The sequence below is a fragment of the Hibiscus syriacus genome, unplaced genomic scaffold (assembly GCF_006381635.1).
Source record: "Hibiscus syriacus cultivar Baekdansim isolate YM2019G1 unplaced genomic scaffold, ASM638163v2 tig00000916_pilon, whole genome shotgun sequence".
Classification (NCBI taxonomy): Eukaryota; Viridiplantae; Streptophyta; class Magnoliopsida; order Malvales; family Malvaceae; genus Hibiscus; species Hibiscus syriacus.
This window is the reverse complement of record NW_024061833.1, coordinates 274308-402960: the sequence shown is the minus strand read 5'-3', so window position 1 is coordinate 402960 and position 128653 is coordinate 274308. Positions and strand designations below refer to the sequence as shown.

Below are 128653 nucleotides of genomic sequence, written 5' to 3'. Positions count from 1 at the left end.
ACGATCTCCATAATCATATTATTCCTCATATGGAGGCGATGGAGAAGGCTGCATATGAAGCCTCTATAGCCGCTGATCTTGCTCTTTGGAAACGGTTGGACGCTGCAGTCCTTCAATGGATCTATGGAACCATTTCCACGGATCTTCTTCATGCTATTCTTCTCAAGGATGACATTGCTCATGGTGCTTGGGCTCGTCTCGAGTCTATGTTTCAAGACAATAAAGCCTCATGAGCCTCTCATCTCGAACAAGAGCTTGCTGACCTTGACTTTGAGAATTTCTCATCAATTGATGGCTATTGTAATCACATCAAATCACTTGCCGATCGTCTCGCTGATGTTGATGCTCCGATTCCCAACAACTGGCTCATTCTCAAACTCACGGCTGGGCTCCCAGAGGCCTATGCCGGGACGGTGGATTTCATTCAAAATCAAGAACCTTTGCCTTCATTCGAAAGTTGTCGATCTCCTCTAAAATTGGCTGAGCGGACCATCAAAAACCGCCTAGCTAAGGAGGGTGGTTCCACCAACCGCCTACAGACGGTCCTTGTCTCAACCTCCACCACCCAGCAGAACACTAACGGCTCCCGTTTGAATTCCAGAAACACTAAGCAAAAAAAGGCCAAAAATTCTGGAAAAGGTCGTAATGCTAATGGGCCAGCCCAACAGCAATCTGGGCAGGCCTCTGGACAGACATGGCAGCATCAGGGTTAGTATTCTTGGCCGACATCCTGGACCCCGTGGCTAGCTCAGTGACCCAATCCTCCCTGCCCATATCCAGCAGCTTCGTGGGCTCCTAGACCAACTGCTCCCCCCTCCGGTGCTAGGCCTCCTAGGCCAGGTATTCTGGGCCAACGTCCACAAGCTTATAGTGCCATGGCCCCTTCATACACACCTACGAATATTGAGGTGGCTATGCATGCTTTCTCAATTTCTCAACCGGATGGAAATTATTATATGAACATTGGAGCTACATCTCATATGACAGCGGACCAAGGTATTATTTCATCTTATGTCAATTCGAGCATTAAAAATAATAATATTGTTGTTGGTAGTGGACATTTAATTCCAATTGTCGGTCACGGTAGTACTACTTTACCTTCCCCGTACCCTCCATTTACCTTAAACAATGTGCTGTATGCTCCAAAATTAATTAAGAATTTAATATCTGTCCGTAAGTTCACAACTGATAATATGGTTTCGGTTGAATTTGATCCCTTTGGATTTTCTGTGAATGATCTACAGACGAGAGCCAAACTAGTGAGATGTGATAATACCGGTGACCTTTATCCAATTTTTTCAAACACTCAAGCCACTTCTCCAGTCAATCATTCCGCCTTTACTGTTGTTTCTTCAGATCTTTGGCATAATCGCTTAGGACATCCTGGTGCTGCTGTTCTTAGGTCTCTAATTAGTAAAAAATTTATTGATTGTAATAAGGCTTGTAAAACTTATTGTTCCTCATGTCCTCTCGGGAAACACTCAAAGTTACCTTTTTATGACTCTTTGTCGTCTACTGCTCTTCCTTTTGATATTGTTCATAGTGATCTCTGGACTTCTCCCATTGCTAGTTCTTTTGGCCACTGTTATTATGTCTTATTCCTTGATGATTACAACAAATTCTTATGGACATTTCCTATTACAAAGAAATCCCAAGTTAAACACTTATTCATATCCTTTCATAGACTTGTCCGAACTCAATTTGAACGTAACATTAAGACTTTTCAATGTGGCAATGGCACAGAGTATATTAATGGAACTCTTAAAGATTTCTTTGATCACCATGGCATGATTTTTCGTCTCTCATGTCCTCACACATCTCCTCAAAATGGAAAAGCCGAACGACACATAAAATCAATCAATAACATCATTCGGACCTTACTTGCTCATGCCTCATTGCCCCTCTCTTTTTGGCATCATGCTTTAGAAATGGCCACATACCTCCTGAACATACTTCCAACCAAAGTCTTAGGTTTTAAATCTCCCACTCAGATTTTATATCAATGTGATCCTATCTACTCGGATTTACGCGTCTTTGGTTGTCTATGTTTTCCTTTGTTTCCTTCCACTTCTATCCACAAATTGCAAGAAAGGTCCACCCCTTGTGTCTATCTTGGACCCGCGCCAAATCATCGAGGTTCAAAGTGCTATGATATGTCAAATGGAAAAATCATAATATGTCGTCATGTTAGATTTGTTGAAAATGAATTCCCTTTTTCCAAACTTCACACGCCACATTCACATGACTATGATTTTCTGGATGCAAATCCTTTAAATTACTTCCACCATTTGCAAAGCACCCAACCCTCTTTTCCTCAACAGCAGCCCATTGCTACTCATGAGCAGTCTGGCTCATCTCCCTCCTCCAGGCCCTCTTCTTCACCTGGTACTGTCACACTCCAAACTGAGAGCTCCCAGCAGCCCAATCCACCTTCCTCACCCCCTATGTCACAGACTAGATTGAATTATTAGCCCCCATCTTTGCTGCATACTGCCCCACACCAGCCTGCGCCCAACAACCCTCCTCGGCAACCTGCTACCCCATCTCACCAAATGACCACCCAAGCAAAAAATGGTATCATCAAACCAAACACAAAGTACTTTCACAATCTAAACACGATGACCACCCCTAACATCTCCCCTATTCCAAAGGACCCTGTTAGTGCTATTCGTGACCCGAATTGGAACAGTGCAATGTTAGATGAATTTAATGCTCTTATTGCTAATCATACATGGGATTTGGTACCAAGGCCCCAAGATGTGAATGTTATTAGATATATGTGGATTTTTCGTCATAAAAGAAAATCTGATGGTTCTTTTTAGCGGCATAAAGCCTGTCTTGTAGGTGATGGCAAGACACAACAGCAGGGTGTTGATTGTGATGAGACTTTCAGTCCAGTTGTAAAACCGAAAACTATTCGTACTGTTCTTAGCATTGCTCTCTCTCACTCTTGGTCCATACATCAGTTGGATGTCAAGAATGCTTTCTTACATGGTTATCTCAACGAAACAATTTATATGCATCAGCCAATAGGTTTTCGCGACAAAAGTCGCCCTGATCATGTATGTCTATTGAGGAAATCTCTCTATGGCCTAAAACAGGCTCCTCGGGCCTGGTATCAGCGATTTGCAGAATTTGTTGCCACTATTGGGTTCATTCACAGTAAATCTGATCACTCCTTATTTGTCTACAGACAAGGCTATGATATTGCTTATATACTGTTATACGTTGATGATATCATTCTAACAGCGTCTTCGGATCGCTTGCGGAGGCATTTTATGTCTATGTTGGGTTCTAAATTTGCAATGAAGGACTTAGGTCCTTTGAGTTTCTTTTTGGGGATTTTCGTGACTCGTAATGCTAATGGTATGTTTTTGTCTCAGAAATAATATACTGCAGATATCATTGACAGGGCTGGCATGGCTAACTGTAGCTCATGTCACACACCAGTTGACACAAAATCTAAACTTAGTGCCACTCATGATGCTCCATATAAGGATCCCACTAAGTATCAGAGTCTTGCAGGTGCTCTCCAATATCTCACTTTTACGAGACCTGACATATCTTATGCAGTTCAACAAGTGTGCCTTCACATGCACGATCCGCGCAATGCGCATATGGGTGCTCTATAGCGTATCTTACGCTATTTACAGGGTACTTTGTCCTACGGTTTACATATGTATAAATCTTCTATTGGCAAGCTTGTTTCTTACACCGATACAGATTAGGGAGGGTGCCCAGACACAAGAAGATCAACTTCAGGTTACTGTGTCTTCCTTGGGGACAACCTGATCTCGTGGTCCTCCAAAAGGCAGCCGACATTATCACGCTCTAGTGCAGAGGCTGAGTATCGAGGGGTTGCTAATGTGGGTTCTGACTTTTGTTGGATCATAAATTTGTTACTTGAGCTACATTGTCCCATTCAGAAAGCTACCCTCGTCTATTGTGACAATGTGAGTGCTATTTACTTGTCAGGTAATCCAGTGCAACATCAACGCACCAAACACATTGAGATGGACATTCATTTTGTTCGTGAAAAGGTCGCTAAGGGTGAGGTACGAGTTCTTCATGTTCCATCCCGTTATCAGATTGCAAACATCTTTACGAAAGGTCTCCCGCGGGTGTTATTCGATGATTTTCGAGACAACCTTAGCATACGTGAACCTCCCGCTAAGACTGCGGGGGAGTGTTAGAATATATGTTTAATATATTATGTTTATAGTGTGTATCATTAGTTTGGAATGTATATCTTTGTTTCCTTAATTGTAGCCTAATTGATATCCTGTAATCATGTATATATTCCACGGTTTAGCAATGAGAAAGGCAACAGATTAATCTCTTTCAGGGGGGAGTCATGACCGGAACTAGTTGCTACATGAAGGAATATGGTGTGACGAGAGAGGAAGCAACGGAAACTTTCCAGGAAATGATTGAGGTTAATTGGAAGGACCTGAACCGAGGTTTTCTGAGGCCAACGCCTATCCCACGTGAAATTGTCACCCGAGTAGCTAATTTTTGACGCATATGCGACACTGTTTACTCGACGAATGATGGGTATACCATACCAGAAATATCCTTGAAAGATGTCATCACCAAAGTGCTCGTTCTTCCGATAACCCTTTAAAGCCAGTCCTAATTAACTATATAGTTTGTTGGATTGTTATTATTATGTGATTTAGTTTACGACAACTTTTATTGTAATTTGGATATTTTTTTAATTTTAATAAAACTAGCTGATTCTATCTTATAAAAAAAAAGTACACTTAATATAGATTTTTCTCTAATCATTTAATTATCAATTGTACTTTCTAGGATTGAGATTACGCTATTTTCATCATTTAATATATTTCTCTAGAATGACTTTCTTGCTTTATATAAATAGCCTCAGCTAGCCATCAACTCAGTACCCAAGTCATTGCTTAGCATTCACAAATTAGAATGGCAGTCCAAGGCAGTGTTTATGCACACCCTTTGCCTCCCTAAAGCTTTCTCTCCTCCTAAACCAATCCTTCCCCTGCGCCTACAGAAGACCGGAGGCAACGCCAAGAGTTGCTTTTCTGCTCTTTCTACAAACTCCGCAAAAGCTACGACACTACTTCAAGCAAACAGTAACCAGCATAAAATTACTCGCCCCTTGGCCAACTTTGCCCCAGATACATGGGGTGATCGTTTCCTCACTCTTCCATTTGATAACTCGGTATAAATATTACTTCACTTAGTTCATTAATTTTACTGAGTTTAATTTCAGACAATCCAAATTCAACCTCAATATCCATTTGTTTATGTATGTAGGAATTTGAATCATGCTCAAAACAAGGTGAAGTGTTGAAAGTGAAGGATTTGTTAGTGGCTTCTGCAAGTGATTCAATAGCGAATATGCATTTGATCCGTACCCTAAGAGCACTATGCAGGTAATGAAATCTTTTTATACCGTGATATGGTATTTTGTTTAGGATCTGTAAACATCGGTATTTATATTTAATGCATCAAATATAAACCCTAACTAGTCAAACTATGACCCCTTACTCCGATTTGTTATTTGTGTTGCAGCTGGTGGAAAGAAGAAAATATGGCATCAAAGTTTCCCTATATGAGACAGACTTGTTGAGACATACTAGACGGCGGTCGGGTTTTATTTTGAACCATGTTATGCACGTTCTCGCTACATATGTACTAAATTGTTAATGATGTGGCCATCTGGGCATTATTGGATGATACCTACGATGCCTATGCTACTTTTGAAGAACTCCATTGTCTCACGGATGCAATGAAAAGGTTATCTACTTTTCTAACTAATTTACACTGTATCATTCATTCAATTCGAAGAACACTGATACACAAACAAACATACAATAACCTAATTGTGTTTTGATTTTAGATTTGATATTACAGCCATGGATAAACTTCCAACAGATTACCTGAAAATTGTAGCAACAACAACAACAACAAAACCCTATTCCCATATGTGATGGGGTAAGGGGGAGGTAGGGTAGTAGCTGTCCCCCAACGCCAGGTTGAGAGCAGCTTCCGTGGAAGACCTCCGGCAGTCAAAAAATTAAAAATAAAGATAAAATACAATGCATGTTTAAATAAATAAATAAAATACGTAGTTGGACAATATTCATATGAACGTCTATAATGGGAAGTAATCCCTGCAAATACACCCCTGCGTAAAAATATCTGCATATATACAGAAAAGTAAGACCCGTCCAAAATTATAAAGAGGAAACATGAAGAACAGTATACTAGGAATTCAACGAATAGCAGGCTTCGAGAATGGATAAAGTCAAATGGGTTAAAACCTAAACTAAGGCAACACTACTCCGCTACCTTAGTTCTAGGCCTTCATTAATTCCAATGACAGAAACGTATAAAAAGTATAAGTAATGAAATTACTACAAAGGCATTAAAAGAAGACAAAGATGATACACCCAATGGATGTGACTCTCCCTACTCGACTACCCTGGTCTTAAGTCGCCATAATTTCCTATCAGAGGTCATGTCCTCAGTAAGGGCTAAATCCTTTAAATCAGATCTCAAGCAGTCTTCCCATTTCCGCCTTGGTCGACCTCTCCTTCTGGTACCATCGACTGTAATCGACTCTACCCTCCTAACCGCATCCGATGATTGTCGTCTTTGGACATGCCCAAACCACCGTAGTCTTCCCTCCCTCAATTTTTCGGATACAGGCACCACCCCCAAGGACATCCTAATAGCAGAGTTTGGTGTCATGTCTCATAGAGTCTTACAACACACCCATCGAAGCATTCCCATTTCTGCGGCCTCCATCTTCCTTACGTGATCTTTCTTGATAGCCCAACATTCTGATCCATACAGCAACGCTGGTCTTATTAGATGTTCATGATGAAGTTGAGAAGATGGTTAGAAAGGAAGGGAGATCCTTTACCTTCTTTCACACTAGGGAGGAGGTAAAATAAATAAACTTACGCCAATCAATATTTCTTAGATTATGTACATATTATCTTTAGTTCCATATTAAACAAACCCTAATTAAGTTTGCCGGTGTTCAGTTCAAGAAAACAGCGGAAGCTCATTATGAACAGACGTGGTGGGTGCATGAAGGGTGTCAGCCAACTTTTCATGAGTTTTTGGAATCTGCAATGATAGCAGCTGGAGGCAATGTTATTATGGCTCAGGTCCTTATCGGAACTGAAGAAGCAGACGAGAATGAATATCAGCGTGTTGAAAAATACTGATAACATAATTTATAAAGCCATCAACTTAATTGCTCGTCTCTTCAATGATATTCATACTAATGAGGTAAGTTTAGCAATGATAATAACGAAGAGTATAAGTTTAGATATTTACGGATATTCCGTACATGTTTTCTTTACACGTTTTATTAATGGTGAAAGGCTGAAGAAAAGAGGGGACTTATGACCGGAACAAGTTGTTAAATGAAGCAATATGGTGTGACGAGACAGGAAGCGACTGAAGCTTTGAAAGAAATGATTGAGGCTGCTTCCAAGGACCTGAACCAAGGGTGTCTGAGGCCAACGCCCATCCCACGCCAAATTTTCAACCGATCTCTTAACTATCGACGCTTATGCGAAACTTTTTACATGAATGATGATGGGTATGGCAAACCAGAAACATGCATCAAAGATGTCATCACCAAAATGCTCATTCATCCGATACCCCTTTTAACAACCCTCATTTCTTGATTTGGTTTCAAGCTGTTCTTGTATTGTGACTTTCTTTGAATAAATCAGCTATACTTGATCTTCATGTGTCACAGGATGATTACCTTTACTCAAAAGATATGTATAATAGGATGTACTTAGTCATCACTTTTAAATTTCAAGATTTTTTTTCTTTTCTGACGTAGGATTAATGTCATCCACCATCTCAAGACATGACATACGCATGTGCTTCTTTTAATAGATTAAATTATTCACTCGCTATATTACGTTTAATAAATTTGCCTCGCTTTGGTTTCAAACTTTTAAATGTTAATCCCAGGTTAAGACTCTTTGGACTAATTATTCGCCGCAACTCAAATTATAAATTTTATTATTATTATTATTATTAATTAGGATACATACAAAACAATATATGTTCAAAGATAACTCTTAATCTTTTGACATTGAACGCTCACATTCCTGACACCTATGGTGTTCGAACTCGAATTTTCAAATAATAACAATATTTTTTTACCACGGAATCCACTTAATTCTTGCCAAATTATAAAAACTAACAACTCACATCACTTACTTAAAAAATGACCTACCTATGACCATATTCCTAACATCTCATCTTTTAATAAGTCTGAATAAAAATCAAATCTGATAAAATTAAATATTAATCAATTTATTTTAATCAAAATAATTTCAATAAAATATGTGGCTCACATATAAACAACGTCACTTGAGCTTAGTGATGTCTTTTTTATGGATTATATACATCTTTCATAGTAAATTTGGTACAAAATATTGGCATTTTATTATTCTTCTTTCTTTTCTTAAGATTGATTTTTCACAAAACTCATTCAAAATCAATGAAAACTCATCTAAATGTTCGACATGTTAATACTTTGATCTCATCTGATAGTCATCAAATGAAAATAATTTTGAGTTATATTGTTTGTCTTCTCGAAATAATGCGTCTCATCGTTCATATTTTTAGATAAACACTCTAAACTCCTAAAAATGGTGAATTTTTTAATTTAATTTTATGAGTTTTAAAGAGATTTTAGAAAAAAATGACAAAATGATATATGACAATGAGACGATTTTATTGGTGTCTAAGATGGTCGAAAAAGACACTGAAGAGTGACGATTTTCAACGGTAACTAAACATCAATAAAAAATAATAATAACTTTGACAAAGAAGATAATAAAGTGAAAAAATATTTTTCAACTTCCACACCAACATCAAACTGCCATGTCATACGACTATTAATCAGTGTTACAATCGTATCAATTTAAAGTTTAATAACAATTTTAATACAAAAATTAAAGTGCGCCTTGCCAACAAAAGGTGCACGCTTTCATCCTGCGCCTTTCGCGTAGACTCCAGAGACCCTTTACGCCTCGATACGCTTGACGCCTTTTAAAACTAAAGAGGATTGGTCAACCTATTTCAAATATACAACATGATTCTGCCAATGCAATAGAGTTTGACTTTTATGCGGATCCAAATAAATCATCCTTTTCATAAAGGTAAATCCTTATCAACTAGGCAAGAAGATAACAAGTTACAAATTTTGTTTCGGCAGGACATGTATTTTTATTATTATAAAATTCATAAATTAAGTAATTAATCCTTCTATGGTACCGATACCTTCTTCAGTATCGATACCATTTCGACATTCTATAATTTCATCTTTACTTGCCCTTGGTATCTATACCTACTTCAGTATCGATATCTACCTTACCCTTGGTATCGATACCTTCACATCAGTATTGGTACTACTTCAATCAGTATTGATATTGTTCATACGATTTAAACAATTTATTTCAATTTAACCTTATAGTATCGGTAATGTTCTTCTAGTACCTATACCCTTACCCATATTTCACGTATTTCACTTCGAATTTTACCCAAACTTCACTTAAATCTCTTACCATTAACTCTATGTATGCCTTTAAACTCCTTATCACTTACCCCAACTAACTTATTTCTAATAATCTCATTTTAACATCCAAATTTCTCCATATAACTCTTGAGACTAAAAATCATATCAATTTTTCAAACATGTTCTCAATCCTTTCTAACACTTCTAACCTCTTAATTAGACACTTAACAAGTCAAATATATCTTTAAAAATCCAAATACAATCAATTTCAATCAATTCTCTTAAAAACCTATTTTACTAAATCATTATTAATTCATAAATCTCTTAGTTTCTATTCATTTTTAAGCTTCCTTAAACTTCTATACAACCCATATAATCAAAACCAATTCAAAATTTCAAGAAACAATCAACTTTAAATTATCTCACCTTATCTATGGAGCTTCACGGTGGGAAGAAGAGATGAAAAGAGAAAAGCTTCCAGATTTTTCCTTTTTTTTCTTTTTTCCCTTTTCGTCACACACACACACACACACACATATATATATAGCCTTAAGAATGAATTTTAAATTCTTTCCATGAGAAAAAACCATTATGCGCTTTTATTTTTCCATCTTTGATAATAAGTCCTAAACAAAAATTCCCAAATCAGTCCTTGAACTTTTCAATTTATCAAAATTAAACCACTAAATTTTCAATCCTTACACTTTAGTCACTGACCCATTGTTTGGGGTATTACGATTCTCCCCCTTAAGAAAATTTGTCCTCGAATTTTCATTGCACAAAGAGATGAGGAACTTTTCCCTTTATGTCTTCTTCACGCTTCCATGTCACCTCTTCCGCTTTGTGATTACCCAAAGCACTCTTACTAACGAAATCATCTAATTTCTTAGTTATTTAACTTCATATACTAAAATATGTACTAGTTCTTCTTTATAGGTCAAGTCAGATTAAACTTATATTTCTTCCAGTGCTATGATGTGATAAGGATCTGATCGATATCTCTTGAGCATTAAAACATGAAAGCCATTGTGAATCTTTTCCATTATAGTGGCAACGCTCACTGATAGGCTGCTGGTCCAACTCTTTTTAAGATATCATAAGGTCCAACGAATCTAGGACTGAGTATTCATTTACGTCTAAAACAGAGAATCTTCTTCTAAGGCAAGACTTTGAGAAACATTTTATCATCTACTTAGAAATCAATTTCCTTTCTCTTCATATCTGTGTAGGAATTTTGTCGATCAATAAATATCTTAAGATTATATTAAATAATCTTAATTTTTTCTTCAACTTCTTTGATCAGATTTGGCCGCAGTAAGTCTTGATCTTTCAATTCGAACCAACTTAATGATGTCCAATATTTTCTTCTACGCAAAACTACACTTAAAGCTATCTTGATATCTTTTATTTGATCTAGTAACAAAGGCTTTAAAAATTATCATACAAACAATACATAATCTTTCTTAAAAAAATCATGGATTCAAAATTTTCCAAATAAAATATCTTTCAGCTTTGTAGTACCAGCCACCACATTACATTTCATGTTTGTAGTTGATAACCACGTCCTTATTCTTCAAGAAATTTAATCAATTTCCTTTATTTTCACTCCTTTGATTCAACACATACTCTTGACTTTTGAGATCCTTACAGATATAGCATCATTCACCATAAATAGTGGTGTTATAATCATAAATCAACCTCAATTATTGTAGCTCGATATCATGAGTCAGATGATTTCTTCTATCATTCTCTAATTGCTTTGAAACATAACCCAAAACATCATCTCTTGTACAAACACACATCATAACCCTTATAGGACGCATTACTATGATTTACATAATCTTTTCCAGATTCTAATCATACTAACCTTGGAGCTTATGTCAATATTCTTTTTTATATCTTAACATTTTCTTGACACTTATCAATCCGATTAAGTAAATGTCTATCCTCAATAACTTGATCAGAGAAAATATAATCAATGACTATATTCTTATCGTTCTTTGAAATTTCATTCGACTATATCTCAAGCTTCCTAATATATATATCCTTATCTTCTTAGCTGAGTCTACATGGCCAATGAATACAACCTTAGAAAATCCAAAATTATGCTTAGTCAATTTATTGTACCATTTTTCTTCTGATCCTTTAATCTCGATCACATACTCCTTATCATAACTCTATATAGATCTCATTGTTTTTCCAATTGAGTGAAATGTAGTCTCGTTTCAATTTATTTTTTACCCGATGGCAGAACATTCTTTTTCAACTTAAAGAAAATTTCATATAACACTAACCCTGTTAATTAATAAAAAGATTGTCAATCCTCGGAAGAGGATACTCGTTCTTTTTTGTTACCTTACCTAATTGACGATAATCCATCCATAATTTCATAGACTCATCATTCTATTCACAATAACACTAGTGCTTTCCAGATGACACACTGAGTCTTGTAAATATCTGATCTTAACAATTCTACTAATTATATTTTTAATTCTAAAAGTTTAGTCGAAGTAATTTGATACAACTAATAAATAAACATAATACCGAGAGCATCTCTAATTTTTATTTCTACATTTTAATCTAGAGATAATTCAGGTAATCCTTACATATACACAATTGGATACTCTCAAGCAGTGGAAATATGTTTTAACTTAACTATGAAAGTTTGAGTATCCACCTCATCCACTAAGAAGGCTTAACAATCTTATAATAATAACTTCATAATAGTTACTTCCAAAATCCCAGTATGGAACATATTTGTTCTCTTTATCACCTTAATCAATCATATACTTGCTTAACCTCTTAGCAGTGATACTACTCTATTCAGTTTAATTTTCACATCATTTAGCCAAAGATCTGCAAAAATAGGATCTTCGTCAACTTTTCCCTTAAACTCGGGTGCTCCTAAACTTTTTAACGCTTTAGTAACCTTTATTCTCATAACTGAGAAAGTAGACGATTGGAAACGCTTCAGAATCGCGTCCAACTTCCAGAAAATTTTCCATGAGGCATCCTTTTTTCTTCGTACTCCAATATCCTTATCATAATGGTATGAAAAACAACATCTTACAACTTATAATCAATACTTATTGCAAAATTTACTGCACCTTCTTAACTTTGGTAATCTACATTACTTGTAAAGAGCAATATTTTGTATTATTCCTTATACTTAAAATTTCTCCGCGTAATCCATCAAAGACTGGATTCAATTATGTATTTAACCATAAATTTCTTTTTCTTATTCAACTTGGACAATTTCTGGCGGATCTTTCAATATCGTTTACTAAATTTTCTTTGAACAAAACTTGATGTTCTAATTCATAATCTACTATCAATTAAAAAATTTCTATCTACATACACATTTCAAATTAATTTTTTTCTCTTAATTCTAGCAAACCCCGCTTAATTCGTCTTCTTTACCACTGTAGAATCATTTTCAAATATCCTCTATAACATTGTAATTACTTCTCCGACTTACTTTCCAAACCGTCACTTTCTAATTGATCTTATTATTACCTTCCTTGCATTTCCTTGTTTCTTACTGATCCAAATAACTGTTGCCTCCTTTACTAATAACTTTTTTATTGGGGAGGGGTCACTAAAAGTTCTTTATGAATCTTTTGAATAACCATCTAAATCTAAGAGATTTCAAATTCAAAATAACTTTTCAAATTTCTACTCAAACACGGTTCATACGTACACTATACTTTCTACCATTTATTCATACTCTACTTCATGTTATTCCTTTATCTTTATCAAATCCAATATCATTGGAAAATACAATTATCATTGGCTTTCAGATATAATTGTGAGTTTGATTTTCTAGCACATAAATATCAACGAAACCTAGTTCAACTTTAAAATATTTCACCAAACTAGCCTTAATCTCTTCGAATTCTAATATTCGATCAAATTTAAAAAGAAATGTTTCTATACTTTTAATTACAAAGCTCGTCAATCATTAACAAGCAGTTCTTTATCAATATGAATCGTTTTTGCATCTGATCGTGGAAGTTAATTGTTCGCACTTGTTTCCTATAAATCTTTTCTTCCGAACCTTTATGAATCATTGACCTTGAACAAACATCTCTTAGGGCATAATAATGGAAATTTCTAATCTGTAAATGAATTTATCCTGAATTCTCGGTAGATACTTATACACTATTCATCCTTTTTTTGTGACCTAAAACATTTAACCATCACTTTCTATTCTGAAATCAATTTTAAATCCAACATTTCTCAATTTCTCCCTTACATTCAGATGTTCCTGAACTTCATATCTTGTTTCACTTCGGGATCCCTCGTAGTATGACATCTATTAATATCTAATCACTTAACTAGACTAGCAAGGACAACATACTCATTACATTATCATATCAAAGGTACTTATTATTTTGTTGGCATATACAAACCAAATTTTTTTACAGTTGACCGACCGGTCTATTTTGAAAACTTGACTCAACCTAAGCTTTGATACCAATAAATGTAACACCCCGACCCGTACCAAACCCAGATATGAATCTGAGGTGTCACATTTACTTTTAACACTTGAAAAATTTAAAAATATGACTAAAATTTTGACATTTTACTTTTATTTGACAAATAAAGACGAGAACTTCATAAGATATCATAGCATCTACAATTTAAAACATTATTAGTACATGCCAACAACATTTCAAATAACAAAAACATATACCATTCAAATCTCTCTCTGATCTAATAATCTTCACCAATATGCCATCCTACCCTTGTTTACTCGTCTTGTCATCCTACCCGTGCTTACTCGTCTTATTATTCGAATCTCTTTGAACCTACATGTGAAAACACTCACACGCTAAGTTATTGACTTAGTGAGGAATAATGAGTATAATAAAACTATAAAACCTTTATTTAAACAATTCATAGAAAAATACTTTATATGAAAATCAATTTATGTTTCATATAAATAGAATAAAATTTTAGTCAGTATTCAATTCATAATCAACTTACATTTCATAAAAAAGACTACATATATATATATATATATATATATATATATATATATATATTTATACTCTTTCAATCCATATCAATTTGTTTAATTAGCCCATCGTATATTACTGAGAACTCAAGGTATGTGAGTATATTGATGTTGTGCACTAAATACAATCACCACTACTCATATAATTTGCACCGAAGTGCCACGTAGAATTTGTCCTAAAGGACCACGTATAATTTGTCCTGAAGGACCACCTAGAATTTGTCCCGAAGGACCACGTAGAATTTGTCCCGAAGGACCACATAGAATTGTCCCGAAGGACTGCGTACAACCATCGACTCTTGGCATGCCAACTATACCCCTAATTCTCATAAAATATAATTTGGGCTTTTTTCATATAATTATTTCACATTTATTATTTAAAATGTCTTTTATTCACATAGATCATATTCACGTAGAACAATTTCACATAGCATTTATTCACATAGAACATCTTTGCATAGAACATATGCTCACATTCATTCTCATATCATTATTCCAAATTTTCATTTATTCATATAAAACAAATACTCATATAATAGCGTAATTCAAAATCATATAAAATGGTTAGGAATTCATACCCAAAATCATTTAAAGAAATCATTTAGCAAAACAATATAAAACATATATATAATATAATATAAAATAATTTAAAAATAACTTCTTTCCAAATTATCCGAGGTTGACTCATCGCAAGTCTTCCTCATTCCATACTTTGAAAACATAAATAAATTGCACTCACATTTGCCTCACTTAAGCCCTAAGTAACTCTTTTTCACTTTAACTCCCCAACTTTATACTCACTTCGTTCAACATTTGCTTTCGATCGAATCTACACATTACATGACCAATATGAATATAGGAGCTCAATTATCATCTAATCAATTAAACTTTACTTAAATGAAATGAAACACCTAATTTATCATTTCAGAGTGAATAGTATCAATACTCTTCACACAATACCTATACTTCTCTTCTATGGTATTGATATCTACTTCAGTATCGATACCATTTCGACATTCTGGAATTTCATCTTTACTTGAAGTATCGATATCTTATGCTTGGTATCGATACCTTCACATCAGTATCGATACTACTTCAATCAATATCGATATTGTTCATACGATTCAAACGATTTATTTCAATTTAACCTTATAGTATCAGTATTATTCTTCTAGTATTGATACCCTTACCCAGATTTCACGTATTTCACTTCGAATTTTATCCAAACTTCACTTAAATCTCTTACCATTAACTTTATGTATGCCTTTAAACTCCTTATCACTTACCTCAACTAACTTATATCTAATAATCTCCTTTTAACATCCAAATTTTTCTATATAACTCTTGAGACTAAAAATCATATCAATTTTTCAAACATGTTCTTAATCCTTTCTAACACTTCTAACCTATAAATTAGACCATTGGTAAGTCAAATATATCTTTAAAAAATCCAAATACAATCAATTTCAATCAATTCTCTTGAAAACTCATTTTACTAAATCGATATTAATTAATAAATCTCTTAGCTTCTATTCATTTTTAAGTTTTCTTAAACTTCTATACAACCCATATAATCAAAACCAGTTCAAAATTTCAAGAAACAATCAACTTTAAATTATCTCACTTTATCTATGGAGCTTTACAGTGGGAAGAAGAGAAGAGAAGAGAAGAGCTTCCAGATTTTTCCTTCCTTTCTTTCTTCCATTTTTGTCACATGTTATATATATATATAGCCTTAAGAATGAATTTTAAATTCCTTCAATGGGAAAAAACCATTATGCCCTTTCATTTTTCCATCTTTGATAATAAGTCCTAAACAAAAAATTCTCAAATCAGTGATTAAACTTTTCAATTTATCAAAATTTAAACACTAAATTTTCAATCCTTACACTTAAGTCACTGACCCGATGTTTGGAGTATTACAACGACATTGTTCCTTCGTGGTGAGGACGTCTAGCAGTTTTAGGATAATTTGGAGACAACACGGTTCATTCGTGTTAAGGAAGTCTGATTGTCTGAGGATGACATTACTCATTCGCGTTAAGGAGATCTGGTCGGTGGACGACATTGTTCCTTCGTGTTGAGGACGTCTAGCATTTTTAGGATAATTTGGAGACAACACAGTTCCTTTGTATTGAGGAAGTCTGATTGTCTGAGGATAACTTTGAAAATGATGTTGCTTCTTCTTGCTGAGAAGAGCTAATTGTTGCTCGGTGTAACATCTAATGATGATGTTACTCTTTCTCGTTGAGGAGATCTAGTCATAGTTACCAAATCATGGAATTGCAAAATGAAGTCTTTGCTAACTTTGAATTCCTATTAAATATTCAACATTTGAGTGAAATCAAATAAGTGGAAAGAAATTTGTTTCAAGAGAAGCTATATCGGGTGAGATAAAATTGGGTTTCAAGGGAAATAATTTTAAATTTTGTGTTTTAAGGGAAAACTATCTCATGCAAGATGAAATTTTTGTTTTTAGGAAAACAATCTCAAGTGATATCAATTTTGTTTCAAGAAAATATGTCTGAAACTAGACGAAACTTTGTATCGAGAGAAACAATCTCAAAGGTAACATACAGTCTACTCCTGCATATTGAAGAGATCTATCTGTCTTTAGAAGATCTAATCGTTCACTTCAGGATGTCAAATCCGTGGATGAGATTATTTCTTCATGTTGAGGACATCTGGTCATCACCAAACTTTTATTTCCTGAAAGATCAATATAAAAAATGATGCATTTATGAATGATTATCTTGAATATTTTATGGGTGTCATGATGAAGTTTATTTCATATATTTGATTTGATGACTTTTTGACTTTGTCCTCGTGAGAGGACGAAATGATTTTGAGAAAAGAAAACTGGATGACGTCCTCATGAAAAGAGAAAGATGGCCCTTAAGAAAAATGAAAATAAGGATTTCAGGGAAAAATGATCTTCAGAAAAACTAGATTAATGTTCTTAGACGAACAATCTTGAGAAATATGAAATTAGTTTCTCAAAAGCAATTATAAAAGCATCCTTATGAAAAGGGAAAACCCTTTTTTATTACAATGCATGATGAATGTATGATACAAAGATGCAATTTCGTGTAACATGTATGTATATGTTAATGTATGTTTTCTTGATTCAATGGTTAGGGAAGGATGCTTGTGCACTCTTCATTCTATCCCTGATTTAGTTGTCTTCACTCTTTGTTTGCACCTGCGTGCATCCTGATAATTCTTGACACATGTCAATTTTTCCCCCTGATAAATTTGGCTTCCCTTTTCTGAACTTGTGTAGAAATCCAACAAAGCTTCCCCCACGATACTATCATCACCCCTTCCAGATGGTTTGAAAAGAAAATCTATCATTTCAAGCTTCGGAGAATGTATACGTACATCTGGCCTATACCGAGAAATCAAAGGCCACTGCCTAAAGCTGACCACCATAGAAATTAATGGAATATCAGACTGCCCAGAATATCCATGAGACATATCCATGCCAAGGATAATGGCTGGAACCTTAGAAACAATTGGAATTGAAGGTGTTTTCTCAATTGCTAACATCGAATTTAATATGCCATGTAACCATGCCAAACTCTAAAGGGTTCTTAACTCTTCTATTGACCCAAAAAAATCAGAACCTTGTCAGGAAAAAGGGAAAGAAAGAACTATGGAGCTCTATAGTCACTGGTTCGTAAAACATTCGGAAACTTATTCATCATTTCTTGTGGTTTTTGCCTAGATTTTTCATCCAATGAAGCTTTTTGCACAGTGTTAAGAGCTTTTGTATAGCATTATAATGACACAAAAGAGTAAATATCAGTGGGACACTTTGGCTTGCCAACATTAATGCACGGGAAATCACTAGAATAATGGAACTGTATGTTGTGATGATGGAAAAACAATCATATATAGTAATCTCCTCCATCTATGCTTCACCATTTTCAGCCTTCACACCTTTCTATTTTATTGAAAATAAATGTCTGCTCAATTCAATGATCTTGTCTTCCTGAAAGATACGCGCCTTCAAAAATGCCCCAACATTTATCATTTATTGCTACAACATTGAATCTAAGCATTAGCTTTTGTGTTTGGGAGACATGTGTCAATTATCAAGACCCACTCTAGAGAGATTATCTTGTTTGAAAATGTTTTTCTTTTTCTTTTTATTTTTAAAATTTTGAAAAATATTAATTAAAAGAATTTTGAAAAAAGTTTAATAAAAAATTTTGAAAAAATATTGCCCCTTTCTAGGTTTCACAATTGAGACAAATCATAAAACAAGAGTTCATTGGATATCAAAGAATTAATTATACTTTTAATCCTTCAAAAAAATTATAACTATTTGACAAGTGTCAAGATTAATGCTATCTTTGAGGTAGGGTTAAGTAAGGAAATGATAAGGTATCTTGGGTTGTTGTCTTTAGTCAAAGGTTTGACATTCTCGTTTCTTTTATGTTCAATGATCTGATGGAGTAGATTCTATGCTCATATACTAGAAGCGTTCTTCGGTTCTCAGCTATCATGAGCACATTCGAGTTGTACGATGCCTTATCAAGGGATTTATAATATCACCTCCTGTATAACAACTGCATAATCTTCATATTTGAGCCGCATTTTAAGGTTTTCAACTTGAATCCTCCTTTGGTTTCAAGACGTTATCCAAAATTTTTACGTCTTGAACCCCCATTTGTTATTTTTCTCTATCATGCATTAAAGTTTTTAGAAAACCTTTTGTAAATAAAAGATTAATCCTGATGGGAGGGATGAAATCTGAAGATAGTATCTTTTGTTTAGAAATCTATGTATGATTAAAATGGACTTTTTAGGCACGTAATGTAGACTATGGTTCACGGTTATACAAGAAATGGATAAATAGGCCCAAACAAGTGTTTAAGGGTAATTGAACCAATGATCAATTTATTCTGATGCCTTCAATCTTGTCTTGCTCGATTTGAGTCTGCTCTTATGTCTCTTATTTTCTTGATGTTCTATGATTTTCTGGTGAATTGATTATGGATCTTTGAACTGGTTGTACTTGATCAATCTTATGGCTTGCGGCTCAACGAGCCACTCACTTGAAATACTTGATTCGTTTCTTATTTTTTTTTTCTTTTTTCTTTTTTTTTTGCTCTTTTTTTTTTGCTTTGCTTTGATTTGATCTTTGCATTTTGCATTTGGTTCACCTTTCTGTATCTTATCTGGATTGATGGTCTTCGCTCATGTGAGTAGATTTCCTTTACCTTGCCCCTAGTGTGAATAGTGATCCTTGTTTAGGGTTGAATCAAAAGAGAATTTAATTCAGGCTCAAATGGGCATACAAGAGATATATATATTTTCTCATTTTGTGAAGGGGTAATGAAAGAAGGTCGTTCATCATTCCATACACAGAAGTCCTTGCAGAAGAGGTATCCTTAGGGGATATATTTTTCAGGATTAATTTTATTCACGTGAAAACCACGTAATTAATGCATGATAGAATTATTTCGAATTAATTTCCTTTTTTTACTTCTTGCTTCTAGGATGTCTTAATTGTTTAGGCTCATATTCAGAAAATTGACTTGAGCTGCTTTATTTTGTTTCCCATGCAGAATCACTCTCGTACATGTAAACATCTTATACTCATTTCTTTTAGGTTTTATTGGTAGAAAAATGTTGGTTTTGTGTCTAAGAAGACGATAGTGTGACTTTATTGGCTCAACGAAAGGTAAGGGTATGATTTTTGCGTCTCAAAAAAGATAAAGACGACATTTCAAAGTCTCAAAGATATGTAATGTCAAAATTTGGTCTTTATTTTTTGGTAAAGAATCGGGAGGTTTTATTTTTTGGTTTTAGATGGTATAAAACGGTCTAATCTTGTCATAAGTCAAAAATCTATAATTATTGAATAACTAAAAGAATCTGTAATTCATTCGATATTTAAAAACTACAAGATTAAAACTTGTTCAATTATTCAACCTTAGAAGGTAGCATAAATTCAATCATTAAAAGATTTAAAAAATATTTAAGCAAATATTAAAGATAGAACAAAAAACGAGTTCAAACAAAACAAGGCTCTTAATGCAATTGCAAAAAGCTTCCTGGTAGATGTAAAGATCTCTTCTTGATTAGCATTAGAATGCCCTATCATTATTTGAATGTTCATATCCCTTGAATCAATCAGATTCTGGACCTTTAGCTTCAATGCCCCATAATTCTCAGTGGAATTTCCTGAACTTCCTATGTGATAGCTGCATATGGCATCGACATCTGTTCATTTTTTGTGTATCCAATCATCATTCGAATAAACATTGTGAGATGGCAGTAGGGAAACTGGTTCCGTTGTACTTTTCAAAATTGGGAATTTTGATTTTGGACGGGAGCATCGAGTCAGGTACTAAGAATAGTTCACTTGCATCTATTTCATTATGAGAGCTTTCTCCTCTCATTCTTTTGAATATCTATCTGCACCTCTTTTTTTTTTTTAAGTTCTCAGGGATCTCATTTTTAGCTTCCCAATCACGTTGCATTCTTTGTAATTTCCCTTGTTGTTCTTCCTTCAATTTTCTAAAATTTGTTTCCATTATGTCACGTGATTATGACCACTTCCATCGAATTCTCCATGAATTAATCACCCTGATTTCATAAATGATTCATGTGAAAATGTTTAAACAAATGTAGTGCATAATGTAAATATGCAAATGCAGATGCAAAAAATATTGATGTCAACGATGAATATCATAGAGTAATTTTCATCAGAGATAAAAGCCTTCACATTACAAGATAGTCCATTTCACAAACATGCTTTTGCTTAGATGTTGCGTTTGAAATAGGTAGATGCTTCGTCTTGGAACTTTGTCTTTGAAAATTATTCCCCTCAAGCGGTCTATAACCTATATCAATTAATTCCCCTACGGTGCTGAAGTCACGCGTCACTCCTTGGTGATTAGCGATGGAACGATCGTAGATAAGACTCTACCACTAGATTACTTTTCAGGTCAATGGATCATCTTTCCAGTCTCAAATGTTGCATGATCTTCGAGCAAGTTTCTTCTTGTACTATCTGAATTTCTTTCAGCCCTAGGTGCATATTTGTGTAAGTGACTGCTTGATTGAAAACTTTATCTCTCATTGTGAAAATTTTCACTTAAATATCCTCTTGCGGATCAACACTTTTGCATTATGTCATGTCGATGAAATACAATACAAAAAATGTGAAAATGACACAAAAAGAAAAGAAACGAGTTAGTACAGGCAAGATAATCAATAGAATTAAAAGATGTTATTTAAAGATAAATATAACACCTACCCAATCATGGCATCTACCCGAGCATGCTTTTATTAAATAGCAATTATACCCAGTCATGCTTTTTACCCTGATAATTTATTCAAGAATTTGATTTTAACCATATGGTATCTGGTTCACATGTTTTTATCTGAAGAGAATAAATATATTCTACGAATTTAAAGCAAAAGGTAAAGGTTTAGTGTCGTTCCTCCTTCGTGTATACCTATTTTGGCACCTATTGACGGATAGAGGTTCAGTATGGCTATACTTAGGGTGACCGTTCTACAGTCTACTACATGCATGGTTTTGGCTCTAACGGAAAAATGTACTTGAATTTTCCGTGATGTCAGTGTCCCCTTGGGCTAGCAAACCCTCAATCCTAACCCATTACAGGCATAAATAGATCAAGTTCAATTCGAGGGGGGGTCCCTTCCTTATACCCATACGAGGAATAAATTCCTACGAATGTATAAGATATTTGTAACCCAGAGGTTATTTGCTAAAACTCATACGAAGAATAAATTTTTACGAGAGTAAAACGTTCACCCCTACTTAATTGGGATGAAGCTCGGATATAGAGTTTATGTCATGCAAATGCACGTGAGGTATGTGAGGAGGAACATGCAAACCTTTGACTCAAAAAAGGGAAAAGTCTCGGCAGAAACTTTAACAAAGCTGAAAACATAAATTAAAACATTAGCACAACTATTTACATAAAAAAGAACAATAAATTAACCAATGTACAAGTGACTTACAGCCTGACTCTTACAAGTCCCTTGCAGAGTCGCCAAGCTATCATAACTATTTTTTAAAACAATGATTTTTAAAAAATTAATTATGAATTTATTCGAAAAATTGGGATTTTTAATTAATTTGAATTATTTTGAATAGGAGTCGCCATCAACCTTTGGGTTAGGATGGTCGAATACCTAAAAACGTCTCTTAAAACAATTTTAAGAAAAATCATTTTTAAGACAAGTATTGGTATGCGTTATCAAAGATTCTTTTTAGGATCTAGGAGTCGATTACACGTGGTTAGGATCCAAGAGTCGATTACATGTGAGGAAGGATTAGCACCCCCACAACGCCCAAATCTGGTACCTAATCTCTTACACATTGTCGTAAATGGTGGAAATTGTGAATTCATATCAATATTTAAATTACGATACATTTATTGAACATTTGATAGTTTGTTTTGAATTAATTATTAGGGAACATTCCTTAATTTGAGAAGAAATCACGGGATTTGCACATCCTCCAATAGGAAGGCTATCCCATTTATTTCTCCTTTATACGAGAAATGTCCCATCCATAACGTTATCAAAAAGCACAAATCGAATATAAATCGACTATCAATAATTGCATAAAATAAATTTTTATTAAAAACATGCATTTCATCATTTGAATTAAAATAAAAACGAATTAATTAGAACTTTTAAAAAATAAACTCGATTTATTTCGAGTTCGCATTTCGTTCGAATGTCGTATCAGATCGCACTACTTCGACCAAGCAATACATTTCACGCTCATTCTACGCCAAGTGTTCTCGAAAATCTTCGAATAAAATATAAAAATATATGATCTAGTGGATATTTCATAAATTAATTAAACGAGAAGGTAAAATTTAGTATTATCACCTATACACAAGGGTTGAGAATATTAGATAAATATATACATGTATATCTATAACATGATATAATATATACATACATAAATAATACTAACAAATATACAATGTCCATACATAGTAAAATGTAAGGAAACAAAATCTAACTATGCAAGAATTAAATTATAGGGACTAAAATAAAATAAAGAGGAAATAAAACATAATAATTAAAGGAATAAAACTAAAGTACTGAAAAATAAAGAGACATAAATAAAAAATTAGAACATTAAAGCAAGTAAATGGTAAGGACTGAAATTAAATAAAGAAAATAAAAGGCATAAATTTAAAAGTGCATGAAATTAAATAAAAAAAATAAAAGAGTAATAAAAATAAAATGTTAGTGTTAATTTTAATTTTTAACCAGGACCGTAAATAATGTGAGTCGTACCCCGAGGCGGGTCGTCGAAAGGTCGTACGATTTTTCGAATATAAATAAATAAATAAATAATAACGATTAGTGTTAGCAGTTAGCGATTAGAAGTTAGAAAAGTTAGTTGTTAATGGTTAGCAGAGTTCGGATCATAATAATGTGGATCGCACCTCAGATCGGGTCATCACAAGGTCGAATAATAATTCAAACAAATTAATAAAAATAAAATAAAAACAATATTGGTTAGCAAAATCTGGACCATAATAATGTGGATCATACCCCAGATCGGGTCACCACAAGGTCCAATTGTATATTAGCGATAAATAAATGTCAATGGTTAATATGCAATAAAATAAAAGTTAGTAGTTAACTTGAAATAAATAACATATCAAATAGTGACCAAATTAAAAGTTAATAAAATCAGCATGCATAATCAAAATAAATAAAATAATAGGTGACCAGAGTACAAAAAAGGCTAAAATACATGGGACTTAAAGGTGATTTTCCCTAACAGTGACCAAAGCATGAAATATGCGGAAACTAAAGGACTCGAGAGTAATTTGACAACAAGAATGGTGACCAAAATGATAAAACAATCTAAAGGTCCAAGGAGCTTAACGTGGTTTACTCAAAAACTCAAAACAGGCACCCCCTTCTTTTATTTCTTCTCTACATGCGACTGACCACACCTCATCAAACCCAGTCAACAACGCCGGCCACCGAAACTCGGGGGTTGTTTCCCTTCAGTCGCCACCCAAACAAACAGATGGTGTACGGTACAGGGTTAATTTTGTAATTATGTACCAGGATTTTCTATTATAAATAGAGATGTAACCTAAATCTATGAGAATAGAATAAAATTTTCTAGCGCTGCCTAGGCACCGATGACGTAAGTACATTGTCAAACCTCGTTAAAATTCTTGTGTTCTTTCGTTTACTTTACCCGATTTATCAACAGATGGACACCCTGTCGACGAAACAAAGTGAAACAAAACCCGTCTCCACATTTCTCATTCTTAGCTGAACTCCTAAAGAGCACGACCAACTGCTTCTAGTCGTGAATCGGCGTCGCTATAAGCCTCCGACCGGCCGAACGATGGTCGGTTTAACCACAACTTAGACCTAAGCAAACCCGAAAAAAAGAAGCCCAAAACAACCCACCCGAATGTACACCGACACCCTATACAAACACTCTAAATCGACAAACAAAACATCAACCTCACCGTTTGAACCACCTTAAACCGGCGACCAACAACTATTCACGCTCCTCCCAGATACATGACAATCGACCACCGACCAAGGCAAACATCATGTACCAGACCAGTTACTGGAAAAAAGAAGGTAATACCAAGCCTTGTTTATTTGCTTTTCTGTTTTAACATACAAAACTGGGGGTTTCTGCTTTCTGATTGGTTTTTAAAGCCCAAAATTACAAATGGTATAAATGAAAGTTTGGCCATTACATTTTGTTCCCTCTTTAATTTTCGGACAAAATTAAGGTATTACATACCCTTTGTTGGAATGGAACTAAGATATTTTGGTCCTAGGAAGAAGCTGTGAATTGATCTTGGGATTTAAGTGTTTTTATGCATTTTTTAATTTATAAAATGTTTCCTTTGACAACCTGAGCCTAATTGGTTGAAGCTTACAATAATACCACACACCACCACCCTCCCTTAAAATTTTTAAATTTTAATAATTTATTTTATTTTTGTACATGTTAAAGGTTTAAATTAATAAATGAAAATAACGATTTGATGACATTGAGTAAAGATACAAAAAGACGATTTCTTTTTTTCTCATTTTTCCTAAAATATTTAAGAGTGGTTGCAAATAATAAATGAAATAACCGTGTAACTAATATTTCTTCAAATAAAATCAAATTATGGCTAACTGAAAAAAAATCAATTTTTTATAGCCAAAGATTCTAATAAAATTTCAATAATAAGATTTTTCATGGATTTCTTCAAATAAGGTCATATATTTAGTAAAATAAAATTTATTTACATATTTATATCAAAATTGAAAAAGAAAAAAACATTTGCACAAAATATCCTTATGGAGCTGAAAATAAAAAATATATATTATAAATTATTATATATAAATCTTATAAAAAAAATATATTTGAATGAAATGAAACAATTTTTTCCTTTAAAAAGTTAAATAAAATTCTTTTGAAAACTACTACTAATTCTTAATTAATAACCTACCCCAATAAACTTTATAACATTTTCTTTTCTCGTATATTAATTAGGATTCACTCAACTGATGCAGATAGATATTAATTAAAGTTTATTTAATTATCACCTTAAAAAAGTATTTATATTAAATGCTTTAATTGAGATTAAACTTAACAAAAATATATTATATTAATTAAATATTTTCCCCGTATATTAAGATTTTGTTTTCCCAAACAGTAATCTCTGACTTTATTTCTTCTTTAACGATTTTGTTTGTGCTCTGCTTTTCCCGGAAAAAAGTAGATATTTTCCCCTTTAAATTTCGTTATTATACAATTTAAAAGACCCAATACCATCAAATCTTTTACCCAGAAAACTTATAATTTTTCCATCGTTTTCTCGGACTTCCTTTGGTTTTCAGATTAATTGGGCTGTTTTTTAGTACTGGGTTTCTGAAGTTGACTTGAAAGAATTCAAGTTTGTATTTTTCTAAGCTGTTTCTTCATTTTTGATCAAAACAGAGTCGGCTTGAGTTTCCTTCAAGTTCAAAGGAAAATAAAACAAAAAGAACCCCTTTTTATTTATTTATTTTGGATTGTTGTTTCGTTTTGCTTGAGCTGGAAGGAGTTGAATTTGACAAAGACTTGGGTCGAATACAGAGCTATTTTATTTATTCATTTATTTTCTCTCGCTTTTCTGTTTCCTTAAAATCTTCAAACGTCAAGAATTCGGGATTTCGATTTCTCTTCAGACACAGATTTGATTTTTCTAACATAATCTCGATATCTCTGTTTATTGTTGGAGTCATGATTTTCGACACTGGATTAACTCGATCAAACCTCGAAAGCTTTCTCCATTGCACAACACCATCAGCAAAATCCAAATTCCTTCCCAAGGTTAGCAAAAAAAGGGGGGGGGGAAAGCATTGTTTTGATCATGGGTTCATACTCTGTTGTTGTGACTTGTGATTATTGTTTGATTTTTTTTCTATTTTGCAGAGTGAAATTAGGAACCTTAATCGTTTATGGCATCCACAGGAGAGAGAAAACGTTGAATATTTCACATTATCTGACCTTTGGAGTTCTTATGATGAATGGAGTGCGTATGGTGCCGGTGTTCCCATCATGTTGAATGACAACGAAACCTTAGTCCAGTACTATGTCCCGTATCTCTCCGCCATCCAAATCTTCACCAGCAATTCTCCGGTCAACAGCTTAAGGTAAACCAATATTTTCCCCCGGTCGAACTTTAGTTTTCCGATTAAATTCAATGGCATCTGAATTGTTTGATCGGTGTCTCGGTCAGGGAAGAGACGGAATCGGGTGATAGGGATTCGTTCAGTGATTCGAGCAGCAACGTGAGCGAAAGCGACAAGTTATGGAGGTGGGACGGATGCTCGTCAGAGGACGGCGGGTCCGAGCAAGACAGCGGTTGGCACGTCAATAACAGGTTGGGATACCTTTACTTTGAGTATTTCGAGCGATCAACTCCGTATGGAAGAGTCCCTCTCACGGATAAGGTACTTTGAGCTATCGGTTTATCATAGCCATCTTATGAAGAAGAAAACAAATGAAAGTTCTGATCTTTCAACATGAACAATTCTCCATTGCAGGTTAAGGGATTATGTGGAAGATACCCTGGTTTGATGTCATCGAGGAGCGTTGATCTTTCTCCAGCCAGTTGGATGGCAGTTTCCTGGTTTCTATCTTTCACCGTCAAATCTCGATTTTGTCATTGTTGCCAATAGAAAATTCAAATTATTATATATTTGATATATTTTTTTATTAATAATTTATTTTTATCTCTTAGTAACATAAAATTATGTATCCATCTATGATTATTGGCTGATGTGTCTGATAATATCATCAGGTACCCAATTTATCACATTCCCATGGGGAGCAACATAAAGGACTTGTCCACATGCTTCCTTACTTACCACACTCTATCATCTTCTTTTCAAGGTGGTTTTTTCAATATATTTCTTTTAGCTTTTTGCTTATGGTCGGTTTGGTGATAATGTTATATTCCGGGATCAGATATGGACCCAGACGATGACATCAACGGTGCCAAAAGGAAGCGAAAGGAAGTCGATGGCATCTCACTTCCGCCATTCGGGTTGGCCACTTACAAGATGCAAGGCGACGTGTGGGCGTCGGGCAATTGCGGGCGGGACCAGGAGAAGTTAGTGTCGCTTTTGAGCGTGGCGGATTCGTGGCTAAAGCAACTTGGGGTCCAGCACCATGACTTCAACTACTTCACGGGGATTCGACGTGGCTGAAGTTGTTATTGTCCCATGGAATTGAATTGTTTTATTTTTAAAAAAAATATTTTTACAGGATTTCAGCAGGGAGCTAGGGGGTATGAGTAGTGAGAGTTAGTCTTTTTTTTTTTTTGCAACTGTTTTAAGCCAGTTTATGGGCTTAATTGTTGGGTGTCGTCCGACAACTGTTGAGACCTTGTCGGATTGTATGATATAAAAACTTTGTCCTGACCAATATTAGACCACGGTTACACAATTTATATAACTATTTTTATACCAAAACAATATTATTATATAAATATAAATACCGTTGACGCAATACTTCCTAAGATGGCCAGAAGGAGTTTCTTGTAAGTCAAAAACATGAAGAAAGCAAATCACGTGGGTCCATACTTCTAATGTGCTTTAGTTTTACTTTATTCAGTATCAACCTCCTTCAAACACTCTACAACCCACAAGTTCTTCTTTTTATATACAAAGGTATGTTAGTTTCGCGTAAAACGTTTTTTGAAAAATATTTTTTTTTTCATTTTTTAGTTTTCAGTGTTTGATTGGAGGAAAATTAGTTGCAAGAAAATTGGTTGGTCAACGTAAAATATTTTCCTGATCAACATAATTTCCTTTGTATTTTCTGAAAAATGACTTACGGTCTGATTTTCCAGAAGTCATTTTCCGAACTTTTCACTTTAAAGAATAAATACTCAAAAATAATTTTATTTTATGAATTTAATATTAATAAAATATTTTAATATCATTTTAATCAAAATATTACTTATTAAAATATTTAAAATATATTTATTAATATTTCTAATTATATAATATATTTAATAAAGATATTTAAAATATACTAATTATTATTTTTAAAATATAATATAATACTATTAATTTAATAAATAATTAATATAATTTATAAAATTTTTATTTCAATAAAATATACCAATATTAATATTTTTATTAATAAAATTATAAAAATAATATTTTAATAATAAATAAATTATTTTAATATTTTAAAAATAATAATATTAAGTTTTATGATAAATAATAACATTTATTGTAATAAATAATTTTTAAAACAATTATCAACTAGTGGAAAAAGGGTTTAAACAACATCTTTCAAACATAGTAAAACGTTTTCCAGAAAATGTTTTTCATAAAATGTAATTCATTTTACGGAAAATATTTTTCGGAAAACGTTTTCAGTGAAACAAACGGACCCTAAAATTCAATTACAAATGACCAAAGTAGTAAAATGAATTTTCAATTATGAAAAATGCATATATATTAAAATAAGATTGCCTTAACTTAGAATTTTAGGTGACTTGACTTAGAGGTTAGATTGAAGTAGACTGAGCTAAATAACTCCGACTTGATGAGAGGCGGATTATAGTTTTCGTTCACGCCAGGGCACGATAAGTCGTTAATTCGCCTCCCCAACTACGTTGATGCTGTTCTTGATTTGGAGCGGTGGAGGTATTCAAACGCTTAATTTAATTAATTAAATCGAATTGAATAGAAATATTTTTATTTAATTTTTAATTATGAAAATGTACATATGTTATCAATAATGTTTCACTAATTTGGTCGGCTTGCTCGAAATGTTTTAAAGGGAAATGGGCTCTCCAATCATTACTGGCTTGGACCTCAAATGACAGACTAATAGCCCTTTGTTCACAAACAACTAAGACAATACCTTTCCTAATAGTATCCCACTGAAAATTAGTGCACCAAACCATTTGTTCGATTCGAACCTATGAAAAATGAATAAAAATTTATCAGCTGTATTCAAATGATGTTAAATTTATTTTTAAATATATTTAAAAGTATTATTTCGAAATTTATATTCGAATATGAATTAAGTACGTACTTTCGATTGCAATCCGTTGGAGATGACAAGTTAGCAGTCCCTATCTGCCAAGTTAATTGTGCAGCTGCAGCTGCTAAAAATGCGTAAAACGGCCACCCTGCTCCCGAAAACAATCGTTATGAACAAGACAGGGCCAAAATAATTGATCGCAAGTGTTTGTTGAAATGTCCAAACCAAAATCAATTAAATACCTAATGCAGCATTGTATCCAGCAAGAGCAAAACTGCCGATGCCTGCAATTGCAAAGCCAGTGGTCCACTCCTTGGTTGATTCACCGAATTTCAAGGCTGTTGATTTAATGCCTACTTTCAGATCGTCTTCTTTGTCCTGACCAATTTATAAGAACATCAAACACTACAGTATAACATGACAATAATTATTGATATATACACCTTTTGTTGTTATCCACTGATTACACACCAGATGAGCATAAATGGTATCGTAGAGAATGGTCCAGAAATAGCCATAAAGGAAGAGTGGGAAGACAATAGATGGTTGTAAGCTTCCTTTAACCGCATGTCACCCGACTATAGCTCCCCGGTTCATGGTTAACCCTAAATAGGCTTGTGGCTACATCATATCATACCATATCATCAACCCTAAATAAACTACTTTTAAACGTTGCATATATATATCATGGCGAGTAAGGTGAGATGTTCGGGAGGGAGAAGTTGTGTTTCGGTGATCATTTTCAATATTCCAGAGTTTCTTCATTATCAAGGTCTTTGGTTAATATTCGATAAATATGGCGAGGTGGTAGATTCTTTCATCCCTAACAAAAAAAAGCAAGGGAGGAAGAAGATTCGGTTTTGTTCACTTCAATAGATTGGAGGACGCGAAACAGGCTATCATTTGTGCTGATAGATCAAGGATTCAAGGAAATAAGGTGAGAGTTTTCATGGCAAGATTTCAACCTCGGGAGGCCTACTGGAGAAAGAAGTGTTTTGTTGCAAAATCAGCTGAGGTCAAGTGTAGAGAGGAGGATGTTAGTCTATCAGAGGTTCCCATTGTTGGTGTCATTGATGAGGATAAGCTAATAACTCTTAGAGATAGCTTGGTAGGTCGGTGTAGAAAATTTACAAAAATGAATGGGTTGGCTTCTATTATGCATAAGGAAGGCATTTTAGGTCCGAGAATTATGAGGCTAAGCGGATTAGCTATTTTAATCATCTTTGAAGATGAAGAGAGTAGGGATTTTACTCTGAATAATCAGATGGGGCGTTAAAAAACTGCTTCGACAAAGTTGAAGTGTGGTCGGATAACTTTCAGTGCAGAAGTCGTCGGACATGGTTATCATGCAAATGGATCCCACCTTTTGTGTGGAGTCATTCAACTTTAAGAAATATTGCAGAAAAATGGGGAACTCTTATCTCCATTAATGAAGGGACTTTAAATCTCGGATCCTTTGACAGGGCGTTGTTTCAGATTATTACAAATTGCCCAACTCGAGTGGAAGAATCTCTTAATTTGAAAGTAGGGGAGCGAATGTTTTCTGTTTATGTTTCTGAGTTTGAACCTCGTTTCAGCCCGGAATCTATTTGGGAAGATTCGCCTTTGATGGAAAAGGAATTTGCATCCCCGTCTCCTACGGTGGGGAACCTCGTTGGCATCTCTCCAGTTCAATCTTCTGAGTTGGTGGCATGTGTTGGATTGTCTTCTCAAATGGAGGTAATGCATGAAGAAAATCAAGTGTTTAGGGATGGTTTGTTTGTGGGTGGTGGTGAGTGTTCAGAAGCTGAGAATGTTGGCGTAGCTCCTTGTTCCGAAGAGGTATGGGCTGGGGAAAAAGATTCCTCGACAGTGTGCAGTGAGGCAGATGCATATGGTCTCGTTTGTCAAGGGAGTGGCACGCATATTGATTTGGTGGACATTAATAGGGAGCACGTTGGGTCTATGGTGGAATTATGTGATACTCTCGAAACTAATGGGAAGGTGCATGAAGTGTCGGCCAATTTATTTGTTGACTTGATTGATAAAGGTGATAAGAGGTCTCCAAGCGAGGAGAATATAGGCGTTGTTCCCAGAATTGAAGAGTTGTAGACACTAAAATTTTTGCCCGTTTATTATTATTATAATAATTGTTATATTTATTATAATAATTGTTATATTTATTATAATAATAATAATTATTATTATTATATTTTTATTATTATTAATAAATATTATTATTACAAAACAGGCCCTAAATATTACAAGGCCCAATTCTGGCCCATTTTACAAAACCCAGATGGCCCAAAACAATCCAGGCCCAAGCTTAACCCTAATGATACATGGTTTGTATCATCTCATCAGCTCCCAGCTGCCATCAAATCACAACCGTTGGATCTGGCTATGATCCAACGGTCTTGATGCTTCCAGAAGTAACCCTAGGGTTATGACAACCCTAGGGACCATGCGGCGGCGCCTCCACGTCCAGTTGCCTTGCCGATGTTGTTGCCACGCCTCAAGCCTCGCCGAGCCTTCCAGAAGAGCCAGCTGCCCCACACGTCGCAGTTATTGGGGTGAGTCACAACATAGCTCGGTGACTCATCGAAAACCACTCTATTATCTGGTCCGACGAGAGCCTTGTGGTGGCTTATAATGCCACCACCGAATCTGCAAAGAAAAAGAAGAAGGGACAGGAAGAATCCGAGAGAACAACAACCAAACCACCAAAATAAAATAGATAGAAACCTTACCAATGAGTCAGATAGTCGCCGGAGCCTCCAAATCTCGCCGAAGAAACAAAATACTGAAGGTATTTTTTTTGTAGATCTATGTAAATAAGAGCCTTTTTAGGAGAAACTAGGGTCGGATTTGGGTATAGATCACTCGGATCTATCATTTGGGAGGTTTTTGTATTTTTTCGACTACCGGAGGCGGTGGCCGGCGGTGAGGATTACGGCGGCAGACGGCTGCCAGCCGGTGACTGGCTTCCCTCCGATGAGGGAAGCTAGAGAGAAGCCATAGAATTTTCATTCTCTCTCAGCTAGAGAAAGAATGCAAAATAAGAAAATGAAGAAGATGACCCGAAGGGCTGGCTGTAAGGGATTTAAATACCCCTTCCCAAACGATGCCGTTTTGGGGAGGGGTATGTGTGTAATTTTTAAACGTTAAACCCTGTCCGTAGTCCCTCTGTTTTATATGTTTTACATTTTAGTCACTGAATCAAATTTATGATCCTTTTAATTTGGTCTCTAAATTTTATTTATTTATATTTTAGCCCTTAACCGTAATTATATATATTTAAAATAAAATATCAGATTTAGTCCTTAATTTTAATAATTAATATTTTAATCATGAACAACATGTTTTAATTTGATGTTCGAATTTTATATATTTTTAATTTAGTCCCTAAATTAAAAATAGGAAAACTTGCATGTTTAGTCATTGAAATATTAAATAATTATTTATAAATTAGGTATCTAATTTTAAAATGTTATAATTTAGCCATTTAATACCTTTATTTAAAGTCTTATTACTTTTTATATATTTAATGTTAATTTTAGTTATTGTTTATTTGTATTTTAAATTTTAAAAAATATATGTTCATATATTTAATTATTATTATTATTATTATTATTATTATTTAGTCATGTATATATATATATAATAAATAATATTTATTTATTTTATAAAAATCCTATTTATAAATGTAATATATTACTTTTAAATCATTTTAATCATATTTTAATATATATTTATCAATATTAAGAAAAGACAGTCTTAAAGCAACTGAATGTCCATTTTCTGATATTTTTAAATAAAAATAAATATTTTACTTTTATAAATTATATATAAACCTATTTTTTATATTATTTTTAGATAAATGTTTTATTAATATTTATTTATTTTTTAATATTAAGAAAAGAGCTGTCTTAAAGCACCTAGAAGCCCTTTTCTGATATTTCTAAATAAATAAATAATATCTTATTTATATATATATATATATATATATATATATATAGATTTTCTTAAAATTATAGTACTAAATTTGAAATCACCGGATTATGAATTAAATATATTTTTGAATTCTTAAATTTCAAATAATAGAGACAATTTATAATTAATGAGTACCAATTTTGGGCGTTATAGGAGTGCTAATCCTTCTCTAAACGTAAGCGACCACGAATTTTTTTTTACTAAAATTTTTTGTTATACGCATATCAGTTTTATCTTTTAAATTATGTTTTATTCAAAACTATTTTAAAAGATTGTTTTTAGGTATTTGACATACCTAACCAAAAACGGTCGATGGCGACTCTCAAAATATTTTTTAAAATCAAAATCATTTATTTATTCATTTTATTTTTCCCGCCAAGTAAAAATTTCGTGCCCGAGCGACAACCGGTTACGACAGCTTGGCGACTCCGCTGGGGACTGGTCAAGCTTTTAAAATCAATTATAAATTATCTCTATTAATTAGAAATTAAAAATTAATATATTTAATTTATAATTCTTTCTTTTCAAAAATTTTAGATATACTTATTATTTTCATAATATTTATGTGTATATTATTTTTTTATTACTGTTTGTATTTTATTTTTCAAGTATTAAATTTCATTATTTATTTGTTTGTCAGAGGTTTGAACATTTCTCCTCACACACAACACTTGCATTGCATAACATAAGCTTTATAAACAAGCTTGTCCCTTTTAAGTGGGAGTGAAAGCGACGTCTTCGTGAGAATTTATTCTCCGTGTCAGACCTAGCAAGTAGCTTTCGGGATTCATATGCTCTATGTCTTCGTGAGAATTTATTCTCCGTGTCAGGCATAGAGAAGTGTGTCCCCTCGAATTGAACTCGATCCACTTTAGTCTGTGATGGACTAGGATTGAGGGTTAGTAGCCCAAGGGGGCACTAACAAGGACAATTCGGGTACCTTTACTCTTAGAACTAAAACTTTGCATATAGTAAACCCTAGAAACTCTTCCGATTTGAAGCCATGCCGAAATTTTGTCCAAAATAGGTGTACACAAAGGAGAAATGAATTCTAACCTTTTCCTTTTAATTTATTTATTTATTTTCTTGCTGAATAAATTGCATGAGAATTTAAATTATTTAAAATATGCTATGTAGAAAGCATGTTTAAAATAGAAATAATTTAGGTAGACATTACTATTAAATTAAAATTTTCCTTTATTATATGAACTAATTTGTTTTATGTTTTTTTTATTTTTTCTGCTTGTATGGCATTATACAGGATTAAAGGTATTGATTTGCGAGTTAATCGTCTCATTGGAAAACCTTCATCTATGGATAAAAAGTGTTCAAATCAAATAGCTCCAAACTCAGAAGTAATACAGTGGGCTGAAGACTTACAGAGACAAGGGGGAGACAGTCTGCAGGATGATTATGTACCCGAGTTGGAAAGTTATGCTCCAGTTTCGCTAAAAAGAAATGATATGCAAGATTTGTGAGGCATTTGGGAGAGTTGGGATTTAAATAGAAAGCTGCAGTTCTACCAGTTTTACGGAGACATCTCATATTTGCTTTATGTTGAAGTTGACGATGACTTGCTTCGAGCCCTAATTCAATTCTGGAATCCCGGTTATAATTGCTTCACTTTCAATAAGGAGGATTTGGTTCCTACTATTGAAGAGTACACAAATTTGCTACATATAGAAGGGGCTTTGGAGAATCGAATTTATTCAAGGTCAGTTAAGACTAAACCTTTCCGAGTTAAATTAGCAAAGATTGCAGGAGAACGAGAGGAATGGGTAGTAGCACGTACGAAATAAAAGGGCGAGGGTGAAGGCATTACTTGGACCAACATCAAAGAAATTATTCAGAGTCATCCAGATGATAAAGTACGATTTGATCTTTTTGCTCTGGGTATATATGGTATGGTCATCTTCCCGAAAGTATTGGGATATATTGAGGCTGCAGTAGTAGATTTATTCAAACAGCTACCAAAAAGAGTCAATCCTGCTTCTGCAATTCTAGCAGAGACTTTTCGATCGTTAAGCACTTGTAGAAGGCTAGAATGTCCGAAAGAAGTCACGAAAGATATATTGATATGTATGGATCCGTAGCCATTTTTGGAAGACATAAAAGGTTTCATACCGTCGCTTTAGTACGGACTACTCACCGTTAAAAGAGTTTTTGGAGCAAGAATGTCCGAAAGAAGTCACGAAAGATATATTGATCAATGCCCTTCGAAATATACAAAGTGACGATATCGTTTGGTGTGCCCCATGGCAAATTCAAAGGGAATTCGTTTACAAATGTTATGATTACAACTGGGTGATGTTGCTCGGTTTGTGAGGAGAAATTGGATATATACCACTTCTGGTTATAAGGTAGTACGGGGGTCGTCAATTTGTTCATGTTACTACTGGATTACATTTATCTGAGTTAGCTTTTCATAGAAAAAATTACAAAAGAAACATCATGGATGTCGTTACAGCTTGGAAAATAACTTTTTGTATTCGAGCCAAAACAGCGAAGGTAATGTTAACTCTTGATTATGCAGAATGGAGGTCTGTCAGAAAAAATGAAAATATTCCTCTACCATATCAAAATGAGGATATCTCTATGGAAGACCGCATCTGGGTAGTCCCGTCAGAGATTGCAATCCTAAGAGTTGAGTTTGAAGCAGAAAGAGAATGTTGGTCGAAAGAATTAGAGCAAATGAGACGAGATAAAGCTATGTTGGGCGTCGACGTTGACTTTCATTCATCACAATGTGCAATGCTGAGGGAAAACAAAGAGAAAGTTGATGGTGAGTTCAGAACGTTAAAGAAAAACTACCATGATCTACACAAATCCCGGAAAGCATCAGGATCGAACAGAGCCACAGTACAAATGACCAAAGAGTTGAATATCGAGAAATGTCGAGTTGAAGATTTGAAAGGAAAGAATAGCCGTTTACTTAAAAGCCTTGAGAAAGGAAAACATAAAATGGATGACTTGAGGTTGACAAAAGGGAGCGAATTATGAAACACAAAGCCGCAAATCGTGAGATTATGAATGAAATGCAGAAGGAAAGAGATCAAGCTAAAGAATTATAAGAGATAAAGAACGACATACTTGAGAGATTTAAAGATGAGAAAAATACCATGTTCAAGGGATTTGAAATCTGAAATGAATAATCTGATTGCCGAACTTGAAGTCAGAGGCCAAAGGATTGAAGAGTTTGATGTTGAAAAGGAAAAATGGGAGTTGGATAGGGAGAATTTCAACACCAAACTTGCAGTTGAGCAAGAAGTGGCCAACACTTGGATGCAATGATATAGAAACAAGAATGTGCAAATCCAGAAAACCAGTCAAAGAACACAAGAAGCACGAACAAAACTTGAAGAGGATTTGGATCAATCTAGAAACAAAAACTCAGAGTTTAATGCTTACATTTTGCAACTTAAAGAATCCTTATTCCAAGAGAAGGTTCATCTAGGACTTAGTGATCTTAAAGAGAGCTATGAGAACGCTTCACTACGAAGGCGAATCCGAGATCTTGAAATAACTCTGCACTGTTGTCAAGTCAGAATCACTGAATTAGAGCATACTCTCGATGGAACTAATGAACAATGACAAAAATCTACTGACTTCTTTGAAGAAAGAAATGAAGAAAGAGGTAATATGGTATTCCGGGCCATGGTACAAATGAGCGAAGTTGCCAGATATATTGGGGAGTTAGCTGCTGAAGCAAAGATTATTGAGCATCACGTTGATTCAGTTTCTAAGTATGGAAAGAAGATGACTTGGTTGATGAAAGAAATCATAGAACTTAATAGGAAAGTTATGCCGTATATGTAGTTATGAACTATTATAAATAAACTTTTGTATGCCGATGGAAGTTGTTCTATGACAGTTAACTTTTTGGGATCAATACCTTTTGCATACATTCATTATTCATTGCATTATTTTCTTTATAGTTTTTATTTTACATTAAGATAAACATTCATTAAATAAAATTCAAAAAAATAATATTAAAAGGATTTTCAATCGCAGTTATTCTGGCCAAACGAGAAATTCAACATCACTACAGTACTAGACAATCTACTAAGAAAATCATGGAAGATAAAATACAACGTATCGAGGAACATCATAATAAAGAACAAGCATAAATGAGAATGAAGTTAGAGAAAATTGAAGCTAGCATTGCAAACTCACAAGACAGTATGATGTAGAAAATAAAAGGTATGCTCAGAAAACAAACTACCATTGGAAAAATTCATGAAAATCCTGTACCTTTCGACCAGGAACCTATGTATCCTTTAGGTTTCATGCCGGAACCGGTTTATCATTCTGGCATCACACCTGTGCAAATCCATGCTCGCACATCGGCACTTCAAAAGACTAAACATAATTAAAGTCAACAAGTGATCCTGCTTCTTCAAGCAAAAATCCGCTTATATTAGATATGAAGATAGGGGAATTTAATGCTGAGCATTTGATTCCAGATATGAATGAGAAAGAAAAAACTAATTAACCAGACATATCAAGAGCTTAGAGGAACGAATAAAATCCGTATAAGTAACTGAATCATTCTATGGATTAGATGCTAGTGAATTGAGTTTGGTCCCAGTCCTAATCCTCCCCATCAATTTCAAAGATCCTGAATTTGATAGATATGACGGTACTACATGCCTTTCGTCCCATATTACCATGTTTTGTCACAGAATGACAGGTCATGTAAAAGACAAAAAATTATTAATTCATTGCTTTCAAGATAGTTTGACAGGACCAGCCTTAAAATGGTATACTCAACTTACCAAAGCTAACATTAGATCCTGGAAGGATCTGGTAAAAGCATTCCTAGAGCAATATCGCCACGTAACAGATATGGTCCCTGATAGATGGACTCTCCAAAATTTGGAGAAAAAGAATAACGAAACATTCAGACAGTATGCCTAGAGATGGCATGACACAACGGCCCAAGATCAGCCACTACTATCAGAAAAAGAAGCCACAGTTTTAAGCCATCTAATGGGGAACGCAACCAGAAATTTTACAGATCTGGTCATTTCTGGAGAACTCATTGAAAATGTTATGAAAAGTGGAAAAATTGAATCAAGTGAGGGGTCTATCTCCAAAAGACCCATGTACCGGAAAAAGGAAAATGAAGTTAACAATGCAAACACTTACAATAAGGATACCTCGAAAAGTGTTACGATAACCCAGCCAAGGGTTAAGAAGGAGGAAACAAACACTAATCGAACGGAATCCGGAGGATCTCGTAGGGAAAATGAAAGGCTTTCCTTTACACCCTTACCACTACCATATGTTGATATCTATGATTCGCTGTTAAAGGCCGATGTCATAAGGCCATATCCTTTGATTCTCATGCAACCACCATTCCCTCCATGGTACGATGTGAAAGCACACTATGTTTATCATGACGAAATTACGGGTCACTCTATTGAAAACTGTTTGGCATTCAAAAGGGTGGTCCAAAATTTGATTAATACTGGAAAACTGGAATTCAATTCACCAGCTACATCAAATCATCTGCTGCCAAATCATGGAGATAAAAATGTGAACGTAATTTAGGAAGAGAATAGAAGGAAATCAAAAATGGATGTTTCTGAGATTAAATCTCTCTTTTGTTGGATATTTCAACAATTCTCCCTATCTGGTATGATTCAGCAATAATTCAAGCCAAAGCATAATGAAGGCGAGAATTATTGCGAATATCATCAAGAAAAGGGACATGGAATTCAACTATACCCTGAATTTAGGGATTTGGTGCAAAAACTGATGAATGACAAAGAGATAGAGTTTTTTTTTAAGAAAAACCAGGAAAAAGAGAAGATGACGTTTGCGCATCGGATGATTCTAAACCTAAATAGATAACAAGTGATCCCGTGATCATCACTGTAAAGGCATCTACAGTGAATCTTGTACCAACAAAGCCGAAAGTGTTTATTACTAATCATTTACCATTTCCGTATAAGGATACCCGCAGGGTACCTTGGAATTATACTACCAATGTTTCAATGGTAGGAGGATCTATTTCTCTGGAAAAAGCAGAAGAGAAAGTACAGAGTGTGGATTCAACATATGAAGCAGTAAGTGAAGTTGGATTCTTTACAAGAAGTGGGAGGTGTTATTCTCTCGAGACATCGAATGTATCAGAACAGAAAAAAACAAAGGTAAAAGCTATTATGATACCCCAAAAGGTATTTGATGATGAATCCCCGCCAATAGTCAATGAGCCCGTAACGGAAAAACAAGCACAAGAATTTTTGAAATTTCTGAAACATAGCGAATATAGTGTGGTTGAGCAGCTACATAAACAACAAGTGCGAATTTTAATTCTTGATTTGTTGATGAATTCAGAAGTACACAGAAATGCTTTGATGAAAGTTCTTAATCAAACATTAATCCCTGAAGATATATCTCTCAGCAAGCTTGATAGGATTGTGGGGCACATAGCCTCTGATAATTACATCACGCTCACCGATGATGAAATACCATAAGGTGGAATGAGATCAGTGAAAGCTTTGAATATTACCACACATTGTCATGGCCATGTGTTACCAGGAGTACTAATTGATAATGGATCTGCTCTTAACTTAATGCCTTTGGTTACACTTCAAAGGATGCCAGTAGATAAATCGCACATGAAGAGTTATCAGAATGTAGTGCGAGCTTTTGATGGCACTCAAAAAGAGGTGCTTGGAAAAATGGAAATACCACTGCTGATAGGACCAATTATATACAGTATTGACTTTGTGGTAATGGATATCCACCCTACGTATAATTGTTTATTATGAAGACCGTGGATTCATTCTGTAGGAGTTGTTCCTTCTTCATTGCATAAGAAACTGAAGTTCGTTGTTGGCGGTCAACTGATATGTGTAGGAGTTGAGGAAGAAATCATTGCCTCTGTAACGAGTAATGCTCCGTATATCGAAACCAATGATAATGCTCTCGAATGCTCTTTCCGAGATTTGGAATTTGTCAATGCAACTTTTATTGCTGAGGGAAGCAAAATTCCACATCCTAGATTGTCCGATTGCATTAAAATGATTGTACGACAACTTTAGGCATTGGAGCTAAAACTGAGAAAGGTTTGGGAAAGAATCTTCAGGGAAGTTCAGTTCCTGTAAATATAAAGATAAAGAAAGATCGTTTTGGGCTTGGATTTAAGCCTAATTTTCAGCAAAGGAACAAAAAGATGAAGAGAAGAGGTGAAGATAGAAGGGCCAGATTGAAAGGAGAAGAAATTCCGTGGGGACACATGTCTTTCCCTCATCTGAAGACCACGTTTAAATAAGGAGGAATGGTTAATGTAGAACAACAGCTTATTGATGCTCTTAAAGAAGAAAAGTTGACAAAAGATCAAAGCATGGTTGAAGAAGCTATTGGAGGATTGTTTATCAACATGATCACAGATGACCACAAGACTGCAAATACTTGACTGGGATTCGCCCTTGTCTTCCTGGTGAAACACTCAATAATTGGACTGCTGAAGATATCCCTGTAGTTTTTAGTATTAACACAGAGTAATACTCAGAACTAATCTTTATGTTTTAGCCTGTAAATATAAAAAGTTTTTGTTATATTGTAAGGGCAGTTGTTAAGTTCACTTAATATCAAATATAAGAAGTTTTCTTAAAATTCTCAAATAACAATCATTCTTTACATTTTTTACATTTATTATTTCTCATTTCTTATATTTATTTCATAAATTTACTATATCCTTTCGGAAATATGTCCGATTTAAATTTACAGGTGTCACAATGTTAATAGCATGATTATTCCTAAATTTCATCATGAGATAAATTTAGAGCAGCTCATATGTTTGGAGGAAGTCAATGAGTGTGAGGATGAAGTAGAATGTGATGTTCCTACTAAATTGTTAAGATTAGTAGAAAAACAAGACAAACAAATTTTACCTCACAAAGAAGAAGTTAAGAATGTAAATCTGGGAACCGATGAAGAAATGAAAGAAGTGAAAATTGGTACTACTTTGTCAGCCCAGATAAAACGAGAATTAATAAATCTCCTCAAAGAGTTCAAAGATATCTTCGCCTGGTCTTAACAAGATATGGCTGGTCTGAGTACAGATATAATGGTGTATAAACTTTTGATCAGTTTAGAATATAAACCTGTTCAACAAAAGCTCAGACGAATGCAAACATTGTCTCAATACCCAGAATGCATATTAAGGAGGAAGTGATGAAACAAATAAATGAAGGTTTCCTACAGGCAGTGAAATGTAGCCAACATTGTCCCAATACCAAAGAAGAATGGGAAAGTTCGAATGTGTGGATTACAGAGACCTCAACAAAGCTAGTCCGAAATATAGCTTTCCATTACCTCACATAGACATATTGGTGGATAATACTGAAGGACATGCATGGTTTTCATTCATGGATGGCTTTTCAGGGTATAATCAGATAAAAATGAACCCTGAGGACATGGAAAAAACAACATTTGTAACCATGTGGGGCACTTTCTGTTACAAAGTAATGCCATTTGGATTGAAAAATGCAGGGCAATGTATCAGAGAGCAATGGTAACTCTGTTTCATGACATGATGCATAAAGAGATTGAAGTATATGTAGATGACATGATTGCCAAATCCCTAACCGAAGAAGAACATATTCAAAATTTAAGAAAGCTTTTCCAAAGATTGAGAAAGTATCAATTAAAGCTCAACCCCGCTAAATGCACTTTTGGGGTGACATCAGGAAAACTTTTGGGATTTGTAGTCAGCCAAAAAGGAATTGAGATTGATCCAGATAAAGTAAAAGCAATTCAAGATCTTCCGCCACCCAATACAAAGAAAGAAGTTCGAGGCTTTTTGGGAAGATTAAATTATATATCTAGGTTCATTTCTCAATTAACTGACAAATGTGATCCAGTGTTCAAGTTACTTCGAAAGAACAACCCTGAAATCTAGAATGATGAATGTCAAGAAACTTTGGATATTGTTAAGAAATATTTATCCAATGCCCCTATTTTAGTATCACCAGTGCCCGATAGACCATTAATTCTCTATTTGACAGTCTTTGAAAATTCGATGGGATGTGTACTGGGACAGCATGATGAATCTGGAAGAAAACAGAGCCATTTATTATCTGAGTAAGAAATTTATTGATTGTGAAATTTGATACCCATTAATACAAAAATTATATTGTGCCTTGGTGTGGGTTACTCGAAGGCTCAGACAATACATGTTATAACATACCACTTGGTTGATATCTAAACTTGATCCTTAAAAGTTCTTAATAGAATCACCAGCTTTGACATGCAAAATGGCTAGATGGAAGATGTTATTATCCGAGTTTGATATTGTATATGTCAACCGAAAAGCAATAAAAGGAAGTGTCATAGCTGATTTTTTGGCCAGTCGTGTATCCGAGGATTATCAGTCTCTGAGTTTTAATTTTCCAGATGAAGATTTGTTATGAATATCCATGAATGAAGAAGTCAAAACAAATGATGAATCCTGGAAGCTTTATTATGATGGAGCATCTAACGCCTTGGGAAGAAGATTGGGGCAGTGTTAATTTCTCCATAAAATATCTATTATTCTTTCACAAGCAGACTGGAGTTCTTTTGCACCAATAATATGGCGGAATATGAAGCTTGTTTCATGGGATTGAAGGCAACCATAGAAATGAAAATTAAATTTCTTAAGATATACGGAGATTCATCATTATTGGTGTATCAATTACGATGAGAATGGGAAACGAAAAATCCCAAATTGCTGGAATACCGAAATTTTACCCTCGAATTAGTGAAAGAATTTGAGAAAGTCACCTTCAATTATCTCCCTCGAGAGAAAAATCAAATGGCAAATGCTTTGGCTACATTAGCTGCTATGTTTCAAGCAACTAAAAAAGTTGATATGATACCGATCAAAATGCAAGTATATGAAACTCCTGCACATTGCTACAGTGTGGAAGCAGAAGCAGATGTCAAGCCATGATATTATGATATCTTGCAATATATCAAGTATCAAAGCTATCCATAAAATGCATCTGAGATTGATAAAAGATCATTGAGAAGAATGTGTGTTGGATACTTTCTTGACGGCGATACTTTGTATAGAAGAAATAATGATCAAATGCTATTGAGATGTGTAAATAATAGTGAAGCCAGAAGCATCATTGAGGAAGTATATAGTGGGATATGTGGTACACATGCAAATGGTCTTTCCATGGCTAGAAAAATAATGAGATATGGATATTATTGGGATACCATACACACAGATTGCATTGATTATGCAAGAAGATGTCATAAATGCCAAGTATATGCAGATAAGATTCATGTGCCTCCATCGCCTTTACATGTAATGACTACACCTTGGCCATTTTCTATGTGGGGAATAGACGTCATTGGGGCAATCACACCGAAAGCATCAAATGGACATTGTTTCATCCTAGTGGCAATTGACTATTTTACCAAGTGGGTTAAAGCTGCTTCATATGACAATATTAAGAGGTCTACAGTTTGCAAATTTATAAAGAAAGAAATAATTTATCGGTATGGGCTACCAGAGAGAATCATCATAGATAATGCTCTGAACTTGAACAACAAAATGATGACTGAACTTTGTGCACAGTTTAAGATCAAACATGCAAACTCAGTGACATATCGCCCAAAGATGAATGGGGCAGTTGAAGCAGCAAATAAGAACATCAAGAGAATCATTACAAATACTACTGAAACTTACAAAGATTGGCACGAGAAGTTACATTTTGCTTTATATGCATACCGAACTTCTGTGCGAACATCTACTGGGGCAACATCTTTTTCTTTAGTCTATGGGATGGAAACAGTCTTACCGATTGAAGTTGAGATCCCATCACTTTGAATTTTGAGAGAGGTAAAATTGGATGAGTCTGAATGGATCCAAGCTCGATTTGATCAGTTGATCTTTATTGATGAGAAGAGATTGAAAGCTATTTGCCATGGACATATGTATCAGAAACGGATATGAAGTCTCATGACAAAAGAGTGCATCCAAGAGAATTTCAAGAGGGTGATCTAGTACTGAAAAAGATCTTCCCTATACATAAAGATTTTCGTGGGAAATTGATGCCTAATTGGGAATGGCCATATGTTGTAAAAAAGGCCTTTTTCGGAGGAGCGTTGATCTTGGCAGAAATGGATGAAAAAGTTCTGAGAAACCCAATAAACTCAGATTCTGTCAAGAAATATTATGTTTGAAAAAGAAAAAATGATGAAAAATAAAAAAAATGAAAAAAATGAAATATATATATATATATATATATATATATATATATATATATATATAGAAAATGAGGGTCAAGATGAAAACCTGCAAAAGGCGTCTTGCAACCAAAAGAAGAATTTGAGTTGAAAACCTGAAAGGGCTGCTCAAATGCATGTTGATATTAGGCATCTGGAAATTAAACCCTCTTAAGAGCTTGATATTTTGGGAGAAACTTTACATCTACAAACATTCTGGCAACGTTTGAGATCTTCCAGACATAAGCTTACCTCACTGCTCTAAATTATATCAAGTTGATTAGTTTAGAAATACTTATGCTAATAATTTGTTGAGTCATTTGAATTTTATCATTCTTATGTTTGCCATGACTTTAAATACATTTTTATATATTATTTATTCCAAGATTATCTTTTTGAAATTCAATTTCTTTTGTTTGAAATTCAATTTATTTTTTCACATAAACATCTTGTAAATGGATTAACATAATCTTGAAACAAACAAAATATTTATGGCTATTACTTCATGTTAATATTTTTAAGTGCATGGAATCTAAAGTAAGCCTTATCGACATTTGTAATCACTGTTGAAAAGCAAGCAAGTTATGTCCATCATAGAGTCATTTGGAAGCGGAATAAGAGGAAATATGTTCTCAATTGGCAGATTATGAATATAGCCCCTTTTCCGTACAGCAGCACAAGAATACTTTGAATCAACAAATTCTGGCTCTACATCGTATAAGTACCATGCCATTTCAGTCCAAAACACTAACTAGAGCAAGTGCTACATTCTCGTAGTAGAAATAAGGTGGCCCAATAGCATCTTCTGGAATTGCATGATCGTCGTCATTAAGAAGCTTCTTTTCAAGCTTCATCTGCTTCTTCCTTTTCCAAAAATCATAGTCCAAGTTTCGCCTTTTATTGTAATTGGGGTCATTGCATAATGGCTTCCTATCTTCTACCGAAAGAAGTGCGTCAGGAGCCTTAGCCATTTGAGCAGTACATATAAAATCTGTCAACTTTGCAATTGATGAATCCAAACCACATCTCTCCATGGCTATTGAAGCCTCATCCTCTGAGTACCCCATTTTCGTCAAGTATAACAGTTTATTCTCCTCATCAGAATCAGAATTCAGGATTTCCTCGGTATCAGAAGAACTATCAATATCTGTGAAATCATCCAGAAAGATCGCTTCATAATCAGATGAGTAGTTATCAGAATCAACATGTTGCATGAGTGCGGACTTTTCAAGAGCTTATACCATTGAGTTTTGTTCTCAAGTGGTTTTATGACATCATACAAAAATTCAAGCATATCTACATCTACACTCTCCAAAGATGATAGATTCTCTTTTCAAAGAAGAAAGATTTATTGGATTTCTACACAACTTCAGAAAGACCGAATTCACCACTTTGAAATCAAATAAAGATGAGCTTAACATTCATGCATCATATTTAGACATTTGCAATATAGGTGCATTTTCATTCATTTTATCCATGTTAAATATTTGACAGGAATTTCAAAGATTTTAGCAAAGGCTTGAATTCGTCACTCAATGGATTAACATTACCAGGAAGATTTCATAATGAGAAGAACTCATCTGAGGAGGAAAAAGAAGTTCATAATGAGAAGAACTTGTTTAACCTTTTGCTTGAATCCATTACTCAATGGATCAACATTACCAGGAAGAGTTCATAATGAGAAGAACTCATCTGATAGGAAGAAGAAATTTATAATGAGAAGAATTTGTTCAAACCTTTTGATTGAATTCATCACTCGATGGATCAACTTTTCCAAAAGAAGTTCATAATGAGAAGAACTTGTTCAACCTTTTGCTTGACTCTATCACAGAAGAAGATAGATCAACACCAACATTTCCGATAAAGTTCATAATGAGAAGAACTTATCTGAAGAGGAAGAAGAAGTTCATAATAAGAAGAACTTGCTCGACATTAGCTTGATTCATCTCCTATGGAGTTGAATGAAAGAAGAACCTCTCTTGAGGATAAACATTTTCAGAGGAAGTTCATAATGAGAAGAACTCATCTGAATAGGAAGAAGAAGTTCATAATGAGAAGAACTTGTTCAACCTTGTCTTAAATTCATCACATATGAAGCTGAATCAACAACCCCTCTTTTGAGGATTAACATTTCGAGAAGGATTTCATAATGAGAAGAACTCATCTGAAGATGAAGAAGAAGTTCATAATAATAAGAACTTGTTCAAATTTTTTGATAAATTACATCACATAAGAAGATAGATTATCATCCCCAGTGAAAAAATGAAAGAGTTCATAATAAGAAGAACTCGTTCAATATTTTCATCTTAATCAAGAGAAGTCAACTAAACAAAAATTTATTGTCTTTTTGTCTTTGCCCTATTCTTGTTAACACAATAATGTACAAAGAGGGGCAGCTGTAGACACTAAATTTTTTCCCGTTTATTATTATTATTATAATAATTGTTATATTTATTATAATAATAATAATAATTATTATATTTTTATTTTTATTAATAAATATTATTATTACAAAACTGGCCCTAAATATTACAAGGCCCAATTATGGCCCATTTTATAAAACCCGTATGGCCCAAAATAGTCCAGGCCTAACCCTAACCCTAATGATACAGGGTTTGTATCATCTCATCAGCTCCCAGCCACTATCAAATCACATCCGTTGGATCTGGCTATGATCCAACGGTCTTGATGCTTCCAGAAGTAACCCAAGGGTTATGACAACCCTAGGGACCATGCGACGGCGCCTCCATGTCTAGCTGCCTTATCGACGCTGCTACCACGCCTCAAGCCTCACTGAGCCTTCCAGAAGAGCCAGTTGCCCCACACGTTGTAGATATTGGGGTGAGTCACCACATAGCTCGGTGACTCACCAAAAACCACTCTATTATCCGGTCCGACGAGAGCCTTGTGGTGGCCTTATAGGCCACCATTGAATCTGCAAAGAAAAAGAAGAAGGGACATGAAGAATCCGAGAGAACAACAACCAAACCACCAAAATAAAATAGATAGAAACCTTATCGAGGAGTCAGATAGTCACCGGAGCCTCCAAATCTCGCTGGAGAAACAAAATACCGAAGGTATTTTTTTGTAGATCTATTTAAATAGGAGCATTTTTAGGAGAAACTAGGGTCGGATTTGGGTATAGATCACTCGGATCTATCATTTGGGAGGTTTTTATATTTTTCTACCACCGGAGGCGGTGGCCGGCGGTGAGGAATGCGGCGGCAGACGGCTGCCAGTCGGTGACCGGCTTCCCTCCGGTTAGGGAAGCTAGAGAATTTTCATTCTCTCTCAGCTAGAGAGAGAATGAAAAATAAGAAAATGAAGAAGATGGCCCGAAGGGCCGGCTGTAAGGGATTTAAATACCCCTTCCCAAGCGACGCCGTTTTGGGGAGGGGTATGTGTGTAATTTTTAAACGTTAAACCCTGTCTGTAGTCCCTCTGTTTTATATGTTTTACATTTTAGTAACTGAATCAAATTTATGATCCTTTTAATTTGGTCTCTAAATTTTATTTATTTATATTTTAGCCCTTAACCTTAATTATATATATTTAAAATAAAATATCATATTTAATCCTTTAATTTTAATAATTAATATTTTAATCATGAACAACATGTTTTAATTTGTTTTAATTTGATGTTCAAATTTTATATATATTTAATTTAGTCCCTAAATTAAAAATAGGAAAAATTGCATGTTCAGTCACTGAAAGTTTAAATAATTATTTATAAATTAGGTATCTAATTTTAAAATGTTATAATTTAGCCATTTAATACCTTTATTTAAAGTCTTATTACTTTTTATATATTTAATGTTTATTTTAGCTATTGTTTATTTATATTTTAAATTTTAAATTTTATATGTTCATATATTTAATTATTATTATTATTATTTAGTCATGTAAATATATATATAATAAATAATATTTATTTATTTTATTAAAATCCTATTTATAAATTTAATATATTACTTTTAAATCATTTTAATCATATTTTAATAAATATTTATCAATATTAAGAAATGACAGTCTTAAAGCAACTGGATGTCCATTTTCTGATATTTTTAAATAAAAATAAATATTTTACTTTTATAAATTATAAATAAACCTATTTTTTATATTATTTATAGATAAATGTTTTATTAATATTTATTTATTTTTTAATATTAAGAAAAGAGCTGTCTTAAAGCACCTAGAAGCTATTTTCTGATATTTCTAAATAAATAAATATTATCTTATATATATATATATTAATAGATTTTCTTAAAATTATAGTACTAAATTTGAAATCACAAGATTATGAATTAAATATATTTTTGAATTCTTAAATTTCAAATAATAGAGACAATTTATAATTAATAAGTATCAATTTTGGGCGTTATAGGGGTGCTAATCCTTCCCTAAACGCATATCAACTTTAACCACAATTTTTTTACTAAAATTTTTGGTTATACGCATATCAGTTTTATCTTTTAAATTATGTTTTATTCAAAACTATTTTAAAAGAGTTTTTTAGGTATTTGACCTTCCTAACCCAAAACGGTCGATGGCGACTCCCAAAATATTTTTTAAAATCAAAATCATTTATTTATTCATTTTATTTTTCCAGCCAAATAAAAATTTCATGCCTGGACGAAAGTCGGTTATGACAAGAGTTATGGGCAAATGAATTTAGTTTTAATTCTAATTTCCCGTCTTTGTCTAGTGGGACAGCTGGGCATAATTCAGGTTGTTTGAGGACCGGATTTTCCAATGACCTGGAAGTTAGAAATGGGGCGCATGGTGGGTCTGAGGTGGCAGTATGTGCTACTATTGATGGTCTCGTGTAAATGCATGTTGGGCCGAAAACACCTCATGATGGGAGTAAACTCAAGGTTTTTGATGATAGTATTAAGAGCTTGGATTATTTTAGAGATGTTGATCTTAGGAAGTCGTCTCTTTCCATTAGTAAAATATTATTGGAGAATCACGAGGTAAATGCTTTCGAGGGACATTACACACCTTGAGACAGGCCGGTTAACAAGGGCATTACAAATGTGGTGAAGGAACTTAAGAATATGCATGTTGGTTCAGCAGTGGCATTGGATGTTGCTCACGTTGAAAATGCTTTCGAGGGTTCTTTTACGCCTTTGGACACCTCGTCAAACAAGGGTATTGTCGTTGGATCGAATGTAGAGCTAGTTTCTTCCCGAAATGAAGATGAGGGGACTTTTTCTAAGTTTCCTGTTGGACGTGGTTCTGAAGAGTCGTTGATATTGCCGTGTCGGTCCTTTACCAAAAAATTAAAGTTGAAGAAATTTGGATCAATGCTAGAAATTCAAGGCAAAGTTCTTTCTAAAGCTGAGAAAATAAGACGAGATCGAGCGCTAAAGAAATTAAACTTGAATCAATCGGATCTTTTATCTGATTTATCAGGTACATCTATTTCAGATTATGTTTTAAAGCAAAGGTGGGCTGAAGCTTTTATTGAAGCGCAGGAGGCAATGTCTGTAGATATGCAACTCGGACTTATGGTCGGTAGTCCTGAAATGGTGGTTCTTTAGAAGCTTTTGTCGTTAGTCACGCGTTGACGTTATTTAGAGTATTGTTGGGGTTGTTTAGGCGAATGTTTTCGATCTTGGAGATCTTCTTAGTTTCTATTTGTTGTTCGATTGGCTAAGGGGGTTTGGATCAATTGTTGTTCGTTCTGGAGATGTTTGGAATAGCATATTGGAGCTTTGGTCGATCTATTCTTGGCCTGTGTAGTCCCCTTGAATTTCAGGTTTTAGTTCGTAGTTCGAGGTCGTTCTATGTTTTAGTTGTTATTGTTGAAACTCTGCTTTGATGCTTCTCCGCAGGAGGTTATGTGTTGTATTGTTGCTCTTCACTTGGTGGTCTTTTCCGTTGGTTCCCAACTCTATTAGTAGATGTGTTTATAACAGCAGGTTAGATGTGCCTTTTTAGTATCCTATTTCTCAGGAGCTTGTCTCTGGCTTCCTGTTCTTTCCACCTCATGGTTCACTCTTTTTCCTCCAAATAGGTTTAGGGAGGTTTTTTAATGAGGTCCATGGGGTGGTGTACCTTGTATCTGTTGCGAAAGACGGCTATCGGATAGAGCAAAATCGCAACTGATAATTTGAGAAAATAAAAAATGAAGATAAAAGAGACACAAAATTTACGTGGAAAACCCCTAAAATTATTAGGGTAAAAACCACGGGCAACAGTAGAAGAATTTCACTATGAGAAAATAGGAATCACAACCTCTCTCGATCTACCAAGGAGAAAACAATGATAATTCTCTCTTGATAAAAAGGAGAAAATAACTCTCAAGAAACTCTCTAAATTCTCTCTAGTATTGGAAGAAAGCTAGAATGCTTTGGGATGGTTTTGAAGCTAAATGAGATAGGGTATTTATAGTTGGAACTTAAGGACTAATTTATAAATACCCTAAATTATAATGACTAAAAATGATTTTACCATTTTTCAAATTTCAACCAAAAAATCGGTGTATTAATTTAAACCACCGAAAGTTGTTTTTGGCCATGTGTCCAACTTTGCTTTTTTTCAACAATCTCCCACTTGAAGATTTGATTGGAACAATCATATCTTCACACAATTCTTTCTACCTTGTACCTTCATGTTGCTTACGTCTCTGACAGGCCACAAGAGGATCGACACCAGGTAAATTTATCAGCATTGATCGCCTTCGTCATGAAATCTGCTATATTATCTTTGGTATGGATCTTCTACATATCTACCGTCCCTTCTTCCACCTTTTCACGAATGAAATGGTATTGAACTCGTATGTGTTTTGTCCTTGAATGAAATGTTGGATTCCTTGCTAGATGCAAGGCGCTTTGACTGTCACAAAACAGAGAGACATACTCTTGATTGTGCCCAAGCTCCTCCAATAACATCTTCAACCAAATTGCTTCTTTACTGGCTTGTGTAGCTGCTACATATTCTGCTTCTGTTGTGGATGTAGCCATAATTGACTGCAATTTTGAAATCCAGCTTACAGCTCCACCAGCAACTTTAAACACATATCCTGTAGTAGATTTACTTTTATCCAAATCCCCTGCATAGTCAGAATCAACATACCCATTGATAAGTAAATTTGATCCTCCGTAACATAATGCAACATTTGAGGTCCCTTTGATGTATCTCAGGATCCTCTTTACTGTATTCCAATGCTCTTTGCCTGGATTCGCCATCTACCGACTAACCACTCCCACTGTTTGTGCAATGTCTGGTCTTGTGCATATCATAGCGAACATCAAACTTCCCACTGCTGATGCATACGGTACTCGAGACATCTCCATCCTCTCTTTTTCACTGCTAGGACTCATACTGGAGGATAATTTGAAGTTAATAGGAAGAGGGGTAGAAATTGGCTTACAATCTTGCATGCTAAATCGTGATAAGAATTTCTTCAAGTAATTCTTTTGTGAAAGCCAAATCTTCCTATTACTTCTGTCTCGGTGAATTTGCATCCCTAGAATCTTGTTTGCTGATCCCAAGTCCTTCATTTCAAATTCCCTAGCCAGTTGTGCCTTCAATTCTTCAATATGATCTTTGTTGGGTCCTGCAACCAACATGTCATCCACATACAACATCAATATAACAAAATCGTTATCACCAGACCTCTTGAAATAAGCACAAGGGTCTGCATTAAGTCTGTTGTATCCAAGGCACATAATAAAGGAATCAAATCTCTTATACCAACACCTCGGCGCCTACTTTAGACCGTACAGAGATTTGTTCAACCTGCAAACCAAGTTCTTCTTTTCGTCTTCTTCAAAACCTTCAGGCTGGAGCATATAAATCTCTTCTTCAAGATTTCCATGAAGAAAAGCTATTTTAACATCTAGTTGCTCTATATGTAAGTTCAATGTAGCACACATTGCCAAAACTACTCGAACTGTTGTTAGTCGAACCACAGGAGAAAATATTTCATTGAAATTAATACCTTCCTTTTGAGCATATCCTTTGACCACCAGTCTTGCACGATACCTCTCAACTTGATCGTCACCATTTCGCTTGATTTTGAAGACCCATTTGTTACCAATTGGCTTCCTTCCTTGTGGTAGTGGCACAAGGTCCCATGTATTATTTTTATGAAGGGCTTCGATTTCTTCTTGCATCGCCATCATCCACAGTGAAGCATCTGAGCTGTTTATTGCCTCCTGGTATGTTGATGGCTCACCGTCCTCTGTTAAAAGGCAGTATGCAATATTACCTTCTATAACATAATCTGAGTTCCAATTGGGACGTCTTCTCATACGATCTGATTGACGAGTTGTTGGAGCTTCAGAACTCTCTGGTTCTTGTTCATCATGTGCTGGTTCTGCTTCAGAAGAATCTCCTTCTTCAAACTCTTTTTCCACATGTATCTGAGTAGTCTATGACTTTTCAGCGCTATCATCGTCTTCTTTTCTTTGTAGTTTATCTTCTACAAAGATAACATCTCTACTAATGATCACTTTGCGGGCAGTGGGATCCCACAAGCGATACCCCTTTACTCTATCAGTATACCCCAAGAATTTGCATTTCCTGGATTTTGGATCCAGCTTTGAAATTTCTTGGGAGTTGTACATCACGTACACTATACTTCCAAATATATGGAGGTTTGAATAATCAGTTGGTTTTCCAGTCCACATCTCCATTGGTGTCTTCAGCTCTATTGCAGTTGATGGAGATCGATTCACCAAATAACAGGTGGTATTGACTGCTTCTGCCCATAATGATATTTCTAGGCCTGCATCCCTCAACATTGCTCTTGTTCTTTCTAACAAGGTCCTGTTCATCCGCTATGCCACTCCATTTTGTTGAGGAGTGTTCGCCATTGTGAACTGTCTTTTGATGCATTCTTTCCTACAAAAGTCATCAAATTCTTCACTTGTGTATTCTCCTCCATTATCTATTCTGAAACACTTGATTTTATTTCCAGAATCAAGTTCCACCTGAGCTTTGAAGTTTTTGAAAGTTGAAAACACATCGGACTTCTTCTTAATAGGGTACACCCAACATCTCCTGGAGTAGTCATCAATAAATGAGACAAAATATTTTGCTCCGCCTAGGGATGTAATTGGTGCTTTCCATACGTCAGAGTGAACCAGTTCTAGAACACTTTTGCCTCTAGAATTTGATGTGTTGAATTTCAACCGGTGCTGCTTACTTGTTATGCAATGCTCACATAAAGTAAGTGATACCTTTGTTAAGCCTGGAAGTAGCTTTTGCTCCACAAAGACTTTCATTCCTTGTTTTGACATGTGTCCAAGTTTCTTATGCCATAGCATTGCAGAATCTGAACTACATGAGGCAACAGAGGCTTCTGCTTCTAGCAATGTCTCTCCCTTCAGCATGTATAAGTTTGCAGCTATCTTTTCACCTTTCAGCACCAAAAGCGCTCCACGGAACACCTTCATGATTCCTTTCCGTGTTTCAATCTTGCTAGCATTATTATCCAACAATCCGTAGGATAATAAATATTTCTTCAGACCTTTCACGTGCCGCACATCTCGAACAACTTTAATTGTTCCATCATACATCTTTAATTTGATGGTTCCCACACCAACGATCTCTAAGGCATGATCATTGCAACTATACACAGATCCTCCTGAGACAGGTTCATAATGATGGAACCATTCTCTTCTTGAGGTCATGTGATATGTCGCTCCCGAATCAATGAGCCATATATCTGCAAATCTTTTTCTGCCTTCCACGGTGGTTGACGCTTCACAGCATAGAGCATCTCCATCATCTGAAGTGTTTGCGGTATTACCTTGTGGATTGTAGTTTTTATTTAGACTCCAACAATCCTTCTTCAAGTGACCCTTCTTTCCACAGTGGTAGCACTTTAAATTCTTCTTGCTCCTCGACTTCGATCTACCATGTTTATGACTGCTGCTTTGGCCACGTTCTGTTGATCTCCCTCTCATCGTTGTCAACGCTTCTGCTTGTTGCAGATTTACTTGTCTGTCTTCCTTGTTCTTGCGCCGATTTTCTTCTTATAGAACAGCAGCTGCAACGTCATCGAAGACTAGACTTGTGACATTATTGTTTGTCAAGTTGATGATGAGTTGATCGTACGAATCCGGTAGACTTTGAAGTAGAAGTTCAGCACATTCTTGTTCTTCTATTTTACAGCTTAAGGATGTAAGCTGAGAAAATAAGGTGTTCAGTGTATTTAAGTGCTCCGTCACTGAAGTAGATTCTGGCATACGGAGAGTGTACAATTTCCTCTTAAGGAAAATTTTATTTTGCAGCGATGTGGCCTCGTACAATTTGATGAGATGATCCCATATCTCCTTAGCTGTCTTCTTCTCCTCAATACTTGACAATACTTCATCTGCTAATGCTAGATGAAAGTTTGCCATAGCATTCCCGTCCATCTCGTTCCATTTGATGTCATCTGCGAAATCCACCGGCCTTTCATTGATAGCCGCTAGACACTCGTCTTTCCTTAGGATGGCCTTCATATTCAATTTTCACAATGAGAAATTTCTCCCATTGAATTTTTCAATATCAAATTTCGTTGCCATAGCTTCTTCTACGGATAGCTCCCACTATTTCACTATCGTGAATAGTTCTCTGGAACCTTCAAAGAATGGGTAATAACTTCTTATTTTCTTATGTTGGAGGATCCACCTTTTTGGTGGCAACCACAAAGACAATAAGCAGATATTACACACTCTAATCTAGCTCTGATACCAATTGTTGCGAAAGACGGCTATCGGATAGAGCAAAATTGCAACTGATAATTTGAGAAAATAAAAAAATGAAGATAAAAGAGACACAAAATTTACGCGGAAAACCCCTAAAATTATTAGGGTAAAAACCACGGGCAACAGTAGAAGAATTTCACTATGAGAAAATAGGAATTACAACCTCTCTCGATCTACCAAGGAGAAAACAATGATAATTCTCTCTTGATAAAAAGGAGAAAATAACTCTCAAGAAACTCTCTAAATTCTCTCTAGTATTGGAAGAAAGCTAGAATACTTTGGGATGGTTTTGAAACTAAATGAGCTAGGGTATTTATAGTTGAAACTTAAGGACTAATTTATAAATACCCTAAATTATAATGACTAAAAATGATTTTACCATTTTCCAAATTTCAACCAAAAAATCGGTGCATTAATTTAAACCACCGAAAGTTGTTTTTGGCCATGTGGCCAACTTGGCTTTTTTTCAACAGTATCTTTATTAATACAAAGTACTCATCTTTTAAAATATATATATATGTATGTATGTATGAGGAATGATCCATTCACACCATGTAAAAAAATATTTTTGCATCTTCTTATGACCGTTTGATGAGTTAAAATAGACAGCTGAGATTAACAATAGAAAATGAGAAGATATTCACATAAAAAAAAGATTATCTCAATATCCTATTTACACTAATCTAATAATTCTAATAAAATATTAAATTAAAAGTTTTATTCTAAGTGTAAATAGATCTTAACTATATATATATATATAGACACACATGAATCATTACCCAATATGTAATTCTCTTCGTGAGAGGATATGTGGAAAATAGGGAAATGTATAAAGCCTCGTACATCAAGCTGTAAAAAAAATATCAGTAAGAATAAGATATTTTTAAGTATACTGATAAATTGAATGGTTAGATTATAGAATAATAATAATATATGAAAAGAAATTGAAGCAATCAAGGTCACCTATTGTAAGGGAGTTGGAGGAGAATTCCATGAAATAAAAGTATTTGAAACACAAAAAAACAAATTCCTTGAAATGGTGTGACAGTGCCAGTAGCAAGTGGTCTCAGTTTTGTCCGCTCCACGTGCATGTATACAGACACCAACCAAAATTAAAGATGTTCACATAAAACCCATTTCTAATGTGTTACTTCATAATTATACCCTCTTTTTCTAAACTTATAAACGACATTACCAATACCATTTTATCAAGATCACGGTCAAAGAAATCATTAATGGTACAAGCAGCACCCCTCAAAAGTGGAGATGCACAAACTAGTACAGCTAAAGTCTTGAAATCAGGAAGGCTTCCAGCCGTTGCTGCCAACGCAGCTGATCTATACCAGCATAATTTTCAAAGTTTTCATCCAACAGATTAGAAAAAAATGGCGTAAATGAAGTGTTAGGTTAGTTACCATGCTAAGGGAAACATGCATAACCATATGCCGATGGGCTTCTCCAAACGAGCAAGCTTAGCGTAAGGCTGAGCTTCTTTGGGTAAGTGATCAACCCAGGATGAAACTTCAACTTCCTCATTTGTCTGCACACCGAATAACTTTCGGTCATCTTTGCCTACCGGAGACGCGGTCGTCGACATACAAGTGACTCGGGTTTTGTAATTCAAGGATTGCAATGTCGACGAATTGATTTTCCGATAAAATAAAGATGGATTCGTGAGTGGGGAGTCGAAAACAGGCCGGTGCTTTAACATCCTTGTTGTTGAGTGTGTAGAAAAGAAAAAAGCAAGAGAGACTGAAAGGAAAGCCATATTGTTGTGTTTTTGTTCCTTGATAAAGAATAAAAGAAGATGCACACTTTGGTCGAGAGTAGGGCTGTAAAAAGTTGCTGTAAAACTGACTGAAATAGACTCGAGTCAAAATTATTTTTGACTTGCACAGTGGCAATCCGAAACCGACTCGAGTCGAAACTGGTGTTGACCTGAACCCGATTTACACCTGGAAATTGTGAATCCGAACCCGAACTGCATCCGACCTGAGAACGACCTGAACCGAAAATATGATACCCGAACCCGAACTGCATCCGACTGATATGAACCCGAACCCGAGATTGACCTGGTAAATAACTGGTATTACCCGACCTGTTTTCAACCTGACCTGTTTTCAACCTGACCTGTTTTTAACCTGACCTGTAAATGATCCGACTTGTTAATGATCTGATCTGATATTTACTTGACTTATATATTACAATGGATGAAGTAATTTATTTTATATAGTATATATATACACACACTATACATGGTTTATACATACATATTATATAAAATTATTTAATAAAATTAATAAAATTATTTAAATATAAATTATATAAAACATGATTAATTAGGTGTTAAATAATTAGTATGTCACATTGCATATTATATGGTTCATAAATAGTAGTACATGTCATATTAATTTCATTTGCATAATTAATATTTTAGTTGCATGTTAGGTTAATTCACATTAATAGCCCATTTATTTTGTTGTTATGAATAAGTAATAATGAAACCAAAAAATAAGTTCATTTGCAGTAGTGATAGTCCATTTACATTAGTTTACATAGGCCCAATACATAAACTCATTCTTTTATTACAAATATATATGCATTAGTGCTAGTTCATTTATATTAGGGTTTATGGTTTAGTGTTTAGTGTTTATGGTTTAAATTTATGGTTTAGGGTTTAAGATTTAAGGTTTAAGATTTCTATAAACTATATACTTTATATAGTTTAAGCATAGTGTTTCTATAAACTATATAAGTAATATACTTTATATAGTTTATATATATATATAGTTTATATATACTATATATGGTTTATACATACATATTATATAAAATTATTTAATAAAATTAATAAAATTATTTAAATATAAATTATATAAAACATGATTAATTAGGTGTTAAATAATTAGTATGTCACATTGCATATTATATGGTTCATAAATAGTAGTATATGTCATATTAATTTCATTTGTATAATTAATATTTTAATTGCATGTTAGGTTAATTCACATTAATAGTCCATTTATTTTGTTGTTATGAATAAGTAATAATAAAACCAAAAAATAAGTCAATTTGCAATAGTGCTAGTCCATTTACATTAGTTTACATAGGCCCAATACATAAGTCCACTCTTTTATTACAAATATATATACATTAGTGCTAGTTCATTTATATTAGGATTTAGGGTTTAGTGTTTATAGTTTAGGGTTTATGATTTAAGGTTTAGGGTTTCTATACACTATATATTTTATTAATTTATGTAGTTTAGTGTTTAGGGTTTAATATTTAAGTTTTATATATATGATATAGGGTTTAGGGTTCAAGATTTAGAGTTTTCATAAATTATATACTTTATTACTTTATATAGTTTATGCATAGTATTTCTATAAACTATATATATATATATATAATCTATAAATTACTTATATTAGTTATACATACAGATATATATTATATTAATATAAATTATAATTTATAAACTATATAGTTTATACATATATAGTTTATATATATACTATATTAATATAAATTATAGTTTATAAACTATATACTTTTTATAGTTTATACATATATACATAGTTTATATGTATAGTTCATATAAACCTAATTTATATATAACTTATAATAATTATATAGTTTATATGTAGTTTGGGGTGCAAATTGAAATTCAATTGCGCACGAAATGAAAATCGGGGTTTTAGGCGGGATCTGCGTCTCCAATAGAAACCAAACGCCCACAATGCACGTCAATGGCCTTGATCGAGACCCCTCCACTAGGCTCAAACGGCAAATCAATAATATTACTTTCTAAAGCAGCACATCCTTCCAATTTTGATCCCATGTGCGCCCTATTAAGTTTCTCAAAAGCATTAAAATAACCATTCCAATGACAAGTGCATGCGCACTACTTGTGTGGGAATAACCACTACCATAATGCACTAACTGGGAATCAAGAACCAAACGCCCCATGTTAGCTAGCATCAATTCCCATTTTTTATTATTAATTTAAACCTCACATTTTAAATTTATTTCAATTTAGTCCCTTACCTATGTGTGTTGTTTAATTTATATTTTAAAATTTTATTTGTAATTTTACATTTCTTCAATTTTGTCCTGAAATTTATATTTTTAACAAAATTGATCCATGATTTTTTTTGTAATTTACTCGAAATCATATACAATTACAACTTGTAATTGTTTAGGGTGTAGGGTTTAGGGTTTAATGTTTATGGTTTAGTGCTAGTCCATTTTTTTTTGAAAAGGGAGTACTTTGTATTACGAATAATTGCAAAGTACACCACCTCGAGGACCTCATTAAAAAACCTCTCTAACCCTAAGTGGAGAAAAAAGAGTGAACCAATAGGTGGGAAGAATCGAATACAAAAATAACACTAACAACACACAAGGCATACCCCAAACCACAACCCAACTCAAACTAACACCATTACAAACCATGCAACAGAACGAAGATAGAACGAGATGGACAACCATATCCAAACAACAGCAGAAACTCTGATCACCAAACTTGCTAAAAACACTAACATAGTGCTAGTCCATTTATATTAGGGTTTATGGTTTATGGTTCATGGTTTAATATTTATGGTTTATGGTTTATGATTTAGGGTTTAGGGTTTCTATAAACTATATATTTTATTACTTTATATAGTTTATGCATTAGTGTTATTCCATTTACATTAAGGTTTATGGTTTAGTGTTTACGGGTTAAAGTTTAGGATTTATAGTTTAGGGTTTAGGGTTTCTATAAACCTATATACTTTATTACTTTATATAGTTTATGCATAGTGTTTCTATAAACTATATAAGTAATTTACTTTATATAGTTTTTATATATATAGGTTATATATATATAGTTTATATATACTATACATGATTTATACATACATGTCTATAAGTTACATATATAGTTCAGGGGTTAGGGTTCATGATTTAGGCTTTAAGGTTTAGGGTTTTATAAATTATATACTTTATTATTTTATATAGTTTATGCATAGTGTTTCTATAAACTATATATATATATATAATCTATAGATTACTTATATTAGTTATACATACATATATATACTATATTAATATAAATTATAATTTATAAACTATATAGTATATATATATATATATATATATATATATATATATATATGGAAAATTAAAATTAATTAGAATGTATACATGATTAAATTGCATCTAATTGAAAATTCAATAAGATATTTACAATTAAACCATTACTAAAATGAAAGAAATCAAAAATCAAATACAAGTGGAAAAATGATGATTGTTGGAGGAGCATGAGCCTAATTAACCCAAAATATATTTCCAAATAAAATCTCAATTTTCAATTTCCCTCCAAAATTTTCTATTCCCTCTAAATTTCCAATTTTTCTCTAAATTCTCAATTTCCCTATATTCTCAAAATTTCTCAAAAAAAAAATCTTTATTTTAAAAAGTTTTCTCTCACCACTCACTTTGAATAATATATATATATATATACTATATTAATAAAAATTATAGTTTATAAACTATATACTTTTTATAGTTTATACATATATAGTTTACATATATAGTTCATATAAACATAATTTATATATATAACTTATAATAATTATATAATTTATAATATAAATATAGTTTATATATAAACTTATATTATATATATATTATATTTTTTCAATTTTTTAAATGAATGCAATTTATTATATTTTTTATTATTTCTTCACATTTTGTATTTATTTCGATTTAATCCTTTTTTGTTTTTTAATTTATTTCAATTTTAAGTCTTTCACTTTTATACGTATTCAATTTAGTCCTTAAATTTATATTTGCATCTTCATTTGGCCCATTGTTAGTTGTTATTTATATTTTTGTAAATGGCCCATAATTTTTAAATGTATTTAATTTAGTCCTTTTTATATTAATTTAAACCTCACATTTTAAATTTATTTCGATTTAGTCCCTTACCTATGTGTGTTGTTTAATTTATATTTTAAAATTTTATTTGTAATTTTACATTTCTTCAATTTTGTCCTTAAATTTATATTTTTTCACAAAATTTATCCATGAATATTTATTTTTCTCTTAATTTACTCTAAATCACATACAATTACAACTTGCAATTCAACAATAATGAAAGATGACAAAATAATTAATCCAAAAATAAAAACGACCCGACCTGAACTCAATCCGTATCCGGTAAACATCCGACCTGAATTTTATCTGTCAATAATGTGACCCGATCTGAACAAGATCCGATTGAAGTCCACCCGAACCTGAATTAACTTGGTCTTTATCTGCTTCGGACCTAAACTGTTTTGACTTGAACTGACATCGATCCGAACTGAAAATGACCTGATCTGAACCCGATCTGGATCTGGTGTCAAATCAACCTGAAAATAACCCGAACTGATTTGACCTTACCTGAACCCGATCTGGATCTGGTGTCAAATCAATCTGAGTTGACTTGTACCTGATTTTACTCGGCCTGTCAAGATCCGACTGAAATCTGACCGATTACCTGATTTTACAGCCTTAGTCGAGAGTGAAATGCTACAAATGTTTGATGAGTGTGTTGTTATGCATATATATATATATATATATATATATATATATATATATATATATATATATAATATATATATATATATATATATATGGAGAGGGACAAAATTTCGATCCAAATTGAAAAGAGAAGTCTTCGGTAAAATAAGCTTTGAACATAATATATATACGTATATATTTAATAGCTGTCTTCGGTGGCTGTGGACTATGGGTTTGAACAAGAGCACAAGTAGGCGTTATGTCAAATTAATCACTTTTGCCAACTTAATTATTAATATAATATTATTTTTTTGAAAAAAAAATTATACATGAATTACATCGTAAGTGAGTTATAAAAGTTTGTATTTAAGTTTATAATTTGTTTTTATTTAAAAATTTTCAAAAAGTAAAGAATGTTTTGAAACGCAATAATTAAGTCAAAAGCAGCAGCGCTCAGTGGCTCACATCACCAGGCATTCAAGATCACACGTCTCTAAACATAGAGACAGAAGTCAAGTAACGCCACATGCAACTCATTAATGTCGCATTGAAAAAAGTCATACAGTAATAATTTATATTATCTCATATGCAACGTGTGTGCCATGATTTATTAATAATTAATTTTATTTTATCAAGAATCACTCAAATAATAAACAGAATTCATATTGACAAAAAATCAACATGGCTCTACACTCATCTCTTCCTCAGAATTCAACGGGATTGTAGATCCATCTACTAGTGATTGAGGTTTCTCTGTTTTTTCACTTCAAAGTGATTTTCCTCTCATAAGTTGGTTGTTGAAACATAAAGCAGGAGTTAAGGGTACTTAATGAATTAAGTAGTTTGTAAGTGGTTTAAATTCAACTTGATCAAAATTTAGTTAGCGTTTAATTTGGAATGATTTAACTTGAACTTGATTCAAGACCTTAATGAGTTGAGTTAAATAAGATTCAACTCGATTTGATAAGTTCGCGAACTGTTCGTCAATTTTTTTGTTATCTTAAAAAATTATTCCATTAAAAAAAAGAAAATCTAACTAATAATTAATAATTTATTAATAAAGAGTAAGAAAGGTTCTAAATTTCTAATTAATAATTACTACTAATTTATTAATTTTTTTAATAAATACTAACAAGAAAGTATTAAATTATTAATTTACTAAATTTTACATAAAGTTAAAAAATAAGGTAAAAATTATGGTGAGCTTAACGAGAACAAGTCTAACAAAAAATATTAAGTCGAGTCAAGTAATATTTTATCGAACTTAACGAGCAAAGAATGTAATACCCCAACTTTTATTTAGTGACTAAAATGAAAGTTTTGAACATTTAGTGACCAAAGTATAAAGTTGGAAAAGTTTAAGGACCAAGATGGTAATTTTCCTAAAAATAATTTTTATTCTATAAATGGATAGTTCATCCTTAAGAGTTGATCTTATGTGAAATTCGTATTTTGATCCGGAATTTGTGCAAGAATTAATTGAGTAGTAAGTCTGGTAAGAAATCGGATAATCGGATAATCGGATCGAATCATAATTTCATGAAAAATTTGGAAAATGTCAAGTAGAGCTAGGAAATATTATTTCCTTATTTTACAACAATGAAAATTATTATGGATCAGTGAATTTGGATATAATTTTCTCTATTTAGCTGAATTAAAGAAATTTAGTGACTAAATTTTGAAATTTTCAAGGATGGAAGTGTAAAATTAGAATTGAGATGTTTTCTTTATGGTTTTTATGATGTAAGAGATGATGTCATGGAGAGGTATGAATGAAATTATTAAATTTTATTAAAGGGAAAATTATAAATTGGATTAAATGAATTTAAAATTCATTTATATTAGATGATGCCATGTGTATTAAAGGATAATTTCTAGCAAATTGAAGAAAATTTTAGTTTCTTCTTCTTCCATCTAGCCGTGAGTTCTATAGCCAAGGTGAGAGAGTTTTCTTTGTAATTTTTGGTCCATTTTCATTATGATTTTAAGTTAGATTATTAAAGATAAAATAACTTGCATGAAAATCTCTTTCATTTAGTATAAAAATCTTCATGTTTTTTGTTTAAGTTGGTGAGATGTGGATGAAGGGGAAGTGTGATTTTTATGATTAAATGTTGATTATTGATGTTAGAAGTGTTGTGAAGTTAAAATCAAGCATGAAAGTTGTTAAAAATCAAGCGTAAGACTATATATATATATATATATATATATATATATATATATATATATATATGGTTCGACTATAGGGTTATGTTTAGGAAAATGTTGTGTTTGATTTATATTTGATATGAAAAGGAGTTGAATTGATTGTAAATGTTGTGTGGATGATGAAATTGAGCTTGAATCAAGTTAAGGGATTATTTTTTAAAGAATAAAACTATTCGGCCAAAGGGAAAAATATTTGGAAAAATTCTAAAAAAATTAATAAAGGCTTAGAATGATGATAAAGGCGATTTGGTGTGCTTGAAATCAAATCTGGACTAAAATGGAGTTTGGTTGAAACCTACAGATTTATTTATAACTTTTGGAGTTGTGAAGGATTTGTATACATATATTGTAGAAAAAAAATTAACTAAGGTTCTATGCCGTGAATTATTAGTTAAGTGATAGTTTTCAAGTTTAAGTGATTTTTGGGATTAAATTGTAAGTTAGTAAATTAATTGTTGAATTCAAGAAAGATTAGGGAAAGTTAAGGATAAAAATACAATAATTCAAAAGTTAAAGTATTGGATTGAGGATGTTATCTACATGCTGGAATTCTAAAGTTTTAATTAGAATAAATGAGAATGATGAAGAATCATTTAGAAATAAATGGAAAAGTTTATATGAATTCTAAAGGTAATTCATGAATAGTGATTTAACTGTAAAGTCATTATAGTGGGAAGGTTGATGATGAGAATGAGTATTTGTGGAATTAAATATTTATTTTGGGAAAGTTTGATATAGAAGAGTAAATTAGTTTTATATCGACCTAGTATAGATTATGTTTTATAGAATTGGAATTAGATTATGTTAGTATAAGTACTAAAATATAGTTTAAATATATTGTGTTATAAATGTGATGTCGTACATATCATGATAATTCTTACGATCCTAGTGATTTGAAAGGAAAAAGAAAAGCAAGTAAAGAAATCATACCAAAAGTGAGGTGAGTGCATTTCATTTGTATATATATGTTTCGAGCAAACATTGACTTGCGATGAGCCAGTGTTGGAATTACGTTAAGAACTGACTCCTAGTATTATGTGAAGTGTGATTCAAGGTTATATGTTTATTTAGTAAGTTAATAGAACTAGTGAATAAGTCAAGGACACCAGTTGGTAAAATCTGCCTATAAATTATGTTTTGAACAATAAATTTAGAAAATCACCAGAAATTCTACAAAAATTATTAGATTATGAATCTTATACCATTGGATTCATCTATCAGTCTAGTTTCGTTTATAACAAACGAAAACTGATTTAGATGAGTATAAAAAATATATGAATTTTTAATCAGTGATAGGTCAGAAAACAAGACAGCAGATTTTGTCCAAAACAGTTTATGTCAGTCAACTTTGAAAATTTGCTATAAATTGTACAAGTAGAACTAGATGGAATGCCTTATATGGTTAAATTCACATTCGAGCCTAGTTTTCATTGGTTCAAATGAAATATTATTTTAATATATATATATTAGTACAAAATAATATTTCTTTGAAGATAGTGCAAACTGCTAGAATATGAAATTTCAATAAATTGTGTAGTGGAAGTAATTTTTAAAGCTTAGTGAGACTTATATTTGATTTATAAGTAACTTTTTCAAATGAGTCTAGTTTATTTATTTAATTACTTTGATTGAGGAAGACTTGCGATAAGTCAACCTCTTTTTATTTTCCAGTGTGATTTATAATTTTTTAGTAAGGAATATTTCTATAATATTTTTCATCAAGTTTTATGAATCATTTTGGGTATGAACTGCCCAAGTATGATATTTATGACTATGAATTCTAAATGTTTACAGTTATCAGACATTACACCATTATCATATATTTACAGTTATCAGATATTTACATATATCATATGATTAAAACTATCAAATGTTTACAAATATCAGATGTTTTATAGTCATCAGACACAGATTAATAAATAATTCTATGATGACACATATAAACCCATTGTATGTTGCATTGAGAGTCATATGTACATTTGACAAGCCATTTAGTGAGTATTTTTTAGTTATCAGTTCAGCTTTGATTCAGCACCTTTGTTGTGCCTAGTGTGCACCTTAAACTCGCGTACCATATATTCTCTTACATATATTGGGTTGTAACAGTAAGTGTGAAAGTTATGACAATATATAAAAGAAAAGAACATAGAATTGAAAAGAAAGTTATGAAATATATCTGAATAAAAAGAACAAAAGTTATTTATGATATTTAATGATGACTTACATGATTTTTGATAAAATCATAAGATGATGTTTTTAGGTTTTCAGAAGAAAATTGGACTGACTAGCCCGGTTTGAAGTTTTAATTGTTTTTTATTTAAATTTTTGGTTTATTGTTTATATTTTATGGATTTTATGTTTAAGCTATACTTCTGCCTCACTAAGTTTTACATAGCGCGTGATGATTTTCATGCGTATGTTCGAATAGAGTAGAGGGCGTGAAGAGAGGAGCTTGCGAGCTTCTTCTAGAAATCAAACCTACCGACAATATCAGTAAGACATCCTTACTTTGACATATTAGTAGCATGTACACTATATATTTGGATTGCTTTATCATATTTATTTTAAAAGGGTTTGTAATAGTAATTAGGGATTATTTTCTTTTGTTTTGTTTAATTTTAGTATTAATTGTATTTATAAGTGAATAGTATAAATGTTATATTTTAAATGGTTTAAAATCAAGCGTTATTAGGTAGTTATATTTGGATATGAAACAACACTAAACTGCCTAATTATTGACTGAAATCATATTAGTTTCAATGATCAAATTGTAACACCCCTGACCCGTACCCGACCTGGATATAAATCTGAGGTGTTACATTTGACTTTTCAAAACATATGCAATTCACAAATAGGAACAAAATTAAAACTTTTAACTAAAATAAAAAGATATAAACCTTTTTAATAAAATAATCACTTCACATACATATTTACATAAAATCTTAATAATTTACATAAATACCCAAAATATAAGAGTTTGCAAATTCGATCAGAGTATTTCAAATTAAAAGTATAATACATGCCAACCGTTTACCAAAATAACATAAAAACCTACATTTAACTTGTCATGATCTGATCTTCAAGTGATATGTTATCCTCGATAACTCAGTCTTCTGCTTTCTTCAAACCTACGCGTGAGAAATCATACGCTTAGTCGATGACTTAGTGAGGAAAATACAAAGAGTGCTAATCTTAATAATCAAAATATTTTATAAAGAATTCCAACGTATTCCCCACATTCCAAAGATAAACTTATGTATGTATTTCACTTTATTTAATTTGGTTTCAATTGCCCAATGTATACTACTGAGAACTCCAGGTATTTAAGTACTATGAGGTTGTGTATTAATGTTGTCAACACAGCTCGTAATTTTGCACCGAAGTACCACATATTTACCCCAAAGGACCACATAAAACCCTCAACTCTTGGCATGCCAACTATACCTCTAATTCGCGTACATATACTTTGGGCTATTAATCACATAATTATGCTCAATCATTATTCAAAGTGTTTCTTATTCACATAGTTTCTCTCTCATAGAGGTTGTTCACATTCACTTGTTCAAAGTTCACATTTCCATAATCGTATGATCATAAAACATAGCTTGTATAATATAACTTGAATAAAACATTGAAATATAACATAAAATAAATTATAACATTTTCGATCGAAAACACTAAGGTTGGTTTATCGCAAGCCTTCCTCAATTCTGTTGCAAAACTGAGAAGTTGCACTCACCTTTGCCTAACGGAAGTTCTAATCCAAATCCTTAACACCTTTCGAATCGATACTTAATATGTAAAATTGTCGAAAGTTGATTACGATCAATCACTACACAAAACAATCGAAAATCAATATTGTTCTTCAAATCGTTTATAACCAATTAGAATAACTTGTGATGCATGGAACTATTACTTTCCATTTTATGCCTAGAAGTATCGGTACTACCCACCAGTACCGATACTTCCCTTCAAGGGTATCGATACCTCCTCAAGGTACTGATACCGAATTAGCATTCTGTAATCGCTTATTAAAAATGGTATCGATATCATCCCCCTGGTATCGATACTATCCTTTCAGTATCGATATCCTCCTCAACTGATATCGATACTTCTCTCTCAGTATCGATACCCTCCTCAACGGGTATCGATACTACCCTTAAGAAATACACATATTTAACCCTTGAAATATCGGTACTGTTCTAACGGTCCCGATACTCGAAGCCCAGAATGACCATTTTCACTTCGAAAATCAACCCAAACACTTCCTAAATCTCTTATATTATATTCGTCACCCTTAAGCCTTAAAACTCACCCTTATATATCCACAGTAATTTGACTTCCTTTATTACTCCTAATTATTCAAAATCTCGTTTGAACACTTAGATTTAAAAATCATACCAAAATTCCAAACAAACTCTTAAATATTTCTAATACTCCTAAACCTTTAATTAGGTCATTGACAAGTCAAATATCTCAACAAAACTTCAAAAACTACTTCATATCAAAATTTCATTTCAAAACCCATTTTATAAATTCATCTCTAATATACTCATCTTGATGTTTTAATACTGTATAAGCTTTCTTTAAGCTTATACAACACCCCATGTAACACCCCCAACCCGTATCCGACCCGGATACGAGTCCGAAGTGTCACATTGACTTTTCAAACATTTATTCGTATAAAATAGTGAGTAATTTAAAAACTTTGATAACATTTAACTTATTCAAAACGTTTACAAAATATATCAGAGTTCATACAATTTATATCTTTAGACTACATGCCAACTACACTCTATAACCAGTACATATATTTTCTGATCTGACATTTGGTAAGGAGAACTGACCTGTCTTGCTCCGCATTACTCTTTACTCTTCTCGAAACCTACGTGTGAAACAATCACACGCTAAGTCGAAGACTTAGTGAGGCATAACAACTTATAATGCAATTCATAACGTATATCAATACATGCATGTTTTGTTCTATCATGTTATACCAATTACATGCTTTCTTCGTATCATATAAAATCATATAAGATTAATTACAGTAAATACATACATACACATAATTCATCATTAACAGTTTATCATGTAATCACATACTTTTATGCTTAACCTTTTCAATCAAACACTATACACACACAACATCATATCATTTCTATAACATTTATCATACCACTAACATATATTTGTTCATATCTCTAGATTAGCCCATGTACATATGTGAGAACTATAGGTATGTGAGTATTGTGAGGTTGTGCACTATGCTGTCACCACAGCTCGTATAATTGCACCGAAGTGCCACGTAGAATTGCACCGTAGTGCCATATAATAATGTCCATAAGGACCACATATCATTCCTTAAGAATCATATACATATACTAGGGATCAAGTATGTGTCTTACAAGACTTCACACATGTTCCACAGAATATATATATATCTAAAAGGACCGCGTAGAATTGTACCGTAGTGCCATATAATAATGTCCATAAGGACCACATATCATTCCTTAAGAATCATATACATATACTAAGGACCAAGTATGTGCCTCAAAGACCTCATAAATGTTCCAAAGAATATACATATGTCTCGAAGGACCGCGTAGACCCTCGACTCTTGGCATGCCAACTATACCCCTAGCTCTCATGACACATAACATGGGCATTATCATTTATTTCATTTCAAATATTCACATAAACATGTAATTCACTTTCACATATCACGTATCACATAGCTTCTTTTCATATTATCACATAGTCACATAGTTCACTTACACGTAGATCATTTCCATATAATTCACATGTCACATATATCATGTTCTTGTATTCATATAACATATAATCACATAGATTACTTTCATATCACATAATTCATAATTATGATTTTATATATTTACCTAATTACAAAGCTAATTCACATATACATGTTTTCATATAATTTCTATCATTTCTCACCCAATCACATTTATTCATGTAAACATACTTATCATATCTTTTTCACATATGATCATATACTTCATATAACATATAGAAACACCTAGAACACTTTCACGTAGCTTATATCAATTTTCAGAGTCCTTTCATATTACCTGATGACATATATCATATAGATATATAATAACTGATATCATATTATCTACCTTATGCTCCATTTCTTTGTATTCCCTTTTTCATATCAGCATACATTTAAATATTCTTATATGTCCTATCAATATCCTATAAACTTACTCATATTCTCATATATCATATTTTAATATAATTTGTATAGTAATACTCTATAATTGTATCATATAATGATTTTACCCAAGTACTCCTTTATAAAGTTTATATTGCATGTTCAATTAATCTCATGCTATCTTATAAATAATTTCCATTTATTTTATATCATTTTCCTTTTCCACTCACATAAACCATCTATTTATTTAGTTCAATTTCTCACGACTTCCACAATACTCTTTAATAAAACTTTGTAGCTCTTCACTATAATACATAAACCATAGTTTCCTTTAATTTATCAATCTTCCCTATATTACTTATGTATCCTTATTTATGCCCTCGAATTCATACTATTCTCTTAGAGTCTCCTAACATTTCTCGTATAATCACTTATACCATATCATATAACTTATACTTGATTATCTTATTCTCTCATGTTCATTTCATTTCTTATGACTCTATCATATAACTTATTTCATGTTCTTCCATTATTACATATTAAAGTCTTACATACATCATATAACCTATACAAAGCATATCATTATCTTTAGTCATGCATACATACAATCAATGTAATACAGATAATCACATATAATTATAACCACACATAATCATGTTCATGACTTCATGCATATTACTCTAGGAAATAGACTCATCGCAAGTCTTATTTCCATTAAACACTACATATCACTAGTATGCACTCACCTGGCCTCACTAGTCCATTCCAATCTCTTATCTTCCCTTTTTATCGATCTTACTTGTCAATGATTCTGGAACTCATTTAGGCTCGATATCTACATAGTAATTCATTGATACTTATCAGTATACTAATTAGTATATTCTAAACTATCATTTCTTAGGCTAAAAGAAAAGCCATTTTCATCTTTTAATTGAGGCATGCATCGATGCACTCCTGATGCATCGATGCACTGAGGGCATTCGATGTTCATTTTATTAGAAATGCATCGATGCACTCCTTATGCATCGATGCACTGACGACATTCGATGTTTGTATTTAAATTAATGCATCGATGCACTTCATATGCATCGATGCACCTTCAACAAATTTCTGGGATTTATCATTGATGCATCGGTGCATAATGAATGTGCATCGATGCACATTACCCAGAAATGTCATTTAAGCACGAAAATCTCTTCTTACTCTACTTGACACTTTATATTTCCCCTCTTTTAATATCCCTAACTTGCATACTCTTACTTAAACTAATTATTATCCATTAAATACTTCTAAAACTTAGAAATCTAATTCTCCATGTAGAATTTAAGAATCTAACCCAAATTCCAACATGTTCTAATTTGAATTCTAACACCTCATACTTCTTAGTTAGCTTAATGACAAGTCAAATTTCACTTCTAATTCTGATTAAGAACCCTATTCCAAAATTTCACTTTTATACTTCCTTTATTTAATTCTTCATACACTCATCATCTTATGGTTTTAAGATAATCTAAGCTTTCCTTAAGCTTAGTTATCAACTAAAGATCAATAAGAAACCTTAAATTCATCAAGAATTTGATCACAAGAAAACTCACCTTTGCTTGGCTTCACACGTGAAGAAGAAGAAAGAAATAAGAGAACTCTGGAAACCTCTAAACTTTCTTTTCCTTCATTCCACGTGTATCTATATATACCATATATTATTATTATATTTTTCTTTTCCTTGCAAATGACCATATTATGCTTTCATTCCTCATTCTTTTCAATTTGATCTTACACCTCATTTCTCATATAAGTCTTTAAACCACTCAATTATTTTAATTTAAATTACCAAATTTTGAAACCTTACGATTTAGTCACTAACCCGGTATTGAGGATGTTACAAATCTCTCCTCCTTATAAGAAAATTCGTCCTCGAATTTTCACTGCACATCTTAATAGGAACATATCTTCTAATGTTCTTATGTTGCTTCCCTGACTTATTCTTTCTTGTCATCATCAGAAACTTACTTTTCAATCCTTTAGTTTTCCAACTATCTTTTTTGTTTATACATTCATCTTCTGTTGCTTATCATATAAACAATAACCAGTAATACCAATCCATTGTTGTCTTTTCTCTCATTCGATTATGCATCTTTCCTTTAACCTTTCTAAAATTCAATATAATGTCACTCATCACGTTGACAGTAACATCCATCTCTATATCATAAATCCATCTATTTCTTCATAACTCTCTAATTACCTTATAACCATACCAAACTTGTATTTCGTCATCATTTGACCAAAACACAACTTTAAATCTTCTTCAATGTGATTAAACATATACTTTAAGGAGTCAAACAATATTTTCACATCACCTTGCACACTTGTCTTATTTCTATATCAAAATTGTCCTCTGTACTTCCATATTTATCGTATCTGATCCTTTAAATCAATCCCTTTCATTTCTTTATTCCTTATTCCTTATACATAAATCATATATTTCCTTTCATGTTCACATACTCTTGTCTTATCACTTATACTCAACTTTATGTACCAATCTTCATTGCATCCTCATTACTCTGATAACCCATTTCTTATACATAACTTCATTCTTTATCATTTCTTATACTTGTATTTTCCTTCCTGAAGGTTCCATGTAAATACTTATCTCTGTTTCTACATCATAGCTATCTTCTCAGAATATACAACTATATTCAAATTCATATCATAATCAATTAACTCCACTTTATCTTTCCTCCAATCTTATAACTCTAGCACCTTTACTCTGACAGCTAGATAATAACTTTTGTTCAATCTAGGGCACAAGCCCTATTATACCAATCATATACATCCTTTCCAATCTAAATTATCTCAAAATTCGCTTACTCAACTTATCAATTTCACCTCTATTCTCATACATCCTGAAATTTCTTTTGCTCAAACTCAACATTCTGACTTCCTGTATCCTATAATATGATCATCAATATACACATTCTCAAACTCTTCTTATCAATCCTCAGCTTTACTTAAATATACAAATTCTTACTTCCTTTTCCTTTACTATACCACATTACTATGATCCAAATATGCAACTATATCCAGATCCATTGCAGATATGGTTATCATATCCTGACAATATCTTATAATCTTATAATTCCAGTACATTTTTATCACATACTCTAGTTAGCCAATGCTAACTCTTTCTATCTTAACTGCAAACCCTTATCATAAACATACTCTTATTTATGCGCAATACTATCACTTCGTTTCAAACTCATAAGCTCTGACTTTATACATCTTATACACTTGTCACTGATGCACTTATCCTTGAGTTCTTCTATACGTACTCATCACGTCATTAGATCTTTTTAACATTCTTATGGTGACACCTGTTCACCATATTCTATCTTATCCACATAATAACAAAACTACTCTATATCGTGTTTCCGATTCCAAACGATGAAAACTTTCTATCATTATTCAGATATGATTTCAACTTTCTGAAATCAACTTTTGATCTTACTATGCATTTCCTGAGGTGTCCGCTCTTCATCCTGCCTGGCCAGGGCAGGTGAATAGCTATCACAATCAGGAATATCACCTTTCACTTACTTCGAAATTATCACGATCAGATTTCTACTGTATTAAATTATTCTTATTCTATTAGCAAGACAACATATTCCTTACACTATCAGATCAGAAATTTTTTTCAATCAATGTTGGCATGTACACCTTTTATGACATTTTGGACTTCGGTTTATGTCGAGAATCAGCTAAACCATAGCTCTGATACCATTAAATGTAACACCCCCAACCCGTATCCGACCCGGATACGAGTCCGAAGTGTCACATTGACTTTTCAAACATTTATTCGTATAAAATAGTGAGTAATTTAAAAACTTTGATAACATTTAACTTATTCAAAACATTTACAAAATATATCAGAGTTCATACAATTTATATCTTTAGACTACATGCCAACTACACTCTATAACCAGTACATATATTTTCTGATCTGACATTTGGTAAGGAGAACTGACCTGTCTTGCTCCGCATTACTCTTTACTCTTCTCGAAACCTACGTGTGAAACAATCACACGCTAAGTCGAAGACTTAGTGAGGCATAACAACTTATAATGCAATTCATAACGTATATCAATACATGCATGTTTTGTTCTATCATGTTATACCAATTACATGCTTTCTTCGTATCATATAAAATCATATAAGATTAATTACAGTAAATACATACATACACATAATTCATCATTAACAGTTTATCATGTAATCACATACTTTTATGCTTAACCTTTTCAATCAAACACTATACACACACAACATAATATCATTTCTATAACATTTATCATACCACTAACATATATTTGTTCATATCTCTGGATTAGCCCATGTACATATGTGAGAACTATAGGTATGTGAGTATTGTGAGGTTGTGCACTATGTTGTCACCACAGCTTGTATAATTGCACCGAAGTGCCACGTAGAATTGCACCGTAGTGCCATATAATAATGTCCATAAGGACCACATATCATTCCTTAAGAATCATATACATATACTAGGGATCAAGTATATGTCTTACAAGACTTCACACATGTTCCACAGAATATATATATATCCCGAAGGACCGCGTAGAATTGCACCGTAGTGCCATATAATAATATCCATAAGGACCACATATCATTCCTTAAGAATCATATACATATACTAAGGACCAAGTATGTGCCTCAAAGACCTCATAAATGTTCCAAAGAATATACATATGTCCCGAAGGACCGCGTAGACCCTCGACTCTTGGCATGCCAACTATACCCCTAGCTCTCATGACACATAACATGGGCATTATCATTTATTTCATTTCAAATATTCACATAAACATGTAATTCACTTTCACATATCACGTATCACATAGCTTCTTTTCATATTATCACATAGTCACATAGTTCACCTACACGTAGATCATTTCCATATAATTCACATATCACATATATCATGTTCTTGTATTCATATAACATATAATCACATAGATTACTTTCACATCACATAATTCATAGTTATGATTTCATATATTTACCTAATTACAAAGCTAATTCACATATACATGTTTTCATATAATTTCTATCATTTCTCACCCAATCACATTTATTCATGTAAACATACTTATCATATCTTGTTCACATATGATCATATACTTCATATAACATATAGAAACACCTAGAACACTTTCACGTAGCTTATATCAATTTTCAGAGTCCTTTCATATTACCTGATGACATATATCATATAGATATATAATAACTGATATCATATTATCTACCTTATGCTCCATTTCTTTGTATTCCCTTTTTTATATCAGCATACATTTAAATATTCTTATATGTCCTATCAATATCCTATAAACTTACTCATATTCTCATATATCATATTTTAATATAATTTGTATAGTAATACTCTATAATTGTATCATATAATGATTTTACCCAAGTACTCCTTTATAAAGTTTATATTACATATTCAATTAATCTCATGCTATCTTATAAATAATTTCCATTTATTTTATATCATTTTCCTTTTCCACTCACATAAACCATCTATTTATTTAGTTCAATTTCTCATGACTTCCACAATACTCTTTAATAAAACTTTGTAGCTCTTCACTATAATACATAAACCATAGTTTCCTTTAATTTATCAATCTTCCCTATATTACTTATGTATCCTTATTTATGCCCTCGAATTCATACTATTCTCTTAGAGTCTCCTAACATTTCTCGTATAATCACTTATACCATATCATATAACTTATACTTGATTATCTTATTATCTCATGTTCATTTCATTTCTTATGACTCTATCATATAACTTATTTTATGTTCTTCCATTATTACATATTAAAGTCTTACATACATCATATAGCCTATACAAAGCATATCATTATCTTTAGTCATGCATACATACAATCAATGTAATACAGATAATCACATATAATTATAACCACACATAATCATGTCCATGACTTCATGCATATTACTCTAGGAAATAGACTCATCGCAAGTCTTATTTCCATTAAACACTACATATCACTAGTATGCACTCACCTGGCCTCACTAGTCCATTCCAATCTCTTATCTTCCCTTTTTATCGATCTTACTTGACAATGATTCCGGAACTCGTTTAGGCTCGATATCTACATAGTAATTCATTAATACTTATCATTATACTAATTAGTATATTCTAAACTATCATTTCTTAGGCTAAAAGAAAAGCCATTTTCATCTTTTAATGGAGGCATGCATCGATGCACTCCTGATGCATCGATGCACTGAGGGCATTCGATGTTCATTTTATTAGAAATGCATCGATGCACTCCTTATGCATCGATGCACTGACGACATTCAATGTTTGTATTTAAATTAATGCATCGATGCACTTCATATGCATCGATGCACCTTCAACAAATTTCTGGGATTTATCATTGATGCATCGGTGCATAATGAATGTGCATCGATGCACATTACCCAGAAATGTCATTTAAGCACGAAAATCTCTTCTTACTCTACTTGACACTTTATATTTCCCCTCTTTTAATATCCCTAACTTGCATACTCTTACTTAAACTAATTATTATCCATTAAATACTTCTAAAACTTAGAAATCTAATTCTCCATGTAGAATTTAAGAATCTAACCCAAATTCCAACATGTTCTAATTTGAATTCTAACACCTCATACTTCTTAGTTAGCTTAATGACAAGTCAAATTTCACTTCTAATTCTGATTAAGAACCCTATTCCAAAATTTCACTTTTCTACTTCCTTTATTTAATTCTTCATACACTCCTCATCTTATGGTTTTAAGATTATCTAAGCTTTCCTTAAGCTTAGTTATCAACTAAAGATCAATAAGAAACCTTAAATTCATCAAGAATTTGATCACAAGAAAACTCACCTTTGCTTGGCTTCACACGTGAAGAAGAAGAAAGAAATAAGAGAACTCTGGAAACCTCTAAACTTTCTTTTCCTTCCTTCCACGTGTATCTATATATACCATATATTATTATTATATTTTTCTTTTCCTTGCAAATGACCATATTATCCTTTCATTCCTCATTCTTTTCAATTTGATCTTACACCTCATTTCTCATATAAGTCTTTAAACCACTCAATTATTTTAATTTAAATTACCAAATTTTGAAACCTTACGATTTAGTCACTAACCCGGTATTGAGGATGTTACACCCCAACTTCCATAATCAAACCAAAAATTAAAGGAAAACTATAACTTTCAAAATCTTAACTTTTTGTGGAGAGGTGCATGGCAATAAGAAGAAGGAAAGAAATAAGGAAAATCTTGTAGAACCTCCACTCCACGTGTTTAACCCCTAAATATAGGAGATAATTATCCCTTATCATGCAAAGACCATATTGCCCTCTCTATAACTCCACAATTGCTATCAAGCCCTACACATAAATCCTTAATTTTTCAAATTATTCTAATTTAACCGTTGAGTTTATAATTCTTACATTTTGGTCACTGACCCGCTAATTAGGATGTTACAAATCTCCCTCTTAAGAAAATTTGTCCTTGAATTTTCATTGAATAAAAAGGTGGGGATATTGCTTCCTCATATCTTTGTCACACTCCCACATAGCTTGTTCTACTTTATGGTTCCTCCAAAGAACATTAACTAGTGGAATCGTCTTATTCCTCAACCTTTAAGCCCAAAGCGAAGTACTTTCTTCCAAGGTGATACTTTCAAAAACACTTTATCACCTACTTGAAATCCAATTTCTTTCCTTTTCAAATCAGCGTCTGACTTTTGTCTGTCTGAGGTCGCTTTCAAAATGTGTTGAATCAATTGGACCTTTTCTACTACTTCTTTAATCAAATCTGGATCATGAACTTCCTGATCCCTTAATTCATATCAATTAAGTGGCGTTCTACACTTTCTTCCATATAATGCTTCATACGGTGCCATTTTGATGCTGGATTAGTAAATGTTATTATAAGCAAATTCAACAAGCGGTAAATACCTTTCCCATGATCCAAAAAATCAATCACACAACCTCTCAACATATCTTCCAGAATCTGAATTATTTGCTCTGATTGACCATCAGTCTGAGGATGAAAACCAATACTAAAATTTAATCGGGTACCCAAAGCTCCTTGCAAAGACTTCCAAAATCTCGAAGTGAATCTGGGATCTCTATTGGAAACTATTGAGATTCAAACACCATGCAGTCACACTATCTCCTTGGTATACAATTCAACATATTTATCCATAGAGAAATCCGTTTGCATAGGAATGAAATGTGCAGTTTTGTAAGGCGATCCACAATTACCCAAATCGAATCTTTTTTACCCAGCAATAAGGGCAAACCTGTTACGAAATCCATCGTAATGTTTTCCCATATCCACTGAGGAATCGAGATGGGTTGCAACAATCCTGAAGGCACCTGATGTTCAGCTTTTACTTGTTGACAAATTAGGCACTTCGGTACAAATTCCGTAATATCTCTCTTCATGCCTGGCCACCAAAAATGCTCTTTCAAATCTTGATACATCTTGTTTTATCCTAGGTGCATTGTTAAAGGACTATAATGAGCTTCATACAATATATCTCTTTTCAACTCAATAATATTGGGAACACAAACTCCCATTCGACTTAACCTCGAAGTCCTTGAGTCTACATTTCTCTCATTGTTCAAATCAAGTTAAACACTTATCATCTTTCTTTTGTAATTCCTTAATCCGCTCTAACAATAATGGCTTCAACATCAACTCATCCATCAATGCACCATTTTCCTTTAGCACAATTCGAGCATCCAAACTACACAAAGAGGTAAAAGTCTTCCGACTAAGAGCGTCTGCTACTACGTTAGCTTTCTCGGGATAGTAATCAATGATTGCATCATAATCTTTCAGTAATTTTATCCATCTTCTTTGCCTCAAATTTAACTCCCTCTGCGTCAACAAATACTTCAAACTTTTATGATCGGTGAAAATGTAGCAATGCTCACCATACAAATAGTGCCGCCAAATTTTCAATGCAAAGACCACAGCTGCTAACTCCAGGTCATGCGTTGGATAATTCTTTTCATGAGGTTTAAGTTGTCTTGAAGCATAAGCAACTACCTTTCCATCTTGCATTAAGACACATCCCAAACCATTATGGGAAGCGTCGTTGAAAATCGTGAAATCCTTATTTGATTCCAGTTGCACCAACACCAGAGCTTTGGTCATAACTTTCTTCAATGTTTCAAAGCTTTTCTGATAATCCCGAGTCCAATCAAAATGCACATCTTTTCTTAACAATTTGGTTAAAGGCAAAGATATCATTAAAAAGTTTTTTAAAAACCTTCGATAATAACCTGTGATACCCAATAAATTTTGAACTTTTGACACATTCTTCGGAATCTCCCATTCTAGCACAGCTCTAACTTTTTGAGGATCTACCCGAATGCCCTCTACAGAAACCACGTGTCCAAGGAATGCCACTTCAGATAACCAAAACTTACACTTAGTGAACTTTACATAAAGCTTCTTGTCTCGCAATGTTTGGAGAACCACACGAAGATGAACATCATGCTCCTCCCTTGACTTTGAATATACTAAGATTTCATCAATAAAGACGACCATGAACTGATTAAGGTACAGTTGAAAAATTCTATTCATCAAGTCCATGAACACTACAAGTGCGTTAGTTAGCCCGAATGACATTACTACAAATTCGTAATGATCATACCGAGTCCTAAACGCCGATTTTGGAACATCTTTTTGTTGTATCTTCAACTGATGATACCCTGAACTAAATCAATCTTTGAAAACACTACAGCTCCCTTGAGTTGATCAAATAAATCATATATCATTGGAAGATGATACTAGTTCTTTATGGTCACCTTGTTAAGCTGACGATAATCAATACAAAGGCGCATCGAACCAACTTTCTTCTTTACGAATAACACTGGAGCACCCCAATGTGACACACTAAATAACTCATTTGGAGCCATCTTATAAGGAGCCATTGAAATCGGTGTTGATTATGATATTACTTCAATTTGAAACTCAACCTCCTTATCTGGAAGTAACCCATGTAATTCATCCGAAAATACTTTTGGAAACTCTCTAACTGTCGAAATATCTTCAAGCTTTTTTTCTTGTAATCTTGTATCAATTATATTAGCAATATACGCTTGGAATCCTTGTAGCATCAACTTCCAGGTCGACATCAACGATATCACATTAGCTAAGGGATTAATTCTTTCGATGACACACTAACCTCCAATCCCTCCAGACTTGTTAACTGAACTCGCTTAAGTCGACAATCCACGTTGGCATGATAATGATAAAGCCAATCCATACTAAGGATATCCTCGAATTCGTCAAAGGGTAATTCCATTAGATTAGCAGGGAATTCAATTCCCTGAAACCATATGGGACACCATCGACAGATTTGTCTCACCCGAGCACTATTTCCTAATGGATTCATCACAATCACCTCACTACGAATAGGCTCTAACGGAATGTTCAAATCTTTAACTAGTTTACTACTGACATAGGAATAATTCGATCATGGTCAATCAAAACTAAAACAGATTTACCCTATCTAAAAAGTACCTGAAATGATTTCAGGATCATCATAATCATCACTAGTCTTCAAATTGTACACCTGAGCTGTAGAGCGTACTTCAGGTTGAGCATTCGACTCGGATTGATTTCTTCATCTACCTATTCCTCTCATCGGTGCAGTCATGTATCTCTCTGTTTGGGCAAGTTCTCCCGTCATCATTGGGTAGTCTCGAATAAAATGCCCAGCCTCTCCACACTTAAAAGCAAGCTCCAGAAACCCTTTTGCAAACTCCACTATGGTTCTTCCTATAGTGCTGACATTGTTTCGGCTTATCCACTTCAGATTCCACCGAATAAGTTTATCTTGCTCTTCCCAGATTTGATCCTCTACCTGAGGATGCTATGGATTCTTCTCTAGTCTGAGGTCGAGAACTCGAACCTCTATTCTTATTTGATTAAGAAGAATCGGACAACGCACCAGATCTCTTATTCCATTATGTTCTTTTTTCCGTAAATCTTTCACTTTGAGCTCACTCCAAAGCTTTAGCTCAGTTCACTACCTCTTGGAAGGAAGAGAGATTAAGTTCCAAAAGTAACTCTTTCAATCGGGTTTATAAACCCTCCACAAACCAATCACATGAGTTATTCTCTGTAGGAACTAACTCGGCAGCAAATCAACTCAACTTGTCGAATTCGCACTCAAACTCATACACCGTGCGATTCCATTGCTTTAGATTCATAAATTCTTGTTTCATTTTCCTAATAAATTGATCCCCTGTGTATTTATTTTTAAACTCCTCCATGAAGAAGGGCCAAGTCACCTGATTTCTTGAAGCTCTCATCGTCACATTCGACCACCAAATTCTGGCTTGATCTCTTAATAACAAAATTGCACCATCCAATTTCTCCATATCAAAATAATAAAGATTCTCTAGCATAACTTTCAGATCATTGAGCCATATATCGGTGATAATCAAACCTTCTTTAGCTTCTCCCCTAAATTCAGGCGCTCTTAGACTTTTCAGCTCTTTAGGGATATTCATCTTAGGGGTTGAGAAGGCAGACGGGTAGAAATACATCAGGATCGCGTCCAAGTTGTGTCTTCTGCTCACCCTGCCTGCTCGGGGCAAGTGAGTTACTGTTCTCCTCCATTTTATCTCCCGCATCACTTCGGGAGCCTTAAAAGTTCGATATCTATTAAGATCAATTTACTAATTGAATTAGTAAGGATAGCATACCGATCACCTTATCAGATCAGAAAGACTTTATTAAAAACTGGCATGTATACTTTTTAAATCTAAAATGACTTTATTTCGAACTTAAAACCACTTAAATCATGGCTCTAATACCATTAAATGTAACATCCCTAACCCGTACCCGACCCGGATACAAATTCGAGGTGTCATATTTGACTTTTCAAAATATATACAATTCATAAATAGGAACAAAATTAATTTTTTAACTAAAATAAAGATATAAACCTTTTTAATAAAATAATCACTTCACATACATATTTACATAAAATCTTAATAATTTACATAAATACCCAAAATATAAGAGTTTACAAATTTGATCAGAGCATTTCAAATTAAAAGTATAACACATGCCAACCGTTTACCAAAGTTAACATAAAAACCTACATTTAACTTGTCCTGGTCTGATCTTCAAGTGATATGCTATCCTCAATAACTCAGACTTCTGCTTTCTTCAAACTTATGCCTAAGAAAATCACACGTTAAGTCAATGACTTAGTGAGGCAAATACTAAGAGTGCTAATCATAATAATCAAAATATTTTATAAAGAATTCCAACGTATTCTCCATATTCCAAGGATATACTTATGTATGTATTTCACTTTATTTAATTTGGTTTCAATTGCCCAATGTATACTACTGAGAACTCTAGGTATTTGAGTACTATGAGGTTGTGGACTAATGTTGTCACCACAACTCGTAATTTACACCGAAGTGCCACATATTTCTCCTGAATGACCACATAATTTTTCACTAAAATGCCACATAAATTGCACCGAAGTGCCACATATTTGTCTCGAAGGACCACATAAAACCCTCGACTCTTGGCATGTCAACTATACTTCTAATCATCGTACATATACTTTGGACTATTAATCACATAATTATGCTCAATCATTATTCGAAGTGTTTCTAATTCACATAGTTTCTCTCTCATAGAGTCTGTTCACATTCACTTGTTCAAAGTTCACATTTCCATAATCGTATGATCATAAAACATAGCTTGTATAATATAACTTGAACAAAACATTGAAATATAACATAAAAGAAATTATAACATTTTCAATCGAAAACAATGAGGTTGGCTTATCGCAAGCCTTCCTCGATTCAGTTGCAAAACTGAGAAATTGCACTCACATTTGCCTCACGGAAGTTCTAATCCAAATCCTTAACACCTTTCAAATCGATACTTAATATGTCAAATTGTCGGAAGTTGATTACGATCAAGCACTACACAAAACAATCGAAAATCAATATCGTTCTTCAAATCGTTTATAACCAATCAGAATAACTTATGATGCAATAAACTATTACTTTCCATTTTATGCCTAGAAGTATCGGTATTACCCCACCAGTACTGATATTTCCCTTCAAGGGTATCGATACCTCCTCAAGGTACTAATACAGAATTAGCATTCTGTAATCACTTCTTAAAAATAGTATCGATACCATCCCCCTGGTATCGATACCCTCCTCAACTGGTATCAAAACTTCCCTCTCAGTATCGATACACTCCTCAACGAGTATCGATACTACCCTTAAGGAATACACATATTTAACCCTTGAAGTATTAGTACTGTTCTAACGGTACCAATATTCGAAGCCCAGGGTGGCCATTTTTACTTCGAAAATCAACCCAAAAACTTCCTAAATCTCTTATATTCGTCACCCTTAAGCCTTAAATGTAACACCCACAGACCGTACCCGACCAGGATACGAGTCTGAACTGTTACATTGACTTTTCAAACTTTGACACTTAAAGAAAACAGGGAAATTTTAAACTTTCATTAAAACAAAATACGTTAATTTACATAAAAGAGACCATAAAATACAAAATCGATCAGAGCATTCGCAATTAACAACTTATTACATGCCAACACTCTATACACAACCAAAATACATATTTTGTTAATTACTTCTGATCTGATCTATTAGTAGTGATGTTGTCCTTGCCACTTCTATTCCTGCGCTTATTGTTTCTTGGTACCTACGTGTAAATCACTTACATGCTAAGTCATAGACTTAGTGAGGCATAATAAAATATGGAAGAAAACTCTAACTATTTAAACATGCATGAATAGGTAATCTTTTAATGCCATACCAAACAATTATAACATTAAATATAAGGTAAAGTATACATATACATATCACACATCATTTTCATCATAATTCTTACTATCATTTGTATCTTGTAATTATATCCTCTTATACCTAACCTTTTTAATCAACATCTGATTCATTCAACCGAGCAATACATATATCATCCGATAAATCATACAATTAATATCACAAAACATATACAACACATGTTATTTATTTATTAGCCCATGTACACACGTGAGAGCTGTAGATATGTGAGTCTATTAAGGTTGTGCACTATGCTATCACCACAGCTCATATGGGGTCCCATTAGGGGCATATGAATTTGTCCCGAAGGACCACTATGAAATGTCCCGAAGGACCACTATGTCCCGAAGGACCACTGATAATACCTCGACTCTTGGCATGCCAACTATACCTCTACCCCTCATAATATATAACATGGGCATTATTATTTATTATTTCATATCTTCACATGTACTTATCACTGCTCATATGATTTCATATGCATATATCACGTAACTTATAACACTTCTCTTGTGTTCATATAACATGTATATAATTACTATTTATTGTTCACATATGTTTTCTATAAATCACATAATACTCTTATATCTTTTTTCATATCATCTTGTGTTCATATATACTATATATATTTATCATGTATCATATAACCTTGTATTCACACATATCATTTAATATATGCAATAATCAATAACACACATGTATCATGTCAAACATATTCTCATATTAATAAGTTCATGCATTCTACTATAGGAAATAGACTTGCCGCAAGTCTTATTTCCATTAAACATAATACACTATCTAATATGCACTCACCTTGTCCTCACTGATTACTAATTATTCCTATGACTTCCTTCCTTTCGATCGAATTCTAACTCGGTGATCGTTCCAAAGCTTGCTCGATTTTAGTATCTACATAATCATACATGGATTCATATCAGTATTATAATTGATATATTCTAAACTATCACTCCTTAGGCTAAAAAGAAAGTTATTTCCATCTTTTAATGAAGGTATGCATCGATGCACTACCCCATGTATCGATGCATCCCTTGACGGGTACATCGATGCACTATCTATGCATCGGCACATAAATCCCATTCGATGTTTGTACTTTAAGCGGGTGCATCGATGCACTACTTGTGCATCGATACACTGATGACATTCGATGTTTTTATTTTAAAGGAGTGCATCGATACACTTCATGTGCATTGATACACCTTGAACAATTTCTGGGATTTTACCCTTGATGCATCGGTACACATTGAATGTGCATCGATGCAAATAGCCCAGAAATGTTGTTTTAGCACGAAAATTCCTTCCTAATCCTCTCAACTCTTCATATTTCATCCCCTTTTTATATTCTTAACTCTCATACACATATTTAAACTAATTAATACACATTCAATATCTCTTAAACTTCAAAATCCATTCCTCCACATAGAATTTAAGAATCTCACTCAAATTCCCACATGTTCTAAATCTGATTCTAACCCTTCATATCCCTTAATCAAGTTGGTGACAAGTCAAATTCAACTTCCAATTCTCATTATAAACTTTATTTCAAAATTTCATTCAAGAACTCCAAATCTTTAATTCTTCCAACTACCTTCATCTTGCGGTTTTAAAACAAATTAAGCTTTCCTTAAGCTTAATTAGCATCTAAGGAGCAAAACCAAACTTAAATTTCAACTAATAAACAACTAATAAGAATTCTTACCTTTACCTTGATTCATACGCACAAAGAAGAAAGGAGGAGAAGAGTTGTCTAGAAGCTTGGATATTTGCTTCCTCTCATACACGTGGCCTCCATATATATCTAACCAAATTAATTATTTTCCTTGCAAATGACCATTTTGTCCTTCCATATTTTCTTCTTTAATATTTAAATCCTACACAACTTTTTCATGTGATTCCCCCAAACTTTCAATTTATCCACTTTGACCAACAAATTCTGAAATATTTCAATTTAGTCACTCACCCGATATTGAGGATGTTACATTAAAACTCGCCCTTATATATCCACACTAACTTGACTTCTTTTATTACTCCTAATTATTCAAAATCCCATTTAAACACTTAGATTTAAAAATCATACCAAAATTGCAAACAAACTCTTAATCATTTATAATACTCCTAAACCTTTAATTAGCTCATTGACAAGTCAAATATCTCAACAAAACTTCAAAAACTACTCCATATCAAAATTTCATTTCAAAACTCATTTTATAAATTCATCTCTAATACACTCATCTTGTTGTTTTAATATTATATAAGCTTTCCTTAAGCTTATACAACACCTCAACTTCCAAAACCAAATCAAAAATTAAAGGAAAACTATAACTTTCAAAAATTTATCTTTGTATGGAGAGGTGCACGGCAATAAGAAGAAGGAAATGAAGAAGGAAATGAATAAGGAAAGGAATAAGGAAAAGCTTGCAGAACCTCCACTCCACGTGTTTACCCCTAAATATATGAGATAATTATCCCTTATCATGCAAAGACCATATTACCCTCTCCATAACTCCACAATTGCTATCAAGCCCTACACATAAATCCCACCATAAATCTTTAAATTTTCAAATTATTCTAATTCAACCACTGAGTTTATAATTTTTACATTTTGGTCACTGACCCGCTAATTGGGATGTTACACAAACAGTATTTTATAAATTTATATGAATAAGGAAAAGTATTTTTAATTAAAAAAAAAAAGAAATTCTTAAATGAAACAAAATTTTTAAGTATTTAAGTTCAACAAATGTTAGTTGAGTTTATGTGACATCTTAACTCGTATTACGAGACATATACGGGTTAAGGTGTTACAACGAATCAAGTCGAGTAATAACTTTTTTAAAGAGTACAAGTCAAACATTGTTTAACTCGCGATCAACTCACTTGATAAGAACTCCAAAGAGAAATGGTATCGAGTGATTAAAAAATTCTCATAAGGGCTCTCCACCCCTAAAAGAAATCATTTGCAATATCTTATCCAGGTTCATACGATTGGTTTTGACGTCATATTCGGAATGTGTTGACGAAAACGGGTAAAGAAAACAAAAGAACACGAGAATTTTACGTGGTTCGACAATGTACTTACGTCCTCGGTGCCTAGGCGGCGTTAGAAGTTTTATTCAATGATCTTTTAGGTCTAGGTTACATCTCTATTTATAATAGAAAACCCTGGTACATAATTACAAAATCAACCCTGGTACAACGAGACTTTCTTTATAAGGACAGTTGATGTTCGCTGCGTTCGCTTCGCTCACTCTGCTCCATCTCCTGTCCTCTTTACTGGTATATTTATGAGCCATACCTAACAAATCTCCACCTTGGCGAATATCCTGCCCCTTGGAAACTTCAATGTGGGTTGGGTTACCTTGCTTCTTTAACAACTCAAAATATTCAACAAGTCCAAGCAATGCTTGAACTTGTCTGTCGTAACTGGCTTGGTGAACATATCAACGGCATTCTCATCAGTATGTACCTTCTGAAACAAAACCTCTCCAGATGTAACCAACTCTCTGATCTTGTGGAACCTTACATCAATATGTTTAGTTCTAGCACGATACACCTGATTCTTAGCCAAGTGAATAGCACTTTGATTATCACAAAGCAACTGAACTCCACCTTGTTGAACACCCAACTCCTTCACTAAACCAGTAAGCCATAAAGTTTCTTTTGCAGCTTCAGCCACTGCCATGTACTCAGCTTCAGTTGTAGATAGAGCCACAACAGATTGAACAGTAGACTTCCAACAAATAGGCCCTCCACCAAGAGTAAAGACATACCCTGTCGTAGATCTTCTATTATCCAAGTCACCTGTATAGTCTGAATCCACATATCCTACAACCAAAGGATTATCCCGCTGACTCCCAAAAACAATTCTATGTCCCACAGTACCCTTTAAGTACCGAAAGATCCACTTGACTGCTTCCCAATATTGCTTACCAGGTTTAGACATGTACTTACAAACTTGACTAACATCATGAGCTAAATCAGGACGAGTACATACCATCGCATACATCAAGCAACCAACAGCATTAGAATACGGAACCTTTTCCATATCTTCAGCTTCCTTATCTATCTTAGGGCACTGTTCTGATGAGAGCTTAAAGTGATTCGCCAATGGAGTGCTAACTGGTTTCGCGCTGCTCATCGCAAACCTTTCTAGCATTTTCTCAACATAACCCCGTTGAGATAGCCGCAGTTTCCTTGAGTCTCCGTCCCTACAAATTTCCATTCCAAGAATTTTCTTTGCAGCACCTAAATCTTTCATATCAAATTCCTGACTCAATAAAGTTTTCAAACCGATAACATCATCCATGTTCTTCGCAGCAATCAACATATCATCAACATACAGTAATAGAAAAATAAAAGAACCATCATCAAGGCTCTTAACATAGACACAACAATCATACTCACATCGGTTGTAGCCAATCTTGATCATATAGGAGTCAAACCGTTTATACCACTGTCTCGGAGACTGTTTCAACCCGTACAAAGATTTCTTCAATCTGCAAACTAAATGCTCATTTCCAGGTTGAGTGAAACCTTCAGGTTGCCGTATGTAGATCTGCTCCTCTAAATCACCATGCAAAAAAGCAGTTTTAACATCCATCCACTCTAAATACAAATCCCAACTAGCCACCAATGCAAGTACTGCTCGGATTGAAGTGTGCCTGACCACAGGAGAAAAGATTTCATCATAATCAACTCCTTTCTGCTGTGAAAAACCCTTCGCTACCAAACGAGCCTTGAACTTCTCCCCCTCTTTTTCTGTTACTGCTGGTTTCTTTTTATACACCCATTTGCAACCAATCGGCTTCTTACCCTCATGAAGGGGAACTAACTCCCATGTGCGATTATGATTCAAAGACTTCATCTCCTCAACCATGGTTGCCATCCACTTGTCGTTTTCCTGACTAGTAATGGCATCATGAAAAGTAACTGGATCATCACTTCTAACAATAAGTGCAAAAGATACCAAGTCTTCAAAACCCAATCTGTTCGGAGGCTTTATATTCGTCCATCTCACCCTGTCTCTGGCGAGACTATAATCCTGCAAATCATCCATAGTGGAACCACCAGAAGTCAGTTTAGAAGTTTCTGGTTTCTCAACTGGAAACTGCTCGAAATCCACCACTTTCGTGTCTTGCTTCTGCTGCAATATGGACTGTTCATCAAAAACGACATCTCTACTAATCACAACTTTCTTCGCAACTGGATCCCAGAACTTGAATCCTTTGACACCTTTCTTGTAACCCAGAAAAATGCACTCCTTCGATTTTGCATCAAGTTTGGATCTCTCATCAGCAGGTACATGCACATAAGCAGGACAACAAAAAATCCGTAAGTTATCAAAACTAACATCATGACCAGTCCATACCTCTTCTGCAACTTTCCCAGCCAGCGATGCCCTTGGCGATCTGTTGATAAGGTAACACGCCATGTTAACAGCCTCAGCCTAGAAGTGTTTGGGAAGCCCCGCATTCAACCTCAAACATCTGGCTCTTTCATTTAATGACCTATTCATTCGTTCCGCAACACCATTCTATTGTGGTGTTTTGCGCACTGTAAAATGCCTCTGAATCCCATGCTCCTTACAGAATTGTAGGAACTGTGAATCTGTGTACTTCGTACCATTGTCAGACCGTAAACACTTGATTTTTCGTCCTGTTTGGTTTTCTACATCAGCTTTCCACAGCTTGAACTTCTCAAAAACTTCAGATTTCTGTTTCAAAAAATACACCCAAACTTTCCATGAAAAATCATCAATAAAAGTAACATAGTACCTAGATCCACCCAAATACGATGTCGTGGAAGGCCCCCATACATCAGAATGCACATAATCAAGAATCCCTTGAGTTGTGTGCTTCGTAGTCTTAAAACGGACTTTAGTCTGTTTACCAAGAACACAATACTTGCAAAAATCGAGCTTACAGCTTTTGACACCATGCAACAAGTTTCTCTTGTGTAATTATGTCATACCACGTTCACTAAGATGAGCAAGGCGCATATGCCACAATTTTTTCGTATCATCACATGACTCAACATAGTGAACTCCACCTGCAACGGTACTCCCTAACAATCTGTAGATATTCCCTGCAGTCATCTTGCCTTTCATCACAGTCAATGCTCCTTTAACAATCCGAATGGTTTCCCTATCCTCGTCAGCCTTAGGGATAAAACCATTCTTGTGCAAAGTACCCAAGGAAATCAAATTCTTCTTCAAGTCTGGGATATGTCGAACACCACTCAACGTCCGAACGGAGCCATCGTGCATCTTAATTCTGACATCACCAATACCAACAATATTGCAACATCGATCATCACCCAAATAAACCGAACCAGAATTAACCGACCTGTATGTCGAAAACCATTCCCTATTTGGCGTGATGTGATAAGAACATCCAGAATCAAGAATCCAAGCATTCGTCAATTGTGTCGTTGAAATAGAAAGCATATCACCCTCACTGCAATCAGAATTATCATCCTCGACCACGTTCACAGACTTGGATGAGCCATCACGCTTCTCATCAGTCTGCTTTTTCAACTTCGGACAGTCTCGCTTCATATGTCCCGCCTCCTTGTACTTGTAACAGTGAATCGTCTTCTTATCCCTGGATTTGGATCTGGAATTCCGCTTCCCGGACCCTGCCTTCTCTGGCTTCCGTCCACGATCTCGATTACCCTTGACATATAAGCTATCGGCTTGAGAGCTTTTCCCTGCATTCTGCTTCCGCTGGTTGTGAGCCAACAAGGCTGCAGTAATCTCTTCAACGTTGATAGTCTCTTTCCCATATGTAAGAGTAGTCACCATGTGTTCGTAAGAGGGAGGAAACGAACACAACAGAATCATCGCTCTGTCTTCATCCTCAATTTTCACATCAAGCCGAGCCAGATCAGAAACGATTTGATTAAAGACATTCACGTGTTGCGCCAAATCGTGATCGTCCTGCATCTTCAGCCCATACAGCCGCTGCTTCAGATACAGTTTTGTCGTTAAGGATTTGGACATAAACTGACTTTCCAAATTCCTCCAAATTTTATCTGGAGACGATAGATGCATGACGTGATACATGACCTCGTCCGCCAAACATAATCGTATGGTTCCTACCGCTCGCTGCTGCAATTCTTCCCAATCTTCCTCATCCATCGACGCCGGCTTTGAAGCTCGCAAAGCCTTCAAGATCCCTTGCTGCGCTAATAGATCCTTCACCCTCGTTTGCCATAATCCGAAGTTACCCTGACCATCGAATTTCGCGACTTCGAATTTTGCTCATGACATCTGATACCAATTGTTGACGAAAACGGGTAAAGAAAACAAAAGAACACGAGAATTTTATGAGGTTCGGCAATGTGCTTACGTCCTCGGTGCTTAGGCGGCGCTAGAAGTTTTATTCAATGATCTTTTAGGTCTAGGTTACATCTCTATTTATAATAGAAAACTCTGGTACATAATTACAAAATCAACCCTAGTACAACGAGACTTTCTTTGTAAGGACAGTTGATGTTCGTTGCGTTCGCTTCGCTCACTCCGCTCCATCTCCTGTCCTCTTTACTGATATATTTATGAGCCATACCTAACAGAATGCAATTAGGTGACAGACGAGTTGGCGAAATCTGGTATAATTATTGAATCTATTTTTGTTAAGATTTATTGATGTTGATGCTATGTTGTATACTGTTGCCTTTTCTATTTTGTTTTAGTAATATATGATTTTTGTTCAAGGAAAATGAACATAGAAGATCACATTATGCATCATTTAAAAGCTCATTCAAATAAAAGGAGAAAAAGACACATAATAATGATCAACATTATAGAAGAGTCACCTACAAATACATAATTTCACAGCACCTTGCAATAACAAACTACGTTACATATTGTTGCCTTTGATGTTGATTTTTGTAATGTTACATTATGATATTCTTTCTATGGTTCGAGTTCTTTTTCCCCCCCTTAAATAAACATTTCTTTTTAATGTTTGACTTTTAGCTCATCTTAACTATTAGTTTTCATTTATAGTTGTATGGTTGGGTGAGATAAAATTCATGAATATAAAAACTGATAAATATATGGATAGGCACAAAAATAAGTTAAAAAGAATGATGAGGTAATGGGCGGCGGGTTAGGAGTTGGACATTGAAGAGGAAGATTCAGCTATGCAGAAAATTCAATGGTTGAAGTGAAAACATCTCAAAGCATTCAGTGACTACCAATGTAGTTTACCCTTCAATTTAATCTCTACATTTTATAAAATTTTGAAATGTTAGTCCCTTTACTTTAATTTATCAAAATTTTATCCTTATAACCGTTCCATTAAACTGTTGACTAGAAATTTATCAGTTCAACAATTTATATGTAACAAATATATATATATAGAAACAGTCCAAACTTATATGTTTATTATCAACTTAACTGAAAGTACTTTATATATAAAGATTAAGTTGTACAATGAAATCTGTGAATTAATATATGATTCTCAAATTGATTTTATTATGATTTTATAACAAACCCTATGTTTTTTATATCTATAAAATTACATATTTTCCCAATACAAACCATGGACGCAAAAGCTATACTATTTAGCAGCTAACAATGAAGTCTAATGGCCCTTTATTTATACAAAACTAAGAGAAGAGCCTTCCTAATAAAATCCCACTGAAAATTAGGGCACCAAACCATTTGTTGGACATGAACCTGCATCCATCAAAATTTAAATGTCTATCAAATACGAAAATTTTAAAAATTAATTTTTTTAAAATGTATATTTGAATAATCACACTCTAAAATGTATATTTGAATAAACGTTAGATGATACATACTTCTGATTGCAATCCGCTGGGGATGACAGGTTTGCTGTTCCTATCTGCCAGGCTAATTGTGCAGACGCAGCTGCTAAAAACGCATAAAACGGCCACCCTGCTTCCGGGAAATAATCATGGGATTAATTAATTGAACATGCAAGTGTTTGTTGAAATGTCCCAATCAATTACCTATTGCAGCATTGTATCCAGTCATAGCAAAACTGGCAATGCATGCAATTGCAAAGCCAGTAATACACTCCTTCGTTGATTCACCGAATTTCAAGGCTGTCGACTTAATGCCTACTTTCAAATCATCTTCCTTGTCCTGAACAATACACAAACAGTACGTGTTTTTTATATGACACTAAACGCAGCAGATAAAATTATTGATATTGTTTGTCTTTGTTTACCTGGTGAGCATAAATGGTGTCGTAGACGATAGTCCAACAATAACCAGAAAGGAAAAGTGGCAACACAATTGATGGTTGTAAGCCTCCTTTGATTGCATGCCACCCAAATAAAACCCCCCAGTTGACCACTAACCCTAAGTAGGCTTGTGGCTGCATCATCATCAGAAACCAAGACAAGATTTAGATTTCATATGAGAAGGTGTAAACTTATGAATTTATACTGACTACACCTTCTAACACCCTCTCGATCTATCCCTAATCATCGTCATAAATTAGCAAAAGGTATTTTAATTTCTATATATATAATTACTGGTTATTACCCAATATGTCATTCTCTTCATGAGAGGATAGGTACAAATGAGGAAGAGGAATAAAGCCTCGTACATCAAGCTGTAAACGAGAAATACAGAAGTTTAGATCGAAATAATTAGACAAATTATTGAGGAAAAAAAACAAAAGGTAGGGATCAGGATATCAAGTGACCTATTGTTGACAAGTTGTTGGAGAATTCCATGACTCAAAAGCATTTGAAACGCAAAGAAACATAGTCCTTGAAACGGTGTGACAGCGCCACTTGCCATCGGTCTCGATTTTGTACGTTCCACCTGCAACAATAATCAAAGATGTTCACATAAAATTCTTTGTAGGTTAGTTTTTTTTCATATTTTAATCTTTTCAGATTCGGGTTTTTTAAATCTGAGTTTTCTTCGAGTTACTGTATAAAGAAGAAATTACCAGTTTATCGAAGTCACGATCAAGGAAATCATTAATGGTACAAGCAGCACCCCTCAAAAGTGGACATGCACAAACAAATAAAGCTAAAGTCTTGAAATCAGGGAGGCTTCCGGTCGTTGCTGCCACCGTAGCTGACCTATACGTATACAAAATTATAATCAAGAAATATATATATATATATATATATATATATACACATGATCATATGTAAATGAAGTGTTAATTAGTTACCATGCAAAGGGAAAAAGCAGTAGCCATGTACCGATAGGCTTCTCCACACGAGCAAGCTTAGCGTAAGGCTGAATTTCTTGGGGTAAGTACTCAACCCACGGTGAAACTTTAACAACTTCCTCATTCGGCTGCACAGTGATTAGCTTTCGGTCACCTTTTCTGCCTCCAGGAGACGTGATCGTCGACTTGCAAGCAACTCGGGTTTTGTAACTCGAGGACTGACATGTCGACGAATCAATTTTCCGAGAAAATAAAGATGGATTAGCAAATGGGGTGTTGAGAATGGGATGATGCTTCAACATCCTTGTTGTTGGGTGTGCAGAAACGAGAGAAGCACAAGAGACTGAAAGAGAAGCCATTGTGTATGTGTTTTGGTTCCTTGATCGCAAAGATGTACACTTTGGTCAAGCCTGAACTGTGAGTGATACAGATGTTTAGATGAGTGTGTTCTTATATATATATACTAAGAGGGAGAGGAAATTCAAGTCCAAACTGGAAAGAAGAAAGTTATTGGTAAAAATTACTACTTTTTTCTTAACATCGGTCTAAATAAGGTGTGGAAAAAATTAGTCTATGATTGAAGTTGGTAACTTTCTACAATCCCAGCATTGCACTGTTTTATACTAGCAAGTCAACTATATATATTTCTAATATGCTTAATAGCGGTCTGCAAAGGCAACCATTTTTGTTGAAAACATAACTACGGTCGCTTAGGTATACGACTTGTATAAGTTTAAAATTTATATAATTCTTTAAGTTTTTTTAAGTTCATAATTATAAAACTATTATTACTTAGTTCACGACTTAGTTTTTCTTATAATTCTAAAAATAACCAAAAATAAAACTAAAAATGCATTTCATAAATGCGTAAAGTTTCGTGTACGGATGTGATACTGAATAAATTAGGGGCACGCATATGGTATTGGATACTGTTCTTATACATGAAAACGATACTCTATCCCATGCTGAAAACAAAAATATTGGGTCAAGATATTTATATGCTCAATATCGGTGTGGAAAAGTCAACAAATTCTGTGGAAAAGAATAACCCAAATTATGTTATCTAGAATTGATTTTGAATAAGAGCACCTACCATATCTCACCGAGCTCAACCACCTAGTCAAGTGGCGTGGAGGACTTTGAGCAAGAGGGACCAACATGAACTTTGTGTAAAAGTTAATGGCATTTGTTATAATTACAAAATTGTTAAGCTCAGCGACGAACACACATTGTAGCTCAAAACCATGCTCCAGTGAACCCAAAAATTGAGAAAACTTGAAGCTCCAATGAACCAAACATATATATTTATAGACATACAGTTGGACAGATCAGATGATTCAGGTTTAACAAGACTAGTTTCAACATGTTCACATGGAGACAAGCACTGTGAAATTTACAAAGCCACCAACTGGAGCAGGAACTTGAAAATATAAAGTAAATGGATTCCAATACGACACCGGGGAGTCGTGATATACCTAGGGTCGATTGGTTGCATTCTTAGCCTCAACGATTTGAGCCTCGGTTTGTGCATGTTTTATTGCGCAAACCTCGGCTAAGAACGAATTGGCTTTTTTGGGTGCCTCGTAGTGTTGACGGCAGAGCTACTTGTATAACAGGTTGTATGCTGGTAAATCTTGTATTCTATGTACGTCATCCAAAGACAGGTCTCTCTGCAGTTGCGTGCTTGTTACTCGTAAAACCTCCTGCACAAACAAAAATTGTCAATATGTCGAAGTTTGCCAATATGTGAATGTCAGAAGGGAGAGAGAGGGGCAGGAAGTACATTGAACTTCATGTAGGAAGCATGCATAGCAAGCCACTGAGCATCCATCAATTCAAAAGCTACACCATATAATATATAGAAGGCTACTGCATCTTCTGCAAAATTCCAAACATTCAAGATCGTGAGACTGAATACCGAGAACCGGCAAAACAAAAGTTGGTTTCATAGTTCCAACCACACTTGAACTTAAAGCACTAAAATACTCGTTTCTATTACCTCCTAATAGTTTCATAAAATTGTATCACTACAACAAAACTGATATGTAGCGGCGTTTTTAGCGGCGTTTGGAGAGAAAACGCCACAAAATTTAAACATATAGCAGCGTTTACAATCGTAGCGCCACAAATTGATACTTTAGCGGCGTTTATTGTAAAAACACTGCAATAGATTTGACATTTAGCGGCGTTTTTACAAAAAACGCCGCAATAGGGTGGTTTATTACGGCGTTTGTTAAAAAACGCCGTAATAGAGTGGTAAATTAGTGGCGTTTATACCACAAACGCCACAATAGATTGGTAAATTAGCGGCGTTTATACCACAAACGCCGCAGTAGATTACACATATAGTGGCATTTATTCTTAAAACGCCGCAATAGTTTTAATCAATAGTGGTGTTTTTTAACAAACGCCACAATAGTGTAATCAATAGTGGCGTTTTTTTGTATAAACGCCGCAAAATGTTAAATATTTAGTCCTCTTTTTCTCCTACCTGAACCCTAAAAACAATTAAACTCTTCTTCCCTCAAAGCTTCTTCTCTGGAACAACAATAGCTCTCAAACGATTCCTACCGACGTCGTCGTTTGTATGTCCTGGCGACCAAATCGGGCCTCTCACCGACGAACTATAACACAACTGCACGGTTTAATCCCTCTTATCATTAATGATCTTTTTCATTTTTTTGGTCTTCTGAAAATGGGGAAAACCCAAAAAGCTAACGTATTTGAGAAAAAGAGAGAAGGTGTTGCCTTGAGTAAGAGAAATTATCGTCGACGGGATGTCTAAGTGGCGTATTTGCTCTGATGATGGATCAAATTATCGTTGGGAGGATATCGGTCCGGTCTCGCCGTCGAAACTGGATGATGACCCGAAAGGAACTCCTATTGCTTCATACCCTTCCATGGTCGATCTCCTTCTTAAAGGTAATAATCTATGCATCTTTCAGCCGCTATAATTTTTTTTCTACGCTCAATCAAATTTCATAGATTGTATGAATATAGGATCTTCGAAGCTTATTGAGAATGATGATAGAGGAGTGGATAAATACCCGATGTTTAGAACTGAATTTGGTAACTCTGTGGCGTTGAAAGAATCTTCAATTGCAAAAGCAGTATCTATCCTCAATGAAGATGAAGTTGCCTCTACTGTTACTCCAAGTAAACATTTCTATCATCTATTTAAATTTATTTTAATTTTTATTTAGTTCGCAAGCCACCTACAATCAAGTTTCATACTGTAGGTGAAAGGCCATTATCTGTTTCAAGTGAAGCACTGAAGCGCGCAAGGACTCTTCTTGGTGAACCGGAGGTAGGAGATTTATTTGGTGAAATGGATGAAGAGTTTCTCCATATAGAGTTTACACGGAGGAAAAACTTAACGATACGTCGTCAAACAAGGAAAACAGCTTTCCTACGTCCTTTCCCCACGAATGAGCACAACTAAATTCTACTTAACAATATGGTGAAGACTGTTTATGCATAACTTTAATGTTTCTAACTTGTAATGTATTTTGTTGCTAAGTATTTTTATGCATAACTTATGTCTTAATTAAAATGTATGGTTGTTGTTAATATGTAAAATCAACTAATGTTTCTCCATATAGTGTTTATACATATATCAGTCAATTTAGTTGATGTACATTAGAAATGAAATATGTAAAATCAACTAATATTATCTAAATAAAAGGTAATTAGCGGCGTTTGTATCCAGAAACGCCGCTATAGGTACATACTTTAGTGGCATTTTTATACAAACGCCGCTATAGAATCGTACGTTAGTGGCGTTTTTATACAAACACCGCTATATACTAGTACTTTAGTGGCGTTTCTATACAAACGCCGCTATATACTCATACTTTAGTGGCGTTTTGAATCTAAACACTGCTATAAACTCATACTTTAGTGGTGTTTTGAATGAAAACGCCGCTAAATACTCGTACTTTAGCAGCGTTTTTATATAAACGCCGCTATAGACTTGTACTTTATTGGCATTTTTATACAAACGCTGCTATAGACTCGTACCCTTAGTGGCATTTTTAGATAAACGCCGCAATAGATATAATATTTTGTGGGTTTTTTTAAGATAAACACCGCAATAGATATAATATTTTGCGGCGTTTTTATAAAAACGCAGCTATAGGCTAGGAAAGTAACGACTCAGTAGAATTGTCAATTAGCGGCGTTTGGTTTACAAACGCCGCAAAGTATTATAAAAACCCCAAAATCAAATTTCTTGCTCGAGCCCTAATTTCTTTCTCACCATCGTTCAACCAAGCATTCTGGATCCCCTTTCAGTGTCATTTCAGCAACTCCGCCTTGCCCTCCATCATCGGTTCATTTTCTTTCTTCCGTAGCCACAAGAAGCCAGAGACCCAGAGCCACCCAAACCAACGCCATTACATTTACGCCAGGTACTCTCTAAATCTCTTCTTTGCACTGAAATAAAAATGGGTATTGATTTACCATCTTGTGTTTAGGATTTCTCATGCTTTTATGTAATGAAATTTTTAGTTTAAACATGCAATGTTTGGTTCTCCGTTACGGACGTATGATCCCCATTTATTGTTTTGAATGTATGTTTGAGTATAAACATTTTGACCGATTGTTTCTAGAGATAAATGAATGGACAGCCGATTGTTTGAGCGATTTTAATTTGTTTCATGATGTCGTTTGGTAGTCAGGAAAGAAATATGTCCATTTTGAGGGTCGATACTAGGAAATTAGAATTTATTGGACTGTGTTGCATTTAGAATTTTATTTTTCTTAAGTAGAACACTATTTAAATGTTATTATTATTTGAAACATTAATCGATTCCATGAAACAACTCGATGCAAGCCGAGCCAACCATGTATAACAGTGCACTCATTGTCGGCCTCCTTTCGAGTTTGGTCACCACATCTTCTGTAGTTAGGTCCTTCACTTGAAAAGTAGTCAGAGAATGTAATCGTTATCACATATTTGTTTTGTGTACTATATTGGTATACCTTGGTTTTCCTCCAAACTTTAGCGTTTAGGTAGTTCATTTTACAGGGCTAACATAAGAAAATTGTGTTGTTTCATCATGTTGTTTCCCACGTTCAGAACTTGAAGATTAGTGCGAAGCACTTTTTGTGTTGCGTTTGAAAATTGTGATTAGATCCATCAAGATACACAAGCTCGAGAGCACTCATATTAGTTAAGCAATTTGGAATTGGACTGCTTAAATTGTTATGCGATGCATCGGAAACGTAAAGCTGACTCAAATTGTAAATAGGTGTAGGTAAAGAGGCTTTAGAAGAAGTTAAACTCTGGTTGGGTAAAAGTTGATCATTTATCCTCTAATATATGATATGTTAGCTTTGTTGTAGCAAGTATGATAAATAATAGTGATATTTAATTTTCATTTCAACATAGTTCAAATTTTAAATGAGTTAACTGAGAGTTAGGGAAAGATCAATAATGGTTTTGTAGGTTTGTAAATTCGATTGAGAAAGTATTAATAGGAAAAATAATTTATAGGATTGGATCAAGGATTTGAATATTATTGCACTAGAATTCAAACATTATTTATATGTTTCTTCATAGTTTTCTTCAATTTAGTATTTTAAGAACAAAATATAGATTGTCTTGTTTATAGCTTTTGCATTTGAATATACTTCATGGTAGGGACTGTGTATATAATCTTAAGACAACATTTAGCTGTTTTGATTTGATATTTAAGATAACAACAAATAATAGCCTGAATTACGACTAGAAATGGTCATGAAATATTCTTATTATGTTTGTGTGTATGGTAATGGCACAGAATAATAAGCCTAAAATTTCTAATTGTGATTTACTCGAATACTTGAGCTTACTTGAACCTTAATTTACATTCAACTAACGCCTTAGTTGACATAGTATTTCCCATTAGTTTTCATATACAAGGGTATGAGCAAAAATATTAATATTGTATTAATACAACAAGAGAGCAACCTTTTAATAGTCCAACTCAGTTTAGTTTACAATAGTCTGTGTAAAAATCATAAAACTGCAACCACCATGTTTTTCTAATGAATCTCACTTCTAATAGTTGTACTTTATAGATCATATACCTCATACTAGGGTTGAAAATGCTGATTTTTTTTTAATTCTAATACCAATAGATAAGTGCACCCACAACAACTAGAATCACAATTATTTATTGTGACACTCAAATTTTATTTCTTGTTTACCATAAGAAACTTCCATTGCTCTTACTCACCTTCCGATGAGGAAAAATAATAAGGTTTAGCATTTTGTTTACCAAACAAATTTGTTGCTAAGTGTGTTGAAGGATTCTAGTATGCAAGGAATTCTGTATTTTTTTATATATGTATTTTGTTCTCCGTATTTCTTGTTTTTCCCAATATTCTGCATCGAATCAGTTGAGTAACCTACAAGCTTTACCTCTACTACCACAAAACTTAGTAGAGATATCATTGAAACAAGATCAGAAAGTTTACCTCTACTACCACAAAACTTAGATGAAACTATCAGTAATACAACACAATTTCAATGGGTTCGGGAGGATGTTGATGAAGATATTTATGACAACTGACATTATATAAAACTTTTGTACGATTTTATATCTTCATTTATTTATTTATAATGTTATAACCTTTAACATGTTATCTTTCAATATATTCATTAATTAATTCATTTTTTATTACTCATGTTTGTTTATTATAGATATCATGCCGAGGAGAAAAATAAATAATTTACGGGTTGTTCAAGTTTCCGAAGACCATGAAGAAAGAAATAACGAGGAATCAAATGCACCTGAGTCTTCCGAAGTTCCGGAAACTGTTGAAGAAGACGTAGAAATTCAAAGTATTCTTCGAAACATTATTTACTACTTTGTTTGTTTTCAAAACTAGCATTTTATAATTTCTTATATAGTTGAAAATGCTCGAACGCACAAGACTCGAGGACGTACAACTTTGAAGGAATTATACCAACTTCCTCCTGGGCATCGTGTCAAAGTTTCAAGAAACGATGCCGGTCAACCTATTGGCCCAGAATCACATCTTCTAGCAGGTTACTTAGGCATAGTTGGACATAATGCGAATCTGTTACCGATCAATTACGAGTCATGGCACGAAATGCCTAATAGTAACAAAAATCAAGCGTTGGATTTTGTTAAGGTAATAATGTCATTATAATACATACTCTATAGAAATTCAATACTAATTTATACTTACGGTGCACACTTATATGTTGTATAGGAGAAATTTTCTTTAGAGGCCTCTGACGATTATGTGAAGCAAACGTTAGGGAAGAGATTGAGGGATCACAAGAGCTCCTTAAAGAAGAAATACTTCAAGAATGATCTCAGCCTTGAAGAGAAGTTGCAAACAATCCCACCAGGAATGCTCAGGTACCAATGGGAAGATGCAGTCAGATTTTGGAGTTCACAAAAAGGACAGGTATGATGTATTTTTCATAAATAATTGTAACGAATTGTAAATCATCATTAAAACTGGTTGTTTGACATTGTAGACCCGAGAGCATATTGGTGTTGCTAGCAGGCAACAACAAAAGTTTACCCACACGGCTGGATCGAAGAGTTTTGCTTGTATAGCTCATTAGGAGGTATTATAGATTATTGAAATAGTTTTTTTGTATTCCATGTACATACTAACTCATAGTAATTATATTATGGTACATTGTAGGAAAATACATCCGGTTCTAAAGTTGGTCGAATCCAACTCTTCGACATGACACATACGAAGAATGATGGCACTCCTATGACTGCTGACGCTGCAGAAATTATGGTACGTTTTTTGGGTAGATGTTTTAAATTTACCTGACTTTATTTATATTTGTACCATGACATTTTTTATTTTAATTAATTATTCACCTTATTAGGAAAAATTGAGGGAGAAAAAGGCGGAGTATCATGTTACTGCTTCGAGTCAAGGTATTGTTAATGATGATGACATTGAAAACCAAGCTATTAATGACGTTTTGGGTCCTGAAAGATATGATCGGGTGCACTGTAAAGGATCATTCGTTACTCCCACCAAATATTTTGGATCCAGTTCATCACAGTACATGTCATCACAGTCTCAATCTTCCCACCAAGAAGTTTGTCGTTTAAAAGAAAAGTTGGCTGAGATGGATCAACAAATGGCTAACTTGAAAGCGGAAAATAAAACAAGGGAAGCAGAGAGAGCAGCAACAGAAGCAACCAGAGCAGCAGCGGAAGCAGAGAAAGAATTTGCGGCAGCATAGAGAGAAGCAGCGGCAGCACAGAGAGAAGTAGCATATCAGCAGAGATGTGAAGAATTTGAAAAACGACTCAATGATATGATGCTGATGATTCAGAAAACGCAACCTCAGAATTCATCATCGTAGTCTCATTTATGTTATGAGCATTCTACTGAACCTTCTGTAACTGAACTTATATTACATTAATGAAAACTTTTATTTATTATATTGGATTTGATGTTGTTTCTTATGAATATAGAGTTTGAAATTATTCTTGTTTTGTTTGTTGGATAATGGAACAGGTTGAAAAAACAGTTTTGGGGTAATCAAGCATAATTTTTAGGATTGTTAAATTCTGTATTATTTAGCGGCGTTTGTAAAAAAACCGCCGCAATCTACCATACATTTAGTGGTGTTTTTATCCTAGAAACGCCGCTATATACAGACTTGTACCGGCTTTTTTAGTAGAAACGCCGCAAAACATCAACACCTACTGCGGCGTTTTAACAAAAAACGCCGCTAAACATCATAACATATTACGGCGTTTATCTGAGAAACGCTGCTAAATATTAACACCTATTGCGGCGTTTTTATGACAAACGCCGTTAAAAATCAACACCTTTTGCGGCGTTTTTATAAAAAAAAAAGTCACTAAATATCAATACCTATTACGGCGTTTGTTGAAAAACGCTGTTAAATATCAACACCTATTGCGGCGTTTTTATGACAAACGCCGCTAAATATCAACACCTATTACTGCGTTTTTATAACAAACGCCACTAAATATCAACACCTATTGCGACGTTTTTCACACAAACGCCGCTAAATATCAATACTTATTGCGGCGTTTTTTGTGAAAACCGCCGCAAACTTTAGCGGCACTATTTTCAACGGCGATTTTTGTGACGTTTGTCTTAACGCTGCATGTGTTTTAGCGGCGCTTATAAACGCCGCTAAAGGTAAAAAAAACATCGCAAAAAGCCTGTTTTGCTGTAGTGTATCCTGCTAGATTTTTTGGTGTTTCTGCAAAAAAGAGAGGATCCGATCAACGAAAATGTCTGCATTATAACTTAACAGACCCTCGAAACCTAGCAGAACATCCTGAAACATGCACTATCGACTTCCATGAAAATATCATGATGAAGATTGTCCGAACAATGGATAGGCCACTATATCTACAAGAGACATAAATCCAACAAACCTGAATATAAATCCAACAACTGAATCAACATAAAAGATACATTGATGCCAGCAACAGCGAATGGGTATTCCCAAGTAGCTCTGTTTCCATCTTGCTTAAATAATAACCTATATGTATTTTAATATAATTAGTAAACAAGACAATTTTCTTGCAAAATATAGACACGGAAAAACAAAGACGAAAGAGAAGGCTTACCGGATAATTTAGGCCAAAATACAGCAAATTTTCAAGTGAAATAAAACCGCAACCCCTAAGGTGAGAAGTTCTCTTTTAGACAAATAAAATTACTGTATGCTATTTGTTACACATCCTTTTCAAGTCTCCTAGATACCTCTATGGACAGATAGCTATTTAAAAGGTCGTAAAACGAAAATGAAAGAAGCGTACCGAAAATCCGTTGATGGATTAACACCTTGCCACCCCATATCTTTCCACTGTTCAGAGATCAAGCCTGTCAGAACAACATTGGGAAAGGCGATGTTCCACAATTTTATGAGAGCTTTCTGTCACACCAAAGGATCATGAGATCAATAGTCTTCTAAATTATATGACACTTCAGCTGATTAAAATGAAACATAGAAGACGAATGGAAACCACAACTATTTACATAATTATAGAAGCTCATTAAATTGTTTGCAAGATCTTCTGGTAGAAAGGGGTAAATAGGAGTTGTTATTTATGCTGTATAACCATGTCTGTTCATAGTTAGAAAAGATAGAAAACAATATGGATGTTAAAAGAATGAAGAAAGTGCCTGATGGTCGGGATGAGTCTCGTCAAAGGGTACATGTAGTCGTTCTTGAAGCCTTCGAAGTCTTTGTTGCTGATCAGAATTAGAAGAAAAAAAAACTATATCAATTTTATTATCACTACATACATACATACATACATACATACGTAATGAAGATGTTTATATGTACATGTAATATATATGTATACATACATATATATATAGATACAAATCACCCTAACAAAAACAATACTATAGTTCTGAATCAATTTTTCATTAGTGCACAACAAATGCCACAAATTCTCTCGGCACATCATCAGACCGAATACTCAAGAAATGATGGCAAAAACCAGTTCAGTTCTACTCAAGCAAGTATGCTTTTCTATCGTAAACTGAAGATAATTACATGAAATTGCAGCATTCACCGTCTTATAACAGAGTACATAAATCTTAATCAGTCCTAAGTCCTAACTTCACATTGTAAATTACCTCAATAGGATTCAAAGTGTAGTCAAGAAACTTCTCAGTAGGCTTGCTGAAGCGATTGAAGAGCCCTCCTAACCATGATCGTGGTCCAACCATGGCATTAGATATAACCAGACGAGGCTGATCAGAGATATTAAACAATGAGTTGTAAACTGAATGCTGAAAATTAAGACCATCCTAATTGGGAATACTAAAAGAATTTATCAAGAAAATCTACTCACTAAAACATTGAGGTAATTGTGATATGAGGTGAGTGGAATTGTGTGGCCATTCCAACTCTCGACTGCCTTTCTTTTGTCTCCAGTAAACTTCATCCTCATCAACCTACATTTCAATTTTAAGCAAACTATTCAATACCAATTAGTTGCACGGCAGGTTCAAAATTTGGAAGCTAAACTTTGTAACTAAGCTCTTAGCTATTCATTAGATAATGTAAATGCATTCACTCAGACATAACTGAGAGAACAAGAGACATAATTTATTCAATTCATAAATGGAAGAATTTTCCATGATTAAGATTAATAAAAAAACAGATTAAGCTAACAGATATGTCTAATTAATACACTAGTAATTACTCTGTGATGAGAAGAGCAAGAAGGAAAGCATTGGCGATGCTTCCTTAATCTCATGAGAGAATCATGAACAAAAGGATTAGTTTCACATTCCTTTTAACCAAAGTAAAAATGGAAAAAAAATGGGTAACAAATTATTGCAGTAAACTCATGCGCCTCCATCCAATTCAACCCTTGTCATCATTAGAGATAGGGCGAATGAATATATTAATGACACAAACACAAAGATTCCCAGAAAAAATGAAAAATATGAATCATTTTTCATCTTAAAAGCGCAATCAAAGGCCACTTTTTGCTGTAAGAAACTTTAATTGCACCCCAAGAGAACAAAGCTTTGCAAAAAGTCATAAAAGATAATAGCTTTTTGTCTCTGGTTCGACAACGACATGAAATGCAAGACAAAGCTCAAAAACACCCACACAAAAGGGCAAAAAGGATACTTTTTTTACCTCGAAAGAGATTCTCTACCTGTTATTTCATGTGTTGAGAATAAATTTGGGTGATGGTTTCATTGAGGCGAAGTGCCCGATTGCCTTTGAGACAAAAGAGACGAGGAAGAGGGAGAAGAGATGGAGAATGGCAGCATGTTATGTCGTTGTTAGAAGGAATTTGGATACATCATAGGATTGATGCAGGTATTATTGTTTATCGTCTCTCTATGCCACGAAGTTCCCTGATCATTTGCCTTCATCGTAGCACTCTGTTGGGGTGTTATATATATTTGTTGTTGTTGCTGTTGTTATCCCCTCTGGTTTACTAAGCTTTGGCTGGCTTATGTTATAAAACAAACTCAAATTTGATCTTCAAATTGTTATGAAAATTATATTTACAATTAATGTTAAGTTTCCTTTTGAAAACAGAATTAAAATAAAATCGATTAGTTATATGTAATGAAATTTGACTAAAAAGAATTATATTGGTTTGCATCAATTCAGTTCATAGTTTTAAATATATATATATATATATAATTTTCTCACATCGTTTGATTCTGATTTGTGATTTATAGGAGGTCTTTCAATAGCTTGATTCTCTTTTATACTTCGTTTGTTGATACAATCAGAATTGTTTGTATTTATATTTAGTTCAAGTTTATTTGATTAGATATTTCAATTTTTTCTTTATTTGATCATTGTATGATCTTAAATAAATGGTATATTGTGTTAATTATTAGTAAAAGATCATTATTATATGTTTAGTTTATAATTGCATGTTTTAAAACTTTATTGTAATTTAAATATTTTTTATTTGTAATAAAATTAGTTGTTATTATAAAAATATATATAATTTAAAATAATAACTCATTTTAAAATGGTATATTATTTTTACACTTAAAAAATAATTAATTTTGTAACTAAATTAGATTTTAATAAATATGTTTTTTGTTCTTAATGATAAAGAGTAGAAGTCTAGAAGAGTAGGCTTTCAATGCAAGGGACTCCTACGATCTCGATCAAGGAGATGCTGAATTTCAGTCGGAGGGCCTTCAAGAGTGGTCATAAAGTGCTCCCAAATATTCGGAAGTTTGGCAAGGGAATCGACAGGACGATTTCCTTCTCGAGGAATCCAAATAATATCAGTCATCCAAGCTTCGTTCCCGAGTCTTGCTATTGCTCGCACCAAGGATAACTGGGATTTGATAGCAGCAGCATTATTCACCATTAGGATAGCTTGCTGACCGTTCGACTGCACTTGAAGAACTTAAATGTCGTGACGCCATGCGAAGAGAAGACTAGAGTAAATGGCCTAGAGCTCAGCTTGGAGAGCATCAAGAACTCCCACAGCTTTATAGAAACCGATTATCCAGGAGCCATCATTGTCTCGAATGAGACCACCAATAGAACTTGCTCTAGTCAGCTGAGAAACAGCTCCATCCACGTTTAGGCAAAACCAATAGGAATTAGGCGCCTTCTATTGGTTATTGTCGAGTTGCATCAAGGGATTTGAATTATGGTTAGTCAACCGGCCAAAGAAATACCTGGCCTAGTTGATGCTAGATCGAATCAGCTCAAAGTTCGAGATTCTACGAGAGTTGAAGACGATCTCGTTCCTACGCTTCCAAGTTCTCCAAATATAAGCTCTCCGGTAAATATATTTAATCAAAAATTGAACTAATGTATTAAGTAGGGTTGTAAGAGTCGTGTTCGACTCTATTCGGAAAGATTAAAGTTGAGTTCGACTTGAGTTGAAAGCTTACGAGTTTAAAATTATCAAGTTCGACTTGAACTCAAAATTAAAAATTGAAACTTGAGCTCAAAAGAACTTAAAATATTCTCAGACTTAGTTCCATTGAAACTCAAAGCTGATTGTAAACCTATATTATAAATACATGAAAATCTTTTTATATAACATCTAAAAACAACAATGTATATATATTAATATAATTAATAGTTATTTCTTTCTCGATCCCATCAATACGATCTTATAGTTATTATTTTATGCAGAATTTAACACATTTCATTAATTTATTATATTAACCTTAAATTGAAGTCTAACCTATCATTATAATCAATTTATAACCTTTCTAGAAGTAAAGTGTAACGTTTGATTACTAATATGTATTAAAAATATATTTACTATAAAATATATTCTCTTTGTCCTTTAAAATCTGTTAATTGTTGATTATTTGGTCATTTTTTAAAATTTTAATTAATTATCATTCAAAATTTATAATTGATAAAAATATAAAAAAAAAATTATAAACCTTAAATCAAGTAGTTTTTAAATATATATATTGTATAAATTTTAATTGTTTAAAATATTTAGAATAATCATGGTGAAAGTTTAAAAATTTTGACTTTAAAAAAAATCAATAATTGAATATCTAGTGAGATAGAGAGAGTATTTAAAATATACAAATCAAAATATTAAATATATATATATATATATATATATGAATAATTAAATAATAATTTTATTAAATTTTAATAGTTGTCATAGATTTTTAACATATTTAAATATAAAATTATTTATAAAATAAATATACACATGTCTAAAATTTACAAACATATTTTAAATGAATCAAACTAAATATTAAACTGACAAAAGTACATCATTAATATGATATTTAATGTTTTAAAGACTCACTAATTGGTCAAGGGTCAACACCAATAAATAGGTGAGAAAATTAAAAACTCATTAGGTGTTCCTTTCATAGCATTTATTAATAGTAGCCAACATATTTACCTGGACTGGCCTTCTTTTGAATTGAACCCTATTCAAATGAATCCTGACCGTTTGTTTCTCTTCAAATTTCCACGTGTAACGTCATGGGATAATACATTCCTTGATTATGATGTTCCTTCATCATACACAATGTTCTCTGGTCAGCATAAACGTGAACGATTCATAGCATAGCAGCCGCCCCTCTCCAGTTTCTCAGAAGGTTTGATTTTCAACAAGTTTATATTGAATCGATTTAGAAACGATGATTTGTTTAATAAATTATGTATTAAAAATGACCCTTTTATATATATAACAGTGCCATCAAGCTTAACCATCTCCAGTTTCAATTGCAGAGCTGCTGTGTCTGTACTCGGTAGTGGCCATGAACTCTCTTGTCCGAAACGCCACAGCAAATTTCAGCCGCAGAGTTGATGGCTACGAGCTACTGGATCAAAACCAGGGTACAAAAGAAGAAACTTTGGGCCAATACAGGACGTTTTCCAAGAGAAGAGCTCAGAGCGTGGTGGCTTCGTTAAGTTACAGGCGAGATCGAGCTAAAAAAAGACAGATTTTCTTGAGATCATACAAGTTATCAACCGTGGACGACGACCGGGGACGACCCAAGACCAAGCCGAGGAAGCTGAAGGAGGCGGTGCTTAAGGTTAAGACGGTTGTGGTATCGCTGGTGTCGTTTATGCGAATTGGTTCGTTGAAGTCTTGTAAAAATTGTCGATCGGCGATTTATGCGGCTGTTCCGATATCGATTAAGAAGTGTTGTTGAATTTTTAAAAAGGGCCTGTGCTGTGTAAGCTTTATTTTCCTGTAGTTAATATTTATCTGAACTTTAACTTGACACTATAACGTTTAAGTGAATAACAGCAGCTAAAATTAACTTGGGAGTTAGCATTTAATCCCAGCGATTGTTTCATTGCATCTAATTGCTTGATTCTTGTTTACATGTTGAGCAGCTTCAGTTTGCTTTTGCGCAATGTTGAACCAAAATGTATTAACTTTGGCTTGAATAATGCCTGTTTCTGTTAAATTGGTATTATCGGTTAGATTTTGTGTTGTCTGTGGTGTCTATACTCGAGTGTGCTTGCTCAAATTTCTCCATGTGCCCGAGCTGCTTGCACAATCTGCATCGAACTCTCGGTTTGAAACCAGGAAATGTTTTCGATGTGTTTCCACTTACACTTCTTGCTAAAGTGCTGGTAATGTCTTAACAAGCTTCTTATTTATTTAAATAAGATTTAACATTTCTAAATATGTATGTATTGAACAATTTCAATAATAAAAAAAGGTATTATTGAACAATTTCAATAATAAGGTATTATTTTTCTTTGACAGCTGCTGCTAACAACCACGATTACGCTCGCAGTCTTCTGGTTTCTCGAACCACTTAGTGCTGTTTTGTTTTTTATTTTGTACTTTGCACTTTATTCAGACAATAATGGATCAGAAATTGGCAGAGGTTGGGGCTAGGTATGCACACGGAATAAAGTCTCAGAATAGCAAGAACTCCAAAAAGTTTACAATAAAGTTATTAGCATTATCGTAGATTATTAAACTATAAAAAAGGAATCTAAAAAGATTTGTTTAAATGAAGATATGGAAAATATCAATAATTAGTACTATGATATAGTTGTAAAGTTTATCTCATTTTTTTTTGTCTAACTCACTTTACGAAAGATAACCTCTTTTTAAGAATTTACACAGAACCTCCAACGTCCTAACCCCGGCCCTAGAAATGGGTCAGGGATTAAGATTTCAACCTCAACCTTCTGTTGTTTAAAACAGAATGACAAAAGACTAGGGATGGCAATGGGCCGGGTTCGGGCTGGGTATTGGTCCCTCTGTCCCCGTTTAAAAAATATGTACCCGTCCCCACTTAAAAAACCGCGGGGATTTAAACAGGGATCCCCATCGGGTAATCGGGGAAAACCGCAGGGAAACGGGTATCCCCGTTTAGCATAAACAGTTATTTAAACGGGTATTGGGCTGTGTATATATAGTTAAATTAAATATATAAATATTATATATATTTTTTAATTTAATTTAAATTTATTAATATTATATATATATATATATATATATATAATAATTATTTTTATTATTTATCGGGACGGGGATTACTAAACCCGTCCCCATCCCTGTCCCCGTTTAGCATAAACGGTTTTTTCCCGTCCCCGTTTAATTCGATTTTCGGTTTTCCCCGTCATGTTCGAGTTTTTTTATTATCCCTACAAACGACTTCCTCCCTTCACCACATTAATAAATGGGTAACTTATGTTTTTCATCACTTAACTTTACCTATGTTCTTGTTTTTGTCACTCAATTTTAACAATATTCAATTTAGTTACTTAAATTTCAAATTATTCTTATTTTGACTATGTTCTTGTTTTGGTCACCCAATTTTAACAATATTCAATTTAGTTACTCAAATTTCAAATTATTCTTATTTTGATTACTTTATTAAATAATTAACAAGTTATGGTAGGACATTGTCCTTTTAATATGAAAAGGTGTCAAAGTTTTCTTCGGTTTTTGTTGAAATCTTTTTAAAATTTGTTTTTTAATGTGATGAGTGATCAATGAATATACTGAAGAATGATAATCCTTAAGACAAAATGACATTAAGATGAAACTCATAATTTTACAAGGAATAAAAAAAATAAAGAATATATTCTTAATGATCTATATTCATTCTCATTGAAATATGCTTTTATTTTTTTCTTTCCCTCCCATCAATAAAATGTGCTTTACTTCAAAGAACTTGATCTGATCCACTAGGAATATTTTTCCATTTCTTTCTTCCTTTGTTACTTTCAAGCTAAAAGTAAATTAAAGTTAATATAAAAAATCATATAAAAAAAGAAGAAGAAGTAATATTCTTCCATTATTCATATTTAAGCACAAAGGAATTTAATAATCAAATTGGGAACGAATCAGTGATGAAATTTGACTCGATGATTCTTAAAGCTAAAACCAAATTGTCTTCACCATCAGATTTATTTATTCTTCTATGGACCAAAAAGTCTAAAGATTATTTGCAAATAGAGTCCCTTAGGGACTAATCTTCAAAGTGTCTAAATCTAAGCATAAGAATTAAATTAATTTCAATATTAATTATAAAGAGATTCACTCAATATTATTATCCATTATTTATATTACAAATTACATAAACTTTCTCAAATTACATACTTAAAATCTTTACCTAATTTACTCATAATTGCCTTTTCTGTTTTTAGGGTTTTATTGATCTTTATAACCACAAGCTAAACCCTACTTTATATTGGCTTGTAAAGTGACATAGTAAGGGGAGTAGTGGAAGCAGTTACTTCCCCCCCCCCCCCGGAGAATTGAACTGTCTGCTCCCACTTTCATCACTTTTTCAAACCTACTCCTAAATATTAACACTCAACCACCAATCATTCGTTCATAATTGCCTTTTCTGTTTTTAGTTTTTATTTTTAGTAATAGTTTTGTTGAAGAATGTTTGACTTTCTTTTTGGCTGGCGAAAAGCTTCAAAGTGGTAATGGTCGTTTTGGGGGGGGGGGGAAGCTTATTGGATATGGTGTTTTATTAGTTTGTATTTATGGTTGTTTTTGCACTTGCAGTAAAAAGCTTATCAAGCGTGTTCAGTGTCGCTTGAAGCTGCTGAAGAACAAGAGGTTGACGATCGTGAAACAGCTGCGGGAGGATCTTGCTCAGCTCATCAAACTTGGCTATGAAAAAACTGTTTTTAATCGGGTAAGGGACGAAGTTTATTAACTCCTTTTATTATCCTCTGTTTTTTATTGTTAACTTTGTTTTTCAGGCTGAGCAGCTTGTTATAGATGAGAATGTAATGGCGGTCTATGATCTGTTGGATCACTTTTGTGAATTTATCTACGTTCAATTATCATATATTCGCAGACACAAGTATTTTCTTTTTCACTTTTGAAATTAGTTTTCCTTTTTTCCCAATCAATTCGTGTTTCTGACTATGAACAATTATGGTGTTTTAGGGACTGTCCTAATGATATCAATGAAGCAGTTTCGAGCCTTATATTCGCTTCTGCAAGATGTGCAGAACTTCCCGAGCTTCCGGTGATTCGGAAGCTCTTTGGGGAGCGTTACGGTCGTCGGTTCGCCACGGCGGCTGTTGAATTACTTCCTGGGAATCTGGTGAACCGTAAGGTTGTTCATTTGTTATCCTAACTTCTGATTGTCATTGATTAATACAAATTATTTGATGGAATTTCGACTGCAGATACAAGAGAAGCTGTCGGTAAAATCAGTTTCGGATGATGTGAAGAACAGATTGATTGATGAAATAGTTCGAGATTACTGCCTACAGCCTGAAATTTTGGCACTCGAATACTTCCCAGAATTGCAACGCCAGGTAACTAGCGAGACGGAAGTTAAGTACATGCAAGTTGATCCATTGCAATTTCGATCGACATTGGATTGTCCTGATGATCCACAATGCCGGGAAATCCTCCCGGTTTGTTCGAGCACTTCGGAACAAAAGGACGATGAAAGGATGAAAGTGACATCTTCCTCAGACAGTTTACTCCCGTTCTCCGAGGAACTTCTTGTCTACCTTGATGACATAGAGGAGTTACAATCTTCCATTAGGATAGAAGCAGATTGCCATGATCAGAGACTATTCAAGTTCAAGTCACTCACCCTGCCTACGAGAAGAGTGGTTATGGATGGAACGGACAGGGACGACGAAAGTTCGGATAACGAAAACCACGACGAGAAGCCGAACAAATCAACATGGATGTCATTCTCCCTTGAATATCCTAGTATGAAGGATGTCGATCACAAGATTTATTATGAGAATCACAAGCGTAAATCTCATCGTTACAGAAATAAGAAAACAGCAGCAGAACGTAAAGAATCAACTTATGCGCTGAAGAAGCCTAAACAGCCTTGCCATTGCCAATTGAACCCGAGGAGAAGATACAACAACGGTGCAGGTGTTCACAGTAAGAGTGCCTTATTGAGCGCCGGTCGTTCCGAGAGGAGAATCAATCCGTATTCGAGGGCAGTAACAATGCCGCAAGAAAGGCCGAGGGAGATACACCAGTACAGCATCGTCCGGTCGAATTCGGTTCCTGCTCAAAATCCGAATCACGTCCATCCTAAGCTGCCGGAATATGAAGACATAGCAGCAAAATTCATGGCTCTCAAGAAAGAGCGTCTGCAAAAAAAGTAGTGATTAAGGTGGTTTTTGTTTTTACAGAGTTAAAAAGTTTGCAGTATGCGGACTATATTTATAGGCATATGCAGCAGAAGAGGTGGATTAAAAGTCTGTAGTTTGCAAGAAGAAGACTGTTTGTTTTTTAACTTCTGCAGACTGCTAAAATAAACTGAAATATAAATAAACTGATTTTTTAAACTTAAAAGAGTTTTACAATACTGATATTTAAATAAGTTTGGTTTTACAATACTGAAATTTAAATAATTCATACAACTACAATAATAATTTTTTTAGAAAAACAAACACCACCTTATTAATTCTATTATAAGTCTCACATAATCACATGTATTTTTAGTTTTATAAGTTTTATAGAATAAAATTTATAAATGATCATTAAATTATATGATTTTTTAAATATGCAATTATGTAATACTTTTAATTTTTTTAAATATATATTCATAATTTTTTTTTATAATTATATGATATTTTTAGAAAATATTTTTTAATTTATAAAATTATTTTATGATTATTTTTTATTTAATTGTAATTATATTTTAAAATATTAAAAACATAATTTATAATTTTTTATATTTTAAAATCTTAATTATCAAACAATGAAATCATTTTTTATTAAGCAATGTGGTTTAAATACTTACATTTTGTATAAAAAGTTTAAATATAATCTAAAAATAACAAATCCAAAAAATATTATATTTAAACTTAAATCAAAATAATTAAAATAAATATAAAATTTTAATAATATATAAAATAATTTATATGATATAAAATTAAATATCTATAATAAAATATTAAAAAATTAATATTTAATTTATTTAAAAAATTAATATTAAAATTAATATCTATAATATAATATTAAAAAATTAATATTTAATTTATTTAAAAAATTAATATTAAAATTGTCGTAACCGGTTTTCGTCAGGGCACGAAATATTTATTTTGGCGGGAAAATCGATGTGAATAAATTTTTTTTTTTAAAATAATTTGGGAGTCGCCATCGGCCTTTTGGATCAGGTAGGTCGAATACCTAAAAATTATTTTTTTAAAAAGAGTTTTAAGAAAACATCAATTAAAAAAAATGAAGTGATCTGCGTTTTATAACCAAAAATTCGTTCTTTTTAATAATAAAAAGGGATTCGTGGTCGGTTACGTTTAGGGAAGGATTAGCACCCCTACAACGCCCAAAATTGGTACTTTTTAATTATAAATTATCTCTATTATTAAAATTTAAAAATTCAAAAATATATTTAATTTATAATCCTATTATTTCAAAATTATATATAAAAATATCAGAAAAGAACTTCTAGGTGCCTTAAGACAGCTCTTTTCTTTGATATTGATAAATATTAATTTAAATAATATTGTTTAATTTTTAATTTTAAAATATCAGAATAGGACATCCAGTTGTATTAAGACTGTCTTGTTCTTTGATATTGAAAACTAAATATTAAAATAATTTATTTAAAATAAATATTTATTTATTATATATTTATAACAACATTTAAATATATAAATAAGTAAAAAAATACAATTCTAATTATATATTTAAAAGCAATAAAAAATACTTAAAATAAATGACTAAAATATAGTAAAAATAAAATTAAAAATCTAATTCATAATTAATCAAAATTATAGGATTAAACAGGCTATTTCTTTATTTTATTTATTTAGTGACTAAAATAAAATTATCTAAAATTCGGATATTATAATAAAATAAATTAAAAATATGAACTAGGGATTAAAAAAATATTTATTAAAATTAAGGGACTAAATCTGTCATTTATCCTAAATATATTATTTTAATAAAAAGGACTAAAATGAATAAAATTAAAATTCAAAGACTGAATTAAAATTATTATAAATTCAGTTTAGTGACCAAAATATAAAATTTACAAGTTCAGAGGACTGCAGACGGGGTTTAATTATTTTATAATTACGCGCATAGTCCTTCCCGAAACGACGTCGTTCGGGAAGGACTATATATGGTCCCAAACCGGCTGGCCCGAAGGGCCAGTTTTCATTTCTCATTTCCTTCTCTCTCTCTAAACCGAGAGAGTTTAAAACTCTCTCGCCTCTCTCTAGCTTCCCTCACCGGAGGGAAGCCGGTCAACGGTCGGCCACCGTGTGCCGCCGTGATTATCACCGCCGGCTACCACATCCGGTGGCCGAAAAAATTATTTTTTATACTAATAGATAGATCGGACCGTCCTAAGGACGGTTCCGGTATTGTTTCCTCCTAAAAAACTCCCAATCGGAGCGAATCTACAAAAGTACCTTCGGTGTTTCGAAGGTTCCGGTGAGATCCGGTGACGGTTGGGGCTCTCCGATGACAGGGTAAGCTTTTTCCTATCTTCTCTCTTTTTTCCTTGCTGCGTTGATGCTGACTGAGATCGTTGGTTTAGTTTGTTGTTGTTTTTTTTTTCTTTCTCTGTTTTTTTTTTCTCTCCGGTTCTGTCTCGGTTTTTTTTGTCTCTCCTCTTTTTTTTTCTTCGCAGATGGGTGGTGGCTTTTATAGCCACCACCGTTGTAGCTGTCGGACCGGTCCGAAGAAGGGCTCTCGGTGAGTCACCGGACTACCAGTGGTGACTCACCGAGTAGCCATGGCGTGGACGGCTGGTATTCTATCTTCTGGAGTCTTCATTTGGGACGTGGCAGCGGCGGAGGCGGCGAGAAAGTGTCGGCAGCCGCGTGGAAACTGGGGCGGCGCCGCGTGGCCCTAGGGTATCAAACCCTAGGGTTTCCCTCTGGAGCCATCTGGACCGTTGGATCGTGCCAGATCCAACGGTTGTGATGAGGCAGCTGGTTTAGATTAGGGTTAGGAAACCCTAACTGGAAACCCAAATATTTAGGGTTTCTGGTTGGATTTGGACCGGTTCTGGTTGGTTTGTAACTGGGCCGGTCCAGTTGTAATTGGGCCTGTAATTATTATTTTTTATTATTTATTTTTTTTAATAATATTTATATATGTATTTAATATATTTAATAATAATAATAATAATGATAATAATAATAATAATGATAATAATAATAATAATAATAATAATAATAATAATGATATGGGTAAAAAATTAGTATCTTCAGCTGCCCCTCTTTGCTCATTCTTGTGTTAACAAGAATAGGGCAAAGATGAAAAGATAATAAAATTTTTTATCCATTTGGCTTCACTTGATCATAATGGAGATATTGAATAAATTCTTCTCTCTCTCCAGATAAGTTCTTCTTATTATGAACTTTCTGCTGGGGATGATGATGACCTCCTTTCTGTGATAGAGTCATTCAAAAGGTTGAATAAGCTCTTGATGAATTCTTCTCATTATGAACTTTTTTCTAGAAAGGCTGATGCTAATCTATCTCCTTCTGTGATAGCATCAAACAAAGGTTGAACAAACTCTTCTCATTATGAACTTCTTCTTCCTTCTTCAGATGAGTTCTTCTCATTATGAACTTTCTCTGGAAAGGCTGATCCATCAATTGATGAATTCAGGTAAAAGGTTGAACAAATTCTTCTCATTATGAACTTCTTCTTCCTTCTTCAGATGAGTTCTTCTCATTATGAACTTTCTCTGGAAAAAATAATCCATCCAGTGATGAATTCAGATTAAAGGTTGAACAAATTCTTCTTATTATGAACTTCTTCTTCCTTCTTCAGATGAGTTCTTCTCATTATGAACCTTCTCTGGCAAAAATAATCCATCAAGTGATGAATTCAAACAAAAGGTTGAACAAATTCTTCTCATTATGAACTTCTTCTTCCTTCTTCAGATGAGTTCTTCTCATTATGAACTTTCTCTGAAAAAAATATTCCATCCAGTGATGAATTCAGATTAAAGGTTGAACAAATTCTTCTTATTATGAACTTCTTCTTCCTTCTTCAGATGAGTTCTTCTCATTATGAACCTTCTCTGGCAAAAATAATCCATCAAGTGATGAATTCAAACAAAAAGTTGAACAAGTTCTTCTCATTATGAACTTCTTCTTCCTTCTTCAGATGAGTTCTTCTCATTATGAACTTTCTCTGGCAATGTTGATCCATCCAATGATGAATTCAAACAAAAAGTTGAACAAGTTCTTCTCATTATGAACTTCTTCTTCCTTCTTCAGATGAGTTCTTCTCATTATGAACTTTCTCTGGAAAAATAATCCATCAAGTGATAGATTTGAGCAAAAGGTTGAACAAATTCTTCTCATTATGAACTTCTTCTTCCTTCTTCAGATGAGTTCTTCTCATTATGAACTCTACCTGGCAATGTTGATCCATCAGATGATGAATTCAAGCAAAAGATTGAACAAGTTCTTCTCATTATGAACTTCTTCTTTCTTCTTCAGATGAGTTCTTCTCATTATGAACTTTCTCTGGAAAAAATAATCCATCAAGTGATAGATTTGAGCAAAAGGTTGAACAAATTCTTCTCATTATGAACTTCTTCTTCCTTCTTCAGATGAGTTCTTCTCATTATGAACTTTCTCTTCAAAAAATAATCCATCAATTGATAGATTTGAATCTTTGCTAAAATCTTTGAAATTCCTGTTAAAAATTCAACATAGATGAAAATGAATGAAAATGCACCTATTTTTGTAAACACCTAAAATATGATGCATGAATGTTAAGTTATTTGATTTCAGATTGGTGAACTGAGTATTTCTTCAGTTGTAAAAACCCAATAGATCTTCCTTCTTCGAATCAGAGAATCTATCATCTTTGACAAATATAGATGTAGATATAATGTCACAAAACCTCTTGAGAATAAAACTCAATAGTATAGGCTCTTGAAAAGCTTGCATTCAGGCAACATGTTGATTCTGATAACAATTCATCTGATTATGAAGTGACCTTTTAAGATGATTTCACAAATATCGATAGTTCTTCTTATACCGAGAAATCTTGAATTCTGATTCTGATGAAGAGAATAAATTGTTATACTTGACAAAAATGGGATTCTCAAATGCTAAAACTTTAAATAGCTTTCTTCCGGTAAAAGATGGGAAGCCATTATGTGATGATCCCAGTTACAAGCAAAGGCGAAACTTGTGCTATGATTTTTGGGAAAGGAATAAGCAAAATAAGCTTGAAAAGAAACTTCATAATAAAGACGATCATGCAGTTCATCTTTTAATTCCAACGATTGGTTCTGTCCAACCAGATTAGATAACTCAAAGAACACTTCCAGAAGATGCTATTGAGCAAATTCATCTTCCAAATTCAATGATTGGTTCTGCCAAATCAGATCAGATAACTCAAAGAACACTTCCAGAAGATGCTATTAAGCAAATTCATCTTCCAAATTCAATGATTGGTTCTGCCAAATCAGATCAGATAACTCAAAGAACACTTCCAGAAGATGCTATTGAGCAAATTCATCTTCCAAATTCAATGATTGGTTCTGCCAAATCAGATCAGATAACTCAAAGAACACTTCCAGAAGATGCTATTGGCAAATTCATCTTCCAAATTCAATGATTGGTTCTGCCAAATCAGATCAGATAACTCAAAGAACACTTCCAGAAGATGCTATTGGCAAATTCATCTTCCAAATTCAATGATTGGACTAAGATATCACAACACTTATTTGATGTAGAGCCAGAATTTGTAGATTTGAAGTATTTCCATGCTATTACACTGAAAAGGGCTATATTCATAATTCTGCCAATTAAGAATAGATTTTCTCTTATTCTGCTTCCTCCATGTGCTGATGCTTTTCCATTGACAAAGAAATGATGGCTTTCATGGGATCCAAGAACAAAGTTGAACTGTTTATAAACATGTACAGGAAGTGCCAAATTGACAGAAAGGATCTGTAAGGCTTTTGAAGCTTATGACAATGAGCCACCTTCGAGTGTCCAGAAGTATGTTCTTGATGAGTGCTGAAAATGGAATCTAGTATGGGTTGGAAGGAATAAAGTTACTCCACTTGAACCTGATGAGGTGGAAATGCTTCTAGGTTTCCTTAAAAACCATATACAAGGATCTGTATAAAGATATGTTTCCCAGTGGTATCAATGACTTGTTTCTTTTTGCTGGAATCAGTGCTGCAAAGATCATCTTCTACTGTTTTAGTATATCTTTGAAAACAGATGTGCAAGAACTGAATGGTGATCGGTTGGAGCAATTGATGAGTAGATTTGGCGGATTCGACCTTGTTGTCGGTAGCACCACTTGTAACAATCTTGATGTTCATGGCTTTAAGCTAGTGATGATTTGCCTACTTTGTATTCCATGTATTTAAAAGTATTAACATAAAGTGATATTCAGAAATCTTTAAATTATTTCAAAATTATGTTAATTCAATAGAAAAGAATAAATTGAATTTCCAAAAATAAATTGAATCTCCAATAAATTGAACTTGAAATAGATATAATTGTATTCAAAGTTATGGCAAGCATAAGAATAAAAATTCAAATGTCTCTGCAAATTATAAGCATAAGTATTTCTAAATTAATCAAGTTGACACAATTTAGAGTAATGATGTAAGCTTTTGTCTGGAAGATCTCAAACGTTGTCAAAATGCTTGTAGATGTGAAGTTTCTCCCAAACTGTCAAAATCTTAAGAGAGTTCAATTGCCAGATGCCTAATATCAAACTGCATTTGAGCTGCCTTTTCAGGTTTTCAACTCAAATCCTTCCTTTGGTTACAAGATGCCCTTTGCGGGTTTTCACCTTGACCCCCCTTTTTTCTTTTTTTTTTCTTTTTTCTTTTTTTTTCTTCTTCAAGCATAATATTTCTTGACAGAATCTGAGTTTATTGGATTTTTCAGAATTTTTCCATCCATTTCTGCCAAGATCAACGCTCCCCCGGAAAAGGCCTTTTTCACAACGTATGGCCCTTCCCAATTAGGCATCCATTTCCCACGGAAATCTTTATGTATAGGCAAGATCTTTTTTAGTACTAGATCACCCTCTTGGAATTCTCTTGGATGTACTTTCTTATCATGAGACTTCATCATCCGTTTTTGATACATCTGTCCATGGCAAATAGCTTTCAATCTTTTCTCCTCAATAAGGTTCAATTGATCAACTCTAGCTTGGATCCATTCAGATTCATCCAATTTTGTTTCTCTCAATATTCGAAGCGATGGAATCTCAACTTCAATTGGTAAGACTGCTTCCATCCCGTAGACTAAAGAAAAAGGCGTTGCCCAAGTAGATGTTCGAACAGTAGTTCGGTATGCATATAGAGCAAAAGGTAACTTCTCGTGCCAATCTTTGTAATTTTTAGTAGTCTTTGTAATGATTCTCTTGATGTTCTTATTTGCTGCTTCAACTGCCCCATTCATCTTTGGACGATATGCCACTGAATTTGCATGTTTGATCTTAAACTGTGCACAAAGTTCGGTCATCATTTTGTTATTCAGGTTCAGAGCATTATCTGTAATGATCCTCTCTGGTAGGCCATATCGACAAACTATCTCTTTCTTTATGAATTTGCAGACTGTGGACCTCTTAATATTGGTGTATGAAGCAGCTTCAACCCATTTGGTAAAATAATCAATTGCCACAAGGATGAAACAATGTCCATTCGATGCTTTTGGTGTGATTGCTTCAATGACATCTATTCCCCACATAGAAAATGGCCAGGGTGCTGTCATTACATGTAAAGGAGATGGGGGTACATGAATCTTGTCTGCATATATCTTGCATTTATGACATTTCCTTGCATAATCAATGCAATCTGTGTACATAGTAGCCCAATAGTATCCATATCTCATTATTTTTCTGGCCATAGAAAGACCATTTGCATGTGTTCCACATATTCCATTGTGTACTTCTTCAATGACATTTCGAGCTTCACTGGTATTTAAACATCTCAATAGCATTTGATCATTGCTTCTTCTATACATAATCTCTCCATCAAGAAAATATCCAGCAGTCATTCTTCTCAAGGTTCTTTTATCAATTTCTGATGCATTTGGTGGATAACTTTGATTTTTGATATATTGCAGGATATCATGATACCATGGTTTACCATCTACCTCTTCTTCCACACTATAACAATGTGCAGGAATTTCATATACTTGCATTTTGATTGGCATCATATCAACTTTCTTAGTTGCCTGAAACATAGCAGCTAATGTAGCCAAAGCATCTGCCATTTGATTTTCTTCTCGAGGGAGATAATTGAAGGTAACTTTCTCAAATTCTTTCACTAATTCGAGGGTAAAATTTCGGTATTCCAACAATTTGGGGTCTTTTGTTTCCCATTCTCCTCGCAATTGATACACCACTAACGATGAATCTCCATATATCTTGAGAAATTTGATTTTTCTTTCTATAGCTACTTTCAATCCCATGACACAAGCTTCATATTCTGCCATGTTATTGGTGCAAAAGAACTCCAGTCTACTCGTAAAGGGATAATAAATATTTTCTGGAGAAATTAACACTGCCCCGATTCCTCGTCCCAAAGCATTAGATGCTCCGTCAAAATAAAGCTTCCAAGTTGCAAATTCATCATTTGTTCTGACTTCTTCATTCATGGATATGCACAACAAATCTTCATCGGGAAAATTGAAGTTCAAAGACTGATAATCATTTGATACACGACTGGCCAGAAAATCAGCTATGACACTTCCTTTTATCGCTTTTTGGTTGACATATACAATATCAAACTCAGATAATAACATCTGCCATCTAGCCATTCTGCCTGTCAAAGCTGGTGATTCCATTAAGAATTTCAAAGGATCAAGTTTTGATATCAACCAAGTAGTATGGTATAACATATATTGTCTGAGTCTTCGAGTAGTCCACACAAAAGCACAACATAATTTTTGTATTGGTGGATATCGAACTTCACAATCAGTAAATTTCTTGCTCAGATAATAAATAGCTTTTTCTTTTCTTCCAGATTCATCATGCTGTCCTAGTACACATCCCATCGAATTTTCGAAGACCGTTAAGTAGAGAATTAATGGTCTATCAGGCATTGGTGATACTAAAATTGGGGCATTGGATAAATATTTCTTAATAATATCCAACGTTTCTTGACATTCTTCATTCCAGACTTCAGGATTGTTCTTTCGAAGTAATTTGAACACTGGATCACATTTGTCAGTTAATTGAGAAATGAACCGAGATATATAATTTAATCTTCCCAAAAATCCTCGAACTTCTTTTTTTTGTGTTGGGTGGTGGAAGATCTTGAATTGCTTTTACTTTATCTGGATCAATCTCGATTCCTTTTTTGCTGACCACAAATCCCAAAAGTTTTCCAGAAGTTACCCCAAAAGTGCATTTAGCGGGGTTGAGCTTTAATTGATACTTCCTCAATCTCTGGAAAAGTTTCCTCAAATTTTGAATATGTTCTTCTTCAGTTCGGGATTTGGCAATCATGTCATCTACGTATACTTCAATCTCTTTGTGCATCATGTCATGAAACAAAGTTACCATGGCTCTTTGGTACGTTGCCCCTGCATTTTTCAATCCAAATGGCATCACTTTATAACAGAATGTGCCCCACATGGTTATAAATGTTGTTTTTTCCATGTCTTCAGGATTCATTTTTATCTGATTATATCCTGAAAATCCATCCATAAATGAAAACCATGCGTGTCCTGCAGTATTGTCCACCAATGTGTCTATGTGGGGTAATGGAAAACTATCTTTCGGACTAGCTTTGTTGAGATCTCTGTAATCCACACACATTCGAACTTTCCCATTTTTCTTAGGTACGGGAACAATGTTAGCTACCCATTCTGGGTATTTAGATGCCTGTAGGAAACCTGCATTGATTTGTTTTATCACTTCTTCTTTGATTTGCAACAACATTTCTGGCCTCATTCGTCTGAGCTTTTGTTGGATTGGTTTATATTCTGGATTGATTGGAAGCTTGTGTATCACTATATCTGTGCTCAAACCAGGCATATCTTGATAAGACCATGCAAAGATATCTTTGAACTCTTGAAGGAGATTTATCAATTCTTGTTTTATCTGGACTGTCAGAGTGGTACCAATTTTCACCTCTTTTATTTCTTCATCTGTTCCCAAATTCACAGTCTTAACCTCTTCCTTGTGTGGTAGAATTTGTTTGTCCTCTTTTTCTACCAATCTTAATAGTTCAGTAGGAACATCACATTCCAGTTCATCTTCACAACCATTGATTTCTTCCAGACATATAGGCTGCTCTAAATTTATCACTGGATTAAATCTAGGAATAAACATGCTATTAACACTGTGACACTCTGTATTAATATTAAAAACTATAGGAAGATCTTCAGCGATCCAATTGGTGAGTGTTTCTCCAGGAAAACATGGGCGAATCTTATCCAAGTACTTGCCAGTCTTGTTGTCATTCATGATCATGTTGACAAATAATTCATTCATAGCTTCTTCAACTATGTCTTGATCTTTCGTCAACTTCTCTTCTTTAAAGGCTTCAACAAGCTGCTGTTCTACATTAATTGTTCCCCCTGATCTGAATGTTGTCTTCAACTGTGGGAAAGACATGTGTTTCCAAAGGATTTCTCCCCCTTTCAATTTTGCCTTTCTGTCTTCACATCTTCTTTCCATCTCTTTGTTCCTTTGCTGAAGATTGGGCTTAAACCCTAACCCAAAACGGTCTTTTTTCATCTTTATACTGACAGGAACTGAAATCCCTTGAAGATTCTTTCCTAGACCTCTCCCAGCTTTAGCTCCGATGCCTAAAGTTTGTTGTACTGTCATCTTGGTGCAATCATACAATCTGGGATATGGAATTTGGCTTCCTTCTGCAATAAAGGTTGCATTTACAAATTCAAGAGCTCGAAAAGAGCATTCAAGAGCCTCATCATTGGTGTCGATATATGGAACATCGCTTGTTACAGACGCAATGATTTCTTCTTCAGCACTGACGCATATTAGTTGTCCATCAACAACAAATTTCAATTTCTGATGTAATGAAGAAGGAACGGCTCCTGCTGAATGAATCCATGGCCTCCCTAATAGACAATTATATGTGGGGTGGATGTCCATCACCACAAAGTCAATATTGTACACGACTGGGCCGATTAACAACGGTATTTCCATTTTCCCAAGCACTTCTTTTTGAGTGCCATCAAATGCTCGCACCACATTCTGATAACTCTTCATGTGTGATTGATCCAGAGGCATTCTTTGAAGTGTGACTAGAGGCATCAAATTGAGAGCAGACCCATTGTCAATCAATACTCCTGGCAACACATGACCATGACAATGTGTCGTGATGTTCAAAGCTTTTACTGACCCCATTCCGCCTTCTGGTATTTCATCATCCGTGAATGTTATGTAATTGTCAGCGGCTATATGTCCTACAATTCTGTCAAGTTTATTGAGGGATATATCTTCGGGGATAAATGTTTGATTGAGGATTTTCATCAAAGCATTTCTATGTGCTTCTGAATTCATCAATAGATCAAGAATAGAAATTCTCGCTTGTTGTTTGTGTAGTTGTTCAACCACACTATACTCACTATGTTTTAGGAATTTCAAAAATTCTTGAGCTTGTTTTTCTGTCACAGGTTCATTGAATGCTGGAAGGGATTCATCTTTAAATACCTTCTGAGGTATTGCCACGGCTTTTCCTTTTGCTTTCACTTGTTCTGAAGCATTGGATGTTTCGGGAGAGTAACATCTCCCACTTCTCGTAAAGAAACCGACTTCGCTCACTGCTTCGGACGTTGATGTTGTACTCAGACTTTGTATTTTCTCTTCTGTTTTATCTAGAGAAACATATCCTCCTACCATTGAAACATTGGTAGTAAAATTCCAAGGTACCCTGCGGGTATCTTTGTATGGAAATGGTAGAGGAGTGGTAATAACTACTTTTGGCCTTATTGGTGCAGGAATCACCGTGGATGATTTCACATTAATGATCACAGGATCATTTATTCTTTGATTTGGTTTAGAATCCTCTGATGAGCAAACATCATCTTCTTTTTTCCCGGGTTCTTCTTCAAAGAATTCTATTTCTCTGTTGTTCATCAATTTTTGCACCAAATCTCTAAACTCAGGACATAGTTGAATTTTATGCCCTTTCTCCTGATGATATTCACAATAATTCTTGCCTTTATTCTGCTTTGGCTTGAATTGTTGTGGAATTATACCGGCTAAAGAAAGTTGTTGGAATATCCAAACAAACGGAGATTTAATTTCAGAAATGTCAGTCTTTGTTTTCCTTCTGTTCTCTTCCTGAATTGCATTCACGTTTTTATCTCCATGATTTGGCAATGGATGATTTGATGCAGATGGTGTATTGAATTCCAACTTCCCAGTGTTGATCAAATTTTGAACCACCCTTTTGAATGCTAAACAGTTTTCAATGGAATGACCCGTAATTCCTTTATGGTAAACACAGTGTGCCTTTGTATCATACCAAGGAGGGAATGGTGGTTGCATGGGAACCAAAGGATAAGGCCGTATAATATCTGCTTTTAACAGCGAATCATAGATCTCTGCATACGGTACTGGTAAAGGTGTAAAAGACAACCTTTCATTTTCCTTTCGAGATCCTCTGGACTCTGCTCGATTAGTGTTTGTTTCCTCTTTCTGAACCCTTGGCTGGGTTATTGTAACACTTTTCGATGAACCTTTGCTGTAAGAATTTGCATTGTTGACTTCATTTTCCTTTTTCCGGTACGTAGGTCTTTTGGAACTAGACCCATCATTTGATTCAATCTTGCCGCTTTTCAAGACATTTTCAATTAGTTCTCCAGAAATGACCAAATCTGCAAAATTCCTGGTTGCATTCCCCATGAGATGGTTTAAATAAGGAGCCTTTAATGTATGGACAAACATTACTGTGGCCTCTTTTTCTGACAAAGGTGGTTGAACTTGGGCCGCAGTGTCACGCCATCTCTGGGCATACTGTCTGAATGTTTCATTATTCTTTTTCTCCAAGTTTTGGAGAGTCCATCTATCAGGGACCATGTCTGTCACATGGCGGTACTGCTCTAAGAATGCTTTAGCCAGATCTTTCCAGGATCTAATGTTGGCTTTGGTCAATTGAGTATACCATTTTAAAGCCGGTCCTGTCAAACTATCCTGAAAGCAGTGAATTAACAATTTCTCGTCCTTCACATATCCTGCCATTCTTCGACAAAACATAGTGATGTGGGATGAAGGGCATGTAGTACCATCATATTTTTACAAATTCGGGAGCCTTGAACTTAATGGGAAGGATTAAGTCTGGAACCAAACTCAACTCACTAGCATCAAACCCATAGAACGATTCAGTTATTTCTACGGATTTCATTCGTTCTTCTAAGCTCTTGATCTGTCTGGTCAGTTCTTCATTTACTTTTTGTTTCTCATTCAGCTCATTCAAATCTGGGATCAAATGTTCAGTATTAAGATCCCCTATTTTCACATCGGATATAAGCGGATTTTTGCTTGAAGATGCAGGATCCACTTGTTGATCTTCATGTGGTTTGACTTCTTGTAATGCAGATGTACGAGCATTGATTTGTATAGGTGTAGTACCAGAATGATAAATTGGTTCTGGTGGGAAACCTAGAGGATATATGGGTTCTTGGTCAAAAGATACAGGATTTTCATGCATTTTTCCACTAATAGCCTGCCTTTTAAACATGTCCTCTATCTTCTTCATCATACTGTCTTGTGAATTTGCAATACTAGCTTCAATTTTTTCCAGCTTCATTCTCATTTCTTCTTGTTCTTTATGATGCTGTTCCTCAATACGCTGTATTTTATCCTCCATAATTCTCCTAGTAGCTTGTCTAGTACCGTATTGATGTTGTATTTCTCTTTTGGCCAGAGTAACTGCGATTGAAAAATCTTTTAATATTATTTTTTTCAAATTTTAATTAATGAATTTTAACTTAATAAATAATAATTCATAGCGAAAATTATGAAATGAATGATGAATGTATGCAAAATGTATGTATGCAAAAAACATTGATCCCAAAAAGTTAACTGTCATAGAACAACTTTCATCGGCATACAAAAGTTTCTTTATAATAGTTCAGAACTACAGATAAGGCGTAGCTTTCCTATTAAGCTCTATAATTTCTTTCATTAACCATGACACCTTCTTTCCGCACTTAGA

The 128653-nt window shown here is 33.8% G+C and overlaps 4 protein-coding genes, 2 long non-coding RNA genes and 1 pseudogene across 6 annotated transcripts; 3 read left to right on the top strand and 4 right to left on the bottom strand.

Moving 5' to 3' along the window:
- Positions 1-26668: 26668 nt before the first annotated feature.
- On the top strand, positions 26669-28466 carry LOC120116488. Its single transcript, XM_039136966.1, has 6 exons — positions 26669-26922; positions 27025-27245; positions 27332-27545; positions 27639-27724; positions 27896-27987; positions 28063-28466. The coding sequence occupies exons 1-6, from the start codon at positions 26833-26835 to the stop codon at positions 28302-28304; spliced, it is 945 nt and encodes a 314-aa protein (XP_038992897.1). The 5' UTR covers positions 26669-26832; the 3' UTR covers positions 28305-28466.
- Positions 28467-29931: 1465 nt separating this feature from the next.
- Positions 29932-57797, bottom strand: LOC120117376 (annotated as a pseudogene).
- Positions 57798-71661: 13864 nt separating this feature from the next.
- LOC120117366 (4-hydroxybenzoate geranyltransferase 2-like) lies at positions 71662-95491 on the bottom strand. Its single transcript, XM_039137650.1, has 10 exons — positions 95072-95491; positions 94841-94976; positions 94589-94710; positions 94426-94495; positions 94106-94255; positions 93885-94020; positions 93714-93810; positions 93475-93588; positions 75499-75505; positions 71662-71672 (listed from the first exon to the last, which is right to left on the bottom strand). The coding sequence occupies exons 1-8, from the start codon at positions 95428-95430 to the stop codon at positions 93519-93521; spliced, it is 1140 nt and encodes a 379-aa protein (XP_038993581.1). The 5' UTR covers positions 95431-95491; the 3' UTR covers positions 71662-71672; positions 75499-75505; positions 93475-93518.
- Positions 95492-104481: 8990 nt separating this feature from the next.
- Positions 104482-105793, bottom strand: LOC120116750 (ELMO domain-containing protein 2-like). The gene is made up of 5 exons (XM_039137165.1): positions 105701-105793; positions 105236-105304; positions 104869-104984; positions 104677-104731; positions 104482-104588 (listed from the first exon to the last, which is right to left on the bottom strand). Exons 1-5 carry the CDS (start codon positions 105791-105793, stop codon positions 104577-104579), a joined length of 345 nt encoding a protein of 114 aa, XP_038993096.1. The 3' UTR covers positions 104482-104576.
- A 1-nt stretch (position 105794) lies between these two features.
- LOC120116481 lies at positions 105795-107000 on the bottom strand. Its single transcript, XR_005515555.1, has 3 exons — positions 106738-107000; positions 105919-106021; positions 105795-105817 (listed from the first exon to the last, which is right to left on the bottom strand). It is a non-coding gene; the product is annotated as an uncharacterized LOC120116481 (long non-coding RNA).
- A 2544-nt stretch (positions 107001-109544) lies between these two features.
- On the top strand, positions 109545-110326 carry LOC120116472. The gene is made up of 2 exons (XR_005515551.1): positions 109545-109651; positions 109785-110326. It is a non-coding gene; the product is annotated as an uncharacterized LOC120116472 (long non-coding RNA).
- Positions 110327-113197: 2871 nt separating this feature from the next.
- LOC120116461 lies at positions 113198-114661 on the top strand. The gene is made up of 3 exons (XM_039136957.1): positions 113198-113353; positions 113440-113611; positions 113685-114661. The coding sequence occupies exons 1-3, from the start codon at positions 113280-113282 to the stop codon at positions 114636-114638; spliced, it is 1200 nt and encodes a 399-aa protein (XP_038992888.1). The 5' UTR covers positions 113198-113279; the 3' UTR covers positions 114639-114661.
- Positions 114662-128653: the final 13992 nt, after the last annotated feature.

Bases quoted from the DNA above. Each gene is read 5' to 3' on its own strand.
- LOC120116488 (XM_039136966.1), top strand. From the start codon at position 26,833: ATGATTTTCGACACTGGATTAACTCGATCAAACCTCGAAAGCTTTCTC. The intron at 27,246-27,331 runs GTAAACCAATAT...TGTCTCGGTCAG, and splicing joins TCTCCGGTCAACAGCTTAAG to GGAAGAGACGGAATCGGGTG. The intron at 27,988-28,062 runs GTGGTTTTTTCA...TTCCGGGATCAG, and splicing joins TCTATCATCTTCTTTTCAAG to ATATGGACCCAGACGATGAC.
- LOC120117366 (XM_039137650.1), bottom strand. From the start codon at position 95,430: ATGGCTTCTCTTTCAGTCTCTTGTGCTTCTCTCGTTTCTGCACACCCA. The intron at 94,021-94,105 runs GTAAACAAAGAC...TGTATTGTTCAG, and splicing joins ACACCATTTATGCTCACCAG to GACAAGGAAGATGATTTGAA. The intron at 93,589-93,713 runs GTATGTATCATC...TGATGGATGCAG, and splicing joins CCAGCGGATTGCAATCAGAA to GTTCATGTCCAACAAATGGT.
- LOC120116750 (XM_039137165.1), bottom strand. From the start codon at position 105,793: ATGGTTGGACCACGATCATGGTTAGGAGGGCTCTTCAATCGCTTCAGC. The intron at 105,305-105,700 runs GTAATTTACAAT...AATTCTGATCAG, and splicing joins ACACTTTGAATCCTATTGAG to CAACAAAGACTTCGAAGGCT. The intron at 104,732-104,868 runs GTACGCTTCTTT...TTCTCACCTTAG, and splicing joins AATCCATCAACGGATTTTCG to GGGTTGCGGTTTTATTTCAC.
- LOC120116461 (XM_039136957.1), top strand. From the start codon at position 113,280: ATGGCGGTCTATGATCTGTTGGATCACTTTTGTGAATTTATCTACGTT. The intron at 113,354-113,439 runs GTATTTTCTTTT...ATGGTGTTTTAG, and splicing joins TCATATATTCGCAGACACAA to GGACTGTCCTAATGATATCA. The intron at 113,612-113,684 runs GTTGTTCATTTG...TTTCGACTGCAG, and splicing joins GGAATCTGGTGAACCGTAAG to ATACAAGAGAAGCTGTCGGT.